The sequence below is a fragment of the Gorilla gorilla genome, chromosome 2 (assembly GCF_029281585.2).
Source record: "Gorilla gorilla gorilla isolate KB3781 chromosome 2, NHGRI_mGorGor1-v2.1_pri, whole genome shotgun sequence".
NCBI classification, from domain to species: domain Eukaryota; kingdom Metazoa; phylum Chordata; class Mammalia; order Primates; family Hominidae; genus Gorilla; species Gorilla gorilla.
In genome coordinates, this window is record NC_086017.1 from 197,092,708 (window position 1) to 197,220,269 (window position 127,562).

General features: G+C 42.2%; 1 protein-coding gene across 2 annotated transcripts; it reads right to left on the reverse strand.

Annotated features, from left to right (window-relative positions):
* Window positions 1-45,718: 45,718 nt before the first annotated feature.
* ETV5 (ETS variant transcription factor 5) lies at window positions 45,719-108,514 on the reverse strand. 2 transcript variants are annotated; one of them, XM_004038157.5, is made up of 13 exons: window positions 108,349-108,514; window positions 105,237-105,355; window positions 105,038-105,125; window positions 104,862-104,909; window positions 104,718-104,768; window positions 80,410-80,539; window positions 79,182-79,469; window positions 65,236-65,495; window positions 63,840-63,899; window positions 56,834-56,902; window positions 56,486-56,655; window positions 51,442-51,543; window positions 45,719-48,254 (listed from the first exon to the last, which is right to left on the reverse strand). In XM_004038157.5, the coding sequence occupies exons 2-13, from the start codon at window positions 105,279-105,281 to the stop codon at window positions 48,033-48,035; spliced, it is 1,533 nt and encodes a 510-aa protein (XP_004038205.1). In that variant the 5' UTR covers window positions 105,282-105,355; window positions 108,349-108,514; the 3' UTR covers window positions 45,719-48,032. The 2 variants fall into 2 exon arrangements, with proteins under 2 accessions (XP_004038205.1, XP_055236949.1); XM_055380974.2 differs by lacking the exon at window positions 108,349-108,514 and adding an exon at window positions 107,865-108,140.
* Window positions 108,515-127,562: the final 19,048 nt, after the last annotated feature.

Consider the following 127,562-nt stretch of genomic DNA (forward strand, 5'->3'; position numbering starts at 1 on the left):
ATCAAAGTATTGGTATACAATGCAATGAATTGGAAATTTTAACATAAAACTCTTTGACCACAGAAGTTTGACTTGAGTTCTCTTGAAAAAGTTCAGTCTGGAATATCTTCCCATAAGTTTATAAATGCACTTTCTGGAGTAAAAAGATGTTTGAATCCCCAGCTGAGAGTGTGTGCTTCAAAAATGGAAGAGAATCATAAAAAGAAATCACAACTTTAATTTATATCTTAACGTTTCATGATTTTCATGGAGTAACTGGTTAAAATAGAAATTTCTGGCTTCTGACCACCAAGTCCAGATGTAACAGTATGTACTTGATATACTGAACAGGACGATAACTTGGAACACTTAAGAGGGGGAATTGGTTTCAAGCACTTCCTCATTTTCTTGGTCTGTAAAATGAAGAGGTGAGACAAAAAAAAAAAAAACTTTCAATGTCCCTTTCAGATCAATATAAAACTGCGTACTTTTATAATTCTATAATTGACTATTAAGTTTAAACTTTTCTAATAAAGATATCTGCTGGTATATGACAAGGAATAACAACAGGTCTTCGAAAAAAGTAGATGGATAGTAACTATTATTAGTCATTGTTATTATTTTTTACTTTCTACAAATGCAACAAATTTTTAGTGGATGGAATTGCCAAATACTGAGTTATTTATCAGAGACTACGTTTCTTTACCGTTAACTAGCTGTGTGACTGAGGATAGATAGCTTCACTTGTTTGTGCCCTCTTCTTTGGACGAGGGGATTAAATTCCGTTGCCAGCATCCCTAAAATGTCAAGCGGTGCTGGGGAGAAGGATGGAGGGCCAAGCAGATTGGGTACTTCTTGGGAGTTACCCCATCCTCAGCCAAAAGAGCTTCTTTTTTGTGTTTAGAGATGGGTGATATGGTGTGGCTCTGTGTCCCCACCCAAATCTCATCTCAAATTGTAATCTCCATGTGCTGAGGGAGGAACCTGTAATCCCCATGTGTTGAAGGAGGAAGGTGATTGGATCATGGGGGTGGTTTCCCCCATGCTGTTCTCGTGATAGTGAGTGAGTTCTCACGAGATCTGATGGTTTAATAAATGTGCAAGTTCCTCCTTCATTCTCTCTCCTGCCGCCATGTGAAAAAGGTCTTTGCTTTCCCTTCACTTTCTGCCATGATTGTAAGTTTCCTGAGGTCTCCCCAGCTATGTGGAACTGTGAGTCAATTAAACCTCTTTCCTTTATAAATTACCCTGTCTCACGTATTTCTTTACAGCAGTGTGAAAGTGGACTAATACAATGGACCTTTGAGTAACATTTTATTAGAAGAAATACTTGACTCCCATAAAAAGGCTGGGAAAACTGTTAAGCCATATGATTGCCAATGTCCCTGCTAGCCTTATGCCTGCCTATTGGCATTGTACCATTTTGTGGCAGATGCCTGAATGGCAGGTATATTGTCTAGGTTTGGGGGTTGAAAACTCAAACATATAGAAGATAGGCAAACTATGTAAGTGAATGAAGAGGGCTGGATATAAGCCCGACAGGGAGCAGTGGGGATGTGGTGAATTAGGAAGCACATGCCCTGTCTAAAGGGAACCTCAAAATTCAGCTCCTGCCTATTGTTGCCATGAGGGGGCGTGAGCACTGCTTTAGGGGCCATGCATCCAATATGTATTCTGGGAGCTAAATGTGACTCATTTGCCCCCAAACTGTGGTTGACCTGAAATTCTTAGATTTTTTTCTATTTTTTTTATGCTAAGTAACTAACACACATGATAGCAGGCTGGTAGACCTAATCATCTTCCCAATTGCTTAGCATGGTATTTGGTGCATGGTAAACAGACTATGGATGTTAGCTGTCATTATTATCATCATCATCATTATTACCTAATAATGATGTAGCAGACTTGGATCTGCTAATAATTGCAATGGAGTTGTAAGATAATTATACAATTTTGTGCTATTCAAATTTAATTCCCTTAAAAGCCATATCATAAAACTGGAACATTTTGGAGAATTACTGACAACAGGAGAAAAGAAATAAATGAAGCCTCAGTGTGAACTTGAGTCCTAGCCAAAGTAGGTCCTCTGCTACTCTGCCAAGTGTGACCCTTCAGACTCACTGTGGCTCACAATGAAAAATGTGTGGGTGTCCAGCACTATCGCACACTTGGGCGTGCTTGCTCTGTGTCTGACAGTCAGACCTACTCCAGCGATCATAAAACAACAGTCACACTGAATGTGAAGGTGTCTGAATGTTTGGCTTCTTTCTCACTCACATGATTATTGCAACTTTACAAGAAGTTAGAATATCTACAGAATAAGGTCTCTTTTCTTACTTTTTTCTAAAAATGTTTTATCTTGTCTTAATGCCAGATAAACTTGCTTACTTACATGCAATGTAAATGCCCAGAGACTGATTTCAGATACCACTGTGAAATCCTGTCTGAGAATTGACTCTACCTTAAAAAAAGGCTGTAAAACAAAACACAAAAGGAAAATTTAAAAATGCTCTTTCAGTTCCACCAGCCTAACAAAAGCATGATCATTTCTCTGCATTCTCTCTCATACATGCTTTTACATTAAATAAACCAAATAAATCCTGACTTTATTGAACTTGTTAGAGGCTGGTTAAGGGGTGGGTGGTTACAAAAATGAGTTTTCTTATTTTCTCATAGTTTCATAGTTCTCACAGTTTCTACTCTCTGGGGGGTAGGGAGACACTGAGAGGTAAAGGAGAATCTTAAAATGGAATAAAGAGAGCACAGGATGACAAGTGGGGGTGTCTAGGAAGAAGGAAGCATGAAGGGGAAGGCCTGATTAATACTGACTGTGGAATTCTCCAGCCTCGAGGTTCCAAAACCCCTTTGAAACCTGTTCTCACTGTGGGTTTCTTTTTTAAAGCAGATTTTCTTTCCTTCTTTTCTTTTAACTTTTATTTTAGGTTCAAGGGTACATGTGCAGGCGTGTTATGTAGGTAAATTTATGTCACGGGGGTTTGTTGTACAGATTATTTCACCACCCAGGAACTAAGTTTAGCACCCAATAGTTATTTTTTTCTGTTCCTCTCCCTCCTCCCAACCTTCACCCTCGAGGAGGCCCTAGTGTCTGTTGTTCCCCTCTATGTGCCCATGTGTTCTCTTTATTTAGCTCCCACTTATAAGTGATAACATACGGTATTTGGTTTTCTGTTCCTGCATTAGTTTGCTAAGGATAATGGCCTCCAGCTCCATATATGTAAGGACATGATCTCATGCTTTTTATGGCTGCATAGTATTCCATGGTGTATAGGTACCACATTTTCTTTGCCTAATCTGTCACTGATGGGCATTTAGGCTGATTCCATGTCTTTGCTATTGTGAATAGTGCTGCGAATATTCACGTGCGTGTGTCTTTGTGGCCGAATAATTTATATTTCTTTGGGTATATACCCAATAATGAGATTGCTGGGTCGAATCGTAGTTCCGTTTTTAGCTCTTTGAAGAATTGTCACACTGCTTTCCACAATGGTTGAACTAATTTACACTCCTATCAACAGTATATAAGTGTTCCCTTTTCTTCACAATCTTGCCAGCATCTGTTATTTTCTTTTAAATAATTTGCTAAGGGCTTCTTTTATTTTATTTTATTATTATTATACTTTAAGTTTTAGGGTACATGTGCACAATGTGCAGGTTAGTTACATATGTATACATGTGCCATGCTGGTGCACTGCACCCACTAACTCGTCATCTAGCATTAGGTATCTCTCCTAAAGCTATCCCTCCCCCCTCCCCCCACCCCACAACAGTCCCCAGAGTGTGATGTTCCCCTTCCTGTGTCCATGTGTTCTCATTGTTCAATTCCCACCTATGAGTGAGAATATGCGGTGTTTGGTTTTTTGTTCTTGCGATAGTTTACTGAGAATGATGATTTCCAATTTCATCCATGTCCCTACAAAGGACGTGAACTCATCATTTTTTATGGCTGCATAGTATTCCATAGTGTATATGTGCCACATTTTCTTAATCCAGTCTATCATTGTTGGACATTTGGGTTGGTTCCAAGTCTTTGCTATTGTGAATAGTGCTGCAATAAATATACGTGTGCATGTGTCTTTATAGCAGCATGATTTATAGTCCTTTGGGTATATACCCAGTAATGGGATGGCTGGGTCAAATGGTATTTCTAGTTCTAGACCCCTGAAGAATTGCCACACTGACTTCCACAATGGTTGAACTAGTTTACAGTCCCACCAACAGTGTAAAAGTGTTCCTGTTTCTCCACATCCTCTCCAGCACCTGTTGTTTCCTGACCTTTTAATGATTGCCATTCTAACTGGTGTGAGATGGTATCTCATTGTGGTTTTGATTTGCATTTCTCTGATGGCCAGTGATGGTGAGCATTTTCTCATGTGTTTTTTGGCTGCATAAATGTCTTCTTTTGAGAAGTGTCTGTTCATGTCCTTTGCCTACTTTTTGATGGGGTTGTTTGTTTTTTTCTTGTAAATTTGTTTGAGTTCATTGCAGATTCTGGATATTAGCCCTTTTGTCAGATGAGTAGGTTGCGAAAATTTTCTCCCATTTTGTAGGTTGCCTGTTCACTCTGGTGGTAGTTTCTTTTGCTGTGCAGAAGCTCTTTAGTTGAATTAGATGCCATTTGTCAATTTTGGCTTTTGTTGCCATTGCTTTTGGTGTTTTAGACATGAAGTCCTTGCCCATGCCTATGTCCTGAATGGTAATGCCTAGGTTTTCTTCTATGGTTTTTATGGTTTTAGGTCTAACATTTAAGTCTTTAATCCATCTTGAATTAATTTTTGTATAAGGTGTAAGGAAGGGATCCAGTTTCAGCTTTCTACATATGGCTAGCCAGTTTTCCCAGCACCATTTATTAAATAGGGAATCCTTTCCCCATTGCTTTTTTTTCTCAGGTTTGTCAAAGATCAGATAGTTGTAGATATGCGGCGTTATTTCTGAGGGCTCTGTTCTGTTCCATTGATCTATATCTCTGTTTTGGTACCAATACCATGCTGTTTTGGTACCAATACCATGCTGTTTTGGTTACTGTAGCCTTGTAGTATAGTTTGAAGTCAGGTAGCGTGATGCCTCCAGCTTTGTTCTTTTGGTTTAGGATTGACTTGGTGATGCGGGCTCTTTTTTGGTGCCATATGAACTTTAAAGTAGTTTTTTCCAATTCTGTGAAGAAAGTCATTGGTAGCTTGATGGGGATGGCATTGAATCTATAAATTACCTTGGGCAGTATGGCCATTTTCACGATATTGATTCTTCCTACCCATGAGCATGGAATGTTCTTCCATTTGTTTGTATCCTCTTTTATTTCATTGATCAGTGGTTTGTAGTTCTCCTTGCAGAGGTCCTTCACGTCCCTTGTAAGTTGGATTCCTAGGTATTTGATTCTCTTTGAAGCAATTGTGAATGGGAGTTCACTCATGATTTGGCTCTCTGTCTGTTATTGGTGTATAAGAATGCTTGTGATTTTTGTGCTTTGCTAAGGGCTTCTAATGCTGGAGACCCTGCTAGATCTGACAGCTTGAGTTATATGCATATACATTTCTGTGTTCCTTTGATGAAATGTTATATTAAGAAGTAGACCATTTATTGTGTTACTACAGAGAGCCCTCATAATTATTTTTCATAATATACTGAAATGTTTTCCTTGTATTAGGTATGTATGTTAGATCCAGTTTATCGCAAATATAAATAACACTGTGACCAATATCTTTATACATACAATTTGTTTTCTTCACTACAGTTATTTCTTTAGGATAAATTCTGTGAATTTGGGAATGTTGAGTTTAAAGAGATTATTATTGTGACTCATGTCATATTGACCAATTGTCTTCCTACAGGTTGTACAAATTTATATTGCTACCAGATTAAGTGGAGTTTCAGTTTTCCTGCAGACTTCTGAGAATTGGATTTTATAGATTTTTGTTTTCATTGTTTTAATTTTTGTTTTAACCTTGGAAGGTTAATAGAGCAGAAGATCTTTAAAAACTGCTTGTGGATTATTATTATTATTACTAGTTTTTTTTTTTTTTTTTTTTTTTGAGACAGAGTCTTGCTCTGTCACCCAGGCTGTAGTTCAGTGGCGTGATCTCGGCTTACTGCAACCTCCATCTCCTGGGTTCAAGTAATTCTCCTGCCTCAGCCTTCCGAGTAGCTGGGATTACAGGTGCTCACCACCATGCCTGGCTAATTTTTGTATTTTTAGTAGAGACAGGGTTTCACCATGTTGTCCAGGCTGGTCTTGAACTCCTGACCTCAGGTGATCTGCCTGCCTCGGCCTCCCAAAGTGCTGGGATTACAGGCATGAGCCACAGTGCCCGGCCTGATTGTGATTATTTTTTAATAGAGACAGAGTCTCGCTTGCCCAGATTGCAGTGCACTTGTGCCATCATTGACTCACTTGCAGTCTCAACCTCCCAGGCTCAAGCAATCCTCCTGACTCAGCCTCCCGAGTAGCTGTGACCACAAGCGAATGCCACCACAAATAAAAGATAAATTTGATGTATATATAGAAATATATCAAACTAATTTTTTTATTTTTATTTTTATTTTTGTAGAGACAGGATCTTGTCATTTTGCCCAGGCTGGTCGGTCTCAAACTCCTAGGCTCAAGCAATCATCCTGCCTTGGCCTCCCAAAATGTTGGGATTACAGACGTGAGCCATCGCACCCAGCTTAGTTTATTATTTTCATTTTTTCTTGTGTTAATTGCCTACTTACGTCTTTCACCATTTTGTCTCATGGGACTGAGGTGATGCTCTCATATATATATTTACCTACTTTTATATGGTATAAGTAGTAACTTTTTGACAATTAAAAAAATAGTCATACTGGTCAGGTGTTTCTCCTTTTAAATCTTGGTTTAGTTAGGTTTGTGCTAATCTGAATCGGGCTGCCATGTACTTTGTTCATATCTCACTATGCTACTCATAAGGTTGTGCTGTAATTACTGGTTTACTTGTCCTCTCCTACTGAGCTATGAGCTCCTTTCTTTATACCCAGCATCTTCCGTAGGGTCTGCTACATAATATTTGCTCAAAATTGCTTGTTGAGGTTTTAGAGAAAAAAAAACACATTTGAGCGAAAGAATGAAACGAAGGAGTGTGCTGCAGTGATACCACCATTTTCGATTTCAAGAACTAGAGGGAGACCTGAATTTTCTTCCTTCAACCAGGAAGCCATAGGAAAAACCTCTGGCTGACCCTGTAGGGAAGTTGGAGAGCAGGACTTCCTCTCTCCCCTGGGGCCTCACCCAGGACTCCGAGGCCCTACTTAGAGAGCCCCTGGGGGTCTGGGTGGGTAGCTGCTTTCCTTTGGCGCCACTTTCTGGGCAAAAGATTCCAGTGTTTGGATTTTATTAGCCAATAAAATTAGGGGGAAAATGCTGGAAAAAAAATCACAGCACACTGTTGTTACTCTTGTGAATGAATAACATAACTGGCAACTACACTATTAATGTCTAAATGGATTTTCTGTGCTCCAAGCCAAAACACATTTCATAAAGTCACACAGAGATGGAGAGTATCCCAGTTAATAAAAACAGTTGTGGGCGAAGGATGCATGGTCCAACAGAAGGGGCACTGATTGATGCTAGGTTGCTGAAATTTTTGCATTTAGCTGTGATTTTATTCTATTTTATTTATTTATTTTTTGAGATGGAGTCTCACTCTGTCACCAGACTGGAATGCAAATGGCACGATCTTGGCTCACCACAACCTCTGCCTCCCCGGTTCAAGCGATTCTCCTGCCTCAGCCTCCCCAGTAGCTGGGACTACAGGTGCGAGCCACCATGCCCAGCTCATTTTTGTGTTTTTAGTAGAGACAGGGCTTCACCATGTTGGCCAGGATGGTCTTGATCTCTCGACCTCATGATCCGCCTGCCTCAGCCTCCCAAAGTGCTGGGATTACAGGCGTGAGCCACCATGCCCGGCCAATTTTATTTTTAAAAAGTAAACATTCTATTAAATGGTTGAACTTAAACATTATCACCAAATCCTAACTTTAAAAAGTATATTTATTGAGCAAGTGTTTGGAGATACAAACATGTAGATGGAACTTTATGAGTTATCTTGGATAATTTTCAACATTGTATTATCAACCAGTTTAATCCAATCCTAGTTTGCCCCAAGTCGTAAACAGGGATGTTTCATTTTAAATCACATTTAATTTATTTGTAGGAGTAATGTCCCTCCCAGATTGATGTACAGTTTTAGAATTTTAACTCAATACTTAAAGCAAAACAACTCTACAGATTCTAATAGCTGAGGATACTACCTTAGCTAAAAGAATAGTTCTGTGATCACAATCTATTGTGATAATACATTCCAGAGTTTGCCTTCTTTTTTTTTTTTGAAACGGAGTCTCGCTCTGTTGCCAGGCCGGAGTGCAGTGGTGCAATCTCGGCTCACTGCAACCTCTGCCTCCCGGGTTCGAGCGATTCTTCTCTTTTGGCCGCCCCAGTCGCTGGGATTACAGGTGCGTCCTACCAAGCCCAGCTAAGTTTTGTATTTTTAGTGGAGACGGGGGTTTCACCATGTTGGCCAGAATGGTCTCGATCTCCTGACCTTGTGATCCGCCTGCCTCGGCTTCCCAAAGTGCTGGGATTACAAGCGTGAGCCACAGCGCCCGGCCAGAATTTGCCTTCTTTAGAGCTGCCATTTTATTCATCCAAAGAAGAAAAGAAAGAATGCAAATCACTGTCCTGAAAGCCTGACAGACCCAGGACTTTCATCCGAAAAAGGTAACTTTTCATTTCATTCTTAGAAATCTTCCCAATCCCAATAGATCTGTTTAGTGGGGATCAGTGGCTGGTGGCTGGATATCACTTGAAATTGCAGCCACCTCTTCCAACAGGGCTATTTGTAACAATGGCTAGGAAATATGTGGTGCAGGACACAACCTGCTTGGACAAAATAGGTAGCATCTCATATATATTTAACATACATAGGCCGGTCGCAGCGGCTCACACCTGTAATCCCAGCACTTTGGGAGGCCGAGGCAGGTGAATCTTGAGGTCAGGAGTTTGAGACCAGCCTGACCAACATAGTGAAACCTCGTCTCTACTAAAAATACAAAAAATTAGCTGGGTGTGGTGGTGCGTGCCTGTAATCCCAGCTACTCGGGAGACTGAGGCAAGAGAATCGCTTGAACCTGGGAGGCAGAGGTTGCAGTGAGTTGAGATCATGCCACTGCACTCCAGCCTGGGTGACAGAGCCAGACTTGGTCTCAAAAAAAAATATATATATTTAATATATATATAAATAAATACATATTTAATATATACTTATATAATATCAACAAATATATATATTTAATATATACTTATATAATATCAATAAATATATATTTAATATATACTTATATAATATCAATAAATATATATTTAATATATACTTATATAATATCAATAAATATATATATTTAATATATACTTATATAATATCAATAAATATATATATTTAATATATACTTATATAATATCAATAAATATATATTTAATATATACTTATATATCAATAAATATATATATTTAATATATATTTATATAACATCAATAAATATATATATTTAATATATATTTATATAACATCAATAAATATATATATTTAATATATATTTATATAACATCAATAAATATATATATTTAATATATTTATATAACATCAATAAATATATATATTTAATATATATTTATATAACATCAATAAATATATATTTAATATATATTTATATAACATCAATAAATATATATTTAATATATATTTATATAACATCAATAAATATATATATTTAATATATATTTATATAACATCAATAATATATATTTAATATATATTTATATAATATCAATAAATATATATATTTAATATATATTTATATAATATCAATAAATATATATTTAATATATATTTATATAATATCTATATATATATTAATATATATTTATATAATCAATAAATATATATTTATATAATCAATAAATATATATTTAATATATATTTATATAATCAATAAATATATATTTAATATATATTTATATAATCAATAAATATATATTTAATATATATTTATATAATATCAATAAATATATATTTAATATATATTTATATAATATCAATAAATATATATTTAATACTATTAATATAAATAAATATATATTTAATATATATTTATATATAAATAAATCTATATATTTAATATATATTTATATATAAATAAATATGTATATGTAAATAGTAGTCCCTTTTATCACACATTAGTACAGACTTGTGTACTGGGTTTCAGATTTGCTTGGGACCCATGACCCCTTTGTTTCCTTCTTCTTTCTTTCTTTCGGAATGGAAGTGTCTATTCTATGCCTGTCCATCATTGTATTTTGGAAGCAGATAATTTGTTTTTGATTTCACAGGTCCACAGGTAGAATTTTTCTCAGGATGTACCATACTCCAGCTCTCACTCATAACTGATTTAGATGATGAAATTTGGGACTTTTAAAGTTGATTTTTTTTTTTTTTTGAGGCTGAATCTCACTCTCTATTGCCCAGGCTGGAGTGCAGTGGCACGATCTCGGCTCACTGCAACCTCTGCCTCCTGAGTTCAAGCGATTCTCATGCCTCAGCCTCCTGAGTACCTGGGGTTACAGATGCCTGCCACCACGACCGGATAATTTTTGCATTTTTTAGTAGAGACAGGGTTTCACCATGTTGGCCAGGTTGGTCTCGAACTCCTGACCTCAAGTGATCCTCTTGCCTTGACTTCCCAAAGTGCTGGGATTACAGGCGTAAGCCACCTCGCCTGGCCTAAAAGTGGATATTTAGATGAGATTTTGAACTTGGAGTTGATAGTGGAATGGCTTAAAATTTTGGGATCAGGCAAATGTATTTTTGCATGAGATGAACACGAATTTTGTGGTGCCCTGGGGCCGACTGTACCGGGTTAGTGAGTGTTCCCCCGCCCAGATTTGTGTCCTTTCTGGAACCTTAGAATGTGATTCACTTGGAAATAGGGTAGTTGTAGATACAGCTAAGATGTAAGTTAAGATGAGGGCATTTTGGAGTAGTGTGAGCCTTAATCCAATATGATCAGTGTCCTTATAAGTAGAGGAGAATGACTGGGCGCAGTGGCTCATCCCTGTAATCCCAGCACTTTGGGAGCCTGAGGTGGGTGGATCATCTGAGGTCAGGAGTTTGAGACCAGCCTGGCCAACATGGCAAAACCACATCTCTACTAAAAATACAAAAAAATTAGCCAGGCATGGTGACGCATGCCTGTAATTCCAGCTACTCAGGAGGCCGAGGCAGGAGAATTGCTTGAACCTGGGAGGCGGAGCTTGCAGCGAGCCGAGATCAAGCCACTGCACTCCAGCCTGGGCAACAGAGTGAGACTCCATCTCAAAAAAAAAAGAAGAGGAGAAGGCAAACAGAGAGGGATACCCAGGGAGAAGGCTACGTGACAACAAAGCAGACTGGAGTGATGTGTCTACAAGCCAAGGAACACCAAGAATTGCTGGCAACACCAGGAGCCAAGAGAAAAGCCTGAAACAGATCCTCCCCTAGAGGCTTCAAAGAGAGCATGGCCCTGCTGACACCTTGACTTTGGACTTCAAACTGTGAGACAGTAAATTTCTGTTGTTTCAAGCCATGCAGTTTGTGGTGCTTTGTTTTGCAGACTTAAGAGATGAATACAACCTGTATTTATGCTTTTATATTGATACATATATTATAAAGTATACACCGAAATTGATAGTGAAAAATGCATAAAGATAAATAAACCAACATTTGAAAATTTTTTACCTTGTTTATCCATAGTATATGAAAGAGTTTTGAGTGCAATCATCTTGAATATATGCTATTTTAAAATAAACTTTTAATTTTGGAATAATTTTCTATTTCTAGAAAAGCTGTAAAGATAGTGCAGAGAGTTCTCCTGCGCCTTTCCTTGTGGCGTGTGCATGGCGGGGGTGCGGGAAGCAGATGGTGCCTCCCAGATCGATAGCATCTGTGATACCCAGGAGAAAGTATTGACCTACTCTCAACATCAAAGCCCAGCTTTGCTTCCACCATCTTCCTGCCTCAGTTTCCTCATCTGGAAACAGGGATGAAATTGTGACGATGAGTAGATCCTGCTCTGTCCTATGTTAACTAAATGACCCCGAAGAAGACATTTGACTGTTTAAGGTACAGTTTTCTCCTCTGTAAGGTGGAGAGAGTCATACCTTCCTCACAAGGGTGTAAGAAGAGGGGTAGTTGTTCAGCTCTAGGCCACTGGTCATCTGATCTTCCCTTTCTTTATCTCTCACCCATGTTTTCCAGGTTTCTCCTTAGCTCTGTTCTTGTTTGTGGCTGTAAAAATGCGAAAAGACAGATCAAATATCCACATGGTATGTTCAGATGCACCATGAAAACTTGCTCTAAATACACAGCTCACAACGTGTGCATTTGTGTGACCTTGTCTCTGTGTGTGTGTGTGTGTGTGTGTGTGTGTGAGAGAGAGAGAGAAATAGAGAGAGAGAGAGAGAGATTGGTGACCCCTTACAGACCTTCCAGTCTTGAGATTCTTTGTATCAAGATAGGCAGAATCTAGGCTGGATGCTTTTTATGCTGGAAGTTGTCTTCAGCTCCGTAGTCCTCTGGAAAATTCCAGGAGGAGGCTTCTTCAGTACATATGTCTGAGAAGCGCTGATTTGTTCTAAAACGAGCAAGTGTGTGGGTTGCTACGCACTGCTCCTCAGCACACTCCCCTCGCCCCCACTTCTGCCAGCACCAGCCTTGCCTTCAGCTCAGGAACCTCTGCTACCACAGCTCCTTTCTCTCCAGACTCCCTGGGGGGGAGGGGACACGTCCCAGGGTCTGGTCCTCAGCCCTTTTCTCCTCTGGTTGCATGATGACAAAGATCACAGAACACCCGTTTTAGAGTCAGCTGTTCTTAGATCATTTTGTTAATGTGTCTCAGTCCTGGCTACATTCTGGAATCTCTTGGGGGAGCTTTTAACACATACAGATTTCTGGGTTCCACCCTCTGAGATTTTCACGTAATTGGCCTGGGAAGAGGCCCAGGCATTGGTATGTTTTTAAAGCTTGCCTGAAGAGATCCTGAAGTTCCGCCACGATTGAGAACCATTGGCTCGGTCTAGGATTTTGCAGACCACCTGTTACAGAAAGCAGGGATGTCTCTCTTGTTCACCACTGTTCCCCCCAGCAATGCCAATATTTGTTGAATGAATGATCAGACTCACTCCTCAAAGCCTTGGGGAGTCCCTGCCTCTCGTGCAGGGCTCGGGAGAAGAGGGCCAATTTTCTGGTCTCTAGGCCCCCATTCCTACTTTTACAGGAGCACCTCAGCTTTATCTGTTAATTTTCAAGAATGCTTCCAGGTAAGATAGAGGAGCCCCTCACTACTGATGGAGTGTGGTGGTTCTACACAGGAGAACAGGGGCCATGTCTCCTGATGGAGCAGAATGGCCTGAAGAACAAGCATTCCTGGGATAAAATTTCAACACACGATCATTCACAAGTGAAGTTATGTAGTTTAAGAATAATTTCGTTATACAATTATAGAGTTCAATATGTTACAGCCTTTTTTCATAATAGCCTTTATTTTTCAGAATGGTTTTACATTCACAGAATAGTTGAGATGACAGTACAGAGTTTCCGTATACCCTGCACCCAGTTTTTCCCTACTACTAACGCCTTATATTAGTAAGGTACATTTGTTACAGTTAACAAACCAAGGTGGATACATTACCATTAACTAAAGCTCATACTCTGTTCAGATTTCCTTACTTTTTGCCTAATGTTCTTTTTCTGTTTCAGGCTCTCATCCAAAATATCACATTGTGTTTGTAGTTGCCATGTATCCTTAAGCTCTTCTTGGTTATGGCAATCTCTCAGACCTTCATTTTTTTTTATGACGACCAGTTTTGAGGAGTACTGATGAAGTTTTGAAGAATGCCCGTGTATTGGAATTTGTTTTTATCATTGTTTAACTGGGGTTATGGGTTTTTGGGAGGAAGTCTCCAGAGGTAAAGTGCCATTTTCTTAACATCATGTCCATCTATTAATATATTTTGTCACCGTTAATGTTGACCTTGATCTGCTGGTTGGGGTAACGTTTGTCAGGTTTCTCCACTGTAAAGCTACTTTTCCCATCTCCCCTTGACCTAACTGTGCTCTTTGGAATGAAGTTACTGTGCACAGCCCACACTTAAGGAGTGGGGGTTACATAACCCTCCTCGAGTGGGCAGCATCTATGTACATTATTTGAAATTCTCCATGGAAGATCCTTCTTTCCTTCCTTCCTTCCTTCCTTCCTCCCTCTTTCCTTCCTTCTTTCCTTCCTTCCTTCCTTCCTCCCTCTTTCCTTCCTTCTTTCCTTCCTTCCTTCCACCCTCCTTACTTCCTTCCATCATTTATGTCAATGTGAACTCTGGATATTTATTTTATATTTTGGTTTACAATCCAATACAGGAATACCTCGAAGATATTGTGAGTTCAGTTCCAGACCACTGCAATAAAATAAATATCACAATAAAGCAAGTCACATAATTTTTTTTTGATTTCCTGGAGTGTATAAAGTTATGTTTACACTATACATGTTTATAGTCTATTAGGTGTGCAATACCATTAGGCCTAAAAAATGTACTTTAATTAAAATGACTTTGTTGCTAAAAATGTCAATGATCACCCAAGTCTTCAGTAAGTCATAATATTTGTGCTGGTGAGAGTCTTACCTTGATATTGATGGCTGTGATTAGTCAAGGTGGTGATTGCTGCAGGTTGAGGAAGCTGTGGCCATCTTGGGTCACTGCAGCTTCAACCTTCTAGGCTCAGGTGATCCTCCCACCTCAGCCTCCCGAGTAGCTGAGACTACAGGCATGTGCCACCATGCCTGGCTAATTTTTTGTATTTTTAATAGAGATAGGGTTTCATCATGTTGCCCAGGCTGGTCTTGAACTCCTGGAATTAAGCAATCCACCCACTTCAGCCACTCAAAGTGCTCGGATTACAGGCATGAACCACCGCTCCTGGCTGATAATTTCTTAAAATAAAACAACCGTGAAGTTTGCTGCATCGATGGACCCTTCCTTCCATGGAAGATTTCTCTACAGCACCCAATGCTGTTTGATAACATTTTACCCAGAGTAAAATGTTAAATGCCTTCAAAACTGGAGACAAATCCTCTCAAACCCTGCTGCTGCTTCACCAACTACGTTTATGTAATATTCTAAGGCCTTTGTTGTCATTTCAACAATGTTCATAACATCTTCATCGGGAGTAGTTTCCGTCTCAAGAAACCACTTTCTGTGCTCATCCATAAGAAGCAACTCCTCATCTGTTCAAGTTTGGTCATGCGATTGTAGCAATTCAGTCACATCTTCAGGCTCCTCTTCTAATTCTAGTTCTCTTGCTATTTCTACCAGTAACCGTAGATTACGTTCTCCACTGAAGTCTTGAACTCCTCAAAGTCATCCATGAGGGTTGGAATCAACTTCTTCCAAATACCTGTTAATGTAGATATTTTGAAATCCTTCCATGAATCATGAATGTTATTAATGGCATCTAAAATGGTGAATCCTTTCCAGAAGGTTTTCAATTTACTTTGCACAGATCCATCAGAGGAATCATTAGCTATGGCAGCTATAGCATTCACAAGATTTATTTTTTTAAATAATAAGACTTAAAAGTTGAAATTACTCTTTGATTCATGGATGCAGAATGGATATTGTGTTAGCAGGCATGGATACAGCATTAATCTCCTTGTACATCTCCATCAGAGCTCTTGGGTTACCAGGTGCATTGTCAATGAGCAGTAATATTTTGAAAAGAAATCTTTTTTTATGAGCAGTAGGTCTCAACAGTGGGCTGAAAATATTCCATAAACCATGCTGTAAACAGATGTGCTGTCATCCAGCCTTTGTTGTTCCATTTCTGGAGCACAGGCAGGGTGGATTTAGCATCATTCTAAGGGGCTGTAGGATTTTTGGAATTGTAAATGAGTATTGGCTTCAATTTAAAGTCACCAGCTGTATTAGCCCCTAACAAGAGAGTCTGTCTTTCCTTTGAAGCTTTGAAGCCAGGCATTGACTTCTCTCAGTTGTTAAAGTTCTAGGCCAGGCTTGGTGGCTCATGCCAGTAATCCCAGCACTTGGGGAGTCTGAGGCAGGAGGACTGCTTGAGCCCAGAAGTCAGAGACCAGCCTGAGCAACATAGTGAGACTTCATCTCTAAAAAAAAAATTAGCCAGGTGGTGGCTTGTGCCAGGAGTCCCTGCTGCTAGGGAGGCTCCTAGGTGACAGGATCGCTTGTGCCGGTAGACCCAGCTACTAGAGAGCTACTAGGTGAGAGGATGACTTGAGCCTTGGAGGTGGAAGTTGCTGAGAGCCAAAATCGCTCTCACCACTGCACTACAGCCTAGGTGACAGAGCAAGACTGTTAAAAAAAAAAAAAAAAAGAAAAGATGGCATCTTCTTCCAACAGGAGGCTTGGGAGGCCGAGGCAGGTGAATCATCTAAGGTCAGGAGTTCGAGACCAGCCTAGCCAACATGGTGAAACCCCTGTCTGTACTAAAAATGCAAAAATTAGCCGAGTACGGTGGCAGGCACTTGTAGTCTCAGCTACTTGGGAGGCTAAGGCAGGAGAATCTCTTGAGCCTGGCATGGGGAGGTTGTAGTGAACAGAGATCATGCTACTGCCTGGGCGATAGATGCCAGATCCAGCCTGGATAGATGCCAGATCCAGCCTGGGCTATAGAGCGAGACTTCATTTCGAAAAAAAAAGAAATTCTGTTGTTTAGTGTAGCCACCTTCACCAACAATCTTAGCTAGATCTTCTGGATAACTTGCTGCAGCTTCTCCATCCGCACTTACTGCTTTGCCTTGCGCTTGTATGTTATAGAGATGGCTTCTTTCCTTAAACCTCATGAACCAACCTCTGCCGGCATCCAAATTTTCTTTTGCAGCTTCCTCACCTCTCTTAGGCTTCATAGAACTGAAGAGAGTTAATCCAGTTGCTCTGGATTAGACTTTGGCTTAAGGGAATGTTGTGACTGGTTTTGATCTTCTAACCAGACCATTCAAACTTTGTCCATATCGGCAAACAGGCTGTTTTGCTTTCTTACTATTCATGTGTTCTCTGGAGGAGCACTTTTAATTTCCTTCAGGAACTTTTCCTTTGCGTTTATGACTTGGCTAACTGTTTGGTGCAAGAGCTTTTGGCCTATCTTGCCTTTCAATATGCCTTCCTCTCTAAATTTACTTATTTCTAGCTTTCGATTTAAAGTGAGAGATGTGCGACTCTTCCTTTCATTTCGACACTCAAAGGCCATCGTAGGGTTTTTAATCGGCTTAATTTCAATATTGTTGTGTCTTAGGGAATAAGGAGGAAAGAGAGAGAGAGACAGGGAACAACAAGCTGGTGGAGCACTAAGAACGCACACAACATTTATTGATTAAATTTGCCCTATGATGCCCCAAAACAATTACAATAGTAGCATCAAAAATCACTGATCACATGGCCGGGCACAGTGGCTCACGCCTGTAATCCCGGCACTTTGGGAGGCTGAGGCGGGTGGATCACCTGAGGTCAGGAGCTCGAGACCAGCCTGATCAACATGGTGAAACCCTGTCTCTACTAAAAATACAAAAATGGCCAGGTGCAGTGGTGGGCCCTGTAGTCTCAGCTACTGGGGAGGCTGAGGCAGGAGAATCGCTTGAACCTAGGAGGCAGGTGTTGCAGTGAGCAGAGATTGCACCATTGCACTCCAGCCTGGGCAACAGAGTGAGACTCCATCTAAAAAAAAATCACTGATCACAGAAGACTGTAATAGATATAAAAATAATGAAAAAGAATTGAGTATTAAAATATTGTGAGAATCACTGAAGTGCAACACAGAGACACAAAGTAAGCAAATGTTGTTAGAAAAATGGCACCAATAGACTTGTTTGATGCAGGTTTGTCACAACCCTTCAATTTGTAAAAAACAAAACAAAACAAAAAACAACACACACACACACACACAATGTCTGTGAAGCGCCATAAAGTGAAGCGCATGTGATAACTAGCTACACCATATGCATAAGATTGAAACTGGATCCATTCCTTACACCATATACAAAAATCAATTCAAGACGATTTAAAGACTTAAATATAAAACCCAAAACTATAAAACCCTAGAAGAAAACCTAGGCAACACCATACCATTTAGGTGCTAGGCACGGGCGAAGATTTCATGAGAAAGGTGCCAAAAGCAACTGCAACAAAAGCAAAAATTGACAAATGGGATCTAATTAAACTAAAGAGCTTCTGCGCAGTGTAAGAAACTAGCAACAGAGTAAACAGACAACCTACAGAATGGAAGAAAATTTTTGCAAACTATGCATCTGACAAAGGTCTAAAATCCACCATCTATAAAGAAGTTAAACAAATTTGTAAGAAAAAAACAACCCCATTAAAAAGTGGGCAGAGAACATGAACAGACACTTCTCAGAAGAAGACATACGTGTGCCCAACAAACATCTGAGAAAAAACTCAACATCACTGATCATTAGAGAAATGCAAATTAAAACCACAATGAGATACTGTCTCACACCAGCCAGAATGGCTATTATTAAAAAGTAAAAAAAAAAAAAAAAAAGATGCTGGTGAGGTTGTGGAGAAAAAGAAACACTTTTACACTGTTGGTAGGAGTGTAAATTAAACCACTGTGGAAGACAGTGTGGCAGTTCCTCAAAGACTAGAGACAGAAGTACATTCCACCCAGCAATTTCATTACTGGGTAAATACCCAAAGGAATATAAATCGTTCTACCATAAAGACACATGCACACATATTTTCATTGCAGCACTATTCACAATAGCAAAGACACAGCATCAATCAAAATGCCCATCAACGATAGACTGGATAAAGAAAATGTGGTACATATACCCCATGGAATACTATGCATCCATAAAAAGAATGAGATCATGTCCTTTGTAGGCACATAGATGGAGCTGGAGGCCATTATCCTTAGCAAACTAATGTGGAACAGAAAAGCAAATACTGCATGTTCTCATTTATAGGTGGGAGCTAAATGATAAAACACAGGGACACATAGAGGGGAACAACACACACTGGGCCCACTGGAGTGCGAAAGGTGGGAGGAGAGAGAGGATCAGGAAAAATAACTAATGGGTACTAGGCTTATTACCTGGATGATGAAATAATAGGTACTACAAACCCCCGTGACACACATTTACCTATGTAACAAACCTGCACATCCTGCACATGTACCCCTGAACTTAAAAGTTAAAAAAAAATAAAGTGAGGCACAATACGATGAGATATTCCTGTACTTGTTAATTTTGTTGCTTAAGTTGTTCCAGCTTTGGCCATTGGGAGTTCTTTCACCTAGTTCTTATTCCTTTGAAATATGACCACCAATTTTTAAAAATTTATTTATTTTTTAGCATTTCCTTACTTTCTGGCACTACAAGATGCTACAGTCTCGTATTTATTTCCTGCCCCAGATTGTAGCCATTTATTTGTGTTGTTCTTTTGTACTCCTTAATTTCAGATTAATGTTGTATTTTTTCCCTCAGAATAGCTGAAAAATTAAAAAAAAATTAGAATGGTGCGTCAGATAGGGTCTTGTGATATGGGCCAGCTTTAAAGATTTGTAAGTTGTTTTGATTTCTTGGTTGAAGTAAATTTTTTTTTTTTGAGATGGAGTCTCTCTCTGTTGCCAGGATGGAGTGCAGTGGCATGATCTCAGCTCACTGCAACCTCTGCCTCCTGGTTCAAGTGATTATTCTGCCTCAGCCTCCTGAGTAGCTAGGATTACAGGCACGTGCCACCATGCCCAGCTAATTTCTGTATTTTTAGTAGATATTGGATTTCACCATGCTGGCCAGGCTGGTCTCGAACTCCTGACCTCGTGATCTGCCTGCCTCAGCCTCCCAAAGTGTTGGGATTACAGGCGTGAGCCACTGCACCCGGTCGAAATAAACATTTTAATAGCAAATTTGGTATTCATGATTTTATATATATTTTCATTTGTTTATTTTTGAGATAGAGTCTTGCTCTTGTTGCCCAGGCTGGAGTGCAGTGGCGCAATCTCTGCTTATCACAACCTGCGTCTCCCGGGTTCAAGTGATTCTCCTCCTCAGCCTCTCGAGTAGCTGGAATTACAGTTGCCTGCCACCATGCCTGGCTAATTTTTTGTATTTTTAGTAGAGACGGGGTTTCTCCATGTTGGCCAGGCTGGTCTCGAACTCTTGACCTCAGGTGATCTGCTTGCCTTGGCCTCTCAAAGTGCTGGGATTACAGGCATGAGACACCGCACCCAGCCATATATATGTTCCTTTAAAAGAGACCTTTCTGGCCAGGCTCGGTGGCTCATGCTTGTAATCCCAGCACTTTGGGAGGTCAAGGCAGGTGGCTCACCTGAGGTCAGGAGTTCGAGACCAGCCTGGCCAATATGGTGAAACCCCATCTCTACTAAAAATACAAAAAATTAGTCGGACATTGTGGCAAGCACCTGTAATCCCAGCTACTCAGGAGGCTGAGGCAGGAGAATCGCTTGAACTCGGGAGGCGGAGGTTGCTGTGAGCCGAGATCGCACCACTGCACTGCCTGGGCAATAGAGTGACTCCATCACATACACACACACAAATAATAAATAAATAAATAAATACACACATACATAAATAAAAGAGACCTTTCCTTTGTACTTATGACTTGGATGTTTGTTGCAAGAGGCCTAAAACTTTTATACAGTTATAACTGTGTAACTGTATAAACTGTATAACTTTTATAACTGTATAAAAGTTTTAGGCCATAGATATTTCCCTGCTGAGCCTCTGCTGCCCCTTGGCTGCCTACAAGTGAACCAAGGCACCAAGGAATGAAGTCTAGGCCTTCAACAGTCACGGTCAAGAGAGAGAGTGACAACATTGGGACACGGAAAAAAAGCTGACCCAGCCCATAGGCCAGGACAGCTGAGCCATCCCTTAAGCTGGCTGCTGACCACGGGCCTTTGCTAACAGCCCTTCTTTGCCAATAATGTAACTTCAGTTGTTGTATTTATTATTTTACTAACCATGTGGTACTGGTGATTCACTCAGTAAGTGTTCAGCGAGAACATCTGCTATGTGTTAGGCATCTCGCTGGGCACAGCTGGAGATAATAAGCAAGACAGGAAACTAGGAAGCTAGGAACCAACTCCTAGAAACTTAAAGTGCAGGGGAAGAGATAAGATAGGAAAGTATATGGATAATTACAAATGGAATGTAACAGGTACTCTGGGGCCGTATAATTCTCTAGGAGAGGCTTATTCTCTTTTGGGGTATCAGGGAAAGCGCCATAGAGCAGGAGATATTTGCATTGGGTCTTGACAAATGAGTAGAAGTTTGCCAGGCAGAGAAAGGGTCACTTCAAGTTGGGAAATGAAGTCAGGCTCAAGAATACAGCTTAGGGTTGTGAAAAGTCCCATCAGGCACATCAGGAACCCTAGAGAGGTCAGCGAACCCAAAATGTAATAACGATTTAGTATTCTTTCCTAGATTAACAGTTCCTGTACCAGACTCATCTTCGCAACTCTAGCACCCAGACAGCTCATGGAGAATAGCAGGTGCTCCACAGCATTTGTTGAGTGAATAAAAGAAAACATGCAACACGCATTCTAAATTGACTTCTTCAATGTATGCGAATATTTGACTATGAAGACGTGCAGCATAACATTATACACAATAAAAACCTCAAAAGAACTTACATTTTCAGGTTGGTTAGAAAAAGCATGGTATGTTCACAAATACAACAGAATTTGATGTAGCCAATAACAATAATTATATTTATGAATATGGAAGAGTATTTAAATATATTGTTGAGTGGGAGTAAAAGGTTACAAAACCAAAAGGTACAATATGAACAAGTTTTGTAAATTATATATTGTGTATGTAGATATATACACACACACAGAAGTATATATATATACACACACACGTATATGTATATATATGAACTATCTGAAAGGATTTTTTGCAAATTTATGGATTATTTTGATTTTCTATTTTTGGTTTATTACTTTTTCTAATTTTTCTATAATGCATATACGTTAAATGTGTAATAAGAAAAATGCTTTTAGAAAACTAAAAGTTTTGAGAAAAAGTGTTTACTGAAAGTGTTTGGTTCCTAAATGATGGTTTCCTGACCATTGTCTCGTTTAATTCTCACTACTGCCCTGGGTTAGAGGCAAATCTGGCATTACTATGAGTGAGAAGTGTTAGTATTGGGAACTGAGGCTCAGAGCCTAAATTCAGCCTTGCCTAAATTCTCACATCTGGTAACTGGCTGAGCTGGAAGTCATCCACAGACCTCTCAACTCCAAGGGAGATTATCCTGGGGGAGGCAGAAAACAGCCACAGCGATATTCCAGGGCTTTTTCCAGACATTGCAGCTTTTGAAGATGATACTGTGGAAGAATATTTGAAAATATGCAAAGAGGTCCACGAACAATTTTTAAGTAAAAAAAAAAAAGCAAGTTACAGAAGTATCATCCCATTTCAGTAAAAACTAATGTTTGCATAAACATGGAAAATAAAAAGCAATAGAATATATTGTCAAGTCAAAAAGCTGAATGCAATGTATGTGATATGCTACCTTTTGTAGTAAGACAGGGGTAAAATAAGAATTTATGTTTGTACTTGTATTTGCATTAGACAACATTAGAAGGATGTAAAAACAATCAGAGTTTACCTGAGAAGGTGGAAGTGGGTGGGAAACATGATGGAGGGGGAAGGGGAGGGGCAATACTTCTCAAGGAATATCTTTTTAATGCCACTTTGATTTTGAACCATGCCAAAACCAAAAATTAAAACAATTTTAAATGTGGTAGACATAGCAAAATGCTTATTTTTGGGTAGTAGAGAAACAGAGAATATGTATTCCCTTCTCTTGGTGCATCTATATTTTCTCAATGTTTTACATGTGTAAGAAAGGAGTTATTTTGAAACATTTTTTTCGAAACTTATTAAAGTCTTTGTACCCCATGGTTGAAAAGAGGAGTTGAAGGAGATTTCAAAAGGATTTCAGGAAAAAAAGGCATCCTGTAGATACTGTAAAAAGGAATCCTTTTTTTTTCACCTGAATCTGTTTATCCCTTCAGCCTGCCAGGCTGCAAAGATGCATTCTGGACCTGGTTTCCATTTTAGGAATAGTCCCTAGAGTTCCCTCTGGAATTGCATTCAGGATACTCCTTGGCTAAAAGGTGATTTCTCACTACAAGGCTAGTCCTCCCCAACCCCAATGTTGATTCAGATAATGCTCAAAAAAGAATCCCACACCACCTACTTTCAGGGAAATGGAAGATGTCCAGTCCAAATATATTCTCTGGGCCTTTAGCATTTTTGATTGATTGTGAATTTAAAGTATTTTTAACTCAATTCAAGTGCTTCTCTTTCCAGAGACTGCTCCTCCTCTGCTCCTCGGCTGTGTTGCCTGAGTTGTATTCGGTGAAGTTTGGCTGGGTGTTTGTTGACACATTTTCTGGGCAAGGCTATTTGAGAAACATTGACATTTCCCCTAACTTCCTCTCCAGGCATCAACCCAGTTTGTCTCCTCATCCCTGTTGGTGCTCCAAGTCTCTTTCTTGGAAGCGAAGAATCTGCTTTCGTCTTCACAATCACTTTCAGATTTTTTCTTCTCTCTTTCTTTATTTCCTTCTCCAGACTTGTCTCTATTCCCTCAGCTTGGGCCTCTGCCCAGTCAGCTTCCGAAACATGCTGTCTCCCTAAGCACACAGTCCTCTGCTCTCAAATTTGGAAAGGTCCTCGGAAATCTTTTTACTTTTGCAAAATAATCAGGAATCTCCTCTACCACATCTTGGCCAGATGGTCATCCAATGTCTTCCTGAACTCCCCTAATGACAGAGAGCTCACTCTCTTTCAAACCGTTGTTAGTGTTTCCTAAGGAAGCCGAGAGCAAGCTGGAGGTCCCCTTGCTTGCTCTTTAGTTAGTTTTCATCCGAGTGAAAAGAATGGCCCGAGGGAAGGAGGATGGAAAAGAGAAGAGATCATTGCCCAGTCTGGACTAAAGGGAGCAGGTCTGAGACTGGCATTTCCCCCAAAGGCAATGAGGTAGCCTAGAAAGAGCTCTGCATTTGGCCTCAGAAGACAGGACCTCATCCCGGTTCCATCTTTCACTTACTGACCCAGTAATCTGGGTCATTTGTACTGAGTCTAGCTTCTCTTATTTATAAAATTGGAGGTGTAATTACTTGATAGGACTAATGGGAGTGTTGAATGAAATAATGCAGGTGGAAATGCTTTGTAACTAGAAAGAGTCTTGCAAACAAGAGCATAGTTACCATCTAAGATGCTAGATGCTTAGCTTGGTAAACCTGTGAACTAGCTTAGCCCAAGGAGGTTACTAAGTGGAGAGTTTGTGGATTTACTCTGCCTGTACCTATGTGTCATTGGCAGAGTCAGCTTGTGGCCACCGTGGCCTCCTCTGAGGGGAAAACTGCAATGTGATGACAGAATCTGGGCAAGTCGGAGGCTGAGGATGTGAGTTCTCATCTGGAATGAAATGCTCATTTTCAAGATGAATAAGATGGGTTGGCGACTTGCCCAGTCCCATGGCTCACTACGGTGGGCTGGACTGTGACCCTAGAAGGCTGATTTCTAGGCACAGCTGCTGCGAGGTTTCTGACACAGGTGCAGTTGTTGTGTCGGATTGTATAATCTTCATTGTGCAGGACTTCCTGGATCACCGTTGCAAGTTTAATATCTCTGGTCCTCATCCACTAAATGGCAGTTGCGGCCCCTTGTCTTAAGGCTATTAAAAAGGCCCCCACACATCTGCCTTTTCTTTTGGGGGCAGTACTTCCCCTGGTTGACAACCACTGGGAACTTCAGTGATACATCCTGTAAAGTGGAAAGAATATTGGATCACGAGTTAGAAAATAATGTCTGCCATTAACCAGCTCTGTGATCTAAAGAAAATGATTTCATGTCTCTAAGCATTAGCTTCCTCACCTATGGAAAGAGGGAGCACATCCAGAGGCTCTCTGAGGTCGCTTCCACGCCTCTGTGCCCCAGGCCTCCCTCTCTGGCCTGCCTGCACCCAAAATGCCTCTATCAGTGAGCTTTCATGTTAGGTCTTGATATGATAGGTGATTTGGGTTCTTTTATATACACCTTTCTATATTTTCTAAATGTTATACATTGAACATATATTGTTTTTCATAGTCACAAATTGATATGGCTTGATAGTGTCCCCACCCAAATTTAATCTTGAACTGTAGCTCCCATAATTCCCATGTGTTGTGGGAGGGACCTGGTGGGAGGTAACTGAATCATGGGGGCAGGTTTTTATTGTGCTGTTCTCGTCATGGTGAATCAGTCTCATGAGATCTGATGGTTTTATAAAGGGCAGTTCCCCTGCACATGCTCTCTTTGCCTGCTGCCATGTAAGACACGCCTTTGCTCCTCCTTTGCCTCTTGCTATGATTGTGAGGCTTCCCAGCCATGTGGAACTGTGAGTCCATTAAACCTCTTTCCTTTATGAATTACCCAGTCTCTGGTATGTCTTATTAGCAGTGTGAAAAGGGACTGATACACAAATACTTCCTCATCTGTCTATTCTCTCACTCTAGTTCTCATTCTCACTCTTGCGGACTAGCCTCCCCCAACCCCCTGTCATTCCTCACCCTCTCCCCTCTACCAGTGGGGATTGTTCCATTGATATTCAAGCTTCTTTCACTAAAGAAACAAAAACAAAAACCTTTGACCAATATATCTCTCTTTTCCTCATTACAATTGCAGATGTTTTAAAAATTATGTGCTATTTTTTCTTTTTAATTTTTTATTTTTCCATAATTTCATACTTAACAGAAATTTGAAAGACTAGTACAAAGAATTCCCACATAACTTTCACCCAGATTTCCCCAACATTTACATTCTACCATATTTGCTTTAACTATCTCCCTATCTCTCTCCCCATTTTTTTTTTTTGGAGACAGAGTCTCACCCTGTCACCCAGGCTGGAGTGCAGTGGCACAATGTTGGCTCACTGCAACCTCCACCTCCTGGATTCAAGCGATTCTCCTGCCTCAGCCTCCTGAGTAGCTGGGATTACAGGCACCTGCCACCATTGCCCAGCTAATTTTTATATTTTTAGTAGAGAAGGGATTTCACCATGTTGGCCAAGCTGGTCTCGAACTCCTGACCTCAGGTGATTTGCCCGCTTTGGCCTCCCAAAGTGCTGGGATTACAGGTGTGAGCCACTGTGCCTGGCCCCTATCTATATATAGTTTAATATAAATATATTTATATTAAATATAATTATAATATAAATAAATATAAATATAATTAAATTATATTTAATATAAATATATACAAATATATATATATTTTCCTGGACTGTTGCAAAAAGGTTTCACCTTTATCCCTAAGTACTTCAGTATATGTTTCCTATAAACATAAGTACAATGATTAAAATCAGGAAGCTAACATTAATATAATATTATCCGGTCTACAGACCTTCTTTCTGACTTGTCATTTGTTCCAATAATGTTCTTTATAGCAAAGAAGCATTCGGGATCATGCTTTACTTTCAGTTGTCACATTTCCTTAGCTGTTTTTGATCTCGAACAGTTCCTCAGTTTTTTTCTTTGTGTTTCATGACATTGACTTTTTTTTTTTTTTTGAGATGGAGTCTCGCTCTGTCGTCCAGGCTGGAGTGCAGTGGCGCAATCTTGGCTCACTGCAAGCTCCGCCTCCCGGGTTCACACCATTCTCCTGCCTCAGCCCCCTGAGTAGCTGGGACTACAGGTACTCGCCACCGCGCCCGGCTAATTTTTTGTACTTTTAGTAGAGATGGGTTTCACCGTGTTAACCAGGATGGTCTCGATCTCCTGACCTTGTGATCCGCCTGCCTCGGCCTCCCAAAGTGCTGGGATTACAGGCGTGAGCCACTGCGCCCGGCTGACATTGACACTTTTTAAAGAGTAGAGGCTGTTTTTTCTTTTTTCTTTTTGTAGAAAATTCCTCAATTTTAATTTGTCTTGTGTTTCCTCATGATTAGAATAAAGTTATGCTTCTTCGGCAGGAGCACCACAGAAGCGATGCTGTTTCTGTCAATGTCACATCAGGAGCACGTAATGTTGATCTGTTCTGCCACTAGTGTTACAGACTGAAAGTTTTTGTCCCCCGCCAATTCACATGTGGAAACCCTAACCCCCAGTGCGTGGGGCCTTCAGGAGGTGATTAGGTCATGAGAGTAGAGCCCTCATGCATGGGATTAGTGCCCTTATTAAAGAGACCCCAGGGAGCTCTCTCATCTTTCCATCACATGAGAATACAAGGAGATGATGGCAATCTCAACCCAGCAGATAGTCCTCGCCAGAACCTGATCATGCTGGCATTCTGATCTCAGACTTCCTGCCTCCAGAACTGTAAGACATCAATTTCTGTTGTTTGTAAGCTACCCAGTCAATGGCATTTTTTTTTGTAGCAGCCTGAACTAAGACAACCAGTCATGTTAATTGTGATCACTTTGTGGTGTTAGCCAGGTTTTTCCACTGTGAAGTTACTATTGCTTCTATTGCAGTTAATAAGTATCTGTAAGGAGGTACGCTGAGATTATGCAAATATCCTGTTAGTCCTCAAATTTTTCACCTACTAATTTCCATTAATAATGCTTAGCTTGAATGAATTATATTATTGTGATGGTTGAATTATAAATGAATTATATTATATTATAAATGAATTATATTATTATTTTATTATGACTTACTAATTCCTTCTACATTTATTGATGACTTACATACATGCCCTTTTTATTTTGTCAACTGCCTTTTCAGTATTATAAAAATGGTCATTTTTTTCTTTTAGATCTATTAATATGGATTATACTGATAGAACTGCTAATATTGGACCATCCCTGCATTCTTAAACTTCAAAGTCATTACTTTCTTTTTCTTGTTTCTTTTTTTGAAATTTTTACTTTTTGTAGGGATGGGGTCTAGCTATGTTGTCCAGGCTGGTCTTGAACTTCTGGGCTCAAGCAATCCTCCTGCCTCAGCCTCCCAAAGTGCTAGGATTACAGGTGTGAACCACCATGCCTGGCCTCTTTTTTTTTTTTTTTTTCTTTTTTAAGATGAAGTCTCTCTATATTGGAGTACAGTGGCTATTCACAGGCGGAATTATAGTGCGCTGCAGGCTTGAACTCCTGGCCTCAAGCAATACTTCAGCCTTAGTCTCCTGAGTAGCTGAGACTACAGTCATGTACTGCCATGCCTGGTTTATTATTATTATTACTATCTTTTAATGCAGCTGAGGTCTATTTTTATTAGGATTAAAAAAATAGGATTTATTAGAATTTTTTTGCATCCATGTTTATAAATTAGATTGATTTATAGTTTTTGTATGTGAAATCTTTGTTATTTATCAGTATCAATGCTGTATTCTCTTTATAAAAAGATATTTGCGGTGTTACCTTTTTTTCTTTTTCTTTTTTTTATTGAGACGGAGTCTCACTCTGTCACCCAGGCTGGAGTGCAGTGGCGCGGTCTTGGCTCACTACAAGCTCCACAACCCGGGTTCACACCATCCTCCTGCCTCAGCCTCCCGAGTAGCTGGGACTACAGGCGCCTGCCACCACTCCCGGCTAATTTTTTCTATTTTTAGTGGAGACGGAGTTTCACCGTGTTAGCCAAGATGGCCTTGATCTCCTGACCTCAGGTGATCCACCCGCCTTGGCCTCCCAAAGTGCTGGGATTACAGGCATGAGCCACCGCGCCCGGCCGGGGTTACCTTTTTTTCTAAGCTGTGGAACAATTTAAATGGCATTGGCATTATCACATCTCGAAATTATGGTAAAAAAAAAAAATCCCTGTGACATTGTCTGAGCCTGCTGCTTTTGGGGGGCCTCTGATAAATTTTTTAACTTTCTTTTTTAAATAGAAATTGGTCTATTTTTATTTTCTACCTATTTTGGGATTGGTTTGGGGGAATTATATTTTCCTAGAAACTCACCCATTTCATTCAGGTTTTCTTTTTTGTTTGTTTGTATTCTGGTAACTGGTATGCAGCTAGCATTCAGGTTTTCAAAGTCACTTGCATAGAGTTAGTAAAGTAACAATGATTTTTTATTTTCTCTAATTCTAGGTTTGCTTCTTCCTTGTCATTTCTTATTTTGTAAGGTTAATCCTTGTATTAATTTTCTATTGCTGTGTCTTATTCTTAGTAGCTTAAACAATATGCATTTATTATCTCACATTTCCTTAGGTCAGAAGGCTAACCAGGTGTCCCCAGGGAAAAGTCAAAGCGTTGGCGGTGCTGTGTTCCTTTCTGGAGGCTCTAGGACAGTATCTTTCCTTGCCTTTTCTAGTTTCTAAAGGCCGTCTGTGTTCCCTGGCTTATGGCCTTCTGTTTTTCATCTTCAAGCCAGCCATGGCAAGTCAGATTCTCACATCACATCTCTCTAACCTCAGCCAGGAAAGATCCCCTAATTTTAAGGGCTCACGTGATTAGATTGAGCCCACGTGGATAATCCAGGATACTCTCCCCATCTTAAGATCTTGTATCTTAATCAGATCTGCAGAGTCCTTTGGCCACATAAGGTAGTGTACTCACAGATTCCAGGGATGAGAGTGTGGACATCTTTGCAGGGGCCACTGTTCTGCCCTTTTTTTCTTGATAAAGTTAGCTATTTTTTTTTTTGTTGTTGTTTTTGAGATGGAGTTTCACTCTTTCTGCCCAGGCTGGAGTGCAATGGTTTGGTCTCAGCTCAATGCAACCTCTGCCTCCCAGGTTCAAGCAATTCTCCTGTCTCAGCCTCCTAAGTAGCTTAGATTACAGGCGCGTGCCACCACGCCTGGCTAATTTTTGTATTTTTGGTAGAGACAGGGTTTCACCATGTTGGCCAGGCTGGTCTCGAACTCCTGACCTCAGGTGATCCACCTGCCTCGGCCTCCCAAAGTGCTGGGATTACAGGCATGAACCAGTGTGCCCGGCCTTAAGGTTAGCTAAATTTTTATCTGAAATAAAAAAATTTCATTTTTTTTACTTTAATTTATTCATTGTCTTGGTTTATTCTTATTTCTACTATTTTTCTGCTTTCTAATGCATTAATGTATGCTTTTCTTTCTACTTTAGTTAATTTTGTTGTTCTTTTTCTGAGTTTGGAGTTAGACTATTTGGTTTTCTTCCTTCTTCTTTATTAGTATAAAGATAACGTTTTCTCTGTACACTGCTTTAGTTCCTTGTTGTCGTTGTCTTTATTATGATTGTTTTGAGATAGACTACAATTTGTTTTATTTCCTAAACCCAAGAAGAGTTTAAGACAGAATTTTAATATTCTTTTTATTTTCTGAAGGTAGAAGCGTCTCTTTATTTTCTAATTTTCTTATTATTACTGGTTTAATTGTATGTTGGTCTGAGAATGCTTTTCTGTGACCTAATATTTGGTTAAGTTTCATGAATGTTTTATGAGCCCTTGGGGTGTGGGGAACGTAGTCTATATTTTCACAGTAAGGGATTGAAATTTCATCTATCAGAACTTCCTTGCTAATAATTTACCTAGCCTTGCTTATTCGTTTGTCCACTTCACCTGTCATGGATTGAAGGAGGTGAATTAGTCTCTTACTAATGTGTTTCTATTTCTTGTTGTATTTTGTATAACTTATAGTATATAATGGTTATTGTTATATTACTTGGTGTATAGATTTCTATAATTATTGTATCTTTATTGTAGATCTTTCTTATCTCATTTGGTATGGTTTTTTTTTTTTTTTTTTTTTTGGAACGGAGTCTTGCTCTGTCACCCAGGCTGGAGTGCAGTGGCGCAATCTGAGCTCACTGCAAGCTCTGCCTCCCAGGTTCATGCCATTCTCCTGCCTCAGCCTCCTGAGTAGCTGGGACTACAGGCACCTGCCACCACGCCCGGCTAATTTTTTGAATTTCTTTTTTTAGTAGAGATGGGGTTTCACCGTGGTCTCAATCTCCTGACCTTGTGATCACCCACCTCGGCCTCCCAAAGTTGGTATGGTATTTTTTAATGTACAAAAGCTTTTAGGCCAGGAGTGGTGGCTCACGCCTGTAATCCTATCACTCTGAGGTGGGCAGGTCACCTGAGGTCAGGAGTTCAAGACCAGACTGCCCAACATGGCGAAACCCCATCTCCACTAAGGCTACAAAAATTAGCTGAGCGTAGTGGCAGGCACCTGTAATCCTAGCTACTTGGGAGGCTGAGGCAGGAGAATCGTTTGAACCTGGGTGGCAGAGGTTGCAGTGAGCTGAGATGGCGCCATTGCACTCCAGCCTGGGCGACAGTGCTAGACTCCGTCTCAAAAAAAAAAAAATACTTTTAAAGTTTTATGTGGTCAAATTTTATCAATATTATCCTTTATGGTTTCTGCATTTTGCTTAAAGAGGCTTTCTCTACTCTCAGGTTTTTAAAATTATTCAGTCATGCCTCCTTCCAGTACTTTTGTGGTTTTGTTTTTTACATTAAAAACTTTTAAATCACCTGGAATTAATTTTGATGTAAAGCATGAGTAGGTGCCCACCTTCATTACCCATTCCCAAACCTCAGTCTTTTCAAATGGCTTATCAGGTGTCTAAACATCTTTACTGAGTAATTAGTTACAGGAGACATCTGTTGTTTTTGCCTGCTGCCCAGCATCCCTTGCCTCTTCTTTTAATAGTAGCTCCTCTATTTCCCTTGGGGAACCACCTCTCATTATATGTGGTTTGTTTGGAACTAACAATAGTTCCTGCTCCAGGCTTGGGTATGTAAATCAACCTTGGTATCATCTCCCTGGCCACAGGGATAGGGCATGGCCCAAGCTAAACCAATCAGAGTCAAGGAGACTAAGTTCTAAGACCTTTATTGGGATTATTTCAGAAGAGATAGCCTTTTCCTGTTGGACTTGAAGCTGTAAAAGTACAAGTGTGGGCTTCCAGAGGCCACTACCATGTGTATCCCAAGAATAAAGCCAACACAGTGAAAAGCAGAGCCCTGTGTGATAAAACGAGACCAGGTGCTGGTAAAATTATTTGAGCCTCTGGATCCAGCTATGTCCTGTCCCTGGATGTATTGGTAATGTGTGCCAATTTATCTGTCAATCATCTATCTACGTAATGTTAGGGGTCCCCAACCCTCGGGCTGCAGACTGGTACTGGTCACTGGCCTGTTAGGAACTGGGCCGCACAGCAGGAGGTGAGCCTCAGTCAAGTGAGCTAATTCCTGCCTGAGCTCCACCTCCTGTCAGATCAGCGGTGGCATTCGATTCTCATAGAAGCTCTAACCCTACTGTGAACTGCGCGTGTGAGGGATCTAGGTTGCACACTCCTTATGAGAATCTAATGCCTGATGATCTGAGGTGGAACAGTTTCATCCTGAAACTATCCGTGCCCCCACAATTTCACATGTCTGTGGAAAAATTGTCTTCCACAATACCAGCCCCTGATGCCAAAAAGCTTGGGAACTGTTGATAGAGTTTTTTTCTTGCAAGCAAAACACCCTTGACTTAAAATAATCCATTGATTTGAAATAATGCTTTTATCATATATAAAATTCTGATATGAATTTGTCCCTCTTATCTGTCCCATTGATCCATTTATCTATTACAAGGGTCATAAACTAGAGGAATTTGTTTTTCAGATGTCTTTTGCTTGGTTAGCTCACTTAAAAACATTCTGAATTTGAATGTTGCTGTGAGTAATGGTGGGTAACAGTTCCCAGTTATCCCCCTTCTTCAGGGAATTGCTCTTGGTGAAACAGGAGCCCTCCCACCGAGGAGGCTGTGCCCTCCAGCCACCCCCAAACTCTGCTAGCGACTGAATTCCTTGGGGTCCAAAAAGGCCAATCCTCTTGTCTTCAAGAGAGACTGTGTTCCAGAGCATTCTTGCTTCGCTTTTCCTCCTAGCTGGAGTACCGCCTTTACTCCCTGTCTCCTAAGAGCACTTCCCAATAAGCCATTTGAGTAAGAATCCCAGCCTCAGGTTCTGCTTCTCAGGAACCTAAACGAGAAAGGAATTCTTTTCAGGTGGTCATAACACTCATCCCTAAGAACTGTCCCTAACTGGAAGACGTAGCCCCTCTAACAACAGAAGCAATGTAGATTAAGGATGTTGATTCTTTTAAATGTATCTACTTAGTTTCCTGGATCCAAGATATATCAGATAATCAACACTGGGCAACCATCCATGTGTAGCTTTCTTTGGGTAAGAAGATCATCAGTGGGTGCTAAGACCATTGGGTGAAATTTAGTTGGGAAATGGGTTATTATTAATCACATAGGGAAAAACACGCTTTTATAATTAAAAGAATTGGCATTACCACCTTAACAAAGTGATCAAACTCAGCATCAGTGATATTGGAGCAAGCCAACATTACATGCCTCTCAGAGGGATGATAGGAAATAAACAATAACACTTAAGTAGCATTCTTGCCAGAAATATTTAACCTGAATCCAATCATTAGAAAATATCAAACAAATTCAGCTTGTGAGACATTCTACTAGACAATGGGCCTAGAGATGGTCCTTGTGTTTGGCAGCTGAAGTTCATTAAAAAGTGTATAAATAGGGCCGGGTGTGATGGCTCACGCCTGTAATCCCAGCACTTTGGGAGGCTGAGGCAGGTGGATCACAAGGTCAGGAGCTCAAGACCAGTCTAGCCAAGATGGTGAAACACCGTCTCTACTAAAAATACAAGAAAAAAAAAATAGCCGGCATGGTGGCGCGTGCCTGTAATCCCAGCTACTCAGGAGGCTGAGGCAGAGAATTGCTTGAACCTGGGAGGTGGAGGTTGGAGTGAGCCAAGATGGCGCCACTGCACTCCAGCCCGGGTGACAGAATGAGACTGTGTCTCAAAACAAAACAAAACAAAAGTGCATAAATAGACAGGATAGATGAGTTTAAGTAAAGTGTTTACATGTGTTCATCATACTATTCTTTCTACTTTTCATAATTTTGAAATTTTTCAAAAACAAATTTACAAACAAAATATTCTTTATAAAGGCACACAAAATATATGCTATATAAAACTCTCATGTGCTTTCAAATTTGGTGTGTGTCATTCAGTTAAAACCTATTTTATCAAATCATATTATGAAATGTGCATTACAATTATAGTCAATACTCCTCTTATTTCAGCTTATAATAAGGTTTCATACCTCCTATTAACAAAAAATAAAATTATATGCTAGCTGCTGGACCAATTGGTTTCTTTTTCATTAAATACATGGAAAATTTAATTTTAAGGTCTAATGAAATTAATGGAGCTGTTTTGGCCTTTTCAATGCATTACTTAATTACATTATCCCCAAAAGCTGTCTACCAGAATTCAGTACCTACATGAATACACATTTACTAAAGGAGTACCTTGCCTTCTGTAATACTCATCACATTAATAATAATTAATAATTTTAGCCACACATCACACTAGATAATTATAAAATAATCAGAACTTATGTTATCTTCTTGTTTAGGTAACTTGGATATGACTACTTACATTAGATCTGCATCAATTTAATCTTGACCTGGCTGCTTTAGTAATATTTCTTACAATATACACTCGAAAATGCATCTTTTCAAGTTTTAAAAATATTATTCCTTAAAATTTGTGTTTAACACATTTTTTTTTTTTGAGACACGTCTTACTCTGTCTCCCAGGCTGGAGTGCAGTGGCGCAATCATGACTCACTGCAGCCTACACCTCCTAGGCTCAAGCGATCCTCCCACCTCAGCCTTCAAAGTAGCTGGGACTATGGGTGCCTGCCACCACATCCAGATAATTTGTATTTTTTGTAGAAGAGGGTTTTGCCATGTTGCCCAGGCTGGTCTTGAACTCCTGGGCTCAAGCGATCCCTCTGCCTTGGCCTCCCAAAGTGTTAGAATTACAGGCATGAGCCCCCGCACCCAGCCAACACATTTATTTGAATTGAAAAATGACATCAGACTCTTTCTGACAGAAATTAAGTCAGAGTCCGATTTGGCTGATTGGTTTGATAACGAGGCCCAGCTTTGCCAAAAATGTTCTAGTAAACATGTTTCAGAATGCTTATTACTGAACGATCTAAATGGAATCTCTGAAGTTTTGATAAAATAAAGGATGCAATAAAACAAAAGCATTTAAATAAAAAATATTGGGTGATATGGCAGAAGGATTCTAAACTGGCTCCCATAATCCTTGTTTCCTGGTATTCTTTTTTTTTTTTTTTTTTAATCATTGAGTTTTTTTTTTTTATTATACTTTAAGTTTTAGGGCACATGTGCACATTGTGCAGGTTAGTTACATATGTATACATGTGCCATGCTGGTGTGCTGCACCCACTAACTCGTCATCTAGCATTAGGTATATCTCCCAATGCTATCCCTCCCCCTCCCCCCGTTTCCTGGTATTCTTGCCTTTGTGTAATCCCCTCCCTTTGAGTGTGGATGGGACCTTGGACTTGCTTCTAACCACGGGAACACAGCAAGAATGATGGAATGAATGTGATAATGTGATATAAGATTGCAATGCCAGTTTTGTTAGGAGAGACTCCCTTGCTGGCTTTGAAAAAGTGTGGCCATGCTGTGAAGACCCACGTGGCAAGGAGCTGAGGATGCCCTTCAGCTGACAGCCAGCAAAGAACTGAATACTGCCAACAGCCATGTGAACTTAGATGAATCCACTCCCAGCCATGCCTCAGAGGAGACTGCTGTCCCAGCCAACACCTTGACTGCAGCCTCGTGAGACCCTGAAGGAGAGGACTCAGCCCAGTCATGCCTGGACTCCTGACCTACAGAAATGTATGTTGTTTTAAGCCACTAGTCATATTAGCACTAATGGATACTAATTAGTAATATTGTGAACTAATGGATGACTAATACAAAATGGCAAAGGTAGGCTGAAATTAATATTTCAATATTTGAACCTCTTTGGAACCTAGCCCTGTTAAACGGGAGTCCAGGTGGAAGAATTGCAGGTGTAACATACAGCAGTGGTTCACGGACAGCAGGCACCAGAATCACCTAGAAGGCATGTTGGCAAAACACCGATTGCCGGGTCCCACCCCAGAGTTTCTGATTCAGTAGGTCTGGGGTGGGTTCTGAGAATCTGCATTCTTTTTTATTTATTTTTTTTTGAGATGGAGTCTCGCTCTGTTGCCCAGGCTGGAGTGCAATGGCGTGATCTCGGCTTACTACAACCTCCTCCTCCCGGGCTCAAGAGATTTTCCTGCGTCAGCCTTCTGAGTAGCTGGGATTACAGGCACACGCCACCACACCCAGCTAATTTTTGCATTTTTAGTAGAGGCGGGTGAAACCCCGTCTCCACTAAAAGAGATCACGGGGCCTCGATCTCCTGACCTCGTGATCCACCTGCCTTGGCCTCCCAAAGTGTTGGGATTACACGCATGAGACACCATGCCAAGCCAAGAATTTGCATTTCTAACAATCTGCCAGGGGATGCCGATGCTGCTTGTCTGGAATTCACACTTTGAGAGCCACTGTGTGGAGTCATCTGGTAGCTAAGTTTTAGTAAAGGCTTTCTGGTGTACTAAGTCATTGAGAAAATGATTAGATTGTAATAACTGGTAACAAATCCTTTTACAAGTTAAATTGTTTTCAATCTTTTATTTTCAATAAAAGTAAAGGGGGACCTAATAGAGTTGTCAATTGATAAATCATTACAAATAATTTTTGATGAAAGAATATGTGAATTTTAACAAGTAAACTTCTTGAAAGTTGGAAAGACTTTCAAGAATGGAGTGGCATTTCCATTCAACTCCTTTTATTCAACTCACATGCAACTCCTTTTATTCCTAAGTGCTTATTTAAGTGAACAAGGTGTATTAGAGTAGGTTAAATTGCTGTTACAAATAGACCCAAACATGGTTCAAACATAAAGTTTATTTCCTAATTGGCAAGTTTTCTCCTGCATGTGGTGAATAAGACATCCAGGTTTCTTCCATGTGTGGCTTCACCATCCCCCAAGGGTCTTGCCATCATCTACACCCAACAAGAAGAATGCACAGAGGAGCACTTGCTCTCTTAATAGTCCTAGCCCAGAAAGAGCATGTTTTATTTCTGCTTACCTTTAATTAGATTGTATCCATCTGGGTCCAATCAGCAGAGAGAAACCATATAGTAATTTAAATAGGGGAAGTTTAATAGGAAGAATTATTAACTGTAAGAGGGGACTGGAGTCCCAAGGGATTGGCAGTTCAGAAGCAAAGGGATAACATTTATAAAAAGTGGATACTATCCCTAAAGCTGAGAAAGCGCACTCCCACCTCCTTCTCTTTCATCAGGGCTGAGATTCACATTTCATTGAAGAGGTGTATTTGAGGGCCCCAATATTATCCTTAGCTTCAGTGATATGTGAGGACTCAGAATTCAAAAAAGCTTTTATACTTAGGGTTATGGTTTGTCATAATGAAAAGAGAGTTAAAATCAGCAAAAAGAAAAGGCACATAGGGCAGAGGCTGGGACAGACCAGATGCAAGCTTCCAGTTGTCTTTTCTCAGTGGAGTCATATGGACAGTACTTAATTCTTTCAGCAATGATGTGTGAAAACACTCATAAAGTATTGCCAGCTAGGGAAGCTCACCCAAGCCTTGGTGTCCAGGGTTTGTACTGGGGGTTGATCACATAGGCATGGCTGATTGTGCTCACAGCTGACCTTAGTTATTCAAGTCTTCAGCTCCTCCAGAGGCCGGTTGATACCAAGACCCCCACTATAAATCACACCGTTAGCATAGACTACCTGGCGTGGCCTAAGGTCCTAGATAAACAAAGACACTCTTATCAGGCAGGATGTTCCAATACTTTTCTTTTTTCCTTTTTTTTGAAGGTATGGGGCTTGGACAATGTGAACTGAGTTAATCCTTTACTGCACAGCAGGGCATGGCTGTTGTTCACTGAAGGGCAGAGAAGTGCCTTGCTGGTTGCACTTGCTGGAAATCTACCCTATTGGCTGCCAGGGAAAGTTGCTCAACCCACTCTGCTACAAAACTGACTGGAAGGGTGGGGGCCAAGGGAAGCTGCCAGCTGCTGGGTGCTGCTGACTACTGTGCACTGCAGTAGCTGGGCACTGGAGAAGCTGTGATCCTTGGAGGAGGCTGCACATGGGAACTAGCAAGTAAAATGCTTTTCTCTTTCAGTATCACTCTAGCACCCCAAAGCTTCAGTGCCAGCCACCAAAGGAAAAATGTTTAAAGGGCCCAGATCAACTTTACAGAGGAAACAGACAAGGGTGAATTTGAGCTGAGAGGCAATATACAGATAATGGGCACAGCCACACTGCAAGGAATGCTGGGAAATATAGCCCACCCACATATTTACCTAACAATCGTATTACTGAAAGAGAAGAAAAATGATTTTGGTGGACAGGTAGCACTCTCTGCCACATGATATTTCTTAGACTTAAAATGGAAAAATAGGAATAGAATTGATGCTAAACCCATCTCATTCTTGCAGTGAACTAGTGGAAAAAACCAATAACACTCCCGTCTAGCTCATTCAGAGATTCAATTCAGACAGATTTTTACTTTTTATGTTTAATAAGTATATATCAGATTTGGTGATATATTTATGTTTTTTGATCAATTGTGAACGAATACTTGTAATCACTAAATACAGAATAATTTTTAAGATATATAGCTTTATTGTCAAAGGAAATTATCTAAAATAATTTGTTGTATACAAGTATAATAGAGTAAAAAATAAATCTTTCTTTTGGGATGGAGTTTCTCTCTTGTCGCCCAGGCTGGAATGCAATGGCACAATCTCAGCTCACTGCAACCTCCACATCCCAGGTTTAAACAATTCTCCAGCCTTGCCTCCTGAGTAGCTGGGATTACAGGCGCCTGCCACCATGCCCAGCTAATTTTGCATTTTTAATAACTAAATTGTGACAGTATTTTTAAATGTCAGAATTTATAATAAATGGGAAATTATTTTTACAATACGGTGGAAATTATTAAGAGTCAACTTAAAACAGTGCTAAAGGATACCTAGATTTTCAAAATTCTTTTATAGAGAATGTAAGGAAAAAATGTGAAAACTACTGATCTAATTCATCATTTCATCCTCAACATCTGGCTCAGAACGCGGTACATAATAAGTGCTCAATAAATATTATTTGAATAAAGATAAGAAAGAATGAATGGTAAACAGAGGGGTACATACAAATAATGCCCAATGTAGACAAAGGTTGTAAGAACCTAGGCGAAAGAAGTTGCAGGATACTAGTAAAGGTACAAATCCTCACAATCTTTCTGGAAGGCTTTTTGCAGTCTATATAAATGGCTTTAAAATTTGCCTCCCTTTTGACCAAATCATATATCTTCTAGGAATTTACCCTGGAAGTTGTAAGTGAACAAAGATGCTCATAACTGCACTCAGTCAGTCAATACATATTTCTTAATCACCTACTCTTTATTGTAGATAAAGCAGTTAGGTACGGTCCTGCCTTCATAAAATGTACAGTTTATTGGGGGAGGCCAAATAACCAATCTTGCAAATGAAAGGTTAAAAATTGTGAGAAGTTCTATAAAAAATAGATAGCAAGCACTGAAAGAGTATTAACATGGTGTTGGAGGGGAATGAGAGCAAATCTTGGAAGGCTTAGAAAATGCAATTATTCATTTATTTGAAAGATAAACTGATTGTTTTCCCCGGGGTGCTCTTAGAAATGAGAGTAAAGAATGGGTGGAGGGTAAGCTGCTTGGAGGCCAGGGATGGATTCAGGGGCGGGATGACATTTCAGCTCCAGGGAATAGCTCGTGTCAAGGATGGAACAGGAGGGATCAAGATATGGTTGAGACACTGGAAGAAGGCGAGGGGCCGTGGAACATATAGGGTAGAGGACGGTGCATGATGAGGCTGAAGAGGTATTGCCAAAGGCCAAGTTCAGGATTTTGGTTTTATCTCAAACAATGACTATAAATATTTTCAGAGGAATAATTAACATAAAATAAAATGCACAGACTTCAGGTGTTCAGTTCGATGAATGTTAACAAACATATACATATACCAGTCACCCAAACCAAGATATAGACAATTTCTGTCAATCACCCCAGCATGTTCCCTCTACCCCTTTCCCGCCAATACCTGTCCACCCATCCCTTGCTACCGCTATCACCATAGGTTAGTTTTGGCTATTCTAGAATTTCATATATTATAGAATCACACAGTATGTATTCTTTTGTGTTATTATTTAGTTTAACATAATGTTTTTGAGATTCATCCACACTGCTATGTGTATCTGTAGTTGATTTTCTTTTATTGCTGAGTAGTATTCTGTTGTATGGGTACCATGACTTATTTGTTCTCTGGTTGATGGGCATTTGGGTTGTTTTGAGTGGCTGTTGTAAATAAAGCTTCTATAAATGTTCTTGCATATGTCTTTTTGTAATACATGTTTATATCTCTTTTTGGCAAATACTTAGAATTGGAATTGCTGGATCATAGAGTAGATGTATGTTTACCTTTGTAATAAACTGCCAAATAGTTTTCCAAAGTTGGTTGTACCATTTAACACTCCTGCCTGCATTGTATACTTGCCAACATTTGGTGTTGCTGGTCTTTTTTACTTTAGCCACTCCAGTGGGTATCACTGAAAAGTCTCAAGTAGGGGAGTAACTCGTGCTTAAAAACAAATCACTCTGACTACAGTATGCAGAAGGGGCGGGGGTGGCGCAAGAGTAGATGTGGTGAGACCTGTTAGGTGGTGACTGCAACAGTCCAGGTGAGAGATGTTGGGAGGTTTATGGTACTGATGATGGAGATGGATTTTAGAGATATTTAGAAGGTAGAATTAATAGGAGTTGGTTACTAATTAAAACGATAGAAAAGACCCAAATTATTATTTGTCATTTGTTTGATTTTGGGCTGGGGGGAGTGTAGATTACTTGGTTTGGTGGGCATGGGTATATCATATTTGTGGTCCCTTTATCTCCAGCAAAGGGGACTGCTTAAATATATGATGTTACATACGTACTATGGAATGGCATCCTGTCATTAAAAATGGTGTAAAAGAGTTTTTCTTGATATGGAAAGATGTTCAAAATACAACGCTTAAAACAAGTTTAAAGACTTTGTAAAGTGTATAGCATGACCATTTTTAATATTTAAAATACAGTATAGAGAAAAGCCATCTGGGAAGATGTAAAGTGTTAACTGTGATCTCTAGGTTGAGTTTTCAGAATAGTTTTTAATTTGGGCTATGATTTTTTTCTGGTTTTCTACAAAGAACATATGCTAATTGTGTAATATGAAAAAAGTTATTTAAAAACACTTAACATTTCAAAAATAGAAATTTATTTTAAGAGCACAACATGAGAATAAATAGAACCCCAAGGGGATGGGAAAGGTAGTCATAACAGGATCTTAATCCTTCTTCCTTTACCCTCAGATACTCTTTCCCACCGTGTATCTTCCAGTCCAGCTACCTGGCAGGGTTCCTAGGCCTTTTTCAGCCTTTGAAGGTCTGAGAGTAGAAGGGCTAGTGAGAGAGGCTGAGCTGAATTCAAATCCAGGATTTTGAAATCCATGGAAACTTCTCTGATCCCTGTCCCCAACTGAGGGTACATTCAAACCTCCTTTGGATTCTAGTAGTATTGATCAGTTCTATTGCCTCTGCCACTCTGGAAATGGCATCTGCAAGTCATACATGGCCTCCACATTGCTAATCCAGCCACAGTCCTCACCGTACTGGACACATCAGAAGCATCGGCCATTGTCCCTCTCTCCTTCCTCCTGGAGACACCCTCCCGGTTTTCCCCTATTTCACTGGCCACTCTTTTTCAACCTCCTTTTCAGGTTCTTCTTTGTCTCTCCAGCCTCTTAATCTTGGAGTGTCCAAGGGCTCAGTCCTTGGAACTTCTCTTCTATTTATACTTACTCCCTTAGTGATTTCATCCAGTTTTAGCTTTAGATACTCTCTTGCACACTGACAACTCCTAATTGCTATCTCCAGCCTGGATCTCTCCCCTGAACTCCAGACTTGTATAACCCAATGTGTTCCCAACTGGATTTCTCAAAGGCATCTGAAAGTTAATATGCCCCCTAAAGAATGCCTGTTCTTCCCCCACCTGTCCCCACGTTGTTCCTCCTCAGTCTTCTCCCTCTTGGTAAATGGCAACATCAACCTTCCTTGGGCTCAGGCCACAAACCTTGGAGCCATAATTGACTTCTCTTTCATTTCTCACCTTACAAGTCCAAAGCCTATTGGCTCTATCTTACAAATATATTCATATATGCTTTCCTTATGCCCTGGCTCATGCCACCATCTCACCCCACCTGGACTACCGCAGCCTCCTACAACTTGGTCTTCTTCCTTCCTTCCCTGTTCCCTACAGTCTATATTCAACTTAGCAGTCAGAGTGATCTTTCAAAATACACATCAGATGATGTCACTTCTTAGCTCAAAAAACTCTAACAGCTAAACATAAACAGAGTAAACGCCAGAGTCCTTAAAAAGCCTACACGGCCCCAGATGATACAACCCGTTACTTTTCTTTTAACAACGTTCCATCTGACTCCTGGATCCAGTTTCACAGTCCTTGTTATTCCATAAATATTCCAAGCATGTTCAAAGCTTCAGGGTCTTACACTTGCTCTTCCCCCTGCAGGGAAGGCTTTTCCTTCCGATATCCATCTGGCAGCTACTTTTTTGGGTCTTTGCTCAACTGAGACCTTCCCTGACCTCCCTACTTAAAATTGCAACCCTCCACTCCCACTACTCACCATTTCCCTTCCCTGATCCCATAGTACTTAATACCTAACAAATTCTATCATTCGTTTTTTTTCCTCCCTTGCCCAGATGTAAGATCCTTGAGAGCAGAGATTTATTTCCCTCCACGAATCCTACAGCAGTACCTGGCATAGACCAGGCACTATTTATTGGATGAGTAATACTCAGTATATTATACCTTGCATTCTAGTTTCACCTGGAGAAATGTTTCCCCCACTAGATTGTTGGGTGCTGAAGGAGAGGGTGGGCTTGTGACTCCCTTATCTTCACCTGCAAAGTGTCTATTACAGTGTCTTACACATCATCGATGATTGGCACATGATAACTCAATGATGAAAGCACAGACTCACCCTTGTTTCACTCTAGGAAACAGGTCATCCAGGAGAGTCCGGCTAATTGCTAAAGGTAGGTGTCACAGACATCACTGATGCCAGCTCCATGTGCCCTCAACCCCCTAAGCTAACTGCATCTGAAAACAGTTCCTAGCACACTGATTATCTGCGTCTACACTCTTCTCTTCCTGATAGGATATATATTGAAGAGTTAACATCTCTGGGGATAACCTTCAACCAATAAGGGCAGGAGTTGGAGGATAAATGCCCCAGCCTCCCCAGCTTCTGGTCAACATAGTCTGGATAAGATGGTGTCAGTAGTGTTTAAGTATTACCTGGAAAGTATAGCACTTAAACATGTAAGAGGTTGCCACACAATTACTATACCACAAACAGGGCTTTAGCTTGAAAATGCCATCTAAATCATTTATTTTTAGCATCCAGCAGTGCCTGGCACCTAGCAGGTGCTCAGTGGATGATTGAAAAAGAAGAAATGTGCCATTAATGGTGGAACTGAGCCATCTTCAGAGCTTGCTTAAAAATGGTGACTTGAGAATGATGTTCTTAACTGTTAACTCTCCTACACATGCACACACATTCCTTGACTCCCCTAGGAAACTCCTTTCTTTCTCCCTTACTGCCTATGAGATCGGGGAGTAGTACTTCATCAGTGCCCTCAATGAACCTAGGAGGTTAGGCCAGATGATCCCCTGAGACCATTTAGTTAAACCCAGTCAACCACTGACCTGGGGCCAGAACCCAAATGTCTAGCCTCCAAGGGACTAGTCCTCTTTCCACAGTAGCCACTGTGAAAATTCCAAAAAAGAAATTAATTTTGGAGGCTAACAGCCATGGTATTTTCAGACTCAATTTCAACAGTATTACCGTTTCAGAAAGCCTGCCAAAAAGATAATGGAGATGAAAAAGTGCTGTGTAAAGTGCTACTCAAAGGTTACCTGAGGTTCACTGCCAAGGTCAACAAACCCAGGCTTGGGTGTAGAGCCAGCTCTTAAAGTTGGAGGAGCTAAGGCTGGTCATTCAAAGGGCCCCTTCTGAATGGGACACCAGTGTACTTGCTGGGATCAAAAGGACATAGCCGCTCGCCTGGTACCACCCTCACACCCTCCCCCTATTTTAAGTACAATACACTTATGTTGAATAGAATACTTACACTATGTATTTGTACTAAACAATACACTATGCATTTGTATTAAACTGATGATCTTCTGGACTTTTTTCCTTTCTCTTGTATTTCAGAGGCCACACATTGAGTAGCAGCCACCTGCACCGCTGGGCAATGAACTGTCTCTCCAAAGTTTCCAACCGTCTGGGTACATTAGTGTTTTTCTTCCACATTAGTTTACATTTGTCCCAGCTGCATTAGAATTCAGATTCTGCACATACTCTGGCTCTCAAAACCACATTCTTCTGCGCTCACACTACCTCTTTGTCATATAACAACTGAATACGCATTGTTTCCCTGGCTTGGCTCATGAAAGGGGACCCTGATGCAGAGTAAACTTCCCATTCTCTGAGCTTCCTTATCCTAGCGCCCAACACTAGAAGGGCGGCAGTGTTTGGTGACCTCCTGCGTTAGGTTAACGATCTGGGTCTGGGCCCAGGCTGGATAACGAGCCCGTGAATAATGGGGAGCGGATTGTTAAAGCCTTATCATGGTGAAGCTGAGAGGCAGAGACGGCTTTTTCCTGCGCACCCTTGCCCCTTCTCCCCAAGCATCTTTTCTTAATCTGTCGAAGCTAATGGGGTTTATGTGGCAGACATTCATTCCTCACAAGCTCCAATTCAAGAGGCGGTGCACTGATTCAGTCTCGATGTTTCTACACTTAGAGGCTTGTAAAACAGTAAAGAAAGATAGCAGATAAACTGACAGAAAGCCTTCTGTTCTAGGCTTGAAAAAAGGCTCTACTTTATTTCTCCACTGTAATAGGAGTCTTGAAAAGGCCAAATTAGAGGTGCAGAAAAAGGGTGAAATAAGAACACTAAAAGCCGTAATAATACTGCAATACAACCCGGCGAACTTCATTTCCTTCCACGTATTTCCCGAGTGATATATATTCACGAGAAAGAGACAAACTTGGAGGAAGGGTTTTTACTGCTCCATGGCCAGAAAAAAACATAGTGGGCAAAACCTTCCTGAGCTTTTTTCGTTATTTATCAACCATTAATTGATTTTTCACTTGTCAAGAGCAAAACTTATTGGGGAAAAATTAGAAAATGAATGGTCTTAAGTTCTTACTGGTTTTCAAAGTATCCACATAAGGGGCTGAGAATAATTCTGGGACTCGAAAGTCCTAGACTGCTTTGTAATCTTTTCACACAACCCAAAGCCAAACATGGGCTACACTTAAAAAAAGAGTTACTAAGAATTGGTGGCCTGGTGGGCTCAAGGGGATGAGGTGATCTCAGCTCACCATTGGCTGGGAAGAGGATCTCTCGACTTTCTACCTCTTTGGATTAAATTTTTAGCTGGAGTTTAAGAGGAGCTGTGTACATCTATTTCCAGGTAACAGAGTTCCCTAACTACCCTCGATGCCACTGTCCATTGGTAAGGCTAAACTGTTGAGAGGGCTAGGGTGGGGGCGGAGAGAAAGCCAGGGGGCTTTTGCCTGCTTTAAAATTAGACCAATGAGGGCAAGAAAGAGGCAGGTTCGGGTGCTTGGTAAACGAAAAGCAAACTTCTTTATTGTACACAGTACAGAATATAACGCAGCTTGGCAGGATGCATACGGCCCTGCGCAGGGGAAAGTATTTCAAATCAACTGGCAGGTTAAAGCCTTTCTGCACTGTAGACTTTCCACACTCTGGAAAAGAAGCAAACAAACAAACCCCAAAGAACCCCCGAAAAAAACAAAAACCATCCGGGAGGTGCATGAGTCCAATGGGAATGCAACGGTGATGCCGCTGTCCTATGCCCAGTGACAGCACAGGCCACGTAAGTTACAGCAGGGGAGGGGTAGCTCAAGCTACAGAGGATTATTGTCATATTGCTAAGACAGCATAAATCCATTCAAAAAAAAAAAAAATCCAAACCAGGGTAAGTAAAGAAAGGAAAACCAAATCTATACAGCATTTACAACAAATAAATCTCTAGCCAGCTGGGGGTAAAATATGCATCTATGTATAGACTATGTGTAGGTTAAGAAAGCTATAAATATGGTTTAGAAAGAGTCCTTTGATTAGAGTACAATGCTAATTAAGGCCCAATCTACAGGTTTACCACCTCTGTGGGCTAATTAGCTTCCAATAGAGGAGAATCTCATGTTTCCATAGCTATAAAGTGCACCCCTTATCCCTGTGAACCTCTTCACAAATGTGCTGTTGGTCCTAAGGGGGACAGTTTGAGACTATGGAGTGCTCCATGAATAGAAAAGCAGTTCAAAGCATGTGTCTCACACTCACGGAGTCAGCACTGCCTCCTTCACATACGAGGAACAGTGTAGTCATTCTTAATGTGCTTAGTGCCGCGGGGAGCACAGAATTCTACCAGCAGAGCAGGCAGCAAGGTACCACCAGTAACTTTTCCTCTACTTTGAGCTCAACTTTCACATAGCTTTAGCTTGGTTGTTTAAAACTTTTCCAATATAATACAGCAATGAGAATAATTTCTTTTTAAAAAAAAGGCAGGAATCTAGAATGCTAGCACTGTTGCTTACCTGTCAGTATCACACGTAAGTCTCAAACCCTACTGAATCACACAGGTAGGGTTTAAAGTCCAAGATTTAAAGAAAAAGGAAAACAAAACAAACTGATGAAATGGAAATTGTCATCAGTCATGCCCAGGGAAGAATCCCAAGGGTTTTCACCAGGTGACCAGGTTTCCAAAGGACATGACACATGTTATATACATATGCTTTCCAGAGAGGGCATGTTAGTGAACACGGGGAACTATACATAGAGAATCTAAGCTTGTGTCCAGGCTGCCCTGCACACTTCAAAAATGTACAACTCAGGTGCAAATGTTCCATCAGGTTGTCTGGTGCAGAAAGCACAAAGCAGGCAACAAGGCGGGCTTTCACATGGCCAAGGGGAAGCCTCAGCAAAGCCCCTCTCAAGCTGCAGTGTCTTCATAAGTTGGCACGGCCCTGGCTAAAGGACACAGTGCACAGTTACCAAAAGGTTTGTTTTTGTTTTTTGTTTTTCGTTTTTTTGCTTTAAATACCAAAACTACAAAAATCAGTTTATAAACTGTTTTTCCAAAACAACCACCAAAACAAAACAATCCCCCAAATCAGGGCAAAACAAAATACTGTCAAAAGTGTTAATCGCCCTTCTCCTAAAATAAAAGTCATCCACACTCAGCCACGTGATTGGGAAGAGAAAGGGGGCTTGCTTTACTTGGCGACCACATGGCCGGGTGGTTCCCAAGAGTAGCCATGGTTTATGATTTTGAGAACCACGGAGTGGGGAACAGCTGTTCTGACTGCCCCCCTTTTTCTAGACAAGGGGTAATATTTCAGATTCAGCTAGAAGAGCTTTCCAATGTTTAAGATGTATTTTTAACCCTTAATGGTTTGAGCCTCCCCAACTTAGCCTACTTACTTTTCTATGGGTTTGTGATTTTTCAACAAATTGTGCAAATCAGAGCCCTTCTATGTAAAGGCATTTAGTAGTCCATGATCGATGCAGATTGTCACATACTATGTCCCGTTTTGCGGGTACTAACCTGAACAAGATATTGCTTTGCATATATTGTCCATGGTAAGGAGACTCCATTTTGATCTCTTCCCAGAAACCTCATCAGAATCAAGAGTTGAGGCACTGGCCTTTTGGTGGTTTTCTGCCCCTCCCTGTTCCCACTCCCCAGCCAATGTATCTGTCTTTAAGGGTGCCAATCCAGAGACGGCTTGGGTTCTCCAGATAATACTCACAGGGCAAGCTTTAGGAACAGCCAAAAACACAAACAAAACCACTGCCCTTGTTTGCCTGAATGGGAACTGCTAGCTCTAGGGTTTGGCCACTCCGCCACTCAGAAACTTAGTAAGCAAAGCCTTCGGCATAGGGGAGGCTGCTGCAGCGGTCCATGTCCAGGAGGTAAGCGGGGCTGTCTTCAAAGTGGGTCAGCGGCAGGGTGTCCTCCTCGCTGAGGTGGCACTCGGACTCTGCCTTCAGGAACGGACGCTGGTTATCCGGGAAAGCCATGGAGAAGAGGGCATCTGGGTCACAGACAAATTTGTAGACGTATCGCTCTCCAGCCACCTGCGGGAGAACACACACTTTACAGGGCCCAGTTGGAACAGGGCATGGGATCAGGGGAAGAGAACGAGGTATTCCTAAGTCACAAAGCCAGGGACCAAAGGAGCAGCCGATTACCCCAATCACTCAGACTTATTTTGAGAACTCCTGGGAACCTATTATCTGCCAAGTGTTTTACTGACACTATAGCAGTTAAAAAAGAAGATATCTGAATTTCGAATTCACACTAGATGGACTCTTAAACGAAAATCTTCACTTTCTGTTTTCCAGTGACAGCTTTGAAAGCATGGTTATGCTGAGCCTGGAGTTTGGTGTTCCAAAAAAGGTTTAAGGACTGACAGGTGCAAGGCAGAAGCCTGACCACATTTTTAGTCACTTCCAGAGTTTACAGTCTTCACAGTATGGCCTTGTTATTTAGAAAGGTTAGAAATCTGATGAGAGCGAGCCTGTGCAGAAGCCTTAAGTATGTTCCAAAGCCGAAAAGAATTGCTTTTGGCTTACCTGCAGCTTTAAATGACTCATCGCATGGCTCTGCTACACTGAGGGAACTGCCAACTACCTTTCTATGGGTTTTCTGCATTATAATATTAGAACCAGAAGGTCTTGGTTATTCAAGGATCTCATGGTATGTGGCTGATGAGCCATCTGCGTCAATGGGATCACCTTCTCTCTGCTGGTTGTTCAGCAATAGTACAAGAGGCACCTAATACCGAAAATCAAACCCAATAATCGGCTTCTGTCTGGAGACGCGGGGGGGGGGGGGGGGGGGGGGGGGAAGGGAAGGCAGCCAAAATTACTGATAAGATAAACATTTTAGATTTAAAAATGCAAACTGTTGAGTTTAATCCTGCCCTTCAGTCATTCTGCTGTGATTCTAAAATCTTTTTTTAATTGAACAAGTATGGCTCTGCTTCCAGATCTCTACCAATCAACCACCTCTAGTTAGTGTTGTACGCTGGTTTTACCTTAAAGCCCAACCCCAAAAATTAGTTTGTGTGGAAGAGTGAGGCAGGAGAGCACAGCGGAAATAATCCTAGATCAGAAGCTGGGAGTTGCACGGCTTCCAGTCCTGGTTTAGTCACTAATGAGTCTTAACCTCTGTGAACCTCAATTTTCCCTTCAAAAATGGAGGGCATGGGACTACAGCTTTTCTAAGTCTCTCTACACACTGACGGGCTATCACTCACCTTTTAATGAGCTCTCATTTACTCGTGAGTCATGTAACAAATAAAATAATAACCCCTTCCTTACACTGGATGGCACATTATTATTTCTGAAATATTTTCAAATATATTACCCTGTGGGATTACAGCAAGAATTATTATCTACATTTTTAATAGAAATAGAGGCTTTGGGAGATCAGGTGACTTTCCTCAAATCATACGGCTAACAAATTGAAGTGTTAGGATCTGAGCCCACGAAGCCTCATTCCTGGGCCTTCCTGTACTCTTTGCCTACTTATTCTCAGAAATAAAGTTCTCTTCTACTCCCTTAGAAAACACAGAAGCTAGTCATAAGGACAGCTCATTTCCATTGGTTCAAGTTACTGTGTCCTGGGTTGCATCTCCCCATGCTGGATGTGGAGTTGGGAACAGCAAAGGAATAATGGCTCTCCCACCTGAACTTAGGATTTGGCCTGATGATATCAACTCTAAGAAGGATAGAGGACAATGGGGAGTGGCTGCTGATGGGTATGGCGTTTCTTTTTGGGGTGATAAAATGTTCTGAAATTGATTGTGGTAATGGTCGTACAGCTCTGTGAAACCACTGGACCGTATACTTTAAAAAAAGGAGAGGTAGGGTAGGGGACCACCTATCCTACAGCATTTAACTCTGTATCAAGCACTTAAGTTAAACCTCAATTCCTAACCCAAAGGAGCTTACACTCCAGTGGGGGGTAGCAACAAGAAAGGAGTTAAGACACAGTGAGAAGAGCAGTGGTAGGAACAAGTACTGGTGCCATCAGAAGCAGCAAAGGGGACTACCTAACCCAATCTGAAATGGAAAGGTGACAGAAAACAAGGAGGGGCTGGCCAGGTACTGAGAGCATTAGGAATGTTCTAGGTCTTAAGTAGGATGACAGTTTAATAGGTGTCTTGCATCTTATGGTATGCTTGATAATGTACATGCATGTAACATGTATTCTTTGGCAAACAAATACTACATTAAATTAAAAGGTGGCTATGCTGGTGAAAGCCGTCAAGTTTGAGTGAAGAAACGAGAGTTGGGTGGTGACCAGACTGGGAACAGCCTCAGAGCCTGTATGACGCATTAACAAGTCTAGAGTTTATCCAGAAAATCACAATGAGCTGTTGAGTATTTTTTAAGGTGGCGAGGAGAATATGGGGTCACATTACCACTCGCCTATGAGAAAGATGAATCTGGCTTCTTGTAGACAAGTTCTCAGCAGTTTTGCCCATATGCTTCTGCCACGTTCATCTTATTGGCTACTGCCAGGTAGACTGGCTCAATGTGTAAATGCTAGTATCTGGGCAACAGTACATTACGAATTTGGTAGCTAAGAAAGACTTGCCATTCCCATCTTCTACTTATCCATGGGATGTTAAGACTGTGGCCCCTTGCTACCTATCCCACGAAGAATTTTGTACTGATTTCCTCAAAATATGCTTCATCCTCTATTCCACAAAGAGCAACCTGCTACCAGGTGACTCTGCTGCCATTCTACAAACGTTGGGTTTTTAACTTGAGTTCCAGTTTCTGTAAGTCTGAAAGAAAAATCAGATGCTCTTATTCCTCTAACACTTCTGAGCATATCAAACTAACAGATTTGGAGGTCTAGGTGTTTTAATAACTAAAGACTTCAATCAAGCTGTTGAAGTAGAGACCTTCAAGTTGATTCCCTGTAGTCCTTTTTGGATACAACAGTTGGCCTAAGTTTCTGGAAATTTCTATATATAGAAGCAGTTTTGGGAAAGCACAGAAGCCTAATTTTCTATTGTGTGTTCTGCATGCAACTTCTAGTTTCCACATAACCAACAGCATCAAATGTACTCTATATCTCATTTGATTCTTGTCTCAAGTTTGTCTTCTCAAGATTGTTTCCTACCACAGAATCACTTAGGGGGCTAAAATTTTCTCGTAGCGATGATCACCAGTCTCACTACAGAAGCCCTGGACTTTTTCCTTGAAAGAGACCAGAGAGGGCTAGGGGTCTTGTATAATGGCTCACCTTCTGCATGATGCCCTTTTCATAGTAATAGCGGAGAGAGCGGCTCAGCTTGTCATAGTTCATGGCTGGCCGGTTCTTCTGGATGCCCCAGCGCCGAGCAACCTGAAGAGACAGGAAAGTGAAGAGCAATGGAAACGCATTCCCTGGGCCCCATGTTCTCTCCCAATCCCAGCAGAGCCAGTTCTGTAACCTGACTGCTTTGGTCAATGATCTGCTACTCTGACCTGGAAGGGAAGGCATTTAACTCCCTCAAGACCAAACATTCAACAAAGGCGATGATTCAGTGACAACTACTAGGAGGTGAGACCTAGAGATGGAAGAATCCTAGCACTTTAAGATTGCAGAGGGCTTGGCTAACATCCCAGAGGATGCAGGCCCTCTACTGTTTCTCCACGTATGAATTATTGACCAATACCCATAGACCATTAACATGTTGCCATTAAGTGCTATGGTTTCTGTAGCAGTCAATAAGGAATAATTAGAATGGTCATTCCTGAAACATTAGAAACACACTAGTGAGTTGCTAATGGACCAGCAGAGCAAAAGTTCAATTCTAATAAGATTGGAGGGGGGCTGGGAGATGTTTACTTATTGCAGCTCATGGACTAAGGGGGAATCAGATCATTTCAGCCTGCTGCCATCCAATCCCATGCTCCCAGCAGACTTGCAGAATGGACATGAAAGCATGTAGCACCATTATCCACTTAATGAAAAATTAACAGGGCTTTCCAAACAGTTCTGAAATGCATTATATCCAACCCAGCCCACCTGAGGCACACTGATAGGGCAATATAATTGGAGCTCTGGGCAAAGCAGCCTTCTAGCAGGAAAACTTCCTAGTAGAGTTTACCCAATTATCACGGCAGCCAAGCAATTTCTGTTCTCAAGTATATCAGCTTCCAAAATCCTACTTATGAGAATGACTGTCAAGGTAGTAGAATAACCCTGGAAATGTGAGTTTTACTCAGAGGTTTTCAAATGTATGCAAACCAGGGGTCAGGGGTCACGTTTTGAGCATTTTAGGTCAGTTTTGGAAACTTAAAAAAAAAAAAAAACTATATTCCTTCGATTATTTTATTTTTATTTTCTGAGATGGAGTCTCACTCTGTTGCCCAGGCTGGAGTGCAGCGGCATGATCATGGCTCACTGCAACCTCTGCCTCCCAGGCTCAAGCGATTCTCCTGCCTCAGTCTCCTGAGCAGCTGGGATTACACGTGTCCATTGTCATGCCCAGCTAATTTTTGTATTTTTAGTAGAGATAGGGTTTCACCATGTTGGCCAGGCTGGTCACAAACTCCTGACCTCAAGTGACCCACCTGCCTCAGCCTCCCGAAGTGCTGGGATTATAGGCATGAGCCACTGCACCCGGCCCCTTCGATATTTTAAAAGCCAAATGTTAAACATGGAGTAGGAATCAGAGAGAAAACAGCATTTCACATAAACCTTTTCCTTAAAATATCTAGGCAGAATGAAAGCAACATCTTCTAAATTCAGGATTCTAAAATGACCTTTCATAAAAACCAAAAATGATCTGATGAGAATGCATCTCTCTTAATTACAATAATAGCAGTGATTCTGCTCTGCCTTGCAAGAAACCCTGTGAAAGTCCAATTTCCGTTCAGTTGCTTCATGTCCCCACAGCAGACACGATGTCCTGGGTCTCCTCTTTTCTCCATATGGTACCCACTCAACTCTACCTTTGAAACAGCCCAAAAGGCAAAATTAACCAAAAATTACATCCTGGTTAGAGAAGATAAACATTTAAAACCAATAGAAATAATGGTAAGAAGAGAAATCTGCTAACCTAATAATATACATCATTGTACCCTGTTCAAAGCAATGATGCTTTATAAAACTAATCTTTAACTGCTGTCTGCCACAAGTGACACAGGGAAATTTCAGAGAAGCCCAGCCTCAACGTTTTACTATGTTAAGGGGTGGAAAACAATCCTTGAGTATTCTTCAACTTCAGCGGCCACCTCTCAGCTGTCACTTGCATATGCAGTTGCTTACTGGAGAAAGGTTTGGTATACGCACAGATTTCAAAGCAGCTCTGGTAGCCATAGTTACTGACTCATCCTCTCGGGCCAGAGCCCTGTGATTCTGTAGCCCTCACCACGGCTGTTCCTTCTACAGTAATGCATGAGGCGGCTCAGCTCCAGAGCAGCTGGGAATTAGGGCTGCCCCTCTTCTGGGACTGGGGAGGCAGGCAATAGCTTGTCATCAGATCTTTCTTCTCTCTCATTAGTTACTTTGGTAGCACGTATCTTGAGGACTGAGGCTGAAGGAGTTAACGGATCTACCTATTCCTTCTCCCCTTTAAAGAGAGAGCAGCCACAGCCCAGGGAGTGGCTCTTTCTAGCAGCCCATCCCTTCAAACCTCCCAGCAGCAGTTATCTGCCACATGTTCAACAAACAACCCTACCCCCCAAAATATTCATTAATGCAGATTCACAGTTAAAATGGCTCCAGATTAAAGCCGAGTCAGTCATAATTGAGAGGGTGCTAAGCTGGATGACTATCAAAAGACATTTGATTAGGGGGCCTGCCAAAACGCAGTTCTAAAACCACAATTTCCATGCACAGTGTAATGGATATTATGGATAATTACCCAGAGTGCACTACTCAGCCACACAGCTGCCTACAATTACGTCCCAACAGCTTCCTCCTCCGCTTCACCCTTCAAGCTCCCCCATGACGACTTCTTACAGCTTTTTCCAGAAGCTGGTATCTTCCTGACATTAACAAGAACAGGGCCCTCACAGGTATACAAGGAGGGGCGGGGGGAGCTCAGCAAATGTCACCTGTCCTGAGGCTAACGTGCACATGTGGCACCCAACTGATCCTGGGTGAAGAGAAAGGAACATTTGGAGCTTAGGGAAAGCTTGGGGACTTCAAGGTGGGGTGGAAAGCACCATTTCCTGAAGAAACAAAGCTGCCCGGTCAACCGAGGGAGGCTCAAGGACACCATAGGCTTCTCACATGACTTGGCTGCCTGGCATTTATGAGCATTCTGTATTAATATTAGTTTCTTTATTAAGTAAGAAAGCAGGGGCCCTTTGCCATCTGTTCATCATTCTCTATGCCACTGGTAGGAGTGCAGAAGATTCAATAACAGCTTTACGAAGGATCATAACCAGGTTTACCTGCAGCTGGACGGCCTGTGCTTAGGCCCGAGGCAGTGGCAATAAAATAATAAAAGCTCCTGTTTGTGAAACAAGATAAATCAATAAGGGCTGCCCACATGACAGAACTACTTTCAGAAAGCCTCAGTGAACCTAGGTGACATGCTTTTCTCAAACTTCACATAAACCAGGCCACGTTATTCAGAAAGCAGTGAGGAGAGGCATGGGTCCGCGTGGGGTGGATGGCTCTGTAGGGATGCTAGAAGCCTAAAACATGGCTCTATTTCTACATAGCCAGAAAAAAACACGTAGGCACTAAACTAACACAGTGGCACTCAACTCCAGCTCTGAAGGTAGACTGAACCGAATAGAAGCTGTTTAATTAGTCCATCTAGAGATGCTGACACATTTCCATTCTCGTGAGTGAATATAAAACAGGGAACACATATGCATATCTTGTTTTCTAATTGCCTTGAATGAAGTCTGCCTTCTTCTCCTGTCAATCAGGATTCTTCATAAATTTCTAATCCATACATTCTCCTCCTTTTCCCATTTGAATCTTTAGACCACTTTCTTGTTCCAAACCAAGCCCCAGGTTGCTACCTCCTCCTGTTAACCCCATGCCAGCGTATTTCTTTGGTGTGCTAAAGCGAGCCCTAGAGTTAACTGAACACTGAAAACAGCAATTCTCGTTCAAATGCTTTCTAAGAGTGTCTAAGAGTGTTGTTCCCAATTTAATTATACCCAACCCAAAGATGCCTTTTGATCTGCTGGTTTAATTTATATGCCTAAGAACATGCTACTAAAAGAAGCATATGTCAGTTTTTTTGGGCAGTTATTTCTGTTCCATTTATAATCTCTCTAGATTCTAAATCAAACAGAAATTAAAAATCAACCCCTTTAGAATATGCTATACTGAGAGCCTGATTTAATTTACTTTGTTATGTGATATTCAGGAAAGGGATTCTAGGGTGTGTCTTCTCCACTGAAGAAACGGTACTGGTTCTGTCAACAGTGTATTTCTGTTCTGGGCACAAAAACAGTAACAGTGTTTTTTTCCTATTAAAATAACTGAGGTTTGTATCATCTCTCAACTACTCTATTGTGATGTCACATAACACACTTTCATTTTATTTTTTTGGACACAGGGTCTCGCTCTGTCACCCAGGCTCAATCGATCCTCCCTGCCTCAGTCTCCCAAGTAGTTGGGACTATAGACACACACCACCATGCCTAGCTAATTTTTTATTATTTTTATTTTTTTTTATTTTTTGTAGAGATAAGGTTTTGCCATGTTACCCAGGCTGGTCTCAAAATCCTGGGGTCAAGCAATACACCTGCTTCAGCCTCCCAAAATGTTGGGATTACAGGTGTGAGCCACTGCACCCGGCCATAACACACCTTTAAAAAAAAAAATCTAAGCTCATTAAGATTGAGCCACCTCTGACAATTTTATTTCTCCAGGCTACAGCCACTTGAAACACACAGTGGGTAGTTGTATCCTGTAATATATTGTCAAAATGTCATACAATATGTTCATGTAGACTCAGAGATAGACTATGGCCTGCAGGGGCTAAGACCAAAACAAGTCTGTATCATTGAAACAGCACCTGAAAAAGACTTTCCAAGAGGGAGAGCATATCCTATTTGAATATAAGTCTTCATGATCTTGCCCCCTAAATTTTGCAGAAGTGTTACAAATACTTTTCATGTATTCTACAGTGGAGAACTCTGCCTGTCCATGTATTAGAAACTGTCCCATTAATAGGAGGGATACGGCCAAGCCCACTGGCCAGGCCAGAATATGAATGAGAAGGAAGAGCAGACTTGACACAAAAAGCCTCAATGGAAATCTAAACAAAAAACATCATCATCAACAACAAATCAAAACCCGTCTGAGTCCAGCATCCAGTGCATACCTCTTCCGGTTCTATCAGCTTGAACTCCATGCCTCGGCCTGTCCAGGCAATGAAGTGGGCATTGGCTGGGTCATCAAGAAGGGTGACCAGGAACTGCCACAGCTGAAGGGAACCTCGCCTCTGGTAAGGGGGCCCCTCTCGATACATGGTAGGCTCCTGTTTGACTTTGCCTGTTTGGGACAAGGACACATCACACAATAGCTTAGTCCTAAGTTTCTCAGGTGGTTGGGACAAAAGGGAGTTGTTCATGCTGATTTAATCACTGGACTTGGGAAGAGAGTCATGGCTGAGGTGTTCTGACACCTCCAAACCTCTACCTGGCAACAAACCTTGGATGGGGCTACTTACCTTCCAGTCTCTCAGGCACAACACAAGTGTCGTCAAAGTATAATCGGGGATCTTTTTCATATGAAAAACCTGAAAGAGAATTTAAAAAGAAAGACTACGTTGCTTAACAAATTCTGTGTTGTACTAAAACTATGGATTTAAGGACTAGAGTGCAATCCTATCATTTCAGATCATAAGTCCTACTGCTGTATCTATGGCAGACTGAATTTTCAGGGACTTCAAGAGGGCTTAGGCATTCCAATTCTGATGTAATCACCTGCGCCTCAGTCAGAGCAGCATCAATTCCTGCTTTTACAGCTAAGACTGCAGGGAAGTGCTGAGTCACCAGTACGTTCCTTTGCATTTTGCTTCTGAGGTCTGCATGGATCAATGTTGCTCTGACTAAGCCTTTACAGCTGGAAACACATCTCTATTTCAGTTGGCCTAGCTGGATGGATTTGGTTGATCTGTACACAGACCTGCCATTTTCCTTTTAGCTAAAATTAATTTCAACCTTTCCTATTAACTCATCCAAGCTACTCACATACCTCGTTCAATTACGAAAGAGCTTGAAGGGTAAAGAATGTTGCCAAAATGAATAAAGACTTGGGACTGCAGAGGATTTCGAAAGCAGTATTGGAGGCATTATTACCAAACAGTGGAGAGGATCTGAAAAGACTTTCTAGCAATGAAACAAATTCACTGTATAGATGACAAAACAGAGGTCAAGGAGGAACTGGCCCAACAACACATGCAAAGGAAATAAAAGAAGGCAAGGCAAAAAGTTAAAGGGCTCAAGGAAGGAAGGATGGCCTGACAGTCTTCATCCACAAACCCCTAATATACATTCAGTGCTAACCACCATGTCGCTAGGCACCTTGTCAAGATTGGTGGTTCAAATCAAAGCCAGGTAACAGATAACTTGGATGGGGTCACATCCCTCCTTGTAGTTCAGCCTGTCTCAAGGTGTAAGGTCTCCAGTGCATATTCCTTTACCAGCACACGTCTTAGGAGAATGCCCCAGGGCTCCTGTCTGATAAGCAGTGCTTCCCTGTGCTCCGTTTTCCTGTTAGTTCACCTGGCTCATACTACAGGTCTGTGTGTGTTGGATAATGCAGTGGGGGCAGGCAGGTGAAAAGGCTCTGCAATGAAGGACTTCCATTAGAGTCTGAGAAGGATTCACTGCAACTTAAAAAATCCACGAGGCTGGGCACGGTGGTGAGCAATTATAATTCCATGAGCAATTATAAGGGTGACTGCACCTGTAAAGCTTTAAGGGTTCTGAATGAGGATAGCCATAATAACAAGTGCTATGTGGCTTACGGAGGAGTAGGAAATAAGTGATTTTAGATTGGTTTGTTGAAGACAAATAGCCTGTAATTTCAGCGCTTTGGGAGGCCAAGATGGGTGGATCATCTGAGGTCAGGAGTTCGAGACCAGCCTGGCCAACATGGTGAAACCCAGTCTCTACTAAAAATACAAAAAATTAGCCGGGCATAGTGGTGGGCGCCTGTAATCCCAGCTACCTGGGAGGCTGAGGCAGGAGAATTGCTTGAATCCAGGAGGCGGAGGTTACAGTGGGTGGAGATCACGCTATTGTACTCCTGCCTGGGCAACAGAGGGAGGCTCTGTCTCAAAAAAAAATAAAATAAAATAAAAATAAAAAATAAAAAAAAAGAAAGGAAAAATCCGTGAGTAAAGGTGCCAAGGTATAATTTCACCATTCTTTGTCTCTTCAGTCAACCCAGATCAAGTAGCTTCTTGGCAGGACCAGCACCATTTTTAAGAGGCCTGGGACTGAAGAAACTCTGCACAACTGAGACTGCTTTGAGGTTTATATTATTCATTTTTGTTTTCTCAGCCCTAAGCATTAGTTCTCTGTTGCTTAACGACATCAAAGTCTATTTTATTGTCATTTATGTATTATTTAATCCACTAAGTATTTATGCCAGGCGTTGTGCTAGAAGGGAGTAGGTAGCCAGGAGAATGTAGACTTGGTCCTTGTTCTCATGGAGCCTGCATCTCAACTGGGGGCGACAGACAATAAAGGAGAAAAAGAAACGAGAGGTGGCATAGTACTGATGGACTCCAGTCAGCTGTGCGATCTTGAATAAATTAATCTCTGTGCTCCAGTGTCCTCATTGCAGCAGATAATAATTCCTACCTTATGGTGGTGTTATAAGAGTTTAATTTAGTATCATTCAACTCATCTATTTCTCTATCTTTATACCACAGTGCCAAGAGTAGCTCCTGGTACATAAGTGTGTAATAAATGGTAGTTAAAAAAATACACATAGTCATTGTACATTGTGGTAAGTGCTATTAAGAAATTAACTGAATAATGTCAGAGCTTTATCTTATATCCTCCACCAAAGATTCTAAATTCCTTGAGGATAAGGATCGTATCTTGGTATCTTAGTGTCCTCATGGCACCTTACACATAAGTACTAAATAAATATTTGAATAAATGAGAGGTTTTATAGTCTTCATTAAAAAATATTTAAGAATATAATGCTAACTTTTAAGTCAGGGATTCAATGACTCCTGATAAATTTATTTTCCAATTTGGCACTAAACTGACTTTTATGACCAACTGGTATACTCTGTATTACCAACAAGACTTTCATAATCCACTATGCTTCAAACATTTTGCCTTGCCTGCCAGGAAGCTACATATTTCCCGATCTTCCATATGTATTTTGATATTCCGGTGATGTTTTAATGGTCTTATTATAAAGTCATTACAAGCGAACTACTTCAAGTTTACATATCTGTCAAACTTGCCATGTTATTTTCAGAGTTCTTCTACTCTAAGGTAAGAAAAATACATTCACAGTACGTAGAAAAAAACACAACCACCTACATCTAGAAGAAATTCTCAGTTTGGTTTTCAAAACTAATCAGATGAAGGTCTGCCTATAAGAAGTATCACTGTGGTGTATCTTGTGGTTTCTAGTCATTGCCACATGTGGTCCTCTACACCATCTGGAAGATACTATTGGTTTAAGTGAAATTTAAGTCAGTTGAATTTGAGCCAGCAGTTGTATCAGTTGTGGCCACAATCATCTAATCACTCAAATGAAGGTGGCAGGAAGGAGACCTCTTTGAGGGGCAAACTAGAAACGAAAGACTCAAAACATTATGCAACGACTCCAGGTGAACACTTAAGGCAGGATGGCTATCTTAGCAATCACAGATGCCAATCAGAAACACTTGTTTCCTTAACTGTTTCACAGGCATCTGTGGTCAAGCCTGTATAAGGATAGGAAAAGCATGTCAGGGTAATTTAGAACAATTAAAAATGCTGGATTCTTTGAAACTAACTTCTTTGATGTGTGTGAAGTCAGGGAAAGGAATGGGAAAGGGTGGAGGGAAAACACACACAAATGCACCAGATAGTCTGTGTGTAGTAAGCAACCCAATGCCTTGCTAAAAATATTTCCCTTAAGAGCATGCTCTTTCCTAAATGTTGTAATTATGCAAAATGTTTTCCTCCCTCTCTTCCTCCACTCCCTCCTAGTTTGCCTGCTGCAGACATCAACTGCTTCTGTAGAAACATTCAGGAACCTCAAAGAGCCCCATGCAGCTGTGCCCATCACAGCCAGTGTCCGGGAGACAGCCCTTCCTTTCCAGGGCTGGACACTTACTCAGAACATCACAGGGTAGTGAAACAACACTCGGTCTCCCATCTAACCAAGTGAGTGCGAAGCAGCTACCCATAAACACCGCTCTTATGAACTAATCACTTATAAAAGCCACCCAATGCTTCATGAGTATCAGCTCTTTTGACTTTCATTTAAAATGACAGAGACCAGTGGCTCTCAACCTTGGATGCACACTGGAATCACCTGGGGAGCTTTAGAAACTACTAAAGCCTGGGTCCCACCCCAGAATTTCTGATTTAATTGCTCTGGAGGAAACCTGGAAATCAACATTTTTAGAAGCTCTTCAGGTAATTCCAATGTTTGACCAAACTTGAGAACTGTTACTACTCAGTAGATTTCAAACTTGAAGGTGCATCAGAATCTCCTGCAGGACTTGTTAAAACACAGACTGCTGGGCCCCACCGCTGGGGGTTCTGATTCAGTAGGCCTGGGATGGGTCCTGAGAATGTGCATTTCTAAAAAGTCCCAGGTGAAGCTGTTGCCACAGATTTTGGGAATCACACTGCTTTAAATTTTTAGGGAGAAATACATTTGAGAAAAAGAAGACATACATCTGGGGAAGGTGTTCTAAAAAAACTTCCCTATTTCAGTGTTTAGAAGGGAACTCCTCAATCCACCATCCCAAGTTAGCCTTTGCCCAGAAGGGTAACCTTAAGCTCTGAGCCCACCTCTCCAGGCCTTTCATATCCCTCAAGCATGATCTCAGTCCCTACCAGGGCTCCTTTCCATCAAATGAGCCCATTGATTTGCTACTGTCATTCATTTATGCAGGAGCTTAAAAGCCCAATTATCCTCCCCCAACAAAAGGATCCCTTCTTCCTTTTGATTCACATCTAATTACTTCTTTAGATAAATCGTAAAATTTAAAAATCTGTGACAATGTACTAAAAACAACAACAAAACAGACCCTCACAAAAACCGGCAGCAGATGCCTTAAAAAATGTCATACCCTCCTTTACCCAGAAATTTCAGAAACTTAGCTTCAAGAATCAAGAGAACAAGAAAACACTTAGCTAGATGAATGTTCACAGAATTTGAGAATAACCTGGAAGTACCCACTTTTCAGCAACAGGTGATTAGCTAAAAGCATCCCCATGCAATGAGTACTGTGCAGCCATTAATGAGGAAATCATAGTGTAATGTTGGGTGCTATAGAGATGACACTGGCTGTGGAATATGGAAGGAGATGAAGAGTATGGGCTCTGGAGCCACAGGGCTTGGCTTAGAGTTCTGGCTCTACTCTTACAGCCACGTGCCCTTGGGTACATCTTTTCTCCTCTCTGAGTCTCGGTTTCATTACCCTATGGGGCAAATAGAAACATCTATCCCTTGGGAGGCCGAGGCGGGCAGATCACGAGGTCAAGAGACTGAGACCAACCTGGCCAACATGGTGAAACCCCGTCTCTACTAAAAATACAAAAAATTAGCCGGGTGTGGTGGCGTGTGCCTGTAATTCCAGCTACTTGGGAGGCTGAGGCAGGAGAATCACTTGAACCTGGGAGGCAGAGGTTACAATGAGCTGAGATCATGCCACTGCACTCCAGCCTGGCGACAGAGCAAGACTCCGTCTCAAAAGACAAAACAAAACAAAACCCAGAAATATCTATCCTATAGGGCTGCTATGAGAATGAAACAACTGAATTTATGCATCTAAAGAACACATAACAGTGTCTGAAACATAGTAAGTGTTCAATTTGAGTTAATGACTATTGTTTAAAAAAAGACTATAAAACAATGAGTCCTATATGATCTGTATAATCCTATATTTACATATGCACAGCAAAGATTGAAAGACTATGTAGCAAGTTAATGGTTATCTCTGGGCAGTGAGATTTAATTTTCATCTTTTTGTCTGTTTGTATTTTCTGAATTTTATGTAATCAGTATTTATTGCTTGTGCTAAGAATAAGCTACAAAAGTTTATATTTGAAAGAAAACCAGGCTGGGCGCGGTAGTTCACGCCTGTAATCCCAGCACTTTGGGAGGCCGAGGCGGGTGGATCACGAGGTCAGGAGATGGAGACCATCCTGGCTAACACAGTGAAACCCGTCTCTACTAAAAATACAAAAAATTAGCCAGGCGTGGTGGCGGGTGCCTGTAGTCCCAGCTACTTGGGAGGCTGAGGTAGGAGAATGGCGTGAACCTGGGAGGCAGAGCTTGCAGTGAGTGGAGATCATGCCACTGCACTCCAGCCTGGGCGACAGAGCGAGACTCCGTCTCGGAAAAAAAAGAAAAAAAGAAAAAAAGCAAGCTCCTCCAAGAAACTGACATTCTAGCTCCATTCTGACCACTTCCTTGAAGCCATATGCTATGGAACACTTATGCATCTTATTTGTTCCCAATTACTTTCACCCTAATTAGTAGGTCAGCACTAATGAAGGCAAAGTCACAGGCTCAACCTTGCCTACTGCTCCTGCTCCTAATTAGAGTGAGATGATCTCAGAGACTTACTGAATTAAGTTGGTCCCCAAAGGGATAGGGCACAAGAACTTGAGCAGACAGCATACACCCTTGATATAAAACGATCATCTTCACATAAAAATAAATGTTAGGATATGTGATAATCCAGGCTTGTGGGTAAACTGCTTTATATCTGTTCTCATGTTTCTCCTTAGAGGTATTTTTAAAAAATCCAATGAGAAAGCATTTGTGTCCTTCAATAATGCATTTTGTACATAACATACCTCTCCACTCCCATCCCCAATACTCCCTACCCCCCTGCTAGCTCATTTCCCCACCAGCCCCCTCAAGGTTGGTGAAGAATACCTTCAATTTCCCTCCCATGTTAAAAATGGCAACCATTTATCATATAATAATAATTACAATGAAGAGTTACCCACCCAAGCACTCAAACTAAGTAAAAAACCTAGAGACACACTTTTAAAACTCTAAGACATCCTTGGACCCTCATTGACATAACTATAAAACATATAAAAACCACCCTCACTGACATAACTCCTAAATTCCAGTTTCAGCTGATAGTGTTATATAAACATAACCTCCATTTCTGGAAATGTGGAAATAAGGTGGGTTTGTTTTTTCTCCAAATTGTCCTATACTGTTAAAAAGTTGGGGTCATTGCTAATGAAAATGGCAGCCCTCACAGGGCTTAGGGGCATGCCTGAAACCCTGCGTGCAAAATAATTGAAGATTACAATCAATCAGCTCTCATATTCATGAGCTAAGCAAGGTTTAAACTATGATCTCAAATCTTAGCCTGGAAACTGAGCAATTTTAAGCTTGGGTATTAGTCAAGCAAAGAAAGAGGAAGGAAGGAAGGTAGGAGAAAGAAAGGCAGAGAGAAAGAAAGGAAGAAAGGAGAGGAGAGAGGAGAGAAAAGGAAAGAAAAGCAGGCTCCTTACCTTCATGGCTGCTGGAGAAATAACCCCCTCTCATGTAGGATGACTGGCAGTTAGGCACTTCTGAAAGGAAAGCAAAGGTGGACACAATCCTGTCAATAGTTTCTGCAGCAGAAACAGCACATCGGTCAACTGCAGCTCTGTGGTAAAGCCCCTAAACTTCCTGCTCTGGGGTCATGTCTTTCTGGCTTTGTCCTGGGAAAGAGGTGCCACACCAATAAGCAAGATGGCAAACACCATAACCCACCATCTGAAAGGCAGGCTCTCCTAATCAAGAGTCACGGGAGGAAAAAAAAGATGTTTCACTCTCATTGTTCACTCATGTTAGAAATGAGTTAACACTAAATCTGGTGAAAGAGCCAATGGCAGGGGAAAAAATATTGGCTTTCAAAAGGCCAAGCCTGGCCTCTTGCCCATGCTGACTCCTTGGTGTTAGGGTGGGAACGGGAAGAGGACTGCTTTAGATCTTTTCTAATTTGCTCCCCTTTACTGCTGGTGGTCACATCCAATTTTGCTCCAACAGGTGGGAGTATTTTTAGGCCAAAGGGATTAGGGGACCTGAAGTTAGGAAGCCAGGACCAGCATTGGAAGGGGTAGAGGATTGCAGTTTGGTCCATTTTTGCCATGCTGGGGCTGTCATACTGAAACCAAACCACACTCAAGTGATCTCTTCTTCAGCCATCATGTTATCAGTGTCCATCGAGAGGAAAGACAGTAATTTGAGTTGTGTCCATGTGGGATGAGCCATCACCCTGGCAATACAACTCAGATCAAAGAATTACAGATATGGTAACCTCTGTTGAGCGTCTTGCTTTAAGGGAGTGGAGTGGGGTGCAAAACCCATCAGGACAGATCAAAATGTCAGTCTTAAAGGAAAAAATGTTGCTGTTCATGCTACTCCTGAGAAAAATACATCAAAGCTTTCCAGAGGAATGCTGATGGAAATGTTTACACACGATCACTACCTCACACTTGGTAATTTTTCTGTCATAAAGCAACAGGTCTCTCCCTTCTGCCTATTTCCTCAGCATTTCCCATAACCAACTGGTGCCTGAATAGATCAATCTATGTATTATCTCAGAGAAGGTTGAGCAAATTCCATCCAAAACTGAACCCCAACACTCTCCAGGCTTGGACTCAGAGATGTACTTCATACCACTTCTGAATGCCTACCGCACTTCCTACCACTTACATAGCTTTTCTGTTTTGTTTTGTATTCCATTGTGCATAAACATGTCAGCTCTACTAGCTCCTAAGTTATTTGAGGGCAATTCTTATAAAAATTATAAAAAATTCTTATAAAAATTCCTGTCCCCAAGGCTCTGCATGTATAAGACACTGAATAACGAGACAGAAGAATGCAAGAATGAAGCAAAGAATAGCACAATTTGATGCTGACCTGAATCGACGCAGTAATCCCGAGGCTCCTGCTTGATTCCCATTGGTGACTGGAACCCGTGTGCTGGGGGCCCTGGTATGCCCGGGACCCCATGTTCATAGAGTGGGTCATGGTATTCTTGTTTGAATCCCTGAGGGGGAGGGGGAGCTGCAGGGACAATAGGTTCTGACATTTGCCGATGGTAACTGGGGCGATTATCTCCAGGAACTCCTGGCTGAGGAGGGAAGGGGTGGCAGGGTTCAGACAGTTGTCTCTGAAATCTGTAAGAAGAAAGAGGTTTTCATGTTGAACAAAGACTTGATGAATACCTACTATGATCGAGCACTGGGGACTAGAAGTTCCAATTAATGAAATTATTTGCAAAGTACTTAATAATGCTTATTTCTGGGCATTTTACCCTCTTCCCAAAATTACATTGTGTATTTCGAAGCTCTTGAGTCAGGAAGTGGCCAAAAAAAAAAAAAAAAAAAAAAAAAAAAAAAATCAAAGCAATGATGTGGTAGCCTCTTATCTTCCATGTATGTATATTTTATGCACAGTCTATCCGTATAGATGGGCCAGATTATGTATCTGAATATATGAGACCAATTATCTGCAAATAGCACTAACATATACATAAATGTTTGTTCACTAGTTCATCCATTCTCTCACCTATAGATAGAAGGAATTTTTAAAGACTGAATACAAACTAACCAGTTAGAAAATGCAGTTAAAAAGAAAAAAGAGAGAGAATCCCATTCATAGTAGCAATAAAAAACATAACATTCCTAGGAATAATCAGGAAACCTATAGGCCATATAAGAATAAAATCTTAAAATTGTTTTCTGAGGAAAAGAAAGAAAAAAGATTTAAGAGAATATATTTAGGACTTTGAAGCTATTGATTCACTGAAAATTAATCTATAAAAGCAAATGCCTTCCCAACTAACTTGACAAAATGATTCTAAACTTTATTTTGAAAAGACGTAAGGACCCACTAGCTATTGACATATGTCATAAAACTACAATAATTAAAACAATAATACAACAAATTGAGAGATTGGCAGGTCAAAGGAATTTAATGGCAAGCCAAAAACTGTCAAGTATATTCCAAAATTTACTACTTGTTAAGGTTAGCATTTCAAATTAGTTGGGGAAAAAAGTTAGACCCCATTTTATACAGATACCAAAATAAATTTCATATGGATTAAAGGTTCCAATATAAAAAGTGAAACCAGGCCAGGCATTGTGGCTCATGCCAGTAATCCCAGCACTTTGGGAGGCTGAGGCGGGCAGATCGCTTGAGGTCAGGAGTTCAAGACCAACCTGGCCAACGTGCCAAAACCCCATCTCTACTAAAAATACAAAAAAATTGGCCCAGCACGGTGGTGGCTCATGCCTGTAATCCCAGCACTTTGGGAGGCCAAGGCGGGGGGATCACGAGGTCAAGAGATTGAGACCATCCTGGCCAACATGGTGAAACCCGTCTCTACTAAAAATACAAAAATTAGCTGGATGTGGTTGTGCGCGCCTGTAGTCCCAGCTACTCTGGAGGCTGAGGCAGAAGAATCACTTGAACCTGGGAGGCGGAGTTTGCTGTAAGCTGAGATAGCGCCACTGCACACCAGCCTTGTGACAGAGCGAGACTCCGTCTCAAAATAAACAGCAACAAAAAAAACTAAAAAAATTAGCCAGGCGTGGTTTTGTGCACCTGTAATCCCAGCTACTCAGGAGGCTGCGGCATCAGAATCACTTGAACCCAGGAGGTGAAGGTTGCAGTGAGCCGAGATTGTGCCACTGTACTCTAGCCTGGGCAACAGAGCAAGACTGTCTCAAAAAAAAAAAAAAAAAAAAAGAAAAGTGAAACCATAATATGAAAGTAAATATATATGAAAACTTACAAAACTTAGGAGTGAGGGAAAACCTAAGTATCATACCAACAGCAGAAATCATCAAGATAAACCTGCATATACCTCACTGTATAAATTTCTATAACTTAAAAAGACATCGGAAACAAAACCAAAGAAACACATCAAACCAGGGGGAAAGAATCTGTAGTAGTCAGAAAACACCAGAAACAAAACCAAAAGTAAAACTGAGGAAAAATCTCCACAGATACAGGAATCTCATTGTTGGCATAAAGAGCTTTTAGAAATTAACAAAAGATGAATATCTCAAGAGGAAAAAAATGGGCAAAGGACATAAACAGGAATATCCTTACAGAATAGGAATGGTCATAAACAAAAAGTTTAACTCATTAGTAATTTAAAAAGTAACAAAGTCAAAAGAGAAGTGTTTTCCTTTTAGCTTGGAAGATGAGCAGGCAGTTACTAATTCTGTGCCAGGTACCTGAACAGCAATTCAGTCACAGATGATCAGGTGTAACTACAAAGATGGTCACCAATGCAGCTGTCTAACAAGGAAACTGGCTATATATATTATGATACAGTCATTTGGTTGAAAGCAACCATTACAAATTACATAATATGTAAATATATAAGGTCTTGGAAAGGTATTTTTGACATATTAAGGAAGGTTGCTATTTAGATATTAACACTGCCTATCTGTGGGGTGGTGATAATTTTAGGTGATTTTCTTTTTTTGCTCATCTATAGTTTGATAATAAATATGCACTGTTTTTCAACAAGATAGAATAAAAACCTGTTGCTACTAGTCGAGTTTCCTTAACACTCTTCAGCTGTCAGATAAATCCAGATGTGTGCCAGCTGCCCTTTCCCTGTTGGGTGTGCAGTGTAGAAGGGAAAGCCTGCCATGCCTTAGTAGGGAAGTGACCAAAGGCAAAGTTTCTTGGCTTTGTTTGCTTATCTGTGACATGGGGATGTATTATCCTCCAAATGCCTCTGAAATGGTGAAATACAATCATGTCTGTAAAGTATGGTTTCTGCCACAGCCATAATTGACAGACTATAGAGTTTAGGAAGGTGGTTGTGGAAGGTTGGAGATGTGTGACCCTCAGTCCATGAAACAGACAGGAAGCACTAATCCATGTGTATAAAGAAAAGCATTTGTGAATATATACTCTCAATTAGAAAGTAGGAGCCAAGCTTCAAGGAAAAATAATACAATCCTGTAATATTAAGGTCTTATTCTCTACTTTTAGCTTGAATTCTATTAATTCAAAGAATTCTTGAATAGCTTTAATAAAATAGTTTGAATTTGATTTGAATCAATCTGTGGGAACAGGTGGCCAGCAGATTTCTAGAACATCAAGATTTACAATCTTAAACTGAAGAGATCTGTGTACAGATAGAACACTGTTTACATCAGGGTATAGCACAGCACAATATACTGCCTTTACTACTCTACCTAAAGCAGCACGGTAAGATCATTTTATAATATGAAAACTACTGGGCAATTTACATGTACTTATCCTTTTATCCCAGACATCAAAAGCCTCAGAATCCACCTGGCCAATGTCTTAAACAAGTTTTACCAACTATTGAAGGTTCAGTGGGCTGATAGCCTTTCACGGGGCGCTGAATGCCTTACGGCAGAACTTCTTCAAGAAACCTTTCAATGGTCTTTGAAGAAGTGTAAATTCCCATCTCAGGTTTACACTTGACATTTAGAACATGGGCACCGGCAGCATGCCGCAAACCTAAAGGGAATTCTTTCAGAAAAGAGAGACGAAGTTGTTTTTTTTTTTTTTTTTTTTTTAAAAAAAAAGAAAAGTCTTGCTCTGTCACCCAGGCTGGAGTGCAGTGACTCGAGTGACTCGATCTCAGCTCACCGCAACCTCCGCCTCCCGGGATCAAGTGGTTCTCCTGCCGCAGCCTCCCAAGTAGCTGGGATTTTTAGTAGAAACGGGGTTTCACCATGTTGGCCAGGCTGGTCTTGAACTCCAGGACTCAGTGATCTGCCTGTTTCAGCCTCTCAAAAGTTTGCTGGGATTACAGGCAAAAGCTACGGTACCCAGCTGATGAAGATATTCTTTTTATTTTTTGTTGAGATGGCGTCTCGCTCTTGTCCAGATTGGAGTGCAGTGGCACAATCTCGGCTCACTGCACCTCCATCTCTCGGGTTCAAGCAATTCTCCTGTTTCAGCCTCTCAAGTAGCTAGGATTACAGGTGCCTGCCATCATGCCTGGCTAATTTTTTTTTGTATTTTTAGTAGAGATGGGGTTTCACCACATTGGCCAGGCTGGTTTCGAACTCCTGACCTCAAGTGATCTGCTTGCCTCGGCCTCCCAAAGTGCTAGGATTACAGGTGTGAGCCATGGCACCCGGCCAAAGATATTCTTAAGGCCTTATTTTTGTAAAGTGCCCACATCTTGTGCTACTTGAAAGGAATGGTAGTAACGCCTTCCATTTTCTCTCCCTTTCCCCTCTGCCACCATCCCAGCACCTTCGAAGGTGACCTCCAGAAATCAGTTCCTTTGATAGCTCCGAGATGGCATGTGCCGCTCAGTTCTGTAACCAGAGCCTCTGCAGCTGACAGGCTGGTGGCCTCACTTCCGCTTAGTGCTCATCTTCTCACCTTCCAGAATGAAACTCTAGAGTTGGCCTGGTATGGCCTCCTCAGGAAAAGGTACTTCCACATGGGCAGTAGCCAGCAACCTCATCCCCTCCCTGCGGCATAACTTTAAGGATGTGCAAAGCTTAGAGGCCTGTGATCTGCAGAACAGATTCTATAATTGGGATTGTTCCGTACTGGTTTGTTTTGAGACAGCGGGAGTGGCCAAGGGGGATCTCAGGGGTAGGTCACAAAGCCAACATATTTGGAAGAAAGATTCTCAGAGCTTGCTGCTGATAATGTCTTTTATGTGCAGAGATTAGTGAAGTCATTCAGTCCTTGTCCTCAAAATACATCCTGTGAACTTTACTCACTGACCTTCACTTGAACCACCCTCCCTTCTCCAGTCCTTTTGAAGTATCTAAGAATGTGTTGTATACATAATACAGCTACAACAAAGATGCCTCTAATTTACCAAGGCAGGCAATCACTTTCAGTGAAGGCACAGACTGGTTCCTACCAAACCTCTTCTTCCTCCCCTTAACCTCCTCCCTTCCATCCACTCCCACCATTAGCCCAACAGAGTGCACGTGTAAGGAACTCACATTTGGTGAGCAAAAGGAGACTTCTGACTCCGAATAAGCCTAAATTCAATAGGTCACAGTTTAAGGCTTTTTCGGTGCCAGTTTATTTAAAGAACTAGTTATTTATTTATTTGTCAGATTTATATAGCGCCTTTCCTCCCACGAGCTCACCCACACTCCCAACATTTGGTTTACGTTATGAAAACCGTTACATGCTTTTTCTGCATTTCCTTTCTGGTTTCTGCTGCCAGCACACAGAGTAAACACAATGCTCACAGGAAAAAAAAAAAAGGAGAAAAGGATCTGACGGAGGTTATATAGTGATTATGGGTGCCAGGTGAAGCAGTGGCCGTTTAAAGGCCAGCTGAGAGATGATACATAAAATCTGCCAAGAAATCAACATCATGCACTTAGTACTTCCGTTAAGGCTCAGGGAAGAAGACGGAAAATCGAGAAGCAGCACAGCTGGGTAAGAGGCTGTGGCTGTGAAGTAAGAACATCCTAGGCTGAAGTCCAACCTTTACCACTCAGTAGCTGTGTGACCTTGGATGAGTTATCTAACCGCTCTGAAGCCTCAGTTTCCTCTCCAAAAAAATAAGGACAGCCAGGATACCTTGTAAAGATGATGTAAGATAATGTATGTTATAAGGCCTGGCCCTGTTATAACACTGGTAAGTTCTCAATAAACATTATCTTCAACTGCCCCACCTTCTCCCCACAACTCCCAAGCTAAAATCAGAAGATATGCAAATATGGCCGGGCATGGTGGCTCAGGCCTGTAATCCCCACACTTTGGGAGGTTGAGGCGGGCAGATCACCTTGTGAGTTCCTTACATGAGGTCGGGAGTTTGAGACCAGCCTGACCAACATGGTGAAACCTGTAACCGTTTCACCATTGACATGGAGTCTCGCTCTGTCGTCCAGGCTGGAGTTCAGTGGCGCGATCTCGGCTCACCGCAACCTCCGCCTCTCGGGTTCAAGCAATTCTACTGACTCAGCCTCCCAAGTAGCTGGGATTACAGGCGCCTGCCACCACACATGGCTAATTGTTTTGTATTGTTAGTAGAGACAGGGTTTCACCACGCTGGCCAGGCTGGTTTCAAACTCCTGACCTCAAGTGATCCACACACCTCAGCCTCCCAAAGTGCTTAGGATTACAGGCGTCAGCCTGTAGCAGTGGCTCAGGCCTGTAATCCCAGCACTTTGGGAGGCCGAGGTGGGCAGATCACCATGTGAGTTCCCTAAATGAGGTCAGGAGTTTGAGACCAGCCTGGCCAACACGGTGAAACCTGTCTCTACTGAAAACAACACAAAAAAATTAGCCAGGTGCAGTGTCGAACGCCTGTAAACCCAGGTACTCGGGAGGCTGAGGCAGGAGAACTGCTTGAACCCGAGAGGCGGAGGCCAAGATCACGCCACTGCACTCCAGCCTGGGTGACAGAGTGAGACTCTATCTCAAAAAAAAAAAAAAAAAGAAAAAAACGATATGCAAATAAAAGAGATCTTAAGGAACTGGAAGACTATGACACACACAAACCATGCACAAATCAAAGGAGCCCACTGGTTGCCTTTTCAATACCCATTCTCCTTTTTCAGAAAGAGAATGCTGATTTTTATTGGAGGTGGCAATGTGCCAACTTCACAATGATGTTTATTTTCCTGAGATATAACGAAGAGCCAGACACTGTCCCTAAACGTACACCAAAGAACTCTGAAACAACTCCATAAGGCCTGCCAACATTGCTGAGACTCAAATGGGCCCATTTAAACTGTGAGAAGACATTGAGAGATAAGGAACAAAAAGCATGTCCTTTGTAGGCCTACCTGTTTGTCTGACTTCTCAAGATCAAATATGGGAGAGGGATGGTGATGAAACTAAGACATGTCCCCAGGATATCAGATGGTGAAAGTATTAGTTGTAGATATAACATTAATAACTTTGGCTGGGCGTGGTGGTGCACACCTGTAATCCCAGCACTTTGGAAGGCCAAGGCAGGCAGATCACCTGTCAGGAGTTCAAGACCAGCCTGGCCAACATGGTGATATCCCACCTCTACTGAAAATACAAAAATTAGCCGGGTGTGGTGGTGTACTCCTGTAATCTTAGCTACTAGGGAGGCTAAGGCAGGAGAATCGTTTGAACTCGGGAGGGGGAGGTTTTAGTAAGCCGAGACTGCACCACGGCACTCCAGCCCGTGCGATGGAGTGAGAGACTCCGTCTCAAAACAAAACAAAAAATATTAGTGTGATGATGAAAAGATTAGGGAGAAAGGCAGCATTACATTTTAAAAACTTAACATTAAACAATGAAGTTTCTCAGTTTGCGATACCTACATCATTTAAGGAAGTGTCCTTTAGTATAGTTTGTGTAAAATAAAAGTGATTTTCAAAAAGTAAAATTGTCATAGAAGCTAACATTTACTGAACACCTTCTCTGTCCAAGCGTGATTTTATTTAATCTACCCAACGCTTCTGTGTGGTATCTATTATCCTATTTTCAGACGAAGAAACCAAAGTTTGGAGAAGTTGAGTGCCTGCCTGAGGTCACACAGCAGCAGACCGGCGATTCAACCCCAGATCTGTCAGTCTGTTCAACTCCAGAGCCACTGGCCTATACTGTTTCTACAATCATTTTAAAATACTCTCTGGATGAGAGATAATAAAAATCATATAGTCCAGGCAACCAGAAAAATCCCACACGTTTAGAAATTAAGAAACATATCTATAAAGAACTCCAAGGTTGAAAGAAATAATAGAAAATACTTGGAGCTGAATTTTTAAAATACTGCAAATCAGAACCTGTGCAATGTATCTAAAGCAGAACTTGGGTAGGGAGATCAAATAACTGATTGTCCAAACCAGGATCCTTTGGAGAGTGCAAGAAGAAGCTATTAGCAATCACTTCTAAACAAGGCATAGACAGACCATAAGTGACCTGGCAAACTTCCTTGTAGTCACCCCAGCCTTAAGAGAAATTTTATATGGTTTTGTGCTTACATATTATAAAGAAAAAGGGCTAAAAATTAGTGAGCTAATCATACAACAAATACGTTGGAAAAACAGAATAAACCCAAAGAAAACAAAGAATAAAGTATTTTAGTGAGAGCAGAAATCAATGAAACAGAAAACACCCAAGAGAGAGAATAAGTAAGGCCAAAAGTAGATTTGTTGAAGACAATATTGTCTGCCAAGACTAAGGAAAAAAAAAGGTCTACATAAATAATATCAAAAATGAAAAAGACAACTACAGATGCTATAGAGATTTTAGAAAGGGCACTATGAATAACTTTATGTCAATTAATTTTAAAACTCACACAAAACGGACAACTTCTTAGAAAAATTTATTTATTAAATTTATTCAATTAAATAGAAATCCAGGGCAAAACTGTAAAATGTGAAGACACTGAGCCAGTAATTAAAAATCTTCCTACAAAGAAAATGCCAGGCCCAAATGGTGTTACCAGTAAATTCTTCAAAAAGTTCAAGGAATAAAGACTTCCAATTTCACATGAGATGTTCTAAAATATAGAAAAGGGAAGACACCCTCTACTCATTTGATGAGTATAACCTTAATGCTAAAACCTAGCAAGGACAATATAAGAAATAAAAATTATGTACTTTCTCAATCATGAAGACAGATGTGGAAGTCTTACATATTTATATTAGAAAACCCAAACTCAGCAATGTACAAAATATAATACAGAATAAACAAGTTAGGGCTGGGCACGGTGGCTCATGCCTGTAATCCCAGCACTTTGGGAGGACGAGATGGGTGGATCACCTGAGGTCAGGAGTTTGACAGCAGCCTGGCCAACATGGCGAAACCTTGTCTCTACTAAAAATATAAAAATTAGCTGGGCGTGGTGGTGCCCGCCTATAATTCCAGCTATGCACCCAGATGGCGCCACTGCACTCCAGCCTGGGCGACAGTTAGACTCTGTCTCCAAAAAAAAAAAAAAAAAAAAAAAAGAATAAACAAGTTAGGTTTGTCACAAGAATGCAAGGTTGGTTTCATATAAATCAGTGTAACTCACCATATTAAGAAATTAAAGGAGAAAATTATTTGATCACCCCAAAAGAGGCAGTATAAATGTTTAATGAATTTCAACCTCTATTCATGTTAAAAAAACTTTCAGTAAACTGGGGATAAAAGGAAATGTCCTTTAGCTTGTTAAAAGGTAACAAGAAGCCTACAGTAAACATGATGAAATGCTAAAAACAAACCCTCTTAAGACTCAGAACTAAAAAAACCTATGCACTCTAACCATTACAAGAACATCATTCAGTCTGTCAAAGAAGGTTCCATTAAGCATCCATGAAACTCAGTTTCAGATCCCAAAGTGAATCTGTGCTGCCATACACAACATGTTATTAACAGGCACTTGGAGAAGAGATGCATCAGGCACATTCACTTTATTCCAGGCCAGGCTACAAATGTGACTTACAGTCAAGTTCATTCCTCTCTAAAAATTATTGTACTACAAAATCTGAAGGACAAAAAATGAATAGCAATTTACTTTAAGGGTAATGAACTTTAAGAGAGGAAGAAAAAACAAGAGGAAAAACAAGTATATAAAATCTCTTAATTTATCTAGCATCCTTAAGGAATTGGTAGTTTTTGTTAAATCAAAATTCCAGAAAACTTAGCCCATCCCTTTAAGCTCTGAATCCTCAGTAATAACCACTGAAGCAGACGTTCTTGACATTCTCAAACAGCTTAGGCTGTTTCCTCCTTCAGAAGACACTACCCAGTTGACCTTTTCCTGATGACTCCAGCACGACACATTTTGTTCTGTCAATTACAGCATGCTAGCCTACCACAATACTGATGCCCTTAGGGGATATCCAGAAGCAGAGGATTCTTCTAGTACAGGAGCATTTTCTTAAATGTTGCTGCTTCTTGGGTTTTAACCTCTTTGGTTGATGTCAAGTAAGTGAGAAAGCAGTGTATTCCAAAATTCTTAGAGATACATTTTTCTTAGTGGAGCTTCTTCAGTTGAATTGCAGGGCTTTCCTCAACTCAAGATATAATGAGATACGGTTTAATAAAAGCCAAAAATATATACGGCCAGTACTATAGGAATATTTTTCTAAGTTCCTCCACCCAGCACATGTAAACATCATAAATAACACAATGAGAAAACTCACAAGACTGGGAAGGCTGAAGGAAAAAACATTTTTTCAGCTGGTCTTTCAGGATAAGTGGCACATGTCTGAACATGTCAAATTACATGTCTTTTCCCCTCTCCTTGTGAGGAGGAAATCACTGGTATAAATCATGGCTTTCAAACACAGTATTTATCTTCTAAAAATAAATTGAGTTGTGAAGAATTACATGCTAAGACTATATAAAACATTAAGAATGTACTTTTTTCTTTCTTCATTATTTGCTTAGAGATGGGGGTCTCACTGTGTTGTCCAGGCTGGAGAGCAGTGGCACAGAGTTTTGACCTGCTCTGTTTCTGACCCCTGGGCCAGCTCACCTCTGCTTAGACAATTTGGTGGTTCCCCACTCCCAGGAGGTCACCATATTGATGCTAAACTTAGTGTGGACACCTGATAGATCGGCATAGTGTACTACAGAGCCCAGGACTCCTGAGGGCAAGTGATCCTCCCGCCTCAGCCTCTCAAGTAACTGGGACTACAGGTGTGTGCTGCCATGTGTGGCGAGGGTGTACTTTTGACTAGATTACATTTTAGCTATTTACGGTATAATTATAGCAAACTTTTATCACTATCAATAAACATATACTGAGGACAAATACGATACAAGGCTAAATGTGGCCTAAAGAAAGGAGTCTAAATCACAGGTTTTTATCCTCAAAGAGCTTACTCTATTCAACTGAACAGATACGGCACACCCAGCAAAACAAAAAAGACACATGTTAAGCACATGGGTTTGGATTAAATGATGTAGGAATTTATTAAGATTTTGTAGTTGAAGAGATAGATAGAACTTAAAAGTATAATAAAAAAACAGATAATGTTCAAGGTCAAAACAAATTTATCAAGGTCAATTACGCAGTTTTTATAGTAGACATTAGTGGATGTTAGCAGCCCAAATAAAATCATAACTGAAACAAATGACGTAATTACACGTCATGAAAGTTTTTGGTTGCTGAATGTAGGACCCTGTATTTGGCTATGTGAGCTTTAGAAAGTCCTTTAACTGTGCTGAGGCTTGATTTCTAACGTATAAAATGGGTTTTTTCACTCTGCCTATGTCACAGGGCTGTTAAAAGTTTCAAATGAGACTCTCTACTTCTATCATGCAAAATACCATATATTTGTATTAGGGATTTCGTTTTGAAGTAATAGTCTCTCTAATTTTAATAAAAAGTTCTAAGCCAAGAGACAACCTATAGTCACCAATAAAAGTAATCTGCCCCACTCTTGGGCAGGCATAAAAGTTATTAAATATGTGATTATGAAGCTTGATATTATCCATGACTGTAATTTCTATTACTTTTACAAAAATCAAACCAGGGATTTTGGTCTGTCTCATTTTCTGTGTACTATCCAGTATCTAGAAGAAAAATCACTGTCATGTTTTTGATGCGTTTTATGTCACATAGATACCACGTGGATGACCATATTAATAGACAAAGGCAGTAGGAACAGAATTTGGTAATATATGCTTTAAATAAAGGTAGGGTGGAATAAGGATGAGGGTAGAGAGAGCTGGATCACAATTTCTCAAAGTGTGACAAGACTATATTCAGGCCCCACCCCAGGCTCACACACTCTATCTCTGAATGTTAACAAGGACTCTGCATTGAAAATCCCCGCTCCACACTCCCATGGGGACTCCTGTGCACTTTTAACTTTGAGAGGACAGCACTCTTGAGTGAAAATCCAAGTGCCCAGTGTTGTTTGTAATCGATTTGGTCACCTACAGAATACCTCCCCCTTCACCTCAATTACCTCAAGGATCTCTGTATCACCCCAGTGTGTGTGTGTGAGAGCTTTGAATTTTAGACCCATCAGTCTGAAAGGCAGAGTATAACAAGAAGTAAGTCCAAAATGCACAGGCAGACTTCAAGGAGGAATCACCCAAGAAAAGAAATACCTGCATTCTGGTTCCCTCCTCTCTTCCTTTCAACACCCGCGGGCAAATAACTCATCAATCCCAGGAATCCAAACCTCCCTCCTTCTCAGGGGGCTGGGTGGACTGGAGACAGGCTTATTTCACAGCTGAGACTGGGGCTACCCATCTCCCAATTCTCCAGGAGAACTAGGATATTTGTCTCCCAACTCAGTTAACTGTTAATACAGTATGTTACATAAGCCCCTTGGATAAAAAACAAGGATTGAGGGGGAAATATTAGATAAAGGAATTTTCTTTTACACTTCATGGTATAACAAATAGAAGTTTGCTAAGAGTTTCAAATACTGAATATATACTCGACCCCACACTTCCTCCCCAGTTTCCCCATAACCCTTGCAGAAAATCAGCAAGATGCTGTTTAAAAACACCAAAAAACCATTGAAATAAAAATGATATCTAGGCCAGAGTTCACAAATTGGCAGGCCTGCAGGGTGATTTTGCCCAGAGAAGTTTTGTTTAGTCTGCAGAGAGGTGTTGTTTTTAATTTGAATTAGTTGCCAACTTAAAAAAAAAAAATCTACAATTTTTACATAAAAAACCAAGTAACCAAATTCTTCTGCACAAGTACAGGTTGTTAGTACAAGGTAACAATTGCCAAAAGTTCAGCGGCAGCTGTGTCCTCCAGATGAGTCCCCGGTGGCAATAGAGGCCCACTCCCGAGCCAGCCCCCAACAACCCCGTCAGTGCTCACCCCTTGAGCCCTGTGTAACACAGGCATTCGTGTTCCTTGGCCTAACCAAGGAATAAACAGCAACCAGCCATATTTTGCCGTTCTTAATGGTGACTTTCAGAGCAAAACGGGAAGGGGATCAGAACCAGACAAATGGACCTTATTTTTTCCCCTGCATTTCATCTAGAAATAAAATGACCTCCAAGTAAATACTGGTAGGCATCTGGAATGGACCAGGCCTGGGAAAGGTATACTCATATATTCTTCCCACTCCTGCCCCATTGTGGCCCCCACACCGATCCACCTAACACAAGATAGATAGATATGAAATACCATGGCCACCATCTTGCATCCTTTGGTAATATTGTTGACAACTACCCCCTGTGGTTATCTCCTTATCCCAGAGAAACTTGAAATAAAGACAGGCCCCCAAGCACATCTTCTATAAAAGAAGGCCACAAGCATCCGAGATTCTAGAATACCACAGATAAAGAGGTCAGGTTTGGAGTGTGCAGAGAAGGTTCCCTTCACACACTTTTTTGACAAATGAATGACTCTGGACAAGTTACTCCTGATGCCTCAATGTCTGTAGAAATGTAAAAACCACCTGCAGTGTAACCAGGAGATTTCTATCTCAAAAGCAGATGTACAAATAAGGTCCTTAGCTAATCTCCTACTGTTAAAACATGTTAAAATCAGATAAGTAATATTACCTTGTATAAATCAGCAATTGTCCCTTATATGTAAGTGAAATGGTAATAACTGAAGTTCAATTCTATTAATAGTAGGCAGCATCCAATGAGGAGTCAGGAACCTGCCCTCAGTGAGGGACAAGACTATCCTGGCAAGTCATTCTTCTTCTAGTTCTGTGAGAGGGGAGAATACCAGTTACCTCTCCCTTACCTACTTTATAAAGATGTCGTAGTCCATCAACCATCTGGAGTACCTTGGGAACAGGGTGGTATATAAACAGTCATATTCGTATTATCGTTAGTCTTGCCTCACAAGCTGCCTCAACGTAATGATAACTTTTTAGGAACCTGGTAAATAAGACAAACTGCTTCCCCTCTCCCAGTGAGAAAGGATAGGGGTGAGGGAGGCAATTTAGGAAGAAGCCCAGATCAACACCCACCTCTGTTCTGATGGATACTGGTTTTCAGGCATCATCTTTGGCATCTGCAGGGGCTGATGTGGTGGTCGGGGGACCGCAAATGTTTGCTGCTGTGGTCCAGGCTCTGGAAGCGAATGGGGGGCGGGGGCAGGGCCCACACCTTGAACTGGGCCAGCTGCAGGGGCGTGCGCTGAGGTGGGCAGAGTTGCCTGAGGTGGGGGAAATAGGGGATTCTGATGGGTGGGTGAGAGGGGGGTTGTAGGAGGGGTTAATGGCTTGAACCCAGAGGGAGGCTTCCTATCATAGGCACTGTAAACAGAAAAAGAGAAGGAACCATTAAGCTGAAATGAAGCCATTAGCATGGTTACCAGGTCCAGCAGAAAGCTAGTTTGCAGCCCATTGTTGCCAGGAAATAACAGCATTAACATAGTTAAATCGCTCGTAGCCCCGAGGGGATATTTGTACCTCTGAAAAGTGACAAACACACTGCGTCACAGGGACTTGTTTAACACTTCTAGTGATTTTTCTCAAGGATAATTTTAGCCTCTGCTTCCGGTTTCCTTTTTCCCTCCTTCTAAAAGAATTCTCCGTGTATGCCTGTGTAGGGTGGGTGGGTGAGGGGAGAATGTATGTTTGCCAGGTGTTCTCTGGTCCCCTCTCCCAACTATTTCCAGGGTTCCCAGGAATTAGTCAGAATATGTGTTGAAGGTCCATTTGTGCTGTGACATCATTTGAATTAACAACTCTTCTCCTCCCCCTTTCAGGCAAATCTATGTTTATCTTCTAGAGCAAAGAATGATTTAAAATTAAAGCTTCATTCCTGGGGCCTGGATATTCTTAAGTAAAGGGCACAAGCTTCAAGACTTTTTCATATATTCTGATTTGGAGATTACTTCTCTGGTGCTTAAAGTTCACATTAACATACGCTAGACATGAAGAAGTATATATTACCTGCCTCAAAGCCACAGATCAAATATCCCAGGATGGAGACTCTTTCCCTGGAAGGACTGGGTACCCTATGAACTTAGTGCTCTGTAGAGCCACAAGGTTTTTAATGGTTTTCTTCTGTGTGCAGTACAATGATCCCAAGGGGACTAGACTACACCCGGAGGATGACACTGCCATGAAAGAAGGATATGTTTTACCACAGGGTCTGCTGGGTAAGTAACACTGGGAAGGAACATTCAGCTTGATGGCTACTTCCGAGCCTTTCTGGGCAGCCTCTCTTCGACTCCTCTTGCCCACTTACCAATAGTTGTAGAGGCACTTTTCTCCATAGTTAGCACCAAGAGCCTGCTCATGGCTACAAGACGACAGCTCAGAGGAGGGGCTGTGCAGCTCCCGTTTGATCTTGGTTGGAGGTGGGGCATGAAGCACCACTGAAATCAGAAGAGGGATGAGAGGGGAATAGAGAGAGAACAGCTGATTAACAGGGAGCACAATGCTTCCTTCTGCAAACCTTCTAACTAGCTGATTGTTCTTGGAACTCATGTCAAGTCACATGTCAGAAAAAGCAAAACGCTTAAACACACAATCTCCCATCTAAAGCCAATTAAATTCTTCAAAGTCAGAAAAAGTATCATCATCTGATACTTTTAATTAGCCAAGTCTTTTTTCCCAAATTTTTTTGGTCATGGGTCTTGCTTTCCAGAAGCTGCAAAATCCTTAAAAACCTTGCAGGTAATGGCTCTCCACCAAAAATGCAAGTGGCTGCAGACATGAAGAATTTTGTTTCCAAAAAGGACAAAACAACCAAAAATGTGTTGGTAGACATTACCAACACATTTAAGCTTATCAAAGGCTTAAAATTGCTGTGGCAAATATATTTCTTATTCAGATGCATATTTACAAATTAAATATAGAATTTTTAAAAAGTCCTTTCTCAAGTAACTTTAAATATCAGCTCTCAGCAAGAAATACTCAACTTTAGAGGCATTCCAAAAATTTTAAAAGCAAAGGAATAAAACAACAGACCAATCCACCACCTACGAAAGGCTAATGAACACAGAAAGCAGAAAGCCTGGCTACCTTTGTGCTTACAACATCTGCTCCAGGCCTGTCTCAGTGACCGACCAGCAAGGGTAGGTTTGCGTAACCAGTCCTTTCGTAGATGGTGCAGTGAATTTTGCTGAATTCATGGAATAAATACATGGAGCTACTGCTTTTGGCTTGGAAGCCAACTACATATACCACATAGGATTCTGAGAGGGCAGAGTAACAAGAATTTTTCAAATCAAGGTGATTTACATGTAGTGGCCAAAATAAACCCAAAGAACAAAAAACCGAGTTTGCCTTTTCTGTCTTCTCTAGGAGCTAAATTGTTGCAGAGACAGCATTTTATCCAAAGTGGAAAGATGCATTTTGCGCTATAAGGGCTGCCTTCTAGTTGAGCTAGAATGGTTACTCCTTGTCTAGCTACCTTGGAAGGTGGGGAAGGAGAGCAAGTTAAGCTTCTATGCTGGCCACTGTATCAAAGGTCTCATTAAATAGCTAACTACAGTCAGTGGTCTGGTGACCCAGTAACATTTTCATTTTGACTCAATGTTTACTCCTAAAACATCTTTAGGAGTTACTTCTTAGTAATTATACTAGGTAGAACTGGCTAAACAAATCATCACTTTTCTCTCTCTTTTTTTTTTTTTTTTTTTTTGAGACGGAGTCTTACTCTGTCACCCAGGCTGGTGTGCAATGGCGCGATCACTGCAACCTCTGCCTCCTGGGTTCAAACGATTCTCCTGCCTCAGCCTGCTGAGTAGCTGGGATTACAGGCGCCCGCCACCATGCCCAGCTAATTTTTGTATTTTTAGTAAAGACAGGGTTTCACCATGTTGGCCAGGCTGGTCTCGAACTAATGACTTCGTGATCCGCCCACCTCGGCCTCCCAAAGTGCTCGGATTACAGGCGTGAGCCACCGCACTTGGCCTAAACAATCATCTCTTTTCTATTAATATCTGATAAGACCGAACTATCTTCCAGCCAACTGGCCTCTCAGGTGCCTCTATAATCCCAAATTCTGAACTCAGGATTGAATACGAGACAGATGACTCTATCACAGATGACAAGGTTATAAAGCAATGTTGCTGCAAAGTCTTGCCAGTGACTGACTGGAAAGGGACAGGTTTTCATAATTCTTTTCTTATATAATGCCAACTGCTTTTCCTGAATACATAAAATAAGTTGAGAACTAGCAGATTATATTTAGAAGTCATTAGAGTTTCTCTCGTGATTTTTTGATGGTGACATCATGGCAGCCAACACTCAATTGTTATCAACTGTTTCAGATATTCAGACACAGAAAATAGCGAAGCTTGTTTGAATGTTGCTAGTAAATGAGAATTTGACACAGAAATCCCTTCTTCCAACACAGTAGATAGTCTGGCAGTTCTCAGCACTGCCCCGTGGTCACTGCCCTTCCTCTCACCAGTCTTCTGCTATAAAAGTTTTGGCAAAATAATGAGGAAAGGTAATGATGACCCAATTTAAACAAACGCTACATGTCCTTGAAACGTCTACTTTTCTTGCTTTATCTAAAGACAATCATTTGCAATCACCACTTTACCTAAGTTTGGAAAGAAAACAATTAGGGTATTATTCAATGGTCTGATTTCAGGTTTTAGAAGTGTCTTGACATTGTCACAATATTATTATAAGTTACCAATTTTGCTGACAAGTCTAACACCAGAGTGTAAGCCAAAGTTGCCCAGAAAGAAACATTTTGTATTTGTTTCAGGAACTGCACGTATCTAAAAGGATCTAAGCTGCCAGCGAATTCTGATGTCTTGATTTCTTCAAATCCGGACAGTACTTAGTATGTACCACATGATTTTGGCTCTAAATTATATAGTACCTTCTACCCCAAAACGTCTTATATGTGGAATAGTATATTCTTTATACAAAGGGGGAGTTCAAAAAGTATTTTTGTGAACAAATGGATTATATTCCAATTTGTTCTTAACCGTGAAGGCAGGGACCACATCTACCCTACAAGGCTGGGTACAATGTTAGTTACATATACTTTCCCCACAGGACAAAACATGGCAGGAACGAGAATGGAAAGTTTCACAGATCTACACTGACAGGAAAGCCACGAGGGGCCCTGTGAGTGGTGAGGAACAAGGCTCAGCTCCTCAAAGGTCTGTGGGACTAGAGGATGTGTGAAGGAGCCTAATTCTGGCATGTGTTAGTCAGAGATAGTGGTGTATTTAAAGCAGGAACTCAGAAGCCAAGGAATGCTCCTTGCTTTCAGTCTGTTTCTTCATTTGTAAAATGAGGTATGCGATGCAGCCTTGAGAAATAAAGAAAAGGGCACAGCACCTTGCAGATGGTGCTATGATGTTGTGTAATTATACCCTGTGCTTTCAAAAATAGTATTTACCTTTGCACAGCTGACTTGCTAAATGATGACAGAGACCCAGGACTATAAAGGATGGCAACAAATTGGAATTGAAAAGGGATCATAAACTCTTGAGGAAGTTTGAAAAGAAATGCTAAAAAAAAAAAAAAAAGTTGACATTTGAGCTAATAAACATCTTCTGCAATTAGAAACTTTGAGTTTAAACTCAGAATTGTAGAAGAGGGGCCCACAAAGTCAATGGTGCCCTGAAAATAATTCCTGCTGAATGTGGACTACCTTCTTTGTCATGAAGATCTTTCTTTCCTTCCTTCCTTCCTTCCTTCCTTCCTTCCTTCATTCATTCATTCATTCATTCACAGAGTATCTTCGATGGGCCAGGTATTCTGGATGTCGGGGGTGTATGATGCTAAGCAAAACAGACATGGTTGGCCTGCATAATTTAGTGAGGCATCTGACTTTTAGCATCTTCTCAACGATGCAATCAGAGATAGATTAGGGCCTCAGTATGCTGAATTCAAGCCCTTACATTTATAGATAAGGATCCTGAGGCCCAATGGAACTAAAGGGCTTAGGGGTGCTGCTGTTCGAGGGGAGAAGAGGCAAGGGCCTCCGCACTGTCATTTTAGTCATCTTCTACCACACTGACAGAAATGGGAGATACTCTACTCGCTCACTTTGTACATTAAAAATAGAAGGCATAAACCTTTTTTTCAACTAAACAAAAATACCACTTACACCTGTTTAACAGAAAATGCTCTAGAACAAAGGAAAAATGGATGAGAAGAATTAATACCTCTGGAAAAACACAAAGAAGGCTGACCAAGAAAGAGGCAGCCAGCCGACCCCTTACCATTTCCTTTATGCCTAGTTGCTCTTACATACCTCATTTCATTCAATCTTCCCAATTCAATGAGAAAGCTATTAATGCTTCCATTGTCTTCATTTTACGAACACGAAAACAAGGCTCAAAGTCACTTGCCACGTCTCACAGCTGGTCAGTGGCCAGGATTCCTACCTATGCAGTTCTTAGTCTTTTCATTATATTGGCTCCCAGAAGGAATCTGAGAGAAAAAAGACCAATCAAAGAGGGAATAAAAGATAAAGAGAAAGAGAGAAGGAAGACAATATGGGAGAAGACAACAGAAGGATACTTTTTTCCAGCTCTCGGGGATGTATCCTCATGTTTACCCTACACTCCCCAGTGCGAGCCACACCTCATACCCCTAAATCCACTCAAGGACTTACGCCTTTGTCTGGCTCTAGGATACCAAAATTAACCAGGATCTCTATTTCACCTCCATTGTCACAAGCAATGCCATCTCTGACTCCAGTAGCCTTCATTTTTTTTTTTTTTTTTTTTGAGACAGAGTTTCGCCCTTGTTGCCCAGGCTGGAGTGCAATGGTGCAATCTCGGCTCACTGCAACCTCCGCCTCCCGGGTTCAAGTGATTCTCCTATCTCAGCCTCCCAAGTAGCTGAGATTACAGGCATGCACCACCACTCCTGGCTAATTTTTTGTATTTTTAGTAGAGATGGGGTTTCACCATGTTGGTCAGGCTGGTCTCAAACTCCTGACCTCAGGTGATCCGCCTGCCTCGGCCTCCCAAAGTGCTGGGATTACAGGCATGAGCCACCGTACCTGGCAGCCTTCACTTTTTGTAATCCTTGCCTCCCATTCTAGCATTCCATCTAAAAGATCTCTCTCTCCCTTCTATAGTCGAGCTGATCAAAACGTTCTGCTCATTCAGACAGCTGCCAGCACTTCAGAAGACCTGGCATCTTCTATAGCCAGTCACTACCACCCAGACTTCGCACTGCAGCCATGGATGCCATCTCTCTCCCCAGAAGCCCTGCCCCGCCCTGCAATTGCTTCTGGACAATTGTCTTACTACCACCACTGAGGCAGGAAGATCTTGAGTGAGCTGTCTGGACCCCTATTTGACTATAAGAACTCTGCTAAGGATCTATGCACAAATATATATGACAGTCTTAGCTCATCAGGGGTAGAAAAAAGAAGGGCAGCTAGCTGATAAGATGTAATTAAGTCCATATCTGTGGGTATGCACAATCAAGTACATGTATTGCCTTGCAGACAACCATAACACCATTTTAAATTTAGATGTGATGCTCACAAGTCAACCAATTTCATAGTTGCTTTTCTTATTAGACTACGGAACTCCTTAGATTTTTCTATCTGACACAGGGATCAAAATCCAAGCCTGGTCCTAGCCAATGCAATAAGGCAAGAAGAATAAACACAAGGCAAATTAGAAAGAAGGAAAGAAAGCTGTCATTATTAACAGATGGCCTGGTTAGGTACATAGAAAATATAAAAATATCCACAAAGTATAAGAATCAGTAAGCAAGGTCATTGGCTATGAGGTCAACATGTAAAAAAACTTTCAGTATAAAGTAACTAAAACAATGTGAAATTAAAAGCATACACAATATCAACAAAATCATCAAATACCTAGGAAAGCGTCTAATAAAAGACATATAAGATGTCTACACTGGGCCAGGCATGGTGGCTTATGCCTGTAATCCCAGCACTTTGGGAGGCTAAGGCAGGGCAGATCGCTTGAGCCCAGGAGTTTGAGCCCAGCCTGGGCAACATAACAAATTCCTGTCTCTACAAAAAGATACCAAAAAAAAAAAAAAAAAAAAAAAAAAAAATTCAGCCAGGACTGTGGTGTGCACCTGGGGTCCCAGCTATGAGGTAGGGTGAGGTGGGAGGGTCACTTGAGCCCGGGAGGCTGAGGCTACTGTGAGCTGTGATCATGCCACTGCACTCCAGACTGGGCAACAGAGTGAGACCCTGTCTCAAGAAAAAACAAAGAAAAAAGATGCCTACACTGAAAACCAGAAAACACTAAGAAAAATTAAAGAACTCTCAATAAATGGAAGGATAGATCATGCTCGTGGATTGGAAAGCTTAACATTATAAAGATATCAATTCTTCCCAAATTTATCTATAGGTTCAATGCAACCCCCAACAAAATCTTAGCATTACACAGAAGGGAGAATGAAGAAATTGCAATTATGCTTAACAACATGGATGAATCTCACAAATATGCTGAGCTAAAAGAAGCCAGACACAAAAGGGTACATGCCATATAAGTCCATTTATATAAAGTTCAAAAAAAGACAAAACTAATCTATGGTGTTTGAAAGTCAGGAGCGAGGTTACTCTCGAGGGTGTGGTGCCTGTTAAGGGGGCACAGGAGTCTCCTTATAGTCTGATAAGTTCCGTTTTCTGATCTAAATGCTTATACCGTTTGTGAGAATTCATCATGCAGCTGTACTCTTGTGATTTCTGTACGTTACTTCAATTAAATTTCTACTTTTTAAAAAAGCAGCCTGGTCCTCATCAAATAGCACCACAGAGTTAATACTAAGATATATCAAATTTTAGAAAATCTTTCTTCTGTGATGGTCTAGAAACAGTCTTCCAAAGAAACAACTCAGTTGTTTTAAAATAGAAAAAATAAACTGGTCCATTCAAGAGAAATAATAATTCCCTCTGCTGACAAAAGCTGTTTACTGCCCACAAGTACAGGCCTGTGGACTGTTCAAGGCGGCCACCCCATGCCTGTGCTAACGGTAAACTTCACTATTACAGCCCCAAGGATCAAGACGTAGGAAAACACTTTCGTTGAATGTTATGATGAGCAACAGTTCCATTCAAAAGGATTTTTTTATTTTTTATTTTTTTTTAGAAAGACGAAACCCATCTTGTCTAATAAGGCTTTCTTTGGTGTTTCATAATCATCAAAGTTTCAATTTGCTACAGACTTTGTTGTGAATACATAAAACATTTATGTAGCTGCTGAGTGTTAAAGAAATTGCCAATTAGTTACCCTGCGGTCTGAAGGGAAGAAGGACTAAGCCCATCCAGATTTCTCCTACTTCACACACAGGCTTTGACCGCCTTCCAGCAGTTGCCATCCTTCAGGTTCTGTTTTGGGGTTTTCCTTGTCCCTTCTTCAGTTTCATTTACCTTCATCTGGGCCAGACTCATCTTTCCCAAATCAGCTGTGCAGGCCTGACCTCCAGGTCACACTCAATTGTCATTATCCTCTTAGTTCACATGGAAAGTTGTGTCTCATGACAGAAGCTGACCAGAGCACTGACACGTGCTTCTGAATGGCGTGTCCATGAGGCTGCAGCTCAGGGGGCTGGCCTAGGTCTCCAGAGCCTCCCATTACACTTGAACAAATATGATGTGGAATGTACACAAACAGTAATGGCCATATACTGCTCAGGGTTCCAGAGCCACCATCCTGAAATGAAGGCCTTCTCCTAAGTCTCCTGGCCACCAGCTTTGGGTCACTGCTCCTCTCTGTGACCACTGCCATCTCACTTCCTTTCCCTCTAGAGGAAGAATTACATACTGCATAGTCCAAGAATGGGGGTGGGAGGGGAGAGAAGTCCGAGACACCTGCCCATACTATTAATATTCTATGATTGTGGGAGTGAATAGAACACAGGGACAGAAGGTAGAGGAAAAGATGATCAAGAAGAGGGACATGGAAAAATAACAAGGACACTGGCAAAACAGAACCGAAAAACCCACCAGGGAAGAGCAGGTATGACCTCTTTTTCCCTGATTTACCCTTAACTTGTCTGAGTACTCCACTGGCAAAGACCAGAGGGCTTTAAGTCACAGGAGGGAGTGTACCTTGTGCTTCCAACATAGTGCTGCCTACTCTTAGCTCTTGCCTTTTTTGACGAATTTTGAGACAAAGCTCAAATACCTAGTTAGCAGGAAAAAAGATGTAGATAGGGTAAGACTTATTTTTTAAGTTCTACAATATTACCAGAGAGGGTCAGAAATATTTATTTTAGGACTGAGCAGATTAAAAACTCATTTCACACATAAAACCTATTATACCTCAATATTCTTTGTAATTGCTCTAACAGCACTAGTGAATGACTCTAATAGTAGATAATACTCTGTTCTGGGAAACAAGAAGGTTCACAAGGAGATAAGGTTAAGTGGACAGGTTCTGGCACTTAAAAAAGAATATCTGGAAAAGGAGATGTCTGGATTTCCAAACCAAATAAGAGGCATGCTCAAACTTGTTTAACATTGATCCTGCCTGGCAACAGTTTCCAAAAATAAAAATTGACAATGTTATCAAATTTAGTTAGGGGACACAAGTTCTAAAAGCAGAATTGGTGTAGGTATGGAAGAATGTGCCGTTTTTCTTTAATATCTCACACAGCTAACCTGTGTAAGGATAAATTCTCGAATTTAATAGGTGAAAAATCATCCACAAATAGTAAAATCAACTATTGAGCAAGCTGAGCTAAAAACCGTTTAATGAGCCCCCCAAAAGCCCTCTCCTCAAACATGCACAAATGATCTCTGACCCAATTATCTCCATCTGTGTCACTCTGTTCTTTCACCACTGTTTTAAGGTCAACACAAATACATAAATGTGAGAAGTGAGAGAATCAACAATATTAGAGATTTCTAAGCCTAAGGGCAGCATTTCTGGATGCTGTTTGCATTTCTATATATTCTTTAAAAATGGACCCTAAAAAAGTCAGCGACTGGCCAAGACTTCAAAAAAGTCACTGTTACAGGGAAAATAAAAAAGCTAGGGAGACTGTTGCATATTAAAGAAGACAAATGAAGCATAAACATAAATCCAATGTGGGATTTTAAATTGAATCCTAGATCAAAACCATTATCAACATTGCTAAAAAGATATCTGGAGACAACTGGGGAATTCTAAATATTACTGAATAAAAGTTAATTTTCTTAGGCTATGTAGGAGAATGTCAATCTGTGGAGATGCACACCAGAGTATTTGGGGTGAAATGTTATAATGCCTGAAACTTGCTTTCAAATGGTTAAGAAAAAACTATATATACACAGAGATGAAGCAAATGTAGCAATATGTTTTAAAAATAAATCAATAAAACAGCTATTATGTCCCATTTCCTCTGAGATATTTGGAGGAAAAAAAATCCTTTATCTTATAGTTGACTAACATGTCAAAAGTAGAAATGCTAAGAACTTCAAAACCATACGTCGACAAATGAAGAAAGCCACCCTTGGCCCGTTACTGAATTGGAAGGATAATACAGCCCTGGGAATCTAGCCTTACACAAGGATAAATGCTGGTCATACCTAATGTCTACGCCAGTGGTTCTCAAACACATTTGGTTGGCTTTGGCCCACTTAGAAAGGACAAGGGAACACTCCAGAGATGGCAAAATAAAAAGAGCCACTGCTGTCACTGTGACTACTGCCTGCTAATACTTCCATCAAACTGCCTGGGTAAAAAGCAGTTACGCAAATGCAAAATGATCAACAAAAATAACACCTATCAGTAACTATATTCATATTAATGCATCTATAACAGGAACTAAAATATATGCCCAAGTCAACCACAAACGATTCTTGAGAAAAAATGGAGAATTTCCACTCCTTGTGAATTTATATGTAAAACAGGTTTAGGACAATAGGTTGTCCAGAACAGCTGGACAACTCATTCGATTTCATCCCCAGGGTCCTCCAGAGAGTGCAAGGCAGCTATCACCAACCTGGGAAGGTTGGCAGAATTAAAGTTCTCTTTCTTATGGTTCTCCTTCATTTTCTTCCCTCATAAGCAGCTTGGGTTAGCCCTTTTTACCCCTAAATGCTGAGCAGGGCTGGGATCAGGACGAGAGGAAGCTGGAAATAGGTGGCCTATGCTTTCGCTGCTCTGAGCCTGGGGGCTCCAACTGTTCAGCCTAGTTTACCAGGCTAATAAAAAGGAACATGGGGCTGAAGAGCTAAACTGTGTTAAAGTAAGTACACTGGCTTGGAAAATCCCCTGTGCCTTTATGTCTTAGGAACCAAGAATGGCAGCTGGACCTTAGTGTGGAATCAAGGCCCTCCATACGACTCATAGGGGACATGACAAACACCTGGTAAGCCAACAACTGGCTGGCCATACCACATGCCGGGGCTGAGATTTCAGGGCAGGCTCATTCTGCAAGAACAGCTGCATTTGTCCTGGGCAAAGTCCCACATGAAGAAAGTAAGGCTTGTGCTTTGTGCTTGTGCTTTGGGATAGGGTTTGCTATTAGCAGGTACAGGGAAAGAAGCTTCAGAACTGGCACAGCTGTATAGTATTCAGGACTTTAGATTAGCAATTAATCATGGTGGTGGAAGGGAGTTATGATGTTGATGACTCTGGGGTATTTTTACTATTTGTCATATTTCTCGGCAAGAACCAAAGGACTGACTGTCACCTTGGTGGTATATTTCAGGGCTCCAGGGTCTCAGATCAACCATGAGATAGCAGAATTCATCAATGAACAGTTACAGAATAGAATCCCTTCCTATAAGGCCAATTATCATCTTCTGTACAATAAATAACGCAAGAGCCAAATTAGGGAGTGGTAAAGCTAGTTCCTGGAACACTTGGCTTCAGGAATCAGATTTCTCCCATGCAGTGGGAAAAAAAAAAACTACAGTCAGCAGAAGAGAGGCTTCAGGAACTGGTGTGTGGACAAAACAAACAAACAAACAAACAAACAAAACACTCAATTCTTGCTGATTTAGACCTAGAAACTTGGGGTAATACAATCAGCTCAAAATAAAAGGCTTTGAATGTATTATCATGACATGGACTATGGGAAAGACATATCCAAAAAATAGGGTTAGGGTTACATTGGTATAGGAATAAGACCAACCTAAGATCCAGAGTCAAGTTTTTGAAGTTTTGATGGTCTTGCATGAAAATGGCTAGAAATACCAGGATGTAATAGCAGCCAATGAAATTAGAGCCAAGTCTTGCCACAGTGGGAAAGGAAGTGAGGGAAGGACACACCTTTCTTGCTCATGAGAGTAGATGAGGTTGTATCAAGTGTCTGGAAATTCAAGAGCCAAGACCTTTTGGGGAAGATTTTTGAAATGCAAGCTGAGGAATTTTGTTGGTGAGTGCCATGTTAAAAAATGCTAGGCACCTTGTTTGAAAGACAGCATAGAGACTATCTCCAGAAAGCCCACTCTCAGTTCCTAGGTGTGGTGGCAGAAACACAATTATTAAGGACACTGGAAGATTACTCTAGAATTCTGAAAATGGAAATCCAAAGGCCTTGAATATAAAAGTTAGAAACTAAAGGGAAGAAAAGGAGCTTAGAAAAGAACTGAACTAACTTTGAAAATGTATAAATAGCATTAGTAGACAATGGTATCTGAAACATCTCTAAGAGGTTGCCTGCAAAGACAGTGGAATTTCTCCCAGAATACAGGAATTAAGAGTTATTGATAAAATTTTCCCCACCTGGGTTTCATTTTACCTCTTTTTGTTTGTTTTTTTAGAGATAGGGTCTTGCTCTGTGACCCAGGCTAGAGAGCAATGGCGCAATCATAGCTCACTGTAGTCTCAACTTCTGGGCTCAAGCGAGCTTCTCGCCTCAGCCTCCAGAGTAGGTGGGACCACAGGTGCCTGCCACCACATGCAGCTACATTTTTTTTTTTTAAAGAGACGGGGTCTCACTATGTTGTCCAGGCTGGTCTCAATCTCCTGGCCTCATATGATCCTCTAGTCTCAGCCCCCCAAAGTGTTGGGATTACAGGCTTGAGCCGCTGCACCCAGCCTCAAACCTGGGTTTTAAAATAGATGACAGAACTGGTACCGAGAAGCAGTTAAGACCATGAGGCCATTCTCTGTAAGTCTCTCCTCCATTGCTTGTTTACCTCAGATAACCCTAAGTCTCTGCTATGCACTCGAGCTGACGATAGCAACACGGGTCTAGGTTGTGACACATATCATGTACTGGGCTCGTAGAACATTGCTTTCTCTGGGGGAAATGCTGGCTGTATTGGTGCTTTGAAGACAAGATCTTGCAGAGTTCTGGAGAGTCAAGTGTTTGTATAAGACCAGTGTTATGATATTTTATGCCCTTACTGCTCCCTGGAATGTGGGATATATGAGATACAGGATAGATTCAACAATGGAGAAATCCAGCATATCAGCAATTCCAGCTTAGGGGACCCCCAGGTTGTAGCTTCTAGTAGACCCCAGAACAAAGCCCGTCTGGCTAGGGGTAAAAGCAGGGAAAGATGAAAATGGTGATTTTATACTTACAAAGGAATTTTAATTTCTTTGTGGGAAGTGGGGATGACTAGACAAGGAGGTTACACTTTACAGAAAAGGGCTTTAGTTGGGAGCATTCTCACACTGTTAAAAATCTCATTATTTGAACTATAAGGTTTATATTATCTAGTGGCTTCATATAACCTGGGGGAAGGGGAGGCGGTTTAAAGGTTTGCTTCTGCTAAGCCTGGCTCAAGGATTGCAACATTCAGCAAACAATTGCCTCCCTCCCATCCCCCATTTCACATGGCCGCTTACAGCAATGGTAGCAGCTAGAGAGCAGAACCAGCACAGGGTATCTGGCAATCAAATCCCCAGATGAAATACAATTGGTTAGAAGACAAAAACTAAATTCTGCCCATGGAAGTCGGCTTGGGAGGTTACTGTCTAACATGTAATTGTAACCCACAGGTTGGACAGTACAACTCAGGTTGACCGGCCCAAGTGTGGGGGGCACTCCAAACTCCAGGGGGAGCTCAAGACTTGCCCTACCTCTTTACTCCTTCCAGAGAGAAGAAATGTGATCAAGTCTAAGATGACACCCAGGTCCTCAAGGACAGACAGGGGGAAAGATGGGGTGGGGCAATAGCTTTGGCTAGGAAGAGCAAATGTGGTCCTGAACACTGTCTACCTTTTCTGCTGCATGAAGCTGAAAGCTGCTCCCACTCTCCAAAGGCTGAGAAGGCCCAGGGAAGAGCTCAAGGCAATGGACCTGTTGAGGGCCTTTGGAGTAAGAGTCATCAAAGGTGACCTATGGGGCACTAGCAAGTTTGCAAGGGTAGAGAAGTTGGCAAGGCATGCCTTTGGTCATCAACTAGGAGGGCTGGCTTTTGGGATACTGGTCTTGTCCTTTCTTCACTTCTATCAGCGAATGACATGGGTGATTTGTAAAGATTTCTATTCTAACTCTGGCTAAAATACAAGGAAAGAAATTCTTTGTATTAATGCTTCGTCACTGCTCCTCCTCCCAAAAGAAGTGGTCATGGATGGGAGGAGAGCCTTCCGTCCACGGGTGTAAAGTACTAAATCAGCAATGTCCTGATTCATAGATGGTGACCTGTGGGTAAGAACGATTGTCTATCACTGAATAGCTGCATCTTATTCTCTGGACAAAATTGCCTCTTGCAGACAGTAATTTCCAAACAGAAAACCTCTGTTATCAAATAAGGAAGAAAACTGAATGCCAATGGTAGTAGAGTGATTTTTTTTGACCCAGATGAACTAGTTTCAGATTTACTTCCTTTAAGTTCATATTCTTTCTACACTTCAGCATTTTTCTTGAAACAGCTTGGATTTGTACAGTTCCCTTTCTTCAAAGGACTCATTTAGCCTAACAATTTAGGATTGTTACTTTAGAACGCCAGAAATGGAAACCTAGATGCCTTGAATTTCAGCGTTAGAAATTAAAGGTCAGGAGACGAGAAAAGAATTAGACCAACTTCGATTGAAGTAGGGCTCAAGTATTAGCACATACGGGGCTCTTCCATTAAAAATAAACAGGATGAATATTTCTAATTGCATAAGAGTGTCGCATCTCAGAACTTGTGGGATGTGGAGAAACCAGAGCATTTAACAGTCAAGTAACATGCTTGTGAGTACAGAACTGACTCCAGGAGAGTCAAGATAAAAACAAGAGGTTCTTCTGACTTCTAATGCACCGCCCCCTTTCGACTACCATAGGCTTCTTTTAGACCTACAGCCACAGAGCTGGCATGTTGGTTACTTTCATGCTTAAGAGACCAGCAGCATACAAATGTGAGGGACTGGCAGGATTACACCAAAGGAGGATTCTGAGCATTATTTGAATCAGTGTTTTACTACTTTCCTTGGGCAGCTTAGCTCTTCAAAGAATTTTAATACTCAACCTGTAGAAATATGATAGACAACTATTGGTTTTATTTTCAAGATTGAGAAAGAGGTCTAAGGAAACCCTTGTTCTCCCAACTCATTAGAGATGACAGGGCGGCTTCCTCTACTGTGACCTTACATCAACCACAGTGGATTTTATCATGAAGGGCTGCTCACACTGGATCACGCAATCAGGATAAGGGGAAACAGGACATTTTTCCTGAAAGGAAAAAAAAATTGCAAAACTAAACCTTAAGCTTTAACATCCCTTCTATAATTTACTCCCAACTTACATAATTCTCATCTACACTGGCACTAAAGTGAAATGTTAACAGTACTTGAAATAGGATTTAAGCACTGTGGAAAATCTTATCTTTAATTTCAAATTGAAAATTCATCCTTAAAATCTGACAGGAGAAAATCCAAACCCTAGGGAAATGAGTTTCTTCCCCCAGAACCATTCCCTTCTATCTATAGCCCCACTTCTCCTAAAAGCAGAAACTCAGCAAGTACGTCAAGGGTGCCTAAACTGTGACTTGCTCTCTAGCACATGCAGTCTTACTGGGAAACATAGCATTAGCTGCTCAAAGTCTAAATGCAGCCTAGCAACACTTGGCTAGTGTATGTGTTTAAAAGAGGAAACAGAAAATGAGAAATAGCCCTAACTAGCTTTTGTTCTATTTATCTAGAAGGTCATCCCAAGGACTCAGAACTCTGGGTTTGAGACCCTTTACAGTGTTACTTCCCCACCAGCTGGAGGCTGGGGCAGCTGGGATGGGAAGGGCATGTGGTAGGGAATGCGGTGGTGTGCGGGCTGTATGCACCAGGTGTCCACAGTGTGCAGAGCAGGCGCTGTGGCTGAGGCGGGACATAAACACGTGACAGGGCTCCTCTGCTTCTGCAGACACTTGGAGCCTAAGAAACATGATTTGTTTCCTGTTTCAATAGGCATAAAAATGGGGAAGCAGGGACTATGATTATTAGTTGTCAAAATACTAAATACCTCCCAAAACCCTATGCTGTTTCCACCTTCTTCCGCAAGAAATAAAATTCCACGGCTGCTGGGGAAGAAAAAAAATGAAGAGGGAGTTGAGGAGAAGCAGAAATTTTCTGAGTCGAGATATCCCTCAGCACAGCAAAGTTATCCCCCCTCAATTATTCTCTATTAAAATTCAGATGAGGAAACTAGGGGTAGGCTCCAGGATCCGGCCTTTACTGTGGGTGACCATGTGAAAGAGACATCCCCCCTCTTCTACTCTACCTTTTCTATGGGAAAAGTATAAAAGACCCTCATTAAGTGCTCTTGCAGGCCATTACAAAGCATTTCCAGGCACTCAGCTGAAAGTGTTTATGTAAGCGAAGTCCTTTTCAGCCCCTCTGGAGAAACACAGATATCAGCAACCTCCTACACAGCTGATATCTAGGGTTACCTCCTGAGAGGTTTCAAACTCTCTCACAAAAGGACAATCTGCCCAGGCCTGTTCTTTTTTTAATAGGGAAGGGAAGGCATGCTTGCAAGGCCAACTTACAGCAAGGGAAAAAAAATCCTTGAGGCAAAACACAAGTGCAAACTGCCTTATTAAGGTTGTGAGGATGAAGAGTAGGAACTAAGAAGAGCTCTTTAAAATCTTGAGGAAGTTGCTCTGGATCATTACTATCAAGTTTTGTTTTGCCTTTTAACTGATTGTCCTTTTTATGCTCATCATACATCCCTGGGCTATCCCACAGAGCACACTGGACGTGTGTCTGTGAGCTGCCGGTGAGCTACCAGGTAAGATGTTGGAGGATGTTTAAGTGTGGAAGCAGCTAGGTGTGGTGGCTCGAACCTGTAATGCCAGCTATGTGGGAGGACTGCTTGAGGCCAGGAGTTTCAGACCAGCCTGGGCAACACAGCAAGACCACCCCCCAGCACACCCGCTTGGCCAATTAATCAATCAATCAATCAAGGGTGGATGCTATTTTGAGGCACGTGCAGCCTTAAAACCTGGCCTAGTTTTGGCATGATGAGGCTACTTTGGTTTGGGGGTTGCTCAGAGGCTGGGTTTTTCTGGTGCTTCCAAGGATGTTCATTTTGGGAGGCGATGCATTTGATTAGTGTCCAGTGGAAGGGTTTACAGCCACAGTGAGGTTTCCCCCATTGCTCAGTACCAGAGTTTGAGTACGGTCGTTTAAAAAAATACTTATCTGACTACAGTGGAAAATTAAACAGGAGTGAAGGCAAAGGAGTAGAGAAACTACAACTTTGTCTCCCCCTGTGTTAAAATTGTAAGCCTAAGCAAGAAGTGTCTGTGTCGTGGCAGGCAAACACCTGGGCTATTCAGGCCTGGAGTAGAGGGGAGGTCAGAGAAGAGCAGGCAGGAATCCTCAATGGGGAGCTACAGCCACAACCCCACGGGAAGGAGATAAAAGGGTTTAACAGCCTCAGATCAAGTCTCAACACCTCCCTCTCCAGGGGAAGCTAAACCACCCTCTCCTCTTATTATCACTCCCTTTAGACAGCTACAGTCTAAAATGAGACAAAGAAAGGGGAACGGGCTTCACTGGCTTTGTGGGTCTGCGGCAGCTCTTCCCCAGAATCCCAGGCCATCAGCCCGGCAGTTTAAGGGTTAAAGTGAGCACTTAAAAGAAAACTCAAACCCCATTAAGCCCAGGCTTGGAGAACAGGGAGCAGCAGGGAAGCCAAAGGAAACTAATTTTGGAGGCTCTCCAAGCTGCCAATCACAAGCATATTTCTAACAGTCCCAGTGTTGTTTGAGTTGGTTGTTTTTCCACGGGCTGCACAATGGGGTCTGGTTATTCATTGAAAAAGTCTGCAAGTGAGCCCCGCCCTCCATTCACAACCAATTTGGAATGCTCCATTCAGGAAAGAGGGGGAATCTGCAGCTCTGCTAGCTGGGGCAGACCTAATAGTGCTCAGCGCCCAGCTGTCGCCGCAGGGACGCTTGCTCGCTCAGTACGCTGTGTTTATGTAAGAAATTCAGACACGGCAGGGGATCTTGCCTGCTGTGCACCCTTCCTAGGATTCAAATGGCCAAGACCCTTGTGGAAATCTGCAAGGGTGTGCAAAAGTCCGCTAGAAGTAAGGTCAGAAAGTGCCCTCTGGCAAAACGGGAAAGGCAAAAGAAAAACTATCATGTGCCCCTCGGTTCAGAATCTGGCTGTAGCTACCAGCTGGAGAAACAGACTTCAGTGGTATTTCTCCTGCCCCAGGGTGAGCTGGTTTGCATTAGGGCACAACTCTCTCTGGAAGCCTGCCTCTCCAGACCTTCCTTCCCATTCACTGCTGGTAGCTACATCGGGAGCCACCTGGCTTCCTCCCCAGGGGAGGAGGGCTCTGGAGACACCACCAGATTTTCTGGCTGCAGAGGAGGGGACAAGCTACCTATTAAGACAATTTCACAGTTCCTTTTTTGGCTTTGGATCCAGCCTGAAGAGTTCAGAATACCCTCCTGAATGCTCATGAGACATCAAAAGGGAAGAATGTGGAGATCTAAGGTTGGAGGGTGAAATCTACGCCGAGACTTTGCAAAGTACAAGGCAAAAAAAACTGGTTTCGCTTCTTAGATATTTTTTCCAAACCTTCAATAATCACCCCGAGGGACTGGTTTCGTTTCTTAGATATTTTTTCCAAACCTTCAATAATCACCCTGAGGCAAAGCGGATGGAGCCAGTCTGACAACCAGACTTTATTTCAAGGAAAAGCATACTTCTTTATGAAAAGCAAATCCAGGAGATAAATTTTAGCTCATGGTTGTTTCCTTTTGTTCATCACATATTTGGCTATTTTCAAATGTCTTATGTATGCTTCTTCTCACTGCCTGCCCTCATGTCCCCTCCAGCGAACTCAGTGCCACTGGAAGCATTTCTCTGAAGTCCTTCTGACCACAGAATCCCCATTCCATGCCTCGGCTGTTCAGACCAGCCTCAAACTCCTGGCCTTTTAATAACTAGATCTTATCCTGCTCCCTGGAATCTTGCACTCTCTGCTTCAATTTTCCCCTAGATGCTTCTTTCTTTTTAAACAAGGGAGCCCCCTTTATTTTCTATGCAGAGTCCTCTTACGGGGAATTCTTTTCCCTTTAACATCTGAGTTGCTAACCCACTGTCATTTGCCTGCCAGGCCCAAAGGTGTACTTACATTATGGTTATAATTTATACATACACACTCTAACTAGTGCCGGCACATACTAGGGGCCTGGTATCTTGCCACTCCTTTAAGCCAAGCCTAGAGGGATAGGACAATGATAGAAACTGACGACCAAAGCCTCTGTTAAATGAGCTTGATGAGTTCACAAAATGAATTTTTAAAAAAGCAACCTAATCCGGTAATGGCATCAGCATGCCTGGCACTTGTCCAAGAGCTGGGAGCTGCAACATGACAAGCCTCTGAGCTCCTTGGATTCCAAGTGGAGAAGCACTGTGTGCCAGGGCACAGATGGGGCCCAAGCTGCCTCAAGGGCAGCCGTATGCCCGAGAGGGGGCTGTCAGCCTCTGAGGCTGGATGTACTTTACCACCACTAAAACCCAAGAAATGTGTGGAGGGAACAGTTTCTCGGCAGAGAATCACACACCCCACCCCACCACCAAGAAACATTTTTTTCTAGGGCTGAAATTAAAACAATGATACTACTAGATGGTAGAAATGGGAGACAGTACAAATTTTCGGCTTCATTATGCTACCCATGCCTTACTCTTGTAAAACTGAAGAATGCTGAAAGAGGAGGGGATAAATGGTAATTTCTTCATGGATGCCAGGATTTTGTTACTTCTGGCACCTACACAAGTGATCTTGACACAGATGTAACTCCCCGTCCCAAATCTTTCTCACCAAATACAAAGGACTGGTAAGCCTACTGGGTTTTGTTAGATGACTAACAGCGCAGAGACACAGAAGGGTAAGAGAAAAATTCAGTTTTAAATAAGCCTAACTGAATGAAAGGTAGACGAAAGCAGATTTTGTAAAACAGATGGCTCCTTTAAGTAAATGCGTACTGTAGGTCTTGGGTCCTTCAGAATACTGAGTCTAAGAATCTTTGAGGCTATCAAAACAGGAAGGATTTCAAATCATTTAGCACCCTCCCAGCAGTAAGGTACTGGGCTAACTAACAAACACTTCGAAAGTAACACTGTAAAATCTGGAGTCAAACAATCTCTCCTCCATGTTTTCCTCACGCTTTCGTCAGCATTCTTTTCTACCTTCAGAACTACTGATTCCTGAAAAGTATAAACCAATGGCCTTGTTTTCCCTCAAACCTCTTATTTTTAAAGTGCCCACTGTTTTCTTTCTTACCTTGCCAAACAAAAAGACTTTAGGATGATCCTTTTGAATAGAGGTGGCCCAAGCAAGAAAACGTGGTGTTTTGCTACACCACACCTAGGACCAAAGACCAAAATGATGTACCCTCTCCAAAGGAAAGGCACTGCCTCTACTGTACTAAACTCACACATTAATAAAGAAATCCAGCTGAATAATCTCATCGTGAAACAGGATTAAGATCAATGTGTTTTAGGCTCAAGGGCTGTCATAACAGTTAATCCTATTTCCCCAGCCGTCTATTGCAATGTATTTATGAAAAGTCGATTTTATCAGTTAATTAGCTGGTCCTTAGGAAATTACTTGTACTTCCTCCAGTTGTTCCATTCTCTTTGAAACACAGATCTAAAAAGAACACTTCAAGGGGAAAATGGGGTCATTTGGATCTTAAAACAATTCTCTAGGCTGTATTTGGTATGGAGGCCATGATTTTGAAATAAGATTTTTATCATGCTCTCTACTCAGCATAAAATATCTTAGTTTTTCAAGATGCTAACAGGTATATATTTACAATATCATAACTGAAATTAATAAGTGAGATTAAAAATCAGACCCAAAATGTATATTTAAAAAACTGCTATTTATATATGCTAAAATCTAGTAACACACTCTTTAAGTACCCAGTCAGTTCAGAAAAATGAATGGAACACATCACCTTACCCCGACTTTGAAACACTCTTGAGTTCCAATCTTATCCATGGCATAGTTAGTTCTATGAAAATGTGTAGTAAATATGTACATACATCTATGCACTGACCCAGATTCCCTGGTTTAGCAGCTCTGTGTGTTAAGGTACACATTTAGCTACATACACACTTACATAGATATATACACATGCACAAACACTTTTTCATATACAGGAAATATGTACACAGTTTTATCTGTATACACACGAAAGGTGTCTTCTAGGAAACATAGCAGTTTTCTTTTGTTTTCGTTTTTTAGAGATAGGGTCTTGCTCTGGTACCTAGGCTGGGGTACAGTGGTGTGATCACTACTCGCTTCAACTGTAACCTTGAACTCCTAGGCTCAAGAGATCTTCCCGACTTGGCCACCTAAAGCACTGAGGTTACAGGTGTGAGCCTAAATATGTCAGTTTTTTATAATTTTTTTCTTTTATAATTACTCTCTGTCTTCCAGATCCTAGATGGAAAAACTCAAAGCATGAAGGTATTGAGTAACTTTCTCAGGATCATAGAAGGAAGAGAAGTGAGTGCTGAATTGGACAGCCAGAGGTCCCCCAGATGCTTTCCTGAACACCATCTCTAGGTATCTGAAATAATGGAGACCCTGAATACACTTGAATATGCCACTACTCCCTGGCTCTGCAGCTTTGTGAGAGCTTCTTTAAGAATATTATTTTATACATCTTTCTCTTACTTCACCTAAACCTTCCCATCTGCCCCCACTACTGGTCAGTCTCTCCAGCTATTTGGGAATAGCTGTGAAAGGAGGGGGCTGGGCAAGCTTGTCTCTACAAGGGACATCCAACTCAAGCAATCTGAGATCTTCAGAGTTACTTCTTAGGACGAAGGGACAATGAGGTCCACTGGTAGAATCCCTATGATCTATAGATTTCTATTCCCTTGAATTTGACCTTTCAGAGTCTCCATGCTTTACTGATATCTATATGTGTGAGGTAGAGGTGAAATCTGTACAGCTAAAAGTAAGCTGGGCATTTCTATAAGATATGAAAGCAATGGTTTCATTCACTCAAATCAGACTTAAGGATGTATCCCTATGGGCAGGAAACCCAATTCTAAGAAACTTACAAAATATAATCTCTTTAGAAGCTGAACTTTTAGTGTTTAGAGAAAAAAAAAAAGCCATAATCTTTAAAACTGACATTCCAAAATAAAAATATTACCTACATTTCTTAGTATTTCTTTCTTTCATGTATACAATAAATTTACACATATACGATGGAAAATTATCAAATCATTATTAATAGGAAAGTGTATTACCAGTGGCCACTGGTAAGAATATTTGTTACAGGCTGGGCACAGTGGCTCACGCCTGTAATTCCAGCACTCTGGGAGGCTAAGGTGGGTGGATCACCTGAGGTCAGGAGTTCAAGACCAGCCTGGCAAACATCGTGAAGCCCCGTCTCTACTAAAAATACAAAAATTAGCCAGGCGTGGTGGCAGGTGCCTGTAATCCCAGCTACTCGGGAGGCTTAGGCAGGAGAACTGCTTGAACCCGGGAGGTGGACATCCCAGTAAGTGGGCTGAGATTGCGCCATTGCACTCTGGCCTGGGTGACAAGAGCAAAACTCTCTCTCAAAAAAAAAAAAAAAAAAAAAGGTTTGCTTTCCCCTGGCAAATCTAAGTTTGGCTTATATTCATTGGTTAAGTGAGTCAAACCAACTCATAAGGTTTCATTAAATTTGAATGAGTTTTCTTCCCTCCCCTGAAAAAAATCACGAGCTCTTCCAGAAAATGACTGGAGTGAAGCTGGTCCTGAACTCGAGGCTGTGGAAAGCGCTCATGGAAAAGTAAGTGCATGCAGCCGGCTGTGGGCTCTGCCAGCTCCTCCTCATGCTTCTGGCTGTTGGTCTGAACTGCAGGCAAACAAACTTGCTTTTGCAAGAATGAATGGCTCAAAGATGCACCACCCACATTTGTGTTCTTGCCTTGCTTCTTAAGCAAGTTATTCTATTTGAATCTATCCCTTCTTGAAGCTCTACCTCAAGAAATAAAGTCAGAGGGAAAGAATCATTAGAAGACCTTTTCTAGGCTAGTCAACCATCTCTTTTATCCTTAAAAGACAGAAAGGCTCAACCTTAGGCAGTTAAAACAAAAAGTAAGCAAAGTAAAAAAAACATCATACTTGGTAAGCAGAAACATCTCCCAAATTACCTCCACTTGAGGTATGGAATTTTAATTAAAGAACTTAGCACATTCTATTTGCTGAGCAGAAATTATTTCTAAAGAGCCAAAACACATTTATTGATTTCTTCACTTTAGCCTATTTCCATGGATAAATATCTCTCCAAATATAAATCCTGCTTGCTGACAAAGAACATACCCTTGCTTCAGCACATGCAATCAGTTTGAATGCAGCCATCTCATCTCCCTTTTAACTCTTTTGGGTTACAGAGAAACAAACAAAAGTGTCATAAAAGCATTTCAAAGAACCTCTGCCAAGAAAGCCACCTCCCAAACAGACTGCAGTTTATGCTGCTCTGAGCAAGAACTGGAAAGGCTGGGCCAAATTGTCAACACAGAACAAAGTTGGATTACAAACCCTGTCTTTCATCTTGCAAACACACACACACACACACACACACACACACACACACACATTTGGGCTATCTTTATTTAGTCTTTCAGTGGCAAGCTTCCCAATCACTTGAAAGCAATCAAAGGGCAATAATTAACATGCATTTACTGTCCCATAGAACACATCCACAGCAAGCTGTGACAAAGCTAAGGTAACCATGCATGTGTGTGTTACAGTTTATTCCCTTTTACAGTTTCATGGCATTGTGCCTTGGACATGAGGCCTATCATTAAGGAATGTTTAGCCGCTACCTCTGCTCTTACATTTAAAAGATTTGGAATACCCAACTTTTTACTTAGAGAGAGACCTAAGATACTCTCTCTCCAGTGGCATTTTTACACACATACACCCACCTACCCAGAGATAAAACAAAGCTGGGAAGAATCTGTTGGTCCAAAATGAGAAATTGAGTCCTTGCATGGCTCAGGTGCTTGCTATTATAAACTATGACTAAGAGACATGAATTTCTCTATGATGCAACTCTCAAGAGAGGCAGCATTTTCTCCAGGCCTCTCTTAAACCTGCTCATTCGCCAGTGACTAATGCTCTCTAGAGCAGCCCTGTGCTGCTCAAATTTCATCAGCCAGCTTTGTCCTTCATAACTCCGCCTAGACCATAAAAGCTCCCAAACCTGTTGAGGACAGCCCCAAAAGATCAGTGCAAAGTAACCATGCCCCTGCCAGTGTTGAAAGCCATCTTTTGAGCTTCCCACTGCATTTTCTCTCTAGTAATGAGCACTTAGTGGCCATTTTAAGAAAAAGTTTCTCTTCTCTGAAGGGAAAAGCCACAGCAACTACATGAAAAGTAAGAGTAAATCAGGCCACTCTGTGACCACCCCTTGTCAGCTTAGGGGTAGAGACAAAATTGACAACATGTTGGATGAAGCCAAAGTTAACTGGAGTTTTCCATTAACTATTTTCTGCACCTTTAAGAAAAAGAGAAATATCAGGTTCATGATTCACATCAAGGACTTAATTTATAAAACAAACCCCAAAAAAGCCATAAAACAATGTGTGATTAATAGATGCTTGGCCTAACACCAAATATATTTTGTCAGTTAATTTATAATTTTGAGCTTAAAGCTTTGCAATATTCTTTTTTTTTTTTTTTTTTTGAGATGGAGTCTTGCTCTGTTGCCCAGGTTGGAGTGCAGTGATGCGATCTCAGCTCACTGCAACCTCCGCCTTCTGGATTTAAGTGATTCTCCTGCCTCAGCCTCCTGAGTAGCTTGGATTACAGGCGCCCACCACCACACCTGGCTAATTTTTGTATTTTTAGTAGAGACGGGGTTTCACCATGTTGGCCAGGCTGGTCTTGAATGCCTGACCTCAAGTGATCCGCCTGCCTCAGCCTCCCAAAGCCCTGGGATTATAGGTGTGAGCCACTGTGCCCAGTCAGCTTTACAATACTCTTAAGGTAAAAAGAAATTTAGGATAAAATTATGTTCAGTAAATCTTACCTGCAATACAGTAGAAATACTTTAGAAATAATTTTATTAAGAAATAAAAGTTTTCAGGGTTAATTCTGAATTATTAGAAGAAACTAAATGCATACTACTGTCTAAATCTGGCCATAGCTGAAAAAAGCATATTCTAGACATGGATGATCTAAGACCAAACAATTTCAGAACAAATGTGCCATCACCAGAAAGGTACTTACAGTTATCAGACTGAAAATCTGGGACAAACTGTTCATCATCAGGAACTTGTGCTGGAAAACAGATTTTTATTTTAGACCTTTAAGTTTTATTAAAAAGCACAGTAAAATGTTTTATATGGAAAACAGGACATCCATGAAACTTGCCTTCAGCTAACCAAGCCTCTTGAAGTTGACTGAGATCCTGAAACAGCTCTGAAATTGAAAAAGAAGACCCCAGAATGAGGATATTTCTTTTGCTAGGGAGAAGACAGGGAAGAATCTACACGCTACTGTCACTGGGAGCAGGGAAGCCACAACATAGTCAGGGAAAGCTTTACTACCTTCAGAATCGTGAGCCAGATCTGTGTCCAAAAACTTCCTCTTTCTGTCAATCACAGGCCGCCCTCTACATTCCTCAGATCGAGATTTCTGAAAGAGGCCAACAGAAAGTGAAGGCTCAAGTGTAGTAAAGAGGTCCACAGGGGTAAGACTCATATTGGAGAGGGAGGACAAAACAAACCAAAAGCCACATAAACTTACCCCTGGGACCATAAAAGGGACTTGCTGATCATAAAACCCATCCATGGTGCTTTCAGCGTCTCTAATACCACTTTGAGAGGTTTCAGCATTGAGTAATTTCTGGGGGAAAAGGGATCCTCCTGTAATATGAATTTGGGAGATTTTAACTAAGAGGGGGGAAAAAAAGAAATGAAACAATTTTAGACTGCCTTTTTTTCAGGGCCTGTGCAAAATTATTACCCTTCTGTGAAGTACTTAAAACCTACTCAAGGTGCAAGCTTTACAGACCAATGCCGGGCTTGATTAATGGTATCAGAGGTACACGATGTACTCCGTGCCAAATCCATTTACCCAGTCATCATTTTTTCTTTCTTATTTAAATCATTAAAATTACAGATTTGCTACTGTCTGTCCTCTACCAAAACAAAAATAAATAAATAAAATAAAATAAAAGGGTGATTTCAAGATTCTCTCATTATACTCCAGGGCATTTGTAGTAGGGTTTTTTAAAAAGAGATAATTTGATTTTTGACAGTACAGTGTCAGGAAGCAGAGAAACTGGGTTTAAGTATTGCAAATTATTGGCAATTAAAGATCTGACATACATGGTGTTTCTAAAAGCATTTTGTAGGTCACTGTTAAAACACTATATATAGTTCCTGGAATAAATTGATCAGAGGTATACTTATCTTCACACACAACTCTTTATTTAAAAGAGGACTAAACAGATGTAGCATCTGTAATGTCACAAATATCTCCCTGGTTACTTACAGAGATATTTGTGACATCTCCAACTTCTAAAAGAATAAAATGTCTATGAAAAGTAATGGATTAAAAAAACTAATTCCATTGCATGTAGTACAATGCATCTCTACCAAAGGTCTTTTAAAACTTAGGCTGTTTCATATGGCGGAATCATTTTTTTCTAGACATACCCCCCCACCCCCAAATGAAACTCATTTCAGGACTGGTAAGTGTTGAGTCTGGGGAAAAAGGGTGGGGTTAGAAGGGAGAAAACTTCTCCTAACGTGAGTGGAATAAAGTAACAATTTTAGGGAGGTACCATCTTCCTAAACACTTTTATTCTCCAAATAACAACACCGTTAAGTCAACAAAAGGTGGAAAAACATTAATTTCACTCACTCCAGCTCTAAGCAATTCAAAATGCTTAAAGGTCAACTTCTTTTGTTTAACATATACACAATTTTAAACAGGAAACTTTTCCCCCGGTGAGCAATTCCATCCAATTTGTTTTTCACACTGTGTGTAGCATATCAAATTTTTCATAAGTGGGCAGGATACAAGGACACCCTTCACAGCCAGCATCCTCCGCAGCACTTTGGCCCAAGGAATCAGATATTTTCAAAGTCAAAGGAAAGAGAGGAGCAAAATAGCACACAGTTCATAACTTCCTAGAGAAACACTCGCGCCAGCCTGCCTGCGTGCCCCGTCCAAACACCACAAGAAATGTTCAGAATAACGCCTCTCTCAAATGCCACCAAACCGTACACAAAATCTGAGAAACCTCAGCAGTGAGTTGAGGGGCATGAAAGAGAGTGCTCTGTCGCTTAGGAAAATCTGTCAGATTAAATCATGGCCTTAGACATTTTGTGAATGTGTTAGGAGGAAGGGGACAACCAGTAGAAGACGGGAGGGGGAGATATTTTTCAGTCTCATGATGAAATACTTCACCCGGAAGAGCAAAAAACATTCTAAAAAATTAAAAGAAATAAACTGCCATAAACGAACGGAAAAGAGGCATTCCAGGGTTAGAAAAATTGTATTCCAAGTATAATTTTTTTAAAAGCCTGAAGGAAAGGCTCGAGTTCATCCAGGAGTTTAAACCACTTCCTTTGCCTCCCCACCACCCGCGCCCCGGGCGCCCCCAGGAAAACTTTAGCACAGCGCAGCGGCGCGATCCAGGCCCCTCCCCTGTGGCGCGCAGCGGGCCCGGTTTTATGAATGGGAGAGCGAGCCGCGGCCGCCACATCAGGTAGAGGCTGTAACTGGATCTCTAGCGCTGGGCCCCATTCACAAAACAAGACACACTTCCACCCAATTCTCAGCCTTCCCCATTCATGAAAACTCCTTCAGCTGCGCCCCCGCCCCCATTTCCAACGCACGCCCAGCCTCCGACGCAGGCCCCTCACCCCAGCGTTTTAGGAAGAAAGCTCAATGCTTCATTCACAAAAAGGGAAGAAAAAAAAAAAGCCGCAGGGAGCAGCGAGCCAACGAAAGAAACCCGCTTCATTCATAAAGTCACCCACATTCATAAAAACGAGGTGCGGCGCCCGGCGCTACCAACCACTTCCAATCCCCCCACCCCCAACATCTCTCCCTGGCACCCCCTCGTCGACCAGGAGTTCGGTTCCCCCCCGTTTTCTCCACCCTCTGAAAATGCGGCCGGAACCCTAATCCGCTGCGAGGCTCCAGCATCTTTCGGTGCTGTCCCCTCCACACCCGCGTTATCCCCACCATCCCCAGGCCGCTGTTCCGGTGCGCCCCGATTTTCTCGAGTCGCCGCACAGTCCGACGCCCTCAGCCTGCTGGGTGGGAGCAGGGCGACTGGATGTCCACTTTCCACCACCTGAAACTTGCAAGGCCTGCGTAAGTTCCTGGTCGACCCCCGCCCCCGCAGGCTGCACTTGCCTGTGTCATTTACCCCCTCCCGGTGCTCTGGGGGGCAGCGCCTCTCAGACATTCCCCTCAAACTGCTTCCCGCCCCCTCCTCCCAACTGCGGAGCTCCGCCAAGCGTCTCTTCTCGCGAGCCTCCAAGTCCCCTCGGGGCTCTCGAATCTCCAGAGACTGTGAAAGCCTCGCAACTCCGCGATCTCCCATCCACTCGGGAGCCCCCGCACTCGCGCTCCGGCGCGCCTCCCCCACGACGTGTGGAAAGCCGCTCTCCCCGCGCTCCGGAACCGTTAGCCGCACCCGCCCGACGCCTCCCAGGAACCAAACCGGACCGGGCTGCGGGGGGAGGGGGCGGTCAACCCGGGGGGGGGTCACCCCAGCTACTGCACCCCGACTTTGAAGATTCTGAATCAGCCCGTGAACTCTAGCCGGCTGGGCCTGTCGGACCAGTGGCCGGACGCCCCTTCCGATCTCCCCGCTGCCCCCGCAAAGCCCCCTCACCTGAGGCGGCCGCTCTCCTCCCCTTGCAGCGGCCCCGGCGGCGCAGGCGCGCTCACGCACGCGCGCACCGGGCCTGGGCGCCTGGGCGAAAGACTGGGCCGAACCGCTCCGAAGACGGTGAACCGCTCCGCGCACCAGCGGCTGGACTCTGCGCCGCAGCTGCCAACCAGGCTGGAGCGCTGGCCCGGCCCCCCGCGGCTCGCGGCTCCGCCCGCCGCCATTGGCCCGCGGCCCTAGCCCAGCCTTGTTCCCATTGGCCAGAGGCCGTTCCCGCGGCTGTCCATCACCTCTTGTTTACCCTGTCTGCGGGCAAATCCAACCAAGCCGCCCCATCAACTCCGGCCCCCATTGGCCAGCGGTGCATCTCTCTCCACCCCCTCAGGGGTCTGTTTTACATAATTTATGCACCGGGGGCCATTGGCCAATCAGCACAGGCTTGTTTATATAATGAATGTAAGGACGTTTTTCATTCATAAAAAACGCGACCTGAGGGGGAAGCTTAGCTGAGTCAGTGAAGCACTTAAAGGGGCCGAGGCCAGGAGGAGCCGCCGTTACTTCCCTTCTCGCCGCTCTCCCGACTTTTCACCGAGGCACGACTCTTCCCCCTTACCCACTCACCCCCACTTCTCCATCCAGCAAAGCCCCGACCAGAATTGGGTCTCTTGGCGCCAGACGTTCGCAGCTGCAGCACCAAGCAAAGTTATCATTTTAGAATTCAGGGAATTCGTCATTCCACACAAACTCGCTGACCGACCTGGGCGTTTAGCCCACAGAAACACAGAAAACGGAAACCGAGCCCTCTAATCTTAGTTACCTTTAAGAGAGGCCTTAATTTCTTTTAACCAGGTTTCCAGTGGGAAGAATAAGCAGCATCTCCTTTTAAAATCTCAGCTCTCAAACAGATTTCTGTTACTATTTTGTACTGGCAAGGCCTAAGGCCCAACCAAATCCCGTTTTCTCTTTAACTGCGGCTCGTAACCTCCGCCAGAGTGGGTTCTGTAGTCGAGGTGAGACCGGGTTCGGGCTCAAAGAAATCCTCTCCGGGGACAGCAGCAGCCAGTCCACCGACCTGGAAACCTAAATCCCTCCGAAACGGGCATGCAGACTCAGACTTTTTGCCTCCCTCCCCGGGCTGCTTGTTTTCCATTTAAGTATTGAATGCAAGATGGTGTATTTGCGAATTAGATCCCGTGCAGCTGGGAACGACGAGAAGCGGCTCTGCTTGCCAAACGATAGGGCACTAACTGCAATTGCTGAGATTCTTAACAGGGTGTTCCAGGAAACAAATAAACAAACAATCCTCTCCCCTCTCCGCCCCCTTACCCCCTCCTGTGAAGGCCGTGGGGCGGCTCTATCTTCTCCCCGGGGATGCTGGGGGCCTGTGACGGAGCTCTGTTCTCGTCCTGCTGGAGTGCCCTGCCATTCACGCCGCGTGCCAGCGGTGGGGAGGAAAGATGCTAAGTGACAGGAGAGAGCCCCTAGCAATGGGGGTCCCACGGTGGCCAACTCTGGGGCAGTTCCTGCCCCTGCCACCCCCACACTTAAGTCAAAGGTTGCCTACCTTCTTTCCTATCTCCACTTGTGTCTCTTAAACAGAGCGGACACTTGGTCTGTCGTTTATAGCCCTTGAAATGTTGGCGTGCCCCTAAGCAACCTGCAGCACCCGTATTGAGTCCTGGGCTCAGCACTGACCAGGCACGCTGGAGCTGTTGACTTTGGAAGACAGAAATGGGCATGAGTTGATGGATGGAAAGTGCTCTGAACATGTAACAAGCAGTTCCTTGAGATCTAGTTTCCTGGTAGAACATTTTGCTTCCGACTCCAGTTTTCCCTTAGTGCCCTTTTTCTTTCTCCAGGTGGTACCGTTTCTGTTTGGTGGCTGGAGATCTTACACTAGTACAGTTGTGCTCTGAGCTTATTGCTGACATTCCTGAGAGCTCTATCTCCCTAGCTAGATGAAGGGCCCAGGTAAGCTCCCAGATCCTCCTCCTCCCCAATTTTGTCTACCCCCACTCCCGCTCCTCCCCATCCCATCCCATGACATCCTGCTCTCTAAACTCATTTTTCCAAAGGAGCTTTCTTACTCCTCTTCCCTTAAGTCTCTCAGGCCCCAGCCCTCCGGAAGGCTTACAGCCCACAGAACCACATATCCTCACCATCTAAACCGTAACACATCAATCACACTTTATAACTTTGGCTACAGGAAAACAGTGCCGCACGCTTCACAGCAACTTCCTCACAGGGTTGGACCTGATGCCTGGAGTTTGGCTCTTGTGACCTTTGCCTCAAGCCAAGTCTCTCCATTCCACTTTGAAAACAGAAGGAGGATAGTTCTGGGTTGAGTAGTAACAAATAGTGGCTCAGGTGGGGGCAGGGGAGGATTGGGCGATAGATTTTTTTTCAAAAATGCTTGTCTTGAACACGTGATCATGTGCAGGGGATTACACCAGAATAATTGCCAATTAATTATTGCGATTATTTAGTTATCCAGTAAACATGTATTTTGTACCAAATATTCAGCCAGACTTCGTGCTAGGCAAAAAAGTTGCAGGGATGAATAAGACCCAGTCTTTGCGTTGGAGGAGCCCACAGTCTGCTGTGTAACTTCAGTATCTGAAGTTTACTCAGCACTTTATATATGACTTGTTCATGCCATATATAATTCTTCACAGATTATCTCATTTAATCCTCATAATAATAGTACCAAAGTGGTCAGGGTATTAATATCTCCATTCTATAATATATAGTTGAGAAACTGAGACACAGAGATTAAGTAGTTTGCCAGTGGTCACAGAGCCTGAAAGTCAGTTGCTGAACTTGGATAGGAGCCAAGGTGGTCACATCCCAGAGCCCATATATGGGAGACCTAGCATCTGCCTCTCTTGTTCAGCGACTACCGGGAAACATCATTTCAACCCAAAGTGGTAAAGGACAGAGCTGGCCAAAGTCAAAGGAGGCAGATTTTAGCTCCGAATAGGGTTAGGAAGGACTCTGGGATGTTTGGAGTGGTCCAGCAAAGGAAGATTGTATCTGGCCCTGAGTCTTCCATCACAGGAGGCATTTATGCAGAAAGATTTAGGGATAGGGTAGAGGGACTAATGCATTTTCCAGGATAGAAGAACTCTGAGGATTGTTCCATCTCTCAGAGTCTCTGATTCTGGGAATTTGGAGGTTTGTGCTGGACAAGGGGTACAGCTCTTGGCACAGCCATCTTGGCTGCAGCATTAAAAGTCAGAGTACAGCCTGCGATGACCTGAGCCAGCTCCTGGGCCCAGGGTGGGCTCCTCATTTTTAAATATTTACTGATATCTTCTCTCCACTCTTCTTCCTTCTTCTCTTTATGATTTACCTCCCCGGCTCCTCTTCTTTTGTTATCTTTGCCTTTATAAGAGTTAAAGGTAGTATTTAGAAGTTCTTTGTCTATTACATTGAGTCTTCCCTCCTAGGAACATTGCTTACATGGGAGGTTTTGTCGAACAAGCATGTGTTTTAATTATCATTCCCTCTCCTCCAGGAGAGAAACAGGATTGGAAAAGAAAACAAAAAGAGAGACCAGTCCTCTGGCACATTCATCTAATGTCAATCTAGCCTTTGTCCTCTGGCAGTAGCAAAACTCAATCACAGCACGATAACTAGACCCTTGTTCTTTAAACTCAATTTGCGGTGTGTCTAGAGGGGAACAGTGTAGACGAATAGAAAAGAAAGTACCTTGCCCCAAGCCTGAGAACTGTTACCCTTTAGAGAACTGCTTTTAGAATTTTCCCCTAAAATGCCAAAAGCAAGTTACCGTATAAGGCAGGCAACCCTGTCTTGAGCTGATCACCAAAATGATTGTGGGAAATATGGAAGCATCATGATCCTGGTCTCTCATACTGGGAAAATGCCTTCTCTTTCTCTGTTAGAAATGCCGGGGTGAGTGTAGGCCTGCCTAGGGTTTGGGATGTGGGCTACAGTGCTCCTGGAGTCCTTTTCTATTCTTGTATGGGGGGGAAGGAAGGGATTTGAGGAAAGGGTCAAAAAGGTACTGAAATGTTGGCCACGCGTGGTGACTCACACCTGTAATCCCAGCACTTTGGGAGGCCCAAGTAGGTGGATCACCTGAGGTCAGGATTTCGAGACCAGCCTGGCCAACATGGTGAAACCCTGTCTCTACTAAAAATACAAAAATTGGCTGGGCGTGGTGGTGCATGTCTGTAATCCCAGCTACTTGGAAGACTGAGGCAGAAGAATCACTTGAACTTGGGAGATGGAGGTCGCAGTGAGCTGAGGTCATGCCACTGCACTCCAGCCTGGGAGACAGAGTGAGATTTCGTTTCAAAAAAAAAAAAAAAAAAAAGGTACTGAAATGTGTTTTTATTTAAGGGAGAGATAAAGAATCCTATCTTCCTTTCTAAAATTCAGAAATAAAGGCCCTAAAAACTTAAGGGAGAAAAGAACATCTGTTAGCTTCAATGTCTATTTAAAAAATAGGGGGCATATTGTTTTTAGGGTTCCTTCCAGCCGGGGAATAGTAAAAGCTGACATTTACTGAGTACTTAATATGAGCCAGACACTTTGCTAAACACTCCACATGACTTGGCACAGTTAGTCCCAACAACAGCCCTCTGAGGGAGGTACTATTATCATTATCTCCACTTTTCATAGATGAGAAAGCTTAGGTACAGAAAGGTTCAATCTATTGCTCCAGGCCACATAGCTAGCACATAGTAAAAAAGGGAGTGTGCCCAAGCAACAGAGCCTGCTCCCCTAGGGCCTGCCCAGGAGCCACTCTGCTACCATGTGGAAGCTGTGTGTGCTTAATGACAGCGGCCAGCACTGTAAGAACACTTCCCTGTGCTAGACTCTGTTTAGGGGCTTTGCTTATATTAACCCACTTGATCATCCTAATAACCCTGTGATACAGATATCATTATTCTCCTCATTTCATAGATGAGGAAAGTGAGACACAGACAGGTTAGGTAACTTGCCTAAGGTCACACAGCTAGTAAGAGTTGGAGTCAGGCACCTAATGTAGATCTTGAACAGAGTCCTTGCTCTTACTCACTCTGCTCTGTTGCCTTAGTGCCTGCAATCTCTCACTTTGTCATCTTGCCCCTCACCTTGTTCTCAGGGCTTTGGCTGCTTGCTTGCCATGCCAATGAGAGCTGCTGTGCTTCCTTAGGAACCTGCTTAAGCAACTCCAGCCAGACTTCTGAATTATTGTCCTGGGCTGGCAAGAATTTGTCTTCATGAAAGCCACTTTAGAAAGAGAAGGGAAATGATGTTTACTGAGCATCTCCAATATGCCAGGCTCTGTGCTAGACACTTTACATACTACAGTGTTTCATTTAATACGCCCAATCTCTCTTAGAAGTGGTAATAATACCCAATTTGCTGATATGAAAACTGAGTTTCAAAGTGAGAGGTTTAAAACCATGTCTGAGTTTCCTCAGTTAGAAAGGAGCAAGTCAGATCTCTGACAGAACACAGAATGCATGTTCTTGAGCCTCTGATCCAGCCAGTCTGGGGGACCTTATTCCTCTCCTGGTTCTTGACTGAGCTCGAAGACATCCTTTCTCCTGTCTCCTTCTGACTTTCAATTCTTATGAAACAGCCACTATCAAGAAAACCTGGAAGAGCATGTCCTATTTAGATTTCTGATGGCTGACAGGTTTATTTCTTAAGCCCACAACTTTAAAAAGAAACAACTAGCCTGGCGTGTTGGCTCACGCCTGTAATCCCAGCACTTTGGAAGGCTGAGGCAGGCCGATCACTTGAGGTCAGGAGTCTGAGACCAGCCTGGCCAACATGGTGAACCCCATCTCTACTAAAAATACAAAAATTGGCCAGACATGATGGCGTGTGCCTGTAATCCCGCTACTCAGGAGGCTGAGGCAGGAGAATCACTTGAACCTGGGAGGTGGAGGTTGCAGTGAGCCGAGATCACACCACTGCACTCCAGCCTGGGAGACAGATCGAGACTCTATCTCAAAAAAAAAAAAAAAAAAAAAAGAAAGAAGATGGAAATCTTAGGAAACTTCCCATGGCTTCTCCTTGACTTCAAAACTGAGTCCAGCTCTGCAGCAGAATCTGCACAGCAGCCATGCGACCCTGCAATCTCTCCCAAGCCTCCTGAGTCCTTTCGTCTCACCATGCAGGGAAGAGCTCCTAGAGCCAGGCACACGCCTGCATCCTTCCCTACCCCTGAGAAATCTGGGGGACTGCCTGTCCCCCATGAAAGAGCCTCGGGCTACTGGACTTTTGGTGGATCCTGTGTTGGATCTTCCGAGTTTTCCTGCCCCCTTTTCAATGTCAGGTTGTTAATCAGAACATCACGATGCATTCAGCACATGCTTCTCTAGCCCCTCACATCTGTTGTAATTTTCTGCCTCTGATCTGCCATAGGCGTGGAAACCAGCAAACCAAGTGTGTTTGCAATGGGCATAGAGAAAGAGCCCAGAGGTTCTGAGTAGCAGCAAAAGCATCCCCTCCAATGAGGAAGTGGACAAACTTGGATGTGTAGACTTGGCAAAATCTATTTTGACTGCTCAGAGTCCTCTTTTTGCTTCCTTTTATGCCCGTGGTGGTGAGTTTTATGTGACCAGGGGTTAACCCCTTCTGTGCCCTCCTTGGACTTCAGCTCCTATAGCAGGAGCAGGCTGACTCAGAACTTGCCCGTCTCGAGCTACGAAAGGCCTTGCTTCAGCCTCTCCCGCAGCTCCACTGAAAGAGACTAAGGGGCTGGCAGGGCTGGAGCGGGGCTTCTTCATAGGCCTGCTTCAACGTGGCAGCTGGAGAGCGGGTGGTAAGGCGGGCGGTTCTTTCAGCTCTTGGCTTGGTCTATAGACGCCCACCTCCGCTGAGGCTCTGCTGGGCCTGTGGAGTGGGCTGTATTTATTTTGAGTTGGACAAAGGGAAGATCAACCATGGCCAACTGACAATTGAGCCCCCAGAACAAATGTCCTGTCAGTGGATTTGATCGCTTGGCTTCAAATGCAGGGTCCAGTCTGCCCTTTTAGCCTGAGGCATCTTCCCACTCATGGCCATGTCAAACCAAATAACCACAGTGAGTTTTTAAAAGGAAGTACACATCCTCTTCCCTCCTCTCCCCATCATGTTTCTTGCTAATATTCTGTCTTGCTTGCCTCTTGGCTCTGGGGCAGGAGGCAGCCTCAATTTAAACCAGACCCATCTGAAAACCTCTTCTCATCCCCGCTCCTCTCCCTTCTCTGCCTTCTCTCCTAACAAGAGGCCAAGCTATATGCCTAAAGATTTAAAATATGAGAACAGCATCCCATCCCAGGAGAGCCCTGAAGGCATCCAGGTTCTGTCTGTTCCTTCCTGCCCTGAGGCTCTACTTGGGTACAAGACACTAGCGCTCATGAAATGATCAGGGGGCACAGTTTCACTCCCATCTCCACGCTGACCTGTATTTATTTCTAGGAGGCTGGAAGATCGGCATCCAACTCTCAAGAGGGATTATCAGCTTGATGTAAGGGAATGTTCAGGTGTCTCAATCTGGGCCTGTTTTGCATGTTTGTTTACTTTTTAATTGAAGTATAACATACATACAAGAAAATACACAAATCATAAATATATAACTCTATGAGTTTTCACAAAGTAAGCACCTCTGTGCATTCAATACCAATATTAAGAAACAGAACACTCCCGGCTCCCTTCCTCATCCCACCAAAAGCCGCCTTCATAGCCCTTACCAGTTGTTAAATCCGCTTCCCCACGAGGGTAGCCACCATCTTGGCTTCTGACATCACTGTTCAGTTTTGCCTGTTTTTGTACTTTATATACATGGAATCATACCATGTATAATGTGGTATCTGGCTTCTTTTCTTCAACATTTGTTTGGGATATGCATTCATTTTGTAGTATGTAGTTATATTTCATTCATTCTCATTGCTGTATAGTATTCCATTGTATGAGTATATTACAACTCATTTACTCATGTTACTGTTAGTGAACATTTGGGCAGTTTCCAGTTTTAGCTATTTTTAATGATGCTGCTATGAACATTGTAGTGAGACTCTAGCACATCTTTTGGTAAACATCAACCTAATTTTAGTTGGTTCACTTAAGATGCAGTCACAGGAATTGTTTTAATCTCTTATTTCTTCGAAAAGTGACAGAGATCTATGACAAAAATTTCAACAGCACAGAAAGGTGTAGAATGAAAAATCAAAGCCTGTATATAACCTCCTAGCCTGTATCCATTTTCATGCATGATTAACAGTTTCTTGTGTATCATTCCGTTTTCTATTGCCCAGACAACTATATCTATGTGTTACAGCCTTTTAAAAATATAAATTTTATTATACTGTATTTCTAACCTTAGGTCCCCTCCACCCCAGCCCGTGACACTATAGAGTCCCAGCAAAAAGTGGGTGAGCGTATCTGACCATGGAAAGTGGCTGGTCCTTCCTTCTATCAGATAAGGCTGGGCAATCACTTTTTTTTTTTTGAGATGGAGTCTCACATTGTCATCTGGGCTGGGGTGCAATGGTGCGATCATGGCTCACTGCAACCTCTGTCTCCCGGATTCAAGCAATTCTCCTGCCTCAGCCTCCCGAGTAGCTGGGATTACAGGTGCCCGCCACCACGCCGTGCTCGTTTTTGTATCTTTAGTGGAGACAGGGTTTCACAATGTTGGCCAGGCTGGTCTTGAACTCCTGACCTCAGGTGATCCACCTGCCTTGGCCTCCCAAAGTGCTAGGATTACAGGCATGAGCCACAGCGCCTGGCCTGGGCAATCACCTTTAATGGGTTCTTATTAAGGTAAGACACAGGAGTTTGCACAGCAGTAAATTTCATTTTCACTTCTAGAAGCATTTGTTGAGTTGCTGGTGTCCTCAGCTTAGGACTTGTCTGAGAAAAGGTCACAGTCTAGTGGGAGGTGGAAGAAGGGCACAGGAACAAATAGCTATTGTACAATATTTACAGGTGTCTTAATAGAGCCCTGTAAATGGGTTCTGAGAGTACAAATGAAGGAGCAGTGAGTACTTCCTGTGAGGGTCAAGGAAGGCTTTAGAGAGGGTTGACATTGGGGACAGCCCTTGAATGATTAATTACTCAGCTTTGCTTTGCAGAGCAAGTAGCTTTCCAGGCAGAGGGAACAGCACACCCAAACATATGGGGGCTTGGCAATAGCTGGCACATCTAGGGACTGTCGATTCCTCATGTGTGTCTAAACTGTAGAATGTTAGGTCGGGGGGAGATATGACTGGGAAAGGGCTAGAATGGGTATTTTAGGGACAGGACATCAAGGGTCTTAGATAATCATTAGAGGGGTGACAATTCGCATTTTGGAATCATTGAATACATCTCTTAGGTACTTAAAAACAATCAACCAGGCTGAGCGTGGTGGCTCACACCTGTAATCCCAGCACTCTGGAAGACCTTGAGCCCAGGAGTTCAATACCAGCCTGAGCAATATGGTGACACTTCATCTCTACAAAAAAAAAAAAATGCAAAAATTAGCTAGGTTTGGTGGTGCGTGCCTGTAGTCCCAGCTACTTAGGGGGGCTGAGGTGGGAGGATCACTTGATCTAAGGAAGTGGTGGCTGCAGTAAGCTGAGATTATGCACCACTGCACTCCACCCTGGACGACAGAGCAAGACCCGGACTCAAAAAACAAACAAACAAATACCCAAGCAACCAACCAAACAAAAACTCAATCAACCAAAAGATGAAAACCTCTTCAAACATCACAGCGTTTGTGATGTCTCCAATTAAAGCACAGATCACATTATTTATGCATCTGTATTTCCTGTGACACAAATTCCTCTTACAGGGAACCTCTCAGACTCTTGTCCGAATCCTTCAGCCCCAACCACAGCACCTGGCACTTAGGAGGTGGTCACTAAAGGATGAATGAAAATGTGAATGAACATGTGATTTCTACCGCACAGCAAAACACTGTGCCTGAGAAAGGGGTGGCTGGGTTACCTTCTCTTTGTGGACTTAAGTTTTACAGGTGCGCAGCTTCTGCCTTGCTCACATGGTGGGAGAAGAACGAGGAACTGGTAACCTGGCCTCTGCAATAGCTCAGTGTGTGTGGAGGGAAGCACCGCATTTCCTTAGCAGCAGTACCTGGACCCTGGGACACCGAATTTCATTTTGGTCAGATTAGGAATGGCATGAAGCTCAGTGGGACCCTAGGGCCTCATCTTAGCATTTAGCAACCCAGAAGGAGTTCATATTGCACCCAAATTCCCAAGTCTCCCATTTGCATGTCCTTATTTAAGTCTTGTTCAGAAGGAGGACTTCTACCTCCTCATTGACTCATTCCACCTAGGTCCCTTTCCCTCCCCGACAGGTGTCCCTAGAGCTGGGCAATAGTGATCAGGTTGGAAGAACCACTTTCCACTTCTCCTCTGGTCTGGGAAGATTGGGAGCCTTCAGGGTCCCCCCTGAAAAAGAGTGTCTCACTTACCCCTGGTGTTCCTTGTCCTCACCATTGTTGCCAGTTTCCCTGGGATACAATTCCATGCATCTGGAGGGTCTTTAGGCAGCCAAGAAAAATCAACATTCCAGGGCTTTCCTTTCTGCCTGACCATCAAGGAATTTTCTTCATCAAGTAGCATCCTGGTTGGGAGAATTTTGTATACCTTTGACTTGAACTACCTTTGAAATCTTTCCTCACTCTTCTTGCCCCTTGCTCCATAACCTAATTGCTTTGTATATTTATCTGGGTTTCATCTAGATCTTCCCACCTAGGAATGTTCGTCTCGAACCTGTGAGCTGACCTTAGGGCCTGCTCCAACAGGGTCTGTCTCCATCACAGGGGAATATACCAGCTAAATATGGACTTCCCCTTCCTCCCTATTAGTTAAACTGCTTTCGATGACAAGATGCAATTTTTCATTACAGGATCCATGTTTTACCCATTCCAGCCCACACATTCCTGACTGGAATGCGAGTAGCATTCATTTACAACTATGTGTACACCTTGTAAATGTAAATGGTAACTAGGTAATCCATATGGTAATATGGTAATAGCTCTATAGACTCTTGTCTGAAAGAAGCTCTTTATTTATCCAAAGATCTTCAGTGGCTTAAACCACCTCCCCCTGCTTCCCAGATGTAATATTTTCTCTCAAAGCTACTAAATTATACCTGTGCTTCCTTGTGGCAGCTGGGGTATGGTGAAAAGAGCATGAACTTGGAGCCAAAGCCCCATATCCTATCTCAACTCTGTCATCACTGACTAGGGGACTGTTGGTTCAGGCTGTTTCATTTCTCTGCATATCAGTCTCCTATCTGAAAAATGGGAATAATAACTCCTGTCTTATAAGGCTGTTTGACTGTTCAATGAGATAAAGTATGTGAGGATGTCCAGTGCCAGGTAGATGTGGGCAGTGGAAATGGGTTTCCATCTTGCAAAGTGGATGAATTTGAGCAAATAATTTTATCTCTCTGAGCCTCAGTTTTATCATTTGTAAAACAGGGATAATAATGCAAACCTTAAAGTTTCCAAAAGGCATAAATAGAATATTTTGAAAAGCATCTAGCAGAGTATCTGGAATAGAGTAGAAATGTAATACATTGTGCTCTCTCCCAATTTTTCTGTATGAATCTTGTCGCTAGGAGCTCACCTTTCATGACCACCAGTGACCTTTTCAGTAAGATCCACAACGCTGTTCTCTGGGGTAAATGCAATAGTTCCCACATCTTCCTTCTCAATGTGATATTTCCTCCTTTGTAGATTTCACTTAGTGTTTTCTTCTTTACTACTTTTCTCTGATGTCTAGCGTTTCTCTCTTCCTCACTGATTTCCGAAGAAACGAAAGGGATTCTGTTAGATCTCAGGACAGAGTTCAGAAAGCCTTCATGGAGGATGGGACCTTGCAGAATGCCCAAGTATTCTTTGGCAGAAAAGGGGTCATGGAGATCATAAGAAGAACGGTATGATGAAGGCATAAGTGTGTATGAGTCTGATATGTTGGAAGAAGAAGAGTGTGTCTGAGGCAATACTTTGTAAAGTCACTGAGATGTCCTGGCTCTCAGCAACCACAATTTTCTTAGTAGAACATTATGACTTTTTTTTTTTTTTTTTTTTGAGCCTCAGTCTCGCACTGTTGCCCAGGCTGGAGTGCAGTGGCACAATCTTGGCTCACTGCAAGCTCCGCCTCCCAGGTTCACGCCATTCTCCTGCCTCAGACTCTGGAGTAGCTGGGACTACAGGTGCCCGCCACCACGCCCGGCTAATTTTTTTGTATTTTTTTTTTTTTTTAGTAGAGACAGGGTTTCACCGTGTTAGCCAGGATGGTCTCGATCTCCTGACCTCGTGATCCACCCGCCTTGGCCTCCCAAAGTGCTGGGATTACATGTGTGAGCCACCTCGCCCAGCCTGAGTTTTTTTTTCTAAAAAAAAAAAAAAAAAAAGACTACCAGAAAAGCATGTGGTATATACTTCTATCGTATGAACCAAAACAATTTTATTAGTAGAAAATGGGAATTTATTTTATGTGTGCATATAAAATCACAACCATGAGCACGTGTCTGTGAAATAAACAAGCTGTTGAAGGACACGTGATGGGCTGCTCCTGAGGCTTTTCCATGATTATTCACACGGGACTTGTTCCTTCGCCTTGCCATCTGTGGGCTCTCACTAGAGATAGGCAGAGCTGTGAGTGCCAAAGGTTTAACAAAAATTGATGGGAAAAACTTAACATTGAGAAAATTGTATCTTTGAGCATAATTTGGACAAGCTTCCACTATTCTATTTTAGTGAAGGAACATTTCTTTCCAACTTCGGAGTGCCACTGAAGTTCAGTCTGCAGGGAGAGCTGGGTTGGGTGCTGGGGTTGGGGTGGGAGTAGGTGGGATGGGGTGGGGGTGAGGGAGGTGAGTTTGGAGGAAGTTGGGTAGGGGCTGTGTATTGGGGATCTGAGGAATTTGGGTCTGATTCTTCAAGCCATGGTAAGTTGTAGAGTAAAGGAGTGACAAATGGAAGGGGGAAATTTGGGAACGACAAACCTGATGAGGGTGAAGGGTAGGTTGAAGTGCATCATAGCAGAGAGGTGAGAGAAAGAGAGCACAGACCTGGCTGAAGAGATGGGGGATCAGAAAAAGCATTCTTCAGATGCCTTCTTGTCCCGGCTCAGAACACCCCAAAGCTCAGAGGAACAGGACTGGGTTCACAAGGAAGAACAGGGAAGGCTGTCTGGGCTATCAACACTCTTCAGTGTCTTGGAATCAACCCAGCACGTCCTGCTGCTGCTGCTTTCTGCCTCTGCTAGCTTGGATCCGGTAGGAAGAACAGAGTTTTACATTCCTTCAGTGAGTAATTGACAAAGCTCCACACCAGGTGTGAGTGGGGGGGGTGGGGAGGCTCATATTTGCTCCTCCCCTGACTTCTTCCCCACCCTCCCTCCCTCTAGGCACACCAGGGATTTGTTCATCAGGGCTGATCTTGAATGGTGGAGATAGATTCAAGCCATCTTGAGCCCAGGTCCAGGGTAAACAAGTAACAGAATCCTGTAGGCTGTTACATTTGTTGTTTTAAAAAGACTTGGTACATTATTTGTAAGGGAGTGCCGTGGGAAGTAAAATAGTTCTTTCAGCTGGCAGGCATGCCTATCTGTCATGATACTTAAAAAAAATTAAACTTATGGCCTAATTCCAATCAGAGAGGTTTCAGATATTTAATAATCTCATTTGTTACAGTTTCTCCAAAAGCATTTGTTTTTGTTAAGTTTTAAAATCAATCTTCTCAATTCACCCAAATTGGGAGTTATAAAGACACTTTAAATTGTAAAATCATTCTATATCCATTGTATACAGTTAGGGAAATATAAAAAATAATTACAAATAAACTAAACATCCATCATTCTAGAAATGAATACTGTTAACATTTAAGCATATTTCCTCCCTGTCTTTTTTCCTTGCTGTTTTACATAATGGAGATTTTAAAAGATAAAAAGCTTTGTATTTTTTCCTAGTATTATGTCATAGGGGTGGCTCTAGGTTATTAAACATTCTTCAAAAACTCAATTTTTAAAGTTTGCTTAATATGTCTTCTTATAGCTATAATATGATTTGCTTGTTTCCCTAATGTTGATTGAGTATTAGGCTGTTTCCAATTTTTTGAGGTTAAAAAACAACACTACCGTGAATATCTTTGTGTGTGTGTGTGTGTGTGTGTGTGTGTGTGTGTGTGTGTGTGTGTGTGTGTGTGTGTGCGTTTTAGTATAGGTATGACAGTAGGCGATCTGGCTACATTCTGTTGCCTATTTTAGGTGGGGATAGGACTGCCCCCTTGCCATTATGAATGACAGCTGTCAGCCAAAGAGAGGGCTGCGCTAGAGACTGTCAATCTGGCTCCTGGGAGAAGGGATAACACTCAGCACAGGAATGTTGTAAACACATTAGGGAGGTCTTGCAATTCCACTTTGAAATGGAGGAAACTAAACTACAATCTGTTTTCAGATGAGGTCGGGTTTGTTCAGGGTGGTATGGCCATAGATAACAATCCATTTTCAAAGGAAACAGAGGTTTTCAAAAAGCCTTTTGAGTGGACTGGGCTAGTATTGTGTGATTTTTAAATTAAATTACACATGTTAAAAATGGGCGATCTAATGAAATAGAGAATAGAGGTTACTTTGAATGATAAACTAGTAGGAATAGTATTCGTGAAGTTCCAGGCAGGCTGACTTCCTTGGTGAGTTCACTGGGGTAACAGGACGAGTGTTGGAGTTGGCAAAGCAGAATTCTGATACCAGCTGGGCCATATTGGGCAAGTTGCTTGATGTCTCTGAGCCTCAGATTCCCCACTAACAAAATGAGGTGGATAATGACACTAATATTTCTCACCTGCAGTTTGTTGTTGAGAGGATTTAAACACCAAGGAAGGATCAGTAAATGGCAGCTAAGGCTGTGCCCTAAGGGATGGCTGAGGCTTGTTCTTAACCCAGAATTCAAAATAGGCCTGCCTGACCTCAGGACAGCGCAACACCAGAGACTTGCACGCACAGAACATGGATGTAAAGAGGGAATCCTGGGTTATAGTTTCAGAATCCACTGTGGGGATCTTAAACCTTCTCTCTTCAGCCTTTAATAAATGATTTAATTTGCACACTGGACAGTTCAACACTACTTTTTTTTTTTTTTTGCCCCAGCCTGTGAAAAGGGACGGGGTTGTGCTAAGGCAACGTTGAAACATTGCATTCCTCTGCCAGAAGCTTAAAAACCCTGCAATCAAACCCGAGGCCCTATTCGGAAACAAGTGTATCCGATGACAGCTTATTATGGAAGGTTCTGAACTTCTAAGAATTCCTTCGTAGGAGACAAACAAAATACAAAGATATCCTCCTAATTTTCTGCGACTGGGAATTTTTGTTTTTCTCTTCCTCACTTCTCCCATCCATTCTGCATGTTTTTAAAATGTAGGCACACAGGGTCCACGGTGTGTGGTACTTGAGTGGGCAAAAGGCTAGTTCAGCTGGCCAGCGAGGCAGACAAGACGTGGTTCAACACATGCATTGCTGGGAGCTGGGACTTCTCCCTCATTAGTTAAACATGGGCATGAAGTAAAGATTTCTGGTGTGTGTGTCTGTGTGTTTTCAAACGGCAGGTTCAGCACTTCTAAGTGCATAGCATGATAGGAAGAGAAGTCTGTAATCACCTCTCATGTCTGGGGTCCTGACGGGCCCAGAGCAGATTTGATTTACGTTATCTTCAAGCAGGAAACTTGTCATCCAGTCTTCATTTGCCCTTCTCTCTGGGCAGGAAAGAGCTCCATTTTTCCCGCTCCACAGAGGACATTTTATTTTTGCAGTTCTTTGAAGTGCCCTCAGAGATCTAAGCACCAGGCTGAAGGCAGCTCTGTGTATCTTTGCAACAGATTAGAACATATTCACATTTTATTTGCTCACAGAACAAATATTTCCCTTGGAATGAGACCGAGGCAGTGGAGCAGGACCAGGCAGGACCAGCCACCAAAGACGGCCCCCAGGCCCCATGCTGGGCCTGCTCAGCGCCTGCACAATCGGTTCCACATAATTGCTTCTCCGCACTCACCTTATTTAGGCCCTATAGACACATATGGGCTGATTAGTTGAGTCATTTATTGATTCAGGAATATTTGTCGAGCCTCAACAATGTACCAAACACTATGCTGGTTACAGAAATAAAGAGAGAAACACATTGTGTCCTCAAGGGGCTCCTAATCAAGTAGGGGAGAGAAGCAATGTCTGTATATTAATGAATCAAATCAAGGTGACAAAGATAAGGCTTCAGAACCCAGGAGACAAAGTGTTTGAGGTAGGTCATTATTCTGTCTGTGTGTTGCGGGGTGTGTGGGCAAGGGTGAGGCGTGTGGGGTGGTGTGGATATGGTGTGCATGGGCCTCTGTGTGTGTAGGTTATGTGTATGTGGTGTGTGTGGTGTGGGGAGTGTGTTTGTGTATGGGAGTGTGTATGTGTCTGTGGTGACGGTGAATATGTGTGTGGGTATGGTAGTGATGGTGCTAGGTGGTGTTTAGTGCGTGTCCTGTGAGAATTGTGTGTAGGTATAGGGATGTGTGTGTGTATAGTGGTGATGGTGGTGTGTGGTGTGGGGGGTGTGTGTGTGTAGTGGTGATGGTGGTGTGTGGTGTGGGGTGTGTGTGTGTGTAGTGGTGATGGTGGTGAATGTGGTGTAGGGGGTGTGTGTGTGTGGTGAGTGATGGTGGTGAATGTGTGTGTAGTGGTGATGGTATGTGTGGTGTGGGGGGTGTGTGTGGGGGGGTGAGTGGTGGTGGTGTACGTTTGTGTGGTGTGGGCTGTGTGTGTGTGGCGAGTGGTGGTGAATGTGTGTGTGTAGTGGTGACGGTATGTGTGGTATGGGGGGTGTGTGTGTGGGGTGAGTGGTGATGGTGGTTGTGTGGTGTGTGGTGTGTGTGTGGTGTGTGTGTGTGTGTGGTGAGGTGGTGGTAAATGTGTGTGTAGTGGTGATGGTATGTTTGTGTGGTGTGGTGTGTGTGTGTGTGGAGTGATGGTGAATGTGTGTGTGTAGTGGTGATGGTATGTGTGGTGTGGGGTGTGTGTGTGTGTGTGTGTGGTGAGTGGTGGTGGTGAATATGTGTGTGTAGTGGTGATGGTGGTATGTTTGTGTGGTGTGTGTGTGTGGTGTGGGGGGGTGTGTGTGTGGTGAGTGGTGGGGTGGTGGTGAATGTGTGTGTAGTGGTGATGGTGTTTGTGTGGTGTGGGGGGTGTGTGTGTGGTGTGGGGGGTGTGTGCGTGGTGAGTGGTGGTGGTGAATGTGTGTGTGGTAGTGATGGGGCAGGCTGAAGGCTGAGCCAGAGAAGGCATGGAGATGAGACAACTCCAGAGGGTATGTAAGGGGAGGTGAGTGGTGGGAGGTGAGCTAGGAAGGCATTTTTAATGTTGACCCATACTCTCTAATCAAGACAATGACAGTTTTGCAGCTGTTCCTCTTCCTAAGCTCATGTGAGGATTTTGGGTTAGAATCACTGTGTTCTTCTCCACGGGCCGAAGCTCACTAGCGCTGGGGCCTCCACTCTGGGAAGGGCCCTGTGGGTGAATCTCTGAGCGTTTACTGGGCTCCTTCTCCACCTGGGCTGCCGCACCCAGAACAGTTCTTAGAGTTTCCAGCCTCCTGAGCTCGCGGAATAGCAAGTCTACTGGACTTGGGGCAGAGGAGGTCTAAATGTGAGAATCCCTGAGGCAAATGTTAGAAGAAAGGGCAGTGCGGCCGGGCAGGGGATCTCCAGCTCTCTCACAACGCATGGCTGCCCTGGCTAGATCTGGGCTGTGTGGAGCTGTTTAAACATCGAACAAGGGGCCAGGCACGGTGGCTCACGCCTGTAATCCCAGCACTTTGGGAGGCCAAGGCGGGATGGATCACCCGAGGTCAGGAGTTTGAGACCAGTCTGGCCTATGTGGTAAAACCCCGTCTCTACTAAAAATAGAAAAATTAGCTGGGCTTGGTGGCGCATGCCTGTAATCCCAGCTACTCGGGAGGCTGAGGCAGGGGAATTGCTTGAACCCGGGAGGCGGAGGTTGCAGTGAGTCAAGATCATGCCACTGCACCCCAGCCTGGGCGATAACAGCGAGACTCTGTCTCAAAAAAGAAAACAACAACAACAACAAACGAATAAGGAGGCAGATGTCAGGAGTTGGCTTTCTTCCTCAAATTTTGGTTTGCTTTTTGTTACTTTCCCCTTACTGGATAGGGTCAAAGCTGCCTCATGATTAAGTGTTGGCCAGATAAGAATGATTTATTTCCATTTTACTAGACAGGGACTGGAAACACAGAAAGTCTAAAGATTGCAAGATACTAGTCATGTTGTCTCAGGTCATTTTCGTGGTTACCTGTGACGTAAAGGTTTTCTGGTATCGTCCCCATTTTACAAATGGGGAAATTAGGGCTAAGAGAGGTAAAGTCACTAGCACAAAACCACTCAAGCTTTTCCGTGAGTTCCTTATCACTGATTGTCTAACTGAAATTTGAACCCAAGTCTTTTTGGCACCAAAGACCATGTTTTTTTCATAATGCTTCCTGAAGTTTATGAGGCAGCATGGTTTGGCTAAATGATGGTGGTTTTTTTTTTTTTTCTTTTTTTTTTTTTTGAGACGGAGTTTTGCTCTTGTTGCCCAGGCTGGAGTGCAATGGCACCATCTCAGCTCACTGCAATCTCCGCCTCCCAGGTTCAAGCAATTCTCATGCCTCAGCCTCCTGAATAGCTATAATTACAGGCATGGGCCACCACACCCAGCTAATTTTGTATTTTTAGTAGACACAGGGTTTCTCCCTGTTGGTCAGGCTGGTCTCAAACTCTCGCCCTCAGGCAGTTCACCCGCCTTGTCCTCCCAAAGTGCTGGGATTACAGGTGTGAGCCACCGTGCCCGGCCGATGGTGGGTTTTATCGTTGCATAGGAATGGGTTTAAACCCAAGTTCTCCTCCGTGCTGGTTAGGTACGTGACCTTGCATTCTTTCCTTCCTTGCTCCCTTGTGAAGTGTTAATTGAGGCCTATTATATCCGTGTCAAGCACTCTGCTGGGGTCTGGGAACATACCAGCTAACTTCACAGTCGTTGCCCATCCAGGGCTTCCAGCCGGATGAATAATTCAGACAATGAAATAGGCAAGTACAATGTAGTTTGAGAAGTGTTATGATGGGAAGCCTCAGGTGCTCTCTGTCCAATAAAATGCTACTAACCACAGCCCAGTGCTATCAGTGTAAAATGCCTGCAGGATTTTGAAGACTTAGTGCAAAAAAA

What these genes read in the sequence shown, in the direction of transcription:
- ETV5 (XM_055380974.2), bottom strand. Translation starts at nt 108,054, where the DNA reads ATGGGAGATCGCGGAGTTGCGAGGCTTTCACAGTCTCTGGAGATTCGA. An exon ending in TCCCTTTTATGGTCCCAGGG is followed by an intron (nt 105,126 to 105,236) that starts GTAAGTTTATGT and finishes GGCCTCTTTCAG; the next exon opens with AAATCTCGATCTGAGGAATG. An exon ending in AGAGGCTTGGTTAGCTGAAG is followed by an intron (nt 104,769 to 104,861) that starts GCAAGTTTCATG and finishes TCTGTTTTCCAG; the next exon opens with CACAAGTTCCTGATGATGAA.